Consider the following 140,884-nt stretch of genomic DNA (forward strand, 5'->3'; position numbering starts at 1 on the left):
ATATAAAAATAAAATATTAACTTTCACTATGTTAAATGATACCAATAAAAAAAAAATAGATATCGAGAAAAAGTTGAAAATATAATAACAGTTAATATTTTATTTTTGAACGTTTTTAAGTTTTTTGGTTTCAAAATTATATTTAATTTTTAAGTATTTTAGTTTTAATTGTATTTTTAATTTTTAAAATTTCTTATTTTATTGGTTGATGTCAACTAATAAAAATTGTATTCAATTTTATTAAAAAAAAAAGAGAAGATAAGTATATTTATATAATACAATATTTAAAATCAATATTAATTAGAGAATTATAAAGATTTTATTTATCACTAGGATAATTTTTTCAAAATGATTTGTATCTAATATTATATAATAAAATAATTATAATATATTTATTTATAAGATATTTTTATTAAATTAAAATGATAAATTATTTTTTTGATAATTTTATTTAATATTATTGAATAAAATAGTATTTCAATAAATAAATATCTTACTTATGAAAAAGTATATATATTTTAAGATATTTTTAAATAAACGAATGTAAAACTAATTTACAAAAATTGAAGTTATTTTTTTTATCAAATTAATGAGTAAAAGTAAAACTCACTTTTCCCTATGATTAAAAAGTGTTTCAATTTTTATTTTTTATTTTTTAAGTTATTGATAATTTTTTGGTTTAAATGATATATATTTTACAAAAAAAATTCTTTCATATAAGCTTTTTCTAATGTAATTATGATAAGGATTAACTTGTTTTCCGTGATAAGGATCTCTTAGTTTATTGAGTAACTAAGAATGAAAATATTAGTTTAAACCACAATCGAGATTGTTATTGCCCTAACAATGACAACTCTAGACCATTGAGTTAACACTTATATTTGGGTTAACACCTATATTTATTTTAAATGTTGTTGACTTGAATTAAACTTTTGACTCCACCACTAGTTTAGATGGTTATATCAATAATTTGACTATACAGATATATCAAGATATATGGAAAATTTAGATGAAACTAAAATTAATCAAAAATCATTAAAATATTTTAAAAAAAATTATAAAAGCATTAATATATTGATTAAAATTGATATATGAATGATATAATTTATAATATTAGATAATATTTGAAACTACATTTAATGTTAAAATGACAATTTATCTATTTTATAATATATGTATAATTATTATATTTATGTTAAATTCATGATTTTTGTACCTTCAATAATAAATTAAATGGAATTTGTAAATAAATAAAAATAGTATATTTATTAAAACTTTATTTTAATATTTCATTTTTAAAATACATATAAAATTGAAGCATAAATATAAAATATATTAAATGTGGGCTAATATAATAAGTAAAGGCCTGGGCTGGTTTTTTAACCTTACGACCACGTTCGAGTCCCCACACCGCAAAATTCTCCATTTGTTACTTTGACCCAACGACTTTTGCTGGTTTGACCGTGCTTTGATGAGTTGTCATTTCCTAAATGGACACTTAAGCCTTGGTTGCTCAGTGTACTCCACTACTGAACCAAATTCTCATATTCAAGTCTTGCACATTTCTAAATGGACAGCAGCAATGCAAGAAGAGTATAAGGCCCTTATTCATAACAAAACATGGTCACTTATGCCTTTACCCTTAACTAGAATGTCATTGGTTGTAAGTGGGCTTTCAGGTTAAAGAAAAATTTAGATGGATCAATTCAAAGGCATAAAGCTCACTTGGTTGCAAAGGGTTCACTCAAAGACCTAGCTTGGATTCTAGTGATGCATTTAGCCCTATTGTAAAGGCAATAGCCATTAGTATTATACTTGCTCTTGCAGTTCACTACAACTAGCCACTTCGACAAGTCGACATCAATAATGTCTTCTTATATGGTGATCTCACTAGGTCGGTGTTTATGCAACAACCTCTTGACTTTGATAATGCAACTACTCTCACATATGTTTATAAGTTGAATAGCATCCTTTATGGCCTCAAATAGGCATTAAGAGTCTAGTTCATCAAGTTCACATCAATATTGACTATATTGGGTTTCAAAGCATTTAAGTCAGACTCTTCACTAATAATTATGCCTTTCAAGGCAACTTAATTTTCTTATTTATGTTGATGTCATAGTTGTGATAAGTAACAACATTCAACTTATTTCAAAGTTCATTTCTAATCTTTATCATTAGTTTGCACTCAAAGATATAGGCTAGTTTCATCACTTTCTTAGGATTGAGGTAACTCAACATAGTACAAGACTTCATCTCACTCAAACTAAGTATATTGAGAGTCTTCTAACCAAGACTCAAATGATTGAAGCAACACCAATAGTAACACTATGTCTCACTTCTTTTCAATTATCTCAATATGATGACGCTTGAAAATGCAACATCCTACAAAAGTGTAGTAGATGCACTTCAATATCTAACACTCACTCATGTAGAAATTGCTTTTGTTGTTAACAAAGTAAGCCAATTCATGCATAAGGTGATTGATTTTCATTAAGAAGTTGTCAAAAGATTGCTATGGTACCTCAAAGGAACCATGCATCATGCCCTTTCTATTACACTACTATCACAACTTGATCTAGTTGCATATTCAAATGTTGATTAGGCTAACAATCAAGATGATTGCAAATCCATGGGTGGTTATTGCATCTACCTAGGCTCATTTTCAGTTTCATGAAGTGTTAAGAAGCAATTTGTTCTCTCTCTCTCTAATACTAAATCCAATTATTAAAGCCATGCAAATACTACCACTAAGTTTTCCTAGATCTAATCTTTTCTTGATCCAATCTTTTCTTACAGAGCTTCGGGTTTATCTTCCTCATGGTCCGATTATATGTTGTGACAACATGAGTGCCTTTGCCTTAGTTGCACATCGAGTTGGATATTTATTTTCTACAAGATAAAGTAATTGGTAAACAAGTGATTATTCGTTGTGTTCCTAATGCAAATTAAATAGTTGATGTTATGACCAAGGGCTTGTGTCTAACATCGATTTTTGGTGATACACACCAAGCTCAATGTTGCAATCTCCCCATTGTACTTAAGGAAGGGGAATGATAAGAATTAACTTGTTTTGGTGATACTGATATGTTAATTGGCAGAAGAGGAACTTATTCAACATGTTTCTAGTGATAAAGATCAAGTAGTTTAAACTTTTACTTATCATTTATTCAAATTTTATAGTTTTTCCGTTTTTCACTTTCACAATATATATTAAGTAGATCTCCATTGTAATTCGATTTTTTTCAAGTTAATCAAAACTTGTAATTCCTTTCAAATTATATTTGAAAGCTTTAAGATTCTAATTTACTATGAATTGATTTTATATTGTCAAACCATGTTTCATAGGATTGTTTTTTATTTATTTTTGTTTTCTTGTAATTTCTTTTTTTTTAGACGAATATCATGTTTAAATTAGTATAATTTACATTTCTCATGGTAAACATCTATTGTAACGACTTTGGATCGTTTGTAGGAATGATATAGGCTCCAATATTGCCTCGTCTATCTTACCCTACCTTAATTATAAATAATGAAATAAAAAAATGTTTTCATAATAAAACGGCCCGAAAGTATGAGGGCAAGAATTCCTCCAATATATCCCTCCCATCCCATTTAAATAATCAACGGGCTATGAGTGGTGAATGCACGCCGTTGCTATTGCCATGCTTGAGCTGAAAGATCCTTAGCTTGATTTTGTTGACCTAGTGATGTGCTAAAGTGTTTGATTTGGTCTATGTTGATCCTTGCCTCGGTGACAAGCGAGAAGTATTGAAATTTTGGACACTAGTAACACTAAGAATCATAATTGTAAATCAAAAAACCTCATCATTCCCCATGATTACACCGCATCCCAATTCACCTCTCAGAATTCGATATTTCACCAAGTCTAGTATCCTGTATCACCAGGCCAGTCAATTAGAGAGCTTCCGCTAAACATCATTCATCATTGCACCTTGACTCTTGACTCTTGACTCTTGACTCTTGACCCAAACATGCTGAATGATTCAGTGTGCAACTAACTGAATAGTACTCAATCTCCCATATGGATTTTCTTAATAATACTTTAGGTTAAACAATGATGATATTTGAATCACGGGCGTGATTAAAGTTTAATATGGTTGATTTAATTAATTGGGTGGGCAAGCAGCATGAGGAAGAAAACAGGGTGGTTCTTACCCTTTGTATTTTGCCTTGGAAAATTTTATTTTCTTCTTTTGGCCAAACAAGGTATTAATTTCTAGAGGACCTCATTAAAAGCAGGAGCCTAACTTACACTAAAGTCTCACCGCCATCACTGTGTTGGCAATGTTTTTGGTTCGCTCGACTGCCATTTCCATGACCCAAACATACAACCGATAAGGCATATCCAACCGACGCACATGCCCAAAGGCCAAAGCTCAAAACAGGCACCCCATCATTGATTGATCATCTCTCTTCGACCTGTCATCTGATCATCTTACGTAACTGTTGATTGATCAAAGGATCGAAACCCCTCCTTCACCCACCACCACCACCGCCGTCACCGTCACCGTCACCACCGCCATAATCCCCACACTGTTCCCACGTACGGTCACATCTACAGAACCATGGTCTCCCGCTTTTATTTGCAGCAGTAATTAATGGGGTTTCTTTTCTCCAAAGAAAGTGTGAAATTACTTGAATAATGATGACGTAGACTTGATTTGGTTTATTTTTTGAGGCGAAGGAAGCGGCGCAAGTCAACAATGGTGGAAAAGGGGCAATAAAGGAAGAGAAAATGAAGTTGGGGTGGAACCATGAATGGACGTACTCTGATTAATTAGGGCATTCATAATATAGGAGAATTTTAATATATGAATTGAATGGGATTCGGATAGACACCTTAAAGGGGAATCTTTTTCTTGAGTTCCTTTCGCAGGGCCTCGGCCTCGGGGGAAAAGAAAGCCATTTGGCATAGCATTAACGCGGTGGATTGCGGTTACTAACAAAATATTGAGGTTGGAGAAGAGTAATAATATTGAGTGTCAGAAGGATCAGTCTTTGAGAGCACCAAATCGAAGATTAAAGGTGAATGAAGATTCCAATTAAAGAGAATGAATCGAGTGAGGACTGTGGAGGAGTGGGCTGTGGGCGGTGGCCTCAAACGTAAGTAAGTACAGAGTTGGTAATAGAACTGGAGTGGGGGAAATGAGGATACCTTTGCCAACCACTGAACCACGACTAAACTTCAAAGCGCGTGACATTACGGAGCTGGGTTGTGCTGCAATTACTGGAAATGGCAGTGGGCCTCTACACTCTTTCTTTAATTAATCAGCTTTTCCTTTTATTTCCATCAAGCCTCCTTTTAAGACCTACCAGCTTAAAGTCTAAAATTTTACTTTTATTTTTTTTGACAGTTATAAACTTACAGCCCCACTAGCTTCAGTGAGATTTCCCGCATTTATTTATTTTTTCTCACTCTCTCTTCTTCGCTATCTTTCACTGAAATAAGAAAGTGGCCCATGACGTGTGTATTGAGAACTCACCTTATTATATTATTATTGGACATGTATTTTTGGTAGATATTATATATGTGCTAATAAAAACGAGAGGTGGGGCTCTCGAGGCAAAGAAGGCCCAGGTGATACCCACTGCCACACCCATCTGCAAGGACCCTTTTCCTTCTCCTAACCCCTCTTATAAATAGCAACCCTAACCCACCTTCATCTCTCCTCATTCACTGACTCGCTCACTCAATCTCATCTTATCAATAATCGTAGCCACTCTGTCTGGTTTCTTCTTCTTCTTGATACACTGTGCTTTATTTTCTCCGTTTTGCGAAAGTGGAAAAGAGAGGAAGGGGGGAAGCTGAGATTTTTGTTTAAATTTTTATCTTTTCTGTTCTTAATGGCTTCTACTGCTACTGCTGCTGCTGCTGCTGCACCGCAGTTCTACTTGGATGAGAAGTGGAAGTTGTCGAAGAAGGAAGGGTCGAGAAGCCGGTCTTCGACTTCGCCTCTGATGAGGAATTCGTCGCAGAGGAGGTGTTCGTTTACCAGGAAGTGCGCTAGCTTGGTGAAGGAACAGAGGGCTAGGTTTTACATCGTGAGGCGTTGCGTCACCATGCTCATCTGCTGGCGTGAGTACAGTGATTCGTGAAACTCAAACAATCAAACCAACAGACAAACAAACACTTCCTGAGAAAGAGAAAGAGGATGCTTCAGAGAGACTTCTCTCTTTTTTCGCCCACTTTTCCTCCTCTTTCCTTCCGCGAGGTCGCTCGTGGGTTTGCTTCAAAACCCAGTTCCACCCTTTTTCTGCCGTCCCGGGAAAAAGAGAACAGAGAGGAAGAGCAAGAGCAAGAGATACATACTTGTACAGATTTATTTCTTATCTTATTTTCTTTTTGCCTAGATAATTTTCCCTTTTCTTCTTTCCTTTTTCTCTTTTCTGGATCTGAATGTCCACTGAAGATGGATTCTTGATGTTACTGTTTCTTCCCTGTAATCTATCCGAGAATAGAGAGAGACCAACATGAAAGAGAATCATATCACAGATATTTTGGCTATTCCATCCCCATCTGCATTAATGACCCTCTCGCTCTCTCTCTCTCTCTCTCTCTCTCTTCGTTTCGGTTCTGGGTTTTTCTGGGGTTGAGATCATTGAATTGAAGTGATAGGTCCTCCCTCTGTTTGATCTCTCACATGCAAGTATGCAACTCTCTCTCTCTCTCTAGTGTGTAGAGAGAGATTCCATTCAACCATTGCAGCTGCACCACCTCTGTATGGATCTGGTGTGCTTCCCTGACAGTGACCATTATTTTATTATTACTATTCTAATCCAAATTATAATACATAAATTTATAAATATGAGCCCCTGGAGACGGATCAACGTGGGAGAGAGAGTCTCTTCGGATGCCTAAAGAGGCAGCAGTGATTCCCTCTCTCCCATTAATTTTTATTTAATTATTGAAATTTATTTTGTTTATAAATAAATAATTAGAAGAAAAAAAGGCTCCCACTTGTACGCTGTCACTTCTACTAGTAGGGCTGATAGCTGGAGAAGTAATTGGGCGAGGCTCCCAATGTTGTGTACCCGAAATGACCATTGTGTCCTGCTTTGACCAGCTCTGGACCACTCTGACCCTTCCCCACTTGTGGACCGTAATTACCAGAGCCTTCCAGGGGTACTTCCGCCCCTGGAATTTTACAGCTGGTTCCTCTGTAGTTTATACTGTGGGGTTGTAGCATGGGATCTGACCCCATTCGTTAAAATATGGAAATCTTTGGAAATCATAAAGCTTTATACTATATTAGGAAACTATATAATATCAAAACGTACATTTTATTTAAGGGCAAAGACCATAAAATAATGGGTGTTGTAACCTTGGGAATGGCAAGTTGGCACGATGTGGCTGACAATGCACCACAAGCACTACACATGGGGTCGCATTCTCAATGCTCCATCCTTTTTTTTTTTTTTTTTAAATAACCTTATTATTATTATTATTACTATTACTACTACTATTGTAACAATTATTATGAAGTTACAAATTCTATTACTTGTCGCCGCGTCTTGAGTTTTAGGTCGGTGGATTTTGGATGATGGGGTTGATTTAATTCGGAGATTGTGCCAACTCACCTCAATTTGAAATAACTTTTTTGTTAGAATCTTTTATCAAAATTTGATAAAAATAAAATTTCTTAAAATACATTACATGATTTTAGATTGAGATTTATCAATTAATGATAAATTCAATTTAATTATATTGATTAATATCAATATTTTATTTTTAGTTGAATATAAAAAATTAAATATTAATTTTTTCAGGTAAAATATAAATATTATCTTAATTAAATTATGTAAGTTTTTCTTTGAAAAACAATGTAATGAAAGGAGTTATTTGACATTTAAATATAGCTAATAATTGACCTTTTAAAAAAAATTAAAAGATAAATTAAAAAATAGATGAAAATATAAAAATTATTTTCATCATATACCCTTTCTTTAAGGAATATTTCAATAAATAATTTTAGGAATAATTTTACTTACATCATTAAGGTTTAAATTTCAGTGGTAACATCTCTTTAAATGTATTTTATCTATAAAATTTATTTTTAGAAAAGTTATTAAATGGATGTACCTAAAATCTCTCCAAAAAAGTTATAAAGGATTCTTGTAAGTAAAATAAAAAATAAAGAATTATATTTGATTTTATTATGAAAAATATGAATATATATATATATATATATATATATATATATATATATATATATATATATATATATATATGTATGTATAATTAAAATTAATTAAAAAATTATATATTTTAAAATTATTTAATCTAAGAAAAACAAATTTAAATAAGCATATAAATCTAATTTATTAACTTTGAATTTATATATTATTTTTTTTAAATATTTTTATAATCAAACAAAACCAAAGGGAGAGAATACATATGTAGGTCTGATAAAACTTAAGAATATTGATAACTAAGAATACTAACGATTAAATAAGCATATAAATCTAATTTATTAACTTTGAATTTGTATATTATTTTTCTTTAAAACTTTTTATAGTCAAACATGACCATTATAATCAAACATGACCAAAGGGAGAGAATACATATATATAGGTCCGATAAAACTTAAGAACATTAAGACTATGTTTGGTTCCCGGAAAGTACAAAGGAAAGAAAAAAAATGTTAAGGAAAATGATTTTCTTATGTTTGGTTGTCCTATAAAAAATATCAAAGAAAATCAAATATAATTAAAACTAATTAAAAACTTATATATTTATAAATTATTTAATCTTTATATTGATGAGTTAAAATAAATAAAACGAGTTTGAAGTAACAAAAATAATAATTTATCAGCTTTTAATCTATTTTTTTATTTTCCTTCCCTTTTTCTTTCCTTTTACTTTTCCTTTGTATTTTCTTTCCCTCGTATTTTCCCTCAAATTTTCCGGGAACCAAACATAGCCTAACAACTAAGAATACTAACGATAAACTTCAAGGAGGGGTGAAATTAACTCATAATTTTAAATAATTATATTGAAATGAGGTCAAATTTCATAGCTAATGGAAAGCAGATTTCAAAGATAAAGAAATTTGAATTGATTTCAATTTCGGCGCCCCATGATGATTGATTAGCATGGAATTTCTTCCTCCACATGATAATTGCAGTTAAAAAAGAGATAAGGTTCACTTTCTTTAGGAGGTTGATGTGGTTGGAGGTCAAAGAAAGAATATTTGCTTTCCTTCTTCATATGTGATATTTTCTTCTTTTTAAGCACTTTCCATGCAATCAAACAAACAAGACTCCCAATGAGATCGAGGTTTGAATATTAATGATTAGAATTTTGTGTTGGCTGCCAAAGAAAGCCAAAAGAGACACAGGGAAAAGAAAAGCTTTCTCCAAATTTTAGTAAAGAGGCCACCTACTCTCAAATTCTCAATAGGGTTCTTGAAGAAAAGTGGAGACATCCCCCACCACACCCCCACCCCACAAGTCCTTATCCACTTTTCTCTTTTTCCCTTATGACCAAAAATCTTAGTGAAATGATTTCCAAATCTTTCTCTCTTGGACTTTAGAGTTTACATGCCATCACAAAAGCTGCTCATCTTCTTTGAACCTATGACCAAATGTCACTCATCAAATCTTTACCAGGTAGCACCAACCCCCTTGTCTTTACAAAATATACCCATGAAGCCCAATTTTGTAAATAAAATTTTAGTCCATTTTGTTTAGGCTTTATTTTATTTAAAATATGCAATCTTTTTACCACCCAATGGGAGCTTATTACATGTGGTAAAAGGGGAGAAAAATAAGCACATCTAGAAAGTGCTTTTTTTTTTTTTTTTTTTTGTCTTTTTTGGATTCAATTTTGGCAAAGGTAGCTGTCATTAAAGTATGAACACAAACTTGTTGGATTTTCCTACACTCACAATAAATGTGTTCACATAATTTAAAAAGTTTCTATTATGTAACATGTGGATGTGATTCATTGTGGACATCATAATAATAATCCCCGGGACTCAGTACTTGGACGGTGATGTTTGTGTGGTCTTATATTTATCAATATCCTTGTTATAAATGATGGTATCATAATTAAATTCCGTCTTTTTTTCTCTTTAGGGTTTGATTGTAATACCGACAATAATATCTACATGGTTAAGGGTGAATCCTTATATCGAAGTCGGTCCATGACCTAATGTAACTCTTTTGGACCCTATAAAGCAAATTTTTTTGTCTAAATGGTCTTACAATCTTATATTTATACATATAACCTTATTTTAATTATGTAGATGAGTTTTAGGTTAAAAATAAGCAATATCTACATTTGAGTCAATAAATTATTACAAATGATATTAGGGTTGATCACCAATCTTGGTGTAAAATTTTATCTGTCTAAACTTCTAATTACTCTTTTTTAACATAAAGACTCATTGAACCTATTGTAAGTAATATCTACATGATTGAAAATATGTTATTACGAATTTATTTTCAATTTGTTATCTTTAAAACTCAAGTATATAAACATGAAAGTTTATTTCTAAAATTTTATTTTCCTCGATAAAATGATATTTATATAGATGGTAAGAAATTCTAAAACATTAATGTGAAATGGTTTTCACAACCTAATTACAATTAAAAATGTTTATTTGAAAGTCCATACTCTTACTTCAAATTAATGTTTTAGTTCTCATTGAACCTCAAACAATTCACAACCCGACCCATATCACCCTCTAATGCAAGCATAGGAGTTGGATCCATAAGTCAACAACGGTTGTTCAAGGCCTAATATTGGGAAGTCCCAACATATAAATTTGTATTGTAACTACTTTGAATCTATCAACTCCTTTCAAATCATGACTTGCTTTATTTCAAATAAAGCGATGGGAATACAATAATGTTACTTTTAAATTTCAAAGATGAATCATTCAATGATGACATTTTGAATAAGGTTACATACTATGTTGTTAAATATCATAAAAGATTTTATTTATCCTTATTAGATATCAATTGATCTTTAGATAAGATGATCAAAGCCTGATATATGATAAAAGTTAAATAATTATAAGTCTTAATTTCAATGAATTGCATTATCTTTTAAATAACAATAAATTCATATTGGATGCTTCTGAATTAGAGGTGCAACTTGAACGGATTGGTCCAATCTAACACGAACCCGATGTTTGGGTGAATTTAGGCAAACATTTTAAATATTCGGTTGAGTTTGATTTAAGTTTTCTCGAATCGAACTCAATTTGAGTTGGGTTGGAGTCAAAGTTCAGATAATCGAACCCTAACCCAAACCTGATTTAATGTTTTTATATTATTTATAATATTTATTATCTTCTAATTATTAAATTATAATTATATCATATACTTTAACATTATTTTTAAAAAAGATACATAAATTTATTTTACTTTTTCATTATTATCTTAAAATTTAAAAAACAATCCTCTCTAAAATATATTATGTACTATTATATGAATTTTTATACTTAATTTTTATTTATTGAGTAAATATTATTTTTCTTAATTTTATTATTTAATAAAAAATTATTTTAAATTATGTATAATTAACATAAAAATAAATAATTATTTCAATCTTACATTTCTAGACGGCGAAATGGAGAATGAGACTTCTGTTTCATGTGTCTCCAATGATTGGTACCCCTAGGCCCATATTTGGGGTAACCAACAGGCCACAGATCGTAGCAACGGTCCAAATACAAATCATAAACCTAATCACAACAAAACAATGGGACCAGGGCTGGTCCTAATTTCCTACAAAACTTGGTAAAAGTGGACCCAATGGGTTCGAATTTGGTCAACGGTCACGTCACGGACCATGGTCCACATTGCACGCCAACATCAAGGTGCTGGCTCCGTTCCCTTTAGCGTGAGCGCCTCCACCATCCGATGCGACGACGTTTCTATGGGGAGTCGCATTCTCAATTTTAAATCAAGACTGCCCCCAGTCGTTTTCCGGTGGGTGGTCTCACATGCCCTGCTTCATGGGTCCTACCATCACATGTGAGGTTCCATTGTGGGTCCCTTTTGCTTTCCCTTACCCGCTACCGGCTACCGGCTACCCTTTTATTAACCTAGCAAATAAAGCTAATTTAGGGACATACTTTATTCATTTAATGACATAATAAAAATTATTTTCTTTTTGTTTAAATTTTTGAGGAATCTAACTATGATTTAATTTAATTGAAGTGATGGGGCATAGGAATGGAGTGCTTATGAACTGGTGGGGTTGGGTGTAGGGGGTTATGTTCCCTAAATTGCATGTTTTAGGGCCATGCCTTCAACCGCATGCTGTAGATCTTGTCCCTCGTTTATTTTTCTTCTAATTGTGAACCAATATTCTCCATGATCGCATGTCTTGGGCTTTGTTCTGGGCTTTTGGCTAAATGGGCTACAATTATGCGAACTTGGATCGCATCTGACCTGAACTATTAATTGGGCTATGTTTGGGCTGAAGGTAACGGATCTGGGCTACCTATTCTTTTTATTAATAGGTTAGTTGATCGGCCCGGCCCAATCATTAACCGAAAGGGCTTAAGATATTGCACAATATTCAGCATTCCATTTTCCACGCGCTTTTCACGTGCGTGTCTGGATTCCAAATAAAAATGCTTCGCCGCTCTCCAGTGAAAAATCATCAGACGGCTATGGGCGACGAAATCAACGGCAATTTCCCCCGATATATCGCTTTTAATCCGACAGCCCGAATTTTCCGATTCTTTCACAATAACCCTATATCTCTTCATCTCTTTCACTTTCCAGTTTTGCTCTCCTGTTGAATTTGGTGAGTAGAATCATTTTCTTTCTGAAACCCTAGACGTTAGACTTCTGTATTGTTGTAACAATTTTAGTTCCTAATTTGTCTCTGCAATTTTGCTTTTGATCTTCTCTAATTTTTTTTTTCAGTTGTTTTTTTGTTTATTATTATTGTTATTATTTTATGTATATCGCCGGACCTGAGATTAGTGAGTTGTTATTCGTTTGAGAAGAAAAACATTAGCCTCGGAAGCAAGATTGAATTCTCTAGAGTTTGAATCATGCAAAAATTTGGTGATTTTTTTGTTTGTTTGTGAGAACCAATAATCAATTTGAATGAATTTCTTTTATTTTTCCCAAAAAGGTTTTAATAGAACTTGTTTGATTCCTATGTATGAGAAAAGTCTGAGTGTTAGAGTATAGTTACTTATTTGTTGATGCACAGCCTGATTAGTAAGGAGAAAGGACTTCGCATTATTTGTTCAATAATGCCTTAGTTTAAGCATAATTTCCATAACCTATGTTTGGTTCATGGAAAAATTGGGGGAAAATAGGGAGGAAAATGAAAGGAAAGTGAAAAATAAATTTAAAGTTAATAAATTATTTTTATATGTTTCTTTAAATTTATTTAACTTATTTTTCTTCTTGTATACAAAGATTAAATAATTCTAAAATGCATAAATTTGTAACTGTCAAAGGTTGAAAGAAGCTTCTGAAGAATGGTTTGTTATTGCAACTATGAAAGAATGATTACATATGGTCTCTTAAAGACAGCTTTAGTAGTCAAGATCTAGCACTAACAATTCAGTGGTTTCTTGTTCTGTTTTCAGTAACTTAATAACAACCTGATAACAGCAAGCTAACTACTCTAACAGTAAGCTAACTACTTTTAACACTAACTAATTCTAATTATTTTTTGTTTTCTATATATATAAGGAAATCATTTTCCTTCTTTGATCTGTTGGGCTGAAGTGATTCAATTCGTATCATTTTACTTGTAGCAGTTTCTCTTATTTCATGTTTCTTTTGTCTAAGCTGGTGATTGAAACTTTAGAGAAGCCATGGGTGATGCAATTGATTTGACCGGGGACGGAGGAGTACTGAAGACAATTATAAAGCAAGCCAAACCTGATGCACTCACTCCAACAGAGAATCTCCCTCTTGTTGATGGTATGCTCTTATCACTAACAACGGTACATTCTCAGTGTACTTATGAAGGATTTTACAAGATTATGGGAAGGAATCAACATTCCATAATGTTGCATGGTTGGTTTGGCAGATAAGCTCTCTTTGTTGAGCGACGAGTGAGAGATGTTTTCACAATTGGACTGCTTGAAGTATATTCCTTTTTTTTTTTATTCGAATTTATTTTCTTGTTTTCTTGATGAAAAGAAGAAAAGAAAACTCTTATTCTTGTTTAGCTTTGTGGGTATTCTCTCCTTAAGACCAGATTACATTAAAATTATATGTAATGCATTTGTTTGTGCAATGTATTTATTTCATTCTTTCCTACTTCTTTAACCCTATCTTTTTTGGGCAAGCAATCAAAGAGATATTTGCCTAACTGGATGGCTAGAGGTTTATTCTTTTTCCAACACTTTTTTTCTTGTTTCTTTTTAGTGCAGTTCTTGTTTAGCCTTTTATTTTATGAAATTTGAACAACATGGAAATTTGCATTTAAATTGTGTACAGGTTAACAACACATGTTTGTACTGTTTTAACTTTTCTTTTATGATTGTCATGGATGGGGATTGGGACACCCTCTTTTTCTATTACTTTTTAAAAAATGGGAGTCTGTTCTATTGTTGAAACAATATTGTCTTCTTTCTTTCTATTTCCCCCCCTAATTTTCTCTTAAAAAAGAAAATCTACTATGAAGCAGTCATTTAACTATCCAATGCCTTGTTTTGGATGGGGAACCTTATATAAAATGGTGAGTGGTGCTCTCTGTGATCTTTATGTATTCAAGATCATTACGGTATACTTGTTTGTGTTGTGCAGTGCATTATGAAGGCACTCTTGCAGAAACCGGTGGAGTTTTTGACACTACACATGAGGATAATACAGTGTTCTCATTTGAGCTTGGGAAAGGCACTGTAATTAAGGCATGGGACATTGCTTTGAAAACAATGAAGGTTAATCTATTCTTACAGCTTTATCTTGCCATATCTTTTCTGGTTAAAGTTGAAAGTTCCTGTTACATGTTCTTTTATGTTGTTTCTTCCAGGTTGGGGAGGTTGCAAAAATCACTTGCAAGCCAGAGTACGCATACGGAGCTGCTGGTTCTCCACCAGATATCCCTGCAGAGTAATATTTTTACTATCCTGTCTCCTGTCATTGTTAGAACACAAGCCAAATTTAATTATTCTGTTTAAGTAGAAGTAAAACATAAGATGCCCAAGCATTGAGATAGTTATATATTTGGCAAACAATACTAACATGAGCATACAGTACCTTGCCTTGGGAATGTGGAAGCACTTGACCTTATTAGAACCCATTTCCTTTTAAAGTTGTTCTCTACATGTTTAGCAATTGTTTTTCTTTTCAACTAAGCTTGTAGATATAGTACAAATTTCACTTGATAGTTTATCTTGAACAAATATTGTGTTTCCAAATCCTGCGAGGGCTGGGCTGGACAACCGAGGACCATCTCCTTTAGTTATGGTTAGGGCCCAGGTGGAGGAGGCCCGTCTTGCTTTGGTAAGTGGCCAAAGCCCAATGAGGGGCCCAACCGCTGGTATTTCCCCTTTCTGGGTGAAGGATGGTCTGCAGAGGCTTTCTGAGGAGGAGACTCAATCGGAGGGGATTTCTAAGACCGACTGTGCTTTGTTGGAGAAAGTTGCAAGGTATAAAAACGCCCCTTTCTCTTTTGGAATGGTGGTTTCTGCTCCTCCTTCTTCCCCCTCTTCTATTTATGGTCGGACTCCTTTGGGGGAGTATTACGACCTTTCTGGGGCTACCTTGGACATAACCCAGGGGGTTACTCATAGATTGTGCAATAGTTCTGGGTCTACAGAGCAGGAAGAAGGGAAGTGTTGGGAAATGATAGAGGTCAACACTGACAGCATTGAAGAGAGCAGAGAGGCTTTGTGCCTTGCCCGGTCTATGCCACAAGAAGAAAGAGGAGGGGAGGAAGTAAGCTGGGAGGAAAGTGATTTGGCTAGGTTCAGTAAGTTTTTGGGATTCTCGACAAAGGGATTAGAGAAAGATATGTTGGAGTTCCTGGTCAAAATTAGAAATAGGAGAGAAAGAGTTCATAGCAAAGTTCTGCTGGAGAAATCGAGATTCGAAAGGGAGTTGAAAAGGCTTGAATGTTCCATCAATTATGAGGGGGGGAAGAAGAAGAAGTGTGCTGTGCAAGGAAGAGGGTGTCAAATTATGGAAGTCCAATGAAGATAAGGCTATTGAGTTGGAATGTGCGTGGAGCCAATGACAGCTCTGAAAGGAAAGTGATTAAGGCCATGATTAGAAGCCAGAAGGTTGACTTGTTTTGTGTCCAGGAAACGAAAATTCAGTCAATGACAGAGAGTTTGGTGAGGAGTTTGGGTTCTGGGAGGTTTCTTGATTGGGGTGCCATGGGTGCTCAGGGAGTTGCGGGAGGGATTCTGATATGTTGGGATAAAAGAACCCTAAAGGTTCTTGAGATGGAGATGGGGCAGTTCTCAATCTCTTGCAGGCTTAGGAATGTAGAAGATGGGAATGTGTGGATCTTCACAGGAGTGTATGAGCCGTTATCTAAAGAAGATAGGGAGATTCTTTGGGAAGAGCTAGGGGCTATAAGGGGCATCTGGGATGACCCATGGTGCTTAGGGGGCGATTTCAATGTTACCCTATCCCAAAGGGAAAGGAGTAATCAGGGGAGGCTGACTGGCGCCATGAGAAGATTTGCTCAGGTGGTTGACGAGCTAGAGCTCCTGGATCTTCCTATGCAAGGGGGGTGTCTTCTTGGAGTGGGGGCAGGAATAATCAATCTTCGGCGAGACTGGACTGCTTTCTAGTGACCCAAGAATGGCTTGATTGTTTTAGTGGGGTTGTCCAGAGTAGGTTACCCAGACCCACCTCTGACCACTTTCCCATCTTGCTGAAAGGTGGCGGGATTAGACGGGGCCCTTCCCCGTTTAGGTTTGAAAATATGTGGCTCAAATTTGATGGGTTTAAAGAGCTTCTTCGGGGTTGGTGGCAGGAGGTGGGGGGGAGAGGGAGGGCTAGCTTTAGATTGGCTACAAAGATAAAGGTCTTGAAGGAAAAAATCAAAGGTTGGAACAAGGACGTGTTTGGAAGGTTGGAAGTTAATAAAAACTTAGCACTTCAACAAGTAGAATTTTGGGATGGGGTGGAGAGTGAAAGGAGCCTGACTAAAGGAGAGACGGAGTTGAAAAGAGAAGCTAAGGAAGTCTTTAAAAAGTGGGTGCTTTTGGAAGAAACGCACTGGAGACAGGTGTCAAGGGAGCTGTGGCTTAAGGAAGGGGATAAGAACACGGGGTTCTTTCACCGGATGGCTAATGCCCATAGAAGAAATAACTCCATGGAAAAGATTAAGATCAATGGGAGGTGGCTGGAGGAGGAGGAGGAGGTGAGAGAGGGGGTTGTGAATGCTTTTCAGCAGTTGTTGTCAGAGGAGCCAGCTTGGAAAGCTGATATTGAGGGGTTGAATCTTCAAAGGTTAAACCATATTGAAGCTGAAGGCTTGGAGCAGCCCTTCATTGAGGAAGAGATCCATGCTGCTCTAATGGGAATGAATGGAGATAAGGCTTCAGGCCCGGATGGGTTCACAGTGGCCTTTTGGCGATCTTGTTGGGACTTCATGAAGGAGGAGATTGTGGATCTATTCAAGGAGTTTTTTTATGAGAAGTCCTTTGCTAAGAGTCTCAATTCTACCTTCCTAGTCCTCATTCCCAAGAAAGGGGGGGCTGATGACCTTGGGGACTTCAGGCCCATTAGTCTGCTAGGGGGATTGTATAAGCTCTTGGCCAAAGTGTTGGCCAATAGGCTGAAGAAGGTTTTAGACAAGGTGGTCTCTACGGACCAAAATGCTTTTGTGAAGGGAAGACAGATTTTGGATGCCTCACTCATAGCCAATGAGGTGATTGACTTCTGGTATAAACGTAAAGAGAAAGAGTTGATTTGTAAACTGGATATTGGAAAAGCCAATGATAGCATTAATTGGAAGTTCCTCATGAAGGTCTTGCACAAGATGGGTTTTGGGGCTCGTTGGATGGAGTGGATCTGGTGGTGTATTTCAACTGCAAATTTTTCTATTCTGGTTAATGGGGTGCCAACAGGTTATTTCTCCAATTCCAGGGGGTTGCGCCAAGGAGATCCACTCTCTCCCTACCTTTTTGTGTTGGGTATGGAAGTGCTAAGTGTGCTTTTAAGAAGAGCTGTTGATGAGGGATTCATTTTCGGCTGTAGTCTTCGAGGAAGGGGGGGAATGGGGATGAATGTGTCCCATTTACTATTTGCTGATGACACTATTATTTTCTACGAAGCAAGGCAAGATCACCTTACCTCTCTAAACTGGATTTTGGCGTGGTTTAAGGCAACCTCTGGTCTTAAAATAAACCTAGCTAAAAGTGAAGTAATTCCGGTTGGGGAGGTTGAAGACATCAATGAATTGGCTGTGGAGTTAGGGTGTAGAGTGGGGGCCCTTCCTACTGTTTATTTGGGGCTGCCCCTTGGAGCCAATCACAAGGCCACAATTATGTGGGATGGGGTGGAAGAAAGAATGAGAAGAAGACTAGCCCTTTGGAAAAGACAATATTTGTCAAAGGGTGGGAGAATTACCCTCATTAAAAGCACTTTGGCCAGTATACCTATTTACCAATTGTCTCTCTTTCAAATGCCCAAGCTAGTTGCAAAAAGGCTCAAAAAATTACAAAGGGATTTTCTTTGGGGAGGGGGAAGCTTGGAAAGAAAAATCTACTTAATCAATTGGGAGGTGGTCTGCACCTAAAAGGAGAAAGAGGGTCTAGGCATTCGGAAGATTGATCTCCTGAATAAGGCCTTGTTGGGCAAATGGATTTGGAGATTTGCCTTTGAAAAATAAATCCTTTGGAATAAGGTGATCGGGGTGAAGTATGGTTATGAGGGTTTTGGTTGGAGAACTAATGAGGCTCGCGGAACGTTTGGAGTGGGGGTTTGGAAGGAAATCTTGAAGGAGTCGAATTGGTGTTGGGATAATATAGAGTTCAAGGTGGGAAAGGGGACTAAGGTTAATTTCTGGACTAATCAATGGTGCAGTAATGAGGCGTTGTCCCAAACTTTTCCCAGTTGTTTGCCTTGGCGGCCCAAAAGAACGCCTCGGTAAATGAGATGTGGGATTCTAGCCTTGGCCAAGGAGGTTGGAATATAAGATTCTCTAGAAACTCTAACGATTGGGAGTTGGACGCTATAGGAGAGTTGTTTCATATGCTGAGGGACTTGAGGATTTTTCTTGAAGAGGACTCGGTGATATGGAAAGGAGGGGGTCACAGTTTTCGGATTAGAGATGCTTACAAGCTGCTGACAGTCCCTAGTGTCATCACCTTCCCGAAAAAGAGTATTTGGGTGGACAAGGTCCCAATCAAAGTTGCTTTTTTTGCTTGGGAGGCTACTTGGGAGAAGGTCCTAACTTTGAATAGGCTTCAAAGACAGGACTTACATCTTCCAAATCGTTGCTTTTTGTGTGGTTGTGAAGAGGAAAATGTAAATCATATTCTTTTACACTTTATAGTAGTCAGGATTCTCTGGGAGATTGTCCTTACTTTGTTTGGGGCTAATTGGGTGTTCCCAGAGACAGTCAAAGAGATGTTCCTTAGTTGGAGGGGCCCTTTTGTGGGGAAAAAGAGGAAAAAGATTTGGAATTCCATTCCGTTGTGTATTTTTTGGACAGTTTGGAAGGAAATAAATATATTAGCCTTCAGGGGAGGCTCTCTAGCTATACAAAAGTTGAAAAATTCTTTTGTTTGTAACTTGTGGAGTTGGGCTAGGGTGTACATGGGAGAGGAGTTCTCTTCGATTTTAGGTTTTTTGGAATGGCTTGCCGTTCCTTAAGGGGTGGTGAGTGTGTTTTTGCTTAGGCTGCTATGTATACTTCCTGTATGCTTTGTGGTTTTCCGCCCCTTAATATATTTGCGCTCATGTATCAAAAAAAAAAATATTGTGTTCCCAAATGTTGTAGTAGTTCAGATTGGTTGGATGATAAGACATAGAACTTACCATACATATAGAACTTCCCAAGAAAAAGGAATATCAAATGTTGGACGTACATCACATAGATAAGGATTCCATGATTCTGAACCATGCTTACTGGCGATGTCAAATCCTAAGTTTGAGATGGGAATTCTTAGTTTCCTCATCAACTCATTTTTCGCAATAATAATTTTCTCTTCTCTCGAAGCGAAAATATAAGATCTTAATCAAAATGAATCAATGGGTTGTTGCCAGTGAAACTGATTTATTAAGTTTCAATTAATTTGTAAATTTTTGTTATCAGGATGTAGAAATGAAGTCATATTGTACACTTCTTTCAAGTTGTTATTGAATATAATTTTGTTTTGTGTCAGTTTCACCTTGAACCTGATGTTTTACATTATTTGACAAAATGTCAAAACTTCTCCATAGTTTTGTTGTTCTATCTTATTTATTTTAGTAGTTACAGATCGATGACTTGTGGCTCCCTTATTTCTAAAAACTGAAAGCCAAGTCTGCTGTATTCATTTAATGCAGTGCAACCCTTGTTTTTGAGGTGGAGTTGGTAGCCTGCAGGCCAAGGAAGGGTTCAAGCATCAGTAGTGTTTCTGATGAGAGGGCTAGGCTTGAGTAAGTCATTATTTCTATCAATCGTTTCTTCTAATGCTTTTGTGATTTACCCATTCTAAAAAGAGCAGCATGATGATCCATGTCAAAACCATTTTTTAATCAGAGAGCTCAAGAAGCAGAGAGAGATGGCTGCTGCAACCAAAGAAGAAGAAAAAAAGAGGAGAGAAGAAGCCAAAGCTGCTGCAGCTGCCCGTGTTCAAGCCAAGTTAGATGCCAAGAAAGGTCAGGGAAAGGGAAAGGGCAAAGGAAAATAGGATCATCTCACAGTTTCCTGGAAATAATTTGCAATGACTTATGAAGAACATCAACACTTTTTCATTTTAATGTAGGCGCAAGTTGCATGAAAGAGGAATCTCTCAACTACATTTACAGTTGAAAACTTTTATCCATGGTCTCTGTTCTACATTTGCTCTGAGAAGTTCTAAAATTTCCGACTCTGATTTTGCTACCTTGCACTTAGTTAACAACTTCGATTTAGTTGCTTTTTTTTGGGCATTTTCTCTATTTGATCTCAATTTCATCGTTGGCATACTGTTAAAAATTTGGTGTGAACAAATATTAATCTAGTTGTCTATGGTGGTTGGAGTTTCTTGAATGGTTGTTCCCTTGCCTACTGGGGCTGTGAACATAGCCATGACGGGAAATATTGGGATGGGCTTGATCCAGGCCAAGCCCTAATGGATTTGTCATAGGCTATTTACCTGTACATATAGATGGATTTTTTGGGCCAGAAAAAAAAAAAATCATATTCGGAATTTTATTACCAAAAAACATCTCCATTTTATTATTTGGAGAAAAGAACATTAATGGGGAGAAAACAATCTGAAAGAGTAATTAATAAATTACAAAAGGGAAAAATTGAGGTATCGTTTGAGGCCAAGATGAGGTCAAAAGCGTTTTGGAGGAAAGAGAGTTCAACACTGGGGAAGATCAGAGGGTGGAGGAGGCAACTTCTGGTTAGGCAGTTTTCCGTCCGTTACGATCCAAGCCATCTTCAAGCCCCAGCTTGTGTGAACTTCCAAGTGGCAGTGCATGAACCATACACCTATTCACGCATTCACCAACAATTAAATTGGTATGTTACTATGAATTCTGTTCTGTGAAGAGTGTGTAGGAGGAAAGTTGTACTCACCTGGGTTGTCAGCAAAGAAGCGAATAGCTACCCATCCTCCAGAAGGCACACCCACAGTGTTCCTCTCAACTGGGTCTACGAGATTGAATTTGGGAGGGTCCTTCTTTGAATCAAAGTTCCCAAAACCTTGACCAACCAGAAAGAAGTTGAATCCATGAAGGTGCAGGGGGTGGCTTTCAATTCCAAGAATACTAGTATCTTGCAGCACTAACTCCACACTGGTGTTAAATGGAAGCACCACCACCTTAGTTCCATTGCTCACCATGGTGTTGTTGGGTGGTGTCCCTGTATAATTGAAAGGAAAGGTTGGAGTGGTTGGAAAATCTGTGGTGTAGACGCCTTTGGATTGCTGAAAAAAGTGTGCTTGGAGGATGGCTGTGGTGGGTAGAACAAAGGAGACATTGTTAACCGAAGCTGAAAACTTGGTATTATTACTGGGTCCTTGACAGGTCTGGTTCTGTGGGCAAGGGTTTGTCCCTAGACCAACTGTGAAGAAAAATCTCTTGTCAACCTTTTTCGGTACATTGGCAGGGAACTCACTGTTTGCTAAGCTTCGGAGCTTTCTGGTGAAGTTGGCGGCAAAAGAAGTGTCATTTAGAGGAGGGAGTGTTGGTTTGAAGACAGGAAGGTTTTTAAATGAGGAGGCAGAGGGAGAGGATTTGGATGGTGGTTCATAGTGGAGGAGACCGGCAACAGTGGAATTGTCAAAGGTTCCACGGCCGGTGGCATAAGGGCGAGCAGCCATGAGGAAGGTGGCATTAGGGAAGTGGGGTTTGGCCTTGAGGAGGAGGTTGGTGGTTTGGCCTGGAGTGATCAGAATTGTATCAGTTTTAAAGGGTTTGACGTAAATGGCATCCACATCAACCACTGTAAGGGTGTGGTTGGCAATGCTGAAGAAGAGCTCATCATTGAGTGCGGCATTGATCAATCTCAGGAGGTAGGTCTTCCCGGGTTTTACCTTTAGCTTGAAAGTATCTGGACAATTTCCATACAGAAAGAATGTGAAATACGTACATGTATATATTTGAGTAAGCTATATTAGTAAGAAACAGTGATCAGGGTGGTGGAGTAAAGTACCTTGAGCTGAGCAGTTGTACAAGGGGCCAGGGAGGCCGTTGATGGTATAGGCATCAGAGACATTGGGGCCACCTCCATTCTGCAGGGCCTGGGTAATGACTGCCTCTGGATCGGCATTCCACCATTCTCCTATAGAATATCATACAATGGATAATGAATTTACAAAGATTATGAAAAGAAAATGATTAAAAGACGTGCTAGTAGACCATATATATGATATATATGGGTGCGTACCAAATATAATGGGAACTTCCTTGTAGGGTTTGGCAAATGGGTAAGGAACATTTTTCTTTGGAAGGATGATGATGGGTCCATAGACAGTGGATCTTAGCCATGAAATGTGAGCATGCCAAAACAGGGTTCCTCTTTGTCCAGTGATGGTGAAATTATAAACGTAGGACTGGCCTGTTTGAATAGGGCACTGGGTCACATATGCAGGTCCATCTGCCCATCCACTCTGAAGCTGCCGAATGCCATGCCTGTAAATTTACACGGTCAGCCATCACAATTAGCATCTAAACATGTTTTCTTGTTCCTGATGCATCCATCAAAAACATTTTCTTAGGGAAGAGAAGATCATGAGAGGAAATCTAGTAGGTTTTCTTACCAGTGGATGGTAACATTATTCTGGACATTGTTAACCACCGTAACCACCACTCGGTCGCCTTCCCGAGCAATGATGCGAGGTCCTGGAAACTGCCCATTCACACTCACGATGCTCTTCGTGTGGCACAACCTTGTCACGCTATGCAACTTGATCTACAAAATATCCGAAAGAAGCTTAAACAAAATTAAAACCAATTTAATAATATCAATCACTCAACTGTAACCCAAATAAGAAAAGTACATACATTGAACTTGTAGTGCCTAGTGATGCCGGCGCTGGCAAGCTCCGGGACGACCAACAGGGTGTTCAAAACTAGGAACAAAAATCTAAGCATTGCAGTTGATTGAAGAAGTGAAGCACCCATTGCTCTTGGAACTCTCCCTTTTTGGTTGGGTGAGAAACAATGTACACAGTAGAGCTCGATCAATGCTGGTGACTCCTTTGTGAGGCTCTTGGATGCTTGTGGCATCCAATTATATAGAGATGGTATGGCGTTTCTACTTGATTAGGCCATGAAACTATCCAGAGTTAAAGAAAAAAAAAAGGAAAAGGAAAAACCAAACAACTACAAGGACTATCTTGATCCGACCAGATGTTGGTCAAGTTTAGTTTTAGAGTGTTGTGTTGAATTTTGACTTAGTATTTGCTAGAATTTGAATTTTGAATATTGCAGCTGGAGTCTTGCACAAAATCTGCAACATCTAGATATTTTCTTATTTTTATTTGGTCAAGATTTGGTTTCTATTTTATAGGAAGTAGTTGTTCATCATCTAGTAGCTTGATTTTCTGCTATTCTAATGTCATTTAAGTTACAAGTTCATGTATAAATTCAGCATTCTTCATCAATAAAATCATAAGTTCCAGCAGCCCAAAAATATATTCTGTATAAGTATTTAATCTTATACCAACAAAGTGGTATCAGAGCCATAGTTATCTTGAGGGGCCAGTGAGGTGAGTGAACCCAAACACTTTCAAAAATCATTTAGCAATGGAAGAGTCAAGTCTCACAGTTGCACCATCAATTCTTGATGGAGACAATTATGAAACTTGGGCTGTTAGAATGACAGTTCATCTACAAGCACTTGATGTTTGGGAAGCAGTGGAAGAAAATTATGAAGTTCCTCCCCTAGGAGCCAATCCAACTGTGGCTCAAATGAAGTTGCATAAAGAAAGAAGGACAAGAAAGGCTAAAGCGAAAGCTTGCTTGTTTGCTGCAGTTTCACCATCAATTTTCATCAAAATCATGAAAATTGATTCAGCTGCAGAAATTTGGGAGTATCTCAAGGAGGAATACAAAGGAGATGAAAGAATCAAGAACATGCAGGTGATGAACTTGATTCGAGAATTTGAAATGAAGAAAATGAGGGAGTCTGATGCTGTTAAAGACTATGCTGCACAACTTCTTTCAATAGCAGACAAAGTTAGGCTGCTTGGAAAAGAATTTTCCAATGAGAAGATTGTTCAAAAGATATTGGTTACACTTCCTGAGAAATATGAAGCTACAATTTCCTCTTTGGAGAATTCAAAAGATCTGTCAACTATTAGCTTGACAGAATTATTACATTCCTTGGAGGCTGTGGAACAAAGAAGACTCATGAGACAAGGAGATACTGCAGAAGGAGCATTTCAAGCAAGAATGCAGAAAAATGCAGGCCATAAAAATGGAAAGATGAACAACAACAAGCCATGCAGCAACAACCAAAAAAATGGGGTTTTTCCACCTTGTCCTCATTGCAAGAAGACAAATCATTCTCCACAAAAATGTTGGTGGAGACCAGATGTGAAATGCAACAAGTGTGGTAAACAAGGACATGTGGAGAGGATTTGCAAAAATCAACAACAGGAAGAAACTAGTGCAGCAGTTGACTATTGCCAGGAGGAGCAATTGTTTGCAGCAACGTGTTTTGCTAATAAAAGCACCTCTGAAAGCTAGCTTGTGGATAGTGGTTGTACAAATCACATGACAAATAATCAAGATCTCTTTAGAGAACTTGATAGAACAACTATTTCCAAAGTCAGAATTGGAAATGGTGAGTATATTCCAGTGAAGGGCAAAGGAACGGTTGCTATTGAAAGCCAAACAGGTTTGAAACTCATTTATGATGTTTTGTTTGTGCCTGACATTGACCAAAACTTACTCAGTGTTGGACAGCTCGTTGAGAAAGAATTTAAAGTTTATTTTGAAGATAGGAATTGCATTATCAAGGATGCTGAAGGCAAAGAGGTGTTCAACATAAAAATGAAGGGCAAGAGTTTTGCCTTGAATTTACTGGAAGATGAGCATACTGCTATTTTACAACAAGATAGCACAACAATGTTTTGGGACAGAAGGGTCGAGCACTTTCATCATGATGATGTGCTCTACATGAAGAAAAATCAAATAGTTGAAGGACTTCCTGACTTAGAAAAAGATCTTCCTATATGTGCTATTTGTCAATATGGGAAGCAAACTAAACTTCCCTTTCCAAAGAAAATATCCTGGAGAGCAACCCAAAAACTGCAACTGGTGCATACTGATGTTGGTGGATCTCAAAAAATGCCATCCTTGAAATGGAATGCAAACAATGGTTGGTGGATCTCAAAAAATGCCATCCTTGAAATGGAATGCAAACAATTTTGGGCTAAAACTGCAAGTAGAGCAGTATATTTTCTGAACATATTGACAACAAAAGTGTTAAAGAAGCAGACCCCTTTCGAAGTTTGGTTCGAGTGTCTACGTGCAAGACTTGGAGTTTGCATCTACGAAGTCAAGGAGGAGTGTTGAATTTTGACTTAGTATTTGCTAGAATTTGAATTTTGAATATTGCAGCTGGAGTCTTGCACAAAATCTGCAACATCTAGATATTTTCTTATTTTTATTTGGTCAAGATTTGGTTTCTATTTTATAGGAAGTAGTTGTTCATCATCTAGTAGCTTGATTTTCTGCTATTCTAATGTCATTTAAGTTACAAGTTCATGTATAAATTCAGCATTCTTCATCAATAAAATCATAAGTTCCAGCAGCCCAAAAATATATTCTGTATAAGTATTTAATCTTATACCAACATGTTGCCAAAGAAATTTTATTTATGAAGTTTACTTGACCTTCGTCCAATTCCCATCAACCCTTCATTCAGTAGCATATATATATTTTTTTTCCAAACATGTCCTTCTGAAATTATCCACTCTTACGTACAAACTTGTAATTGGAAATGTGAATATTGCATGTACATGAAGCACCAACCAATAATCGCAAAAGTCAAAGAGGTTTGTAGATTTGAAGCTTTCGTAAAATTGAATGAGGATAGATATGTAAATCGATCTTTCCATGTTTGGCCATCAAGGGAAAATCCTTCTCTCTAGTAGCTTTCCCAACCGTTATTCTTGGTGACCAAGCAAATCATACGCTTACCATCTTATCACTCAGTCCTTATTAAATTCGTTCCAAACTGATTAACTTTCTCGGAAAATTGATCAGAAAGACTACCCAACCCACTTTGGGAGATTCAGTTAGTACAGAAGGAGAAAAAGGACGTTTGACCCAACTTTCCTCCAATGAGATTAAAAACAAATTTGAAGTTCTATTGTTTGTTTTGCCATTGACAAACACACTTAAAGTGGTTAACCACTCAAACTTGTAGACGAAGCTAGGGAATCCTCCATTGGGTTTTCGGAGAAGCTATAGACTCTTTTAACCACCACTCAGCTAACTCGGCAACCAAACAACTTAACAACAATGTATTCATATGGGTGCATGAGGATGGATTTAGAATTAAATCTATGGGTGTCTGTACTGGCTAATTATTAGTGTGCAGTATACTGAAGATATATGTAGTTGTACCAACTGCATCCCTTTTTGGGATCTCATGACTTTTCCATTCTTTGTTCACTCATGATCATGCTCAAAACACCCAGCTAACAAATATTGTGGAGGCTTTCTCCACATAAAGTTGCACTTAGATCTGTACAAGAGAATATTTAATGCACTAAAACTATATCATCTCCGTTCATATATTGTCTCTTAAAAATGCTAAGTTTGTGAAACTGCTTGAGGTTAGTATATATGTCATGTGTCATCAAAGAAACTGCTAGTTTACACACAAGTCCACTATTAAATGAACCATGTCCAAACAAGACTTTAATATAATGTTAAACAACTAACTTTTCTAAAAGCTAGTTTAAACTTACAGGTTTTAGATCACAATGCCTATCATGGACACCATCAATTGGGAAAGTGATCTCTCTTTCAATTCATAGCCTAACTTTGCAATATATTTCTCTAATCTTCATTGATGTAAACTTTAGTTTTGTTATCCAATGAGGTGACCTCAAAACAGCAGCAAATGGCCATTCAAGGTTCCTATCAAGTGTGTCTCCAAGATTGGTACATCAGTTGGCTCAGATTGTAAAGGAGTTGTTTTCTTCTTATCAAAAAGAAAAAGAATATACAGTATTGGAAAATGAAGGGGAAAGAATAGTTCAAAAAAGTCATGCAATGGTACTGTAAATGAGATTTTAGAGAAGCACTTGCAAGCCTAGAAGTTTTTTCATACTGTTTGGAACCCAATATAAGAGAAAGCAATCAAAGAAAATAATCATCTCTCTACTTTATATGAAGGTGGTACAACTTATATCAATGGACACCAACTGCAGATGAACCAAACTACTGTACATCAATGGAAGGGCATGTTTTAAGCCGAGGCAAATGGTGTATACCTTATAAGGAAGGGTAAGCGGGAATAGGAAGCAGGTAAAATAAAATTCAGAAATATCATATCTTTGAAATCACTCTAAAACAAAACTTGACCAACGTCTGGTCGGATCAACACTGTCATTGTAGATGTTTGGTTCTATCTGTTTCTTTTTTTGTTATTTCCTGTAGATAATTTCATTACCTAACCAACCAAACACGCCAAACCATCACTATATAAGCAAAGCCACTTCTTGCCATAAGTGCCATCAAGGAGCCACTTGAGTGTTCTCCCGTACATTGTTGTTCAATTTACCAAAATTAATAGACAAGAGCTTTTAGAGAAATGGGTTCTTCTCTTCTTTCATCAGCAGCAATGTTCAGAGTTCTGTTCCTAGTTTTGAACTCTCTGTGGTTGTTTCCCGAGCTTGCCAGTGCTGGCATCACTAGGCATTACAAGTTCAATGTATTTTATTTTATTTTATTTTTTGGATTATATATAATTGAGATGATGGGTTGATATTGGTTTAAATATGTGTTGTCCTCACTTTCTATTGGAATATTTTATAGATCAAGTTGCAGAATGTGACAAGGTTGTGCCACACGAAGAACATTGTGAGTGTGAATGGGCAGTTTCCAGGACCTCGCATCATTGCTAGGGAAGGAGATCGAGTGGTGGTTAATGTGGTTAACCATGTCCCGAACAATGTCACTATCCATTGGTATGAAGGCCTATTAGTTTTCTCATAATCTTCTCTACCTCAACAAGTATTTTGTTAATATGGTAATGTATGGTTATTAAATCCATATATGCTAATTGTGATGGGCGATTTTACAAACAGGCATGGAGTTCGACAGCTTCGGAGTGGGTGGGCAGATGGGCCTGCATATGTAACTCAGTGCCCTATTCAAACAGGCCAGACCTATGTATACAATTTCACCATCACTGGCCAAAGGGGAACCCTGTTTTGGCATGCTCACATTTCATGGCTAAGATCCACTGTCTATGGACCCATCATCATCCTTCCAAAGAAAAATGTGCCTTACCCGTTTGTCAAACCCTACAAGGAAGTTCCCATCATATTTGGTACTCATCCATTTATCACACTGTCTACTAGCAAGACTTCCAATCATTTTTATTTTATGATCTAAGAAAATTCATTATCCATTGTATGATATTCTATAGGAGAATGGTGGAATGCGGATCCAGAGGCAGTCATTACCCAGGCCCTGCAGAATGGAGGTGGCCCCAATGTCTCTGATGCCTATACCATCAACGGCCTCCCTGGCCCCTTGTACAACTGCTCAGCTCAAGGTACTTTACTCTACCACCCTGATCACTGTTTCTTACTAATATAGCTTACTCAAATATATACATGTACGTATTTCACTTTCTTTCTGTATGGAAATTGTCCAGATACTTTCAAGCTAAAGGTAAAACCCGGGAAGACCTACCTCCTGAGATTGATCAACGCTGCACTCAATGATGAGCTCTTCTTCAGCATTGCCAACCACACCCTTACAGTGGTTGATGTGGATGCCATCTACGTCAAACCCTTTAAAACCGATACAATTTTGATCACTCCTGGCCAAACCACCAACCTCCTCCTCAAGGCCAAACCCCACTTCCCTAATGCCACCTTCCTCATGGCTGCTCGCCCTTATGCCACCGGCCGTGGAACCTTTGACAATTCCACTGTCGCCGGTCTCCTCCACTATGAACCACCACAAAAATCCTCTCCCTCTGCCTCCTCCTTTAAAAACCTTCCTGTCTTCAAACCAACACTCCCTCCTCTAAATGACACTTCTTTCGCGGCCAACTTCACCAGAAAACTCCGAAGCTTGGCAAACAGTCAGTTCCCTGCCAATGTACCGAAAAAGGTTGACAAAAGATTTTTCTTCACAGTTGGGCTAGGGACAAGCCCTTGCCCTCAGAACCAGACCTGTCAAGGTCCCAACAACAGTACCAAATTTTCAGCCTCGGTTAATAATGTCTCCTTTGTTCTACCCACCACAGCCATCCTCCAAGCACACTTTTTTCAGCAATCCAATGGCGTCTACACCACAGATTTTCCAGCCACTCCAATCTTTCCTTTCAATTACACAGGGACACCACCCAACAACACCATGGCGAGCAACGGAACTAAGGTGGTAGTGCTTCCATTTAACACGACTGTGGAGTTGGTGCTACAAGATACTAGTATTCTTGGAATTGAAAGCCACCCTTTACACCTTCATGGCTTCAATTTCTTTGTGGTTGGTCAGGGTTTTGGGAACTTTGACTCTAAGAAGGACCCTCCCAAATTCAATCTTGTAGACCCTGTTGAAAGGAACACAGTCGGTGTGCCGTCCGGCGGTTGGGTAGCTATTCGCTTCGTCGCTGACAACCCAGGTGTATGGTTCATGCATTGCCACCTGGAAGTCCACACAAGCTGGGGTTTGAAGATGGCTTGGATAGTAAAGGATGGCAAACTGCCTAATCAGAAGCTGCCTCCGCCACCCTCTGACCTTCCCCAGTGTTGAGCTCCTCTTCCAAAATTCTTTTGATCCCAACCTGGCCTCAACTGATGCCTCCATTTTTCCCTTTTGTAATTTATTAATTCTGTTTTTATTGTTTTATCCCCTGAATGTTCTTTTCTCCAACTTATAAAATTGAGAAGTTTTTGGTAATAAAATGTTGGTTACTATTAATAATTCAGATGACCAAGGAGATCACTCACCGCCTGCCTTCCCAAATCTACCACTTACCAAAGTAATTGCAACCAGTTAAGCTAATGTACTGCACACTGCCAACAAAAATTTCACAAGGTGCTTGCGCTGATTTAGTCAAAGCCCACACCAGAATTAGCATAATATATAATACTTTCGTCAAATTCAATTGATAGTGGACAGAGCGGAGAATTTTTGTTTGGACCCTTTTAAAGGAAAATATCTGCAAAAGCCGGTCATAGCCCTTTGTTTGATTGTAAAAGAAAATGACTTTGATTAATGTTAGGGCACTTCGATTTATAACACAAAAGGCTGGTATTTTGCGGGTAATGGTCATACCTCTAAAGGTGAGAGGACAAAGACTTAATATTTAGGCTATTTTTCCCGAATTCTATGAGAAGATATTTATCACATGCTCTCCTTTGGTAAAATATTTTATAACAATAGAGTCTATAATTATTTAAGAAGATATTATCTTGATAAGCTTATCATTGCAACATTATGCAAGGATGGGTATTCTCAACCCTACTATTAGCTAGTATCATTATCATTATGGTTTTGGGCACAAGATCTAATATTTCGAGCCCTCTTTGTTATCAAAATGTATAAGGCACTTTGATATTTTTGAATTCTTTAATCCTTAGGCACCTTGATCTTATGGAATTTTTTATTCTTTGAACTCATCTAAGAAGACTATAAGATGTAATTGTTCATAAAGAATGGTTCATTCCTAGAGAAAAACTATCCAAGTATTTCCAAGCAGGTTCAAGTTTAAATTTCTCTAATCCTACACCTATCATCTCATTTGCCTTCAAAGGCAAACAACCTTTCAGGGCAATCATCGCCCCAAGGATCTAGGTAGACTTAGGTCAAGAAATCCTTGACCCTTCCTCTTTTATTGCATTCACCTCTTAAGGCAAAGGATATTAAAGGGCAATCATAACCTAAAAGTCTAATCAAGACAAGAAATCTTTAACCGTACCCTTCTCACTTCTTTTACCTCCTTAAGCATTACCCTTGAGGGCCATCCTCATGTAAGGGTTCGAGCTTGTTCAAGTCAAAGAAACCTCTAACCTTAAGAGGAAAAGGGATTGTCAAGGGTATATGCAAGCTCAGATGCTCAAGTCGATAAATCTCTAACTCTATCCTTATTACTTTATGCACCTTCTAAGGCAACAAATCCTTACAGACAACCATCCCACAACGGTTCATGCAAGCTCAAGTTCAAATTTTCCTAAAATCCTTATCATCCCATTCACCTCTTAAAACAAGGGACCCTCAAGGGCATTCATTACCTAAAGGTTCAAGCGGGCTCAAATCGAGAATATCTTGACCTAATCCTTTATGCCTCTTATGTCTCAAAGTAAATCAATGCATGCGGTGCTATAAACTTCTTAACCCATATATACATAAGAACGTTGGAGGTAAATGTTACAGCTAAGGATATTAATTAGTGGAAAAATTATCAAATTACCTACAACATCATTCCTCCATGATGGGCGTAAAGTGGAAGACTTAGATGTCAAGAATTGAATGCTCAGAATCCACCTCACTAATATTTTTAAGAATGATAACTGATGCAATAAGATGGTGAATTTGATACTTTTAAAAATAGTCACAATAATTTTTTTTTAGCATAAATTGATATTTTTATATAAGGTAACACCTTTACACTATGTTTGATTCTAAAAAAAAAAAAAAATAAGGAAAACACTAAGGAAAGAAAATAAAGAAGGAAAAAGAAAAAAGAAAAATAATAAATTTAAAGTTAATAAATTATTTTTATATGTTTTTTTAAATTCATTTCATTTTTTTTTCTATATAAACATCAAACAATTTAAATATATAGAATTTTTATTAATTTTAATTTTATATATATTTTCATGTTTTCTATGTAAATCAAACATAATAATATTTATTAATTTTTTATTAATTATTTTTCTTAACATTTTATTTTCTTTTTTTTCTTAATATTTTCTCAAAACCAAACATAATAGCTGTTTTACTAATACCTATGAGGACTAATATGAGTGATAATGAAAATTAATTTTTAAGATAGAGATCATTAATTAAGGTGAAAATTAACATTATTTAAGATGATAATCAATATATTTTATGATGGTCAAAATTATGACCAACATTTCCAAGTGTAGTGAATAATACTTCCTAAGATTTTTTTTTGAATTGAGATGACCCATACATGAAAGAAATATTTATGATCTACTACATTAACTAAATATTGACATAAAGTTAAAAGACTATTTATGAGAAAAGTGGAAATATTTGCTTTGCTGATGAACACTACCTCTCTTCTGAGTAATTTGAACAGGAGAAAAAGGATGTTTGACCTCACTTCAATTTGCTTCAACAACACTGAGAAGACAAATCCCAAGCTTCTATGTTTGTTTAATTAACCATTAACAAACACACTTGAAGCTACTTAACCACTAAAACTTGCATGTCAAGGAAACATTCGAATTTGATTTTTGGAGAAGCCACGGATTAATTCTATCTTAACCCCACCACCATTCCAAACCAAACTCTTTTTTTTTTATCTTCCCCCTCTATTCCTTCCGGAACCAAACAACTGAGAAATTAAGTTTATACATATGGTTTTCCACGAAGATGGATTTAAAAATAAATCCATGCATGCAAGTATGTAGATACATAGACAGATTTTGTAGTTGTACCAACTGCATATCCCTTTTGAGGCACTCATGATCATCACCTTGTGCATTCTTTCTTCCTACTGTATGTATTGTTCAAACACAAATCTTACGCATATTTAATTACAAAGGCTTCCCCACATTACGATTGACAGGAGAATACTTGCAAGACCCTTCAAATAAAACTATATGTATCACTTGTGTGACATTTTAATTTCTTGGAAAATGATGTGCTTTCCAAACTGCTTGTTGTCCAGTTTCTTAAATGGGACATCAGTGTGTTAGAGGTGTGAATGAGTTACTTCCGTACTTGGAATCAGACCCATAAAACTGGAATTAATATCAACATCTCTGTCAATTCATATACCTAATCTTTCAATCCACTTCTCTAATCTTCTTTGATACAAATTTTGTTTTAGTTATTCAATGAGAGTGATCATCCCCCAAGACAGCAACAAAGAGTAGGTTCCTATGATCCTATCAGATGTGTTACACTCAAGACCAAGAGATTGAGAATGTCTACAAGATCGTCACATCAATATTGCGTCCTGATAAGCTAAGCTGAAACGGACATGTCTTATGGTGAAAACAATTGAAGGTCCAGTGGAATGAAATTCTTTCACCATAATTTCGGCATTTGATACCATGACATGAAAGCCTGGCTTCATCAGCCCCGCACAATGCTAGAAGTCTTTACGCAGTGAACTATTGTTGGTGAACCAACTATTTCTATGAACCGAAGTTTTATTCATTGCCACTATTTATCAATAGAAGGACACGTTTGAAATTCAGAAAAAATGGAGGATACCATTACCATATAAGAAAGGGTAAACGGGAATCGGAAGCTGGTCAATAAAATTCAGAAATATACTCTCTTTGAAAATACTCTAAAACAAAACTTGACCAACATCTGGTCGGATCGAGAATGTCATTGTAGGTGTTTGGTTCTCTCCCTTTTCCTTTAATTTTGTTGTTTTCTCTACATAATTTCATCACCTAATCAACCAAACAGGCCCTACCATTTCTATATAGGCCGTGCCACAACCTTCCACGAGTCTCATCAAGGAGCCACTTGAGGGTTGTCTGGTACATTGTTGCTCAACCCAACCAAATAGAGAAGATTTTCAAGAGAAATGGGTGCCTCTCTTCTTTCATCAACAGCAATTTTCAGAGTCATGTTCATAGTTTTGAACACTCTGTGGCTCTCTCCTGAGCTTGCCAGTAGTGCTGGCGTTACTAGACATTACAAGTTCCATGTATATTTTTTCATATGGCTATCTATATATATTTGAGTTGATGGATTAATATTGCTTATAGTTTTGTTTAACTTTTTGTTGGAATATTTCATAGATCAAGCTGCAGAATGTGACAAGATTGTGCCACACGAAGAGCATTGTGAGTGTGAATGGGCAGTTTCCAGGACCTCCCATCATTGCTAGAGAAGGAGATCAAGTGGTGGTTAAGGTGATTAACCATGTGCAGAACAATGTCACCATCCATTGGTAAGATGGCCTAATAGCAATTTCTTCATTTTCTCTACTTCAATTAAGTGTCTTAATAATTAAGATTCGCTTTCAATGTATATATATGTAGCTAATTGTGATGGCTGATTGTGAAAACAGGCATGGAGTTCGACAGCTTCGAAGCGGGTGGGCTGATGGGCCTGCATATGTGACTCAGTGCCCTATTCAAACAGGCCAGACCTATGTATACAATTTCACCATCACTGGCCAAAGGGGAACCCTGTTTTGGCATGCTCACATTTCATGGCTAAGAGCCACTCTCTATGGACCCATCATCATCCTACCAAAGAAAAATGTGCCTTACCCATTTGTCAAACCCTACAAGGAAGTTCCCATCATATTTGGTACTCATCCATTTATCACTGTCTACTAGCAAGACTTCCAATTATTTTTATTTTCTGATCCAAGTAAATTCACTATCCACTGCACGACATTTTATAGGAGAATGGTGGAATGCTGATCCTGAGGCAGTCATCACCCAGGCCCTGCAGAATGGAGGAGGCCCCAATGTCTCCGATGCCTACACCATCAACGGCCTCCCTGGCCCCTTGTACAACTGCTCAGCTCAAGGTACTTCACTCTTAACCACCATCATCCATGTATATATCTTACTAAAAAGCATTCTATGCATACGCATGTATTTAACATTGATTTTGTATTGCACATTCCAAGATACTTTCAAGCTAAAGGTGAAACCTGGAAGGACATACCTCCTGAGATTGATCAATGCTGCACTCAATGATGAGCTCTTCTTCAGCATTGCCAATCACACCCTTACAGTGGTTGATGTGGATGCTATTTATGTCAAACCCTTTAAAACTGATACAATTCTGATCACACCAGGCCAAACCACCAACCTCCTCCTCAAAGCCAAACCCCACTTCCCTAATGCCACCTTCCTTATGGCTGCTCGCCCTTATGCCACTGGCCGTGGAACTTTTGACAATTCCACTGTCACCGGTCTCCTCCACTATGAAACACCACCCAAATCCTCTCCCTCTGCCTCCTCATTTAAAAATCTTCCCCTCTTCAAACCAACACTCCCTCCTCTAAACGACACTTCCTTTGCAGCCAACTTCACTCACAAACTCCGCAGTTTAGCAAATAGTCAGTTCCCTGCTAATGTACCTCAAAAGGTTGATAAACGATTTTTCTTCACGGTTGGGCTGGGGACAAACCCTTGCCCCCAGAACCAGACTTGTCAAGGACCCAATAATAGCACCAAGTTTTCAGCTTCGGTTAACAACGTCTCCTTTGTTCTACCCACCACAGCCATCCTCCAAGCACACTTTTTTCAGCAATCCAATGGCGTCTACACCACTGATTTTCCAGCCACTCCAATCTTTCCTTTCAATTATACGGGGACACCACCCAACAACACCATGGTGAACAATGGAACTAAGGTGGTGGTGCTTCCATTTAACACCAGTGTGGAGTTAGTGCTGCAAGATACTAGTATTCTTGGGATTGAAAGCCACCCCTTGCACCTTCATGGGTTCAACTTCTTTGTGGTTGGTCAAGGCTTTGGGAACTTCGATTCAAAGAAGGATCCTCCCAAATTCAATCTCGTAGACCCAGTTGAGAGGAACACGGTGGGCGTGCCTTCTGGAGGATGGGTGGCTATTCGCTTCCTTGCTGACAACCCAGGTTAGTACAACTTTACTCCTACACACTCTTCTACTATTCACAGAACAGAATTCATATTGACTAAACCAATTTAATTGTTGGTGAATGTGTGAATAGGTGTATGGTTCATGCACTGCCACTTCGAAGTTCACATGAGCTGGGGCTTGAAAATGGTTTGGATGGTAATGGATGGGAAACTGCCTAACCAGAAGCTGCCTCCTCCACCCTCTGATCTTCCCCAATGTTGACCTCTCTTTCTTCCTAAACCCTTTTGACCTCATCTTGGCCTCAAATGATGCCACCATTTTTCCCCCATTTCTTTTTTCTTTTAACTTATTAACGATGTTTCAGATTGATTGTTTGTTTCCTAAATGTGTTTTTTCTACATGTAATAAAATTGGAGAAATTTTTGGTAATAAAGAAATTGTTATTCATTTGTTTCATTTGCTTTTCTTTTAGCCCAAAAATGCATTCAGCATCACAAAAATTAACCAACCACTAATATATAACCCACAAAAAAAAAAAAAAGAAGTTAAAAGTTAAAAACATTAAAAAATATAAAATAAAAAATGTAAATGAAAATAGCCTATTAGAAATCAAAGAAGTCAAGCCCAAATCATGAGTACATGTATAAGCCATATGTTAGCCCACTGGCGGAGCCAAGTAAGGTTCGGGGGCGGCGGTGGGTGGGTGAGGGCGGGTGGGAGGAGAGGGGTGTGTGTGGGCATGTCCCCACCCTCAATTTTCCAAAAAAAAAAAAAAAATCCCTTTTATGTTAAAATTTTTTAGGAAAATAAAAAACCAAAGTGGAAAATTTGCCCCCGAATATAGATTTAATTTTAAAATTTTTAAAAATAAAAAATAATGGCTAAATATTATTACCAAAAAATAATTTTTATTAATTACTAATAAAATATTAAGATTGAACTAAAATTAAAAAATAAATCAAATCTCATTTAATATTGGTACTTTTTTTTTATTCAATCTTTTTTTATACTTATTTTTTACGATTTTGTTTTATTGAGCTTTACCAAATCATAAAAAATAATACCTATAAGCTATTATTGTCTTAGTGATAATTTAATATATGAAACTATCTTATATTTAAGTAAAAGACTTCACTTTCAGCTATCTTATATTTAGTTATTTGAAAAAGAAAAAAAATTAAGGTATTTATTTAATATTTATGAAAATCTTAATGTCCACTTTTAAAAGTACACAGAAAAAGATTAGGCATTTGAATATAAATACAAAAATTGAGACTATGATATAAATAAATTATATCAACTTGTAAGACTGTGAGACCTTAAAATGCACACCTTTACCATTCAAAAACTATCAAAATTTATAATGAAAATGATTGAATTCTTTAAAATAATTTCAAGGGTTTTTGCTACAAAATGATTAAAATTATTAAAAATTTCTAATAGTTTTTCTTTCTATTTTTTATATCTTTTGAAATTTTCCTTGAAATGTTCTTGATCATTTTTGTATATAAAATCTAAAACTTTTTTTAAATACCCTTAGTACTATGGTTGTTTAATTTGATACATGTTTATAATTAGTATTTAAAATTATTTTATTTTTTAACAATAATAATAATTAACATTAATCGCCTTAAATATAATACAACATTTTTCTCCTTGTCCCCCCCTAGAAAGAGTTGTAGCAACAACAAGAGGAATGCAAAAGTGGGGTTGCGTAGAAAGCATGCAACAGGTTGCCTAGAGACGTTACAGTAGATTGGTGAGCGATAAGCGCAATGTAATGGCATATTGCCAAGAGAACTTGGATGAGGCATGGTGCCACAACCTGAGTAAGAGTCCGAGTAGAACGAGGATTGTGTAATCGGAGTGGGTGACACTACTATTAAAAGTAATTTTTTGAGAAGTGTTTTCTTCCCAAACAGGCCTTCAAAGGCCAAGGGCAGAGACAGTTTTTCTAGGTGGTACATGACCAGAGGAAGAAAGTGTCCAAACGGGACTGTTTCAAAAACAAAATCAACTAGATTAGCAAAAGTGTAAGTAATTCACAATATCTATGTTATAACAAACAGGTGATGAGAATATCCTGAAAATCATTCCTTCTGTTTTTCCATGTCTGTATTCACAAAGTGATTCGTGGGGAAATCATCATGATATGATTCTGCATATCAAAGGGGAAAACACATTTTGATTCTGCATATCAACACATCTAGGAGAATATATTTCCTTACAGGAATGCATACCCAAAAGAAAAAGGTTTTCACATCCATAATAAAATACATCAGTAGATGCAATTTCAAGGATACAATTTTGTTGGGTGATTGATGAATCCAGTATTCTGTCATTTCTCTGAAATACAAGTTAAAAGAGGAGTGCACCAGTCCAGACAGCTTGTATTTGTCATATAGACCATTCATTTTGATCCATGGATGTATTTTGTATATATAGGTATATTAATTAGGTACATTGATGTATGGGATTGTTAAAGCAATCAAACCATGTAAGAAGCATCCATTCCACCTTGTCCATTTTCTTGCCAACCTGGTGCTGCTCTAAATTTACACACAGGACATGTTCCCTGTTGCCTTAGCCATGGGTCAATGCAGTTTGCATGGAACTGCAAAATAAAGATCATAAAATTGCATTACACCAAAGTATTATGCTGACACAAATGAAAGGCTGAACAAGATAACCAACTTGTCAAATTAAATTTGATTCCCTCATTTTAAATACCATCTTCGGGATATATTTTGTTTAGGTGGTTTTGTTCCAAATGCCAATGATTTAATTATAAAAAAAAAAAGTAAAAATAAAAATAAAAAATAAAAAATAAAAAATAGAGAGAGAGAGAGAGAGAGAGAGAGAGAGAATAGGGTACCAATACTAATAGGTTTGATGGAAAAAGTAGGTACCAATGCTGTATGGTTTGGTCCAAATTGGAGACAAATATACACACTTGTATGCATGATTAGAGGTTCATGTTTTACTTGAGCTATTCCTCAAGTAATTGAAACTCTCAGATCAGATTTGGGATATTATAGGCTCATAGGACAGGCCTTAATCGGTTGGATGAGGTTATTTGTGATTATAAATGTGGGATGATGCAATCAATTTTGAAGAACTATATAAAATGTGAGGAATGATAATTGTACACAGTTCACAGTCCAGAAAAATACTTTCGCAATGGCTTAACATACCATCTTTTAAATTGCAGTTTTATTAGGAGGAAAGAAAAATAAATAAGTAAACAATTTTATCAGGCTCTATATGGAAAAGCAGTCAAATTTTGTGGAACTAAAAGAGAAAACTTAAGTTGAGAGTGGTTAAGAACTAAGAGTCAAAGCAAGAAGAAAATAACCTGATGCAAACATGGTAAGCTACGGATTAATTCTCCCACATTAACTTGCTCCAAGCAAACACTGCAAGTCAATTCGTCATCTGGGGCCTTTGTGCTCGCAACCGCGTTGTTAATGTCTTGTTTCTTCTGCTTTAAGAGAGTGGTGAAATTGATGACACTTTTTAACAGTGAATGTAAATTCAAAAGCAAAAGAAAATAATAGATTCAAAGGTGAAAAAATTGCAGATCATATCTGTAATATTAAGAATACAAGGTCAGTGAACTGAGAGAAAAATGATCCGCATGCCCTTATGTTGCATGAACAATTTTGAGTGACATACCAATACTGAACACCTGTTAGACTCAAAATATTGCATGACTTTGCCAATGTTACTCCTAACTTTACTTTCCTTTTATCCAAGCCGATACCATTAACCATGACCTGGCCATCAAGGCTGAGTTATATCTATACTATTATTTTCTTGGCAAATAATGGCATCATTAATCCCATGAGACTTTTACCCACTCATGAAGCAATTTCATAAGATGAATTACTAGTTAAACACTTCGAAGCTGCTGAATTCAATCCTCTGCTGTTTCTGGATTCCAAGAATCATAACCATACCAATACAACAAAGCACAATTTTAAGGAACCCTGGCTTTAGAAAGCAATTACAGATAAATATAAAGCCTATAGAAAAGCTGGCTAAACCTTTAACATCGAGGACTACCCTGTTATTCTCCTTAGATATTTAGTGAACACCAATCCACCTTGCTAAGTGATGTTCCTTAACTACCATCTGACTCGAGGTTTAGCAAGGACAGGAAGGCCCATTTTTGTCCTAGGCTGACATCATCATCTTTGTTTTTGTCTTAGTAAGTCATTTTTGTTGAACATGATTCCATCCTGCAAGAAAGTTTCCTTTGAACCATCCTGGGTCTGACCATCTTGCCGACTGGTTTGTGGTTTGTGTAGAAGAAAGTCACACCCTCAAATTCTGAATCTCCCATGGTATAAGAATAAAATCACTCTTAAAGACGTGAACCACAAAGGAAGGAACTAAATAGAGATTAATTCAAGTTAGTCAAGGCTATTTGTCTAATCATTTTCCTTCCAAGCTTCTGCTGTGTCCATGCTCCATTCTTACGAGTTGCAAAGCTCCTAATGGCAGAAGCTTTGCCTCAATATAAGTTATATAACAACACAAATTAGTTAACACAACTCTACAACTCTGCACAGTGCAGGAAAACCTGTCCTGGTTCTAATATTGAGAATCAGAAAATCACCCTCTGTCTAATTATTGATTAGACAGCGTAAGCAGGAGTATGATATGCATAATTCTTCCCATGTAGTTGTCAAATTCTCTTAAAATTACAAGAGTCCACCAAGTTTACTCTTTTTCTATACTCAATACTCCAATAATAGTCTAACAATCATCTCAATAACCAACTGAATTTCAAATTGGGGGTTCCTGAGAGGCATGTGCTGCATATGGCTCCTTAGCATTTTTGCATGAAGTGACTGCTCTTAAGATTCAAATCTTCGCGTTTACGCTTGGCACCCAGAGATGTTTACCAATGCCTCCTAGAGGCCAGAACAATTCACTGCCTTGACAATAAGAAAAGGCAATTATTTTCATATACACATAGGATGGCATATCTGCATACCAAAAACCCAAACCTCAGATGACATATCCAACAAAGGTTTTATAGGAGAATCTAATATAAAACTGGCAGACTATGCATAGAATGATTTGAATTCTGGCTATGTAATGTTTGTACAGAGGTGTAACAGTTTTGCACAGTGCTGCAATCGAAACTGCTCCAGCTACTGAATCCTACTTCAAACAGCAATTTTAGCCCTGGATCTCTCCACTACAAAGTCTTCATATTGCAGTTTTTCTTTTTTTCTTTTTTGAACTCTTTAAAGAAATTAAATGGTTTCCAATTGCCATTGGCATGGTGAAGCCATCTGATGCTCAGTGTCGGGATGAAGGCAACACATAGAACAAATATGGAGGGGCCTCTACCAAAATGGGTGACCACACCAGACCCTCAACTTCTCATAGAACTGCATGTCATGCTAAGAAATTAATCACATTCAGAGCAGATCAAATACCATGGCCAATTGAACAAGAATAAGCAAATAAAAATAATTATACCTCTAAGCAATACCTATCAAAAAATAAAATAGAATAATATAATTGAATAAACCAATCAAATCATGAATACAAGAAACCAAGAAAAGCTTGGGCATCTGCGTGTGTGAAAGAATGATAGAGAGAGAGAGAGAGAGAGAGAGAGAGAGAGAGAGATGGGAAGGGAAGAGAGACAATAAGTAGCTTTACTAGAACATAATTTGGATATTCACTTTTGTTTAAAGGGCTGAAAGGGTGATTCATACCTCAGCTGAGGCCGAAGATGAGCCCTGTTGCATTGATGAGCCACCACTGTTAACAGAACATATTTTAGTCAAACCATAAAGATCCATAGATTATCAAGGATTTCAACAGTATATACATGGCCAATCAAGAATTTCAGCATTCAGCAGAAGCTTATAACATTCATTCCCAGACCTAATCATAGGACAAATATAATCAAATTAAACTTTAAATTACTGTGGAAAAAAAAAATTGTATCCCAATAAGAAATCTAAAACTATGGAAAACCTGCCTAGGGTTTCCATAGTTGTAGTGCCTTTCTTCTTTGTCACAAAGGCTTTACTCTGACCCCAATGTAAAACAATCTGTGTTTGACCAATATAAAAACAGATCCAGGAAAAAAATTGACAGATGTTATACTTGAACCAAGCATTGGATGGCTAAGCTCTCTCTCCCTCCCCTTCGCTCCCTTCCTCTCTCCCTCTATCTCTCTCTGGCCATGACTATGATCTGACTGAAAAGAAGTGGCATGTGTGATTTATGTTAGTGAAGAATCTCTCTCTGGGTCATAAACATTATCTAACTGAAGGGGAGTTAGGACCTTCCGAATTATAGCACGCTTTAACCACTATGACCATTTCATCAAGGTGGAATTAATTAATGGATAAGAATGGAATAAAGAAATTTTCTTTTATGGGTAAATAGAAAATATATGAAAGTGCCAAAAAAGAGGTGAACCTTAGTATATGGGGTTCAGGAAGTATAGGATGAATGCCCAAGCATGGCTAAAGAAGAAAAGGAGAAGACGGGACAAAGCCAGCCAGAAGACTTCAACAAATGCCACCTGACCAATAAACTAAAAAAACGACAAACCCCTTTCTCAGGAGAACACCTCAACCTAAAGTATCATGATTTAAGTAATGTATCCTTCAACTTCAAATGTAGAAGCTCTGTCCCTTTAAAGATCTCCCAATTTCTTTCCTTTCAGATGCACCAACAAAACAGGCAGTGGAGCAGTACTCTAGGCCTGCAAAAGTACCATGCCAAGCCAAAAGGGAGCCCCTGAAGAAATATGACAAAACCCAACACCACAAGACAAGCAAACAAAAAATAAAAAAAATATAGAGAATGAGGAGAGAGAATAGGACCCAAAGGTTTTATGCCACTGCAAAATTGTTTAAAATGTGACTCCCAAACTCTTCTTCCTTTCTGTATAAGCAACACCAGCTTGCCATGGTAAAACCCATGACTATCAGTTGGTCAGTGGAGATTATTTTTTTCCCAATACCTATACGAAGAAACTAACTACGAACAGTAGGAGAACAGTAGTCAGAGTTGGAAGAGAGCACCATGTAAAGGGAAGTAACCAAGAAATAACCTTATTTGAGAACCTCCAAACTAAAACATTCTCCCTTTCTACTCTGATAAGGGATGTGCCTTAGCTCAGTCTTGAGGACGGGATAATAGGGGTTCAGTGTAGCACCGGATGTGTCAGAGTAGTCCCTATAGATGGACAAGCCATTAGTCCAATCAAGGAAGCCTGTCACTATAGAGCTTTGTTTCCCAATTGGGACTGTTAATAATAGCATCTAGCCAAACAGCTGCAGAAGAAAGAACGACAAGCAAAGAGCGGCAGGGAATAGGCCTAAATTACTTTGTTATTCGCCGAGAGCAGCTTCCAAACCTCAAATCACTCTCCGAACTCCATTACCCACATTCCAGTTGGATGAATGGTAGCAATACAGAAAACACTCTTCATCCAAGCCATTAAGCAGGAAGCAATTTAATTAGGCAGCCATTTCTGAGGTTAAGCAAACCAAGCCCACTCACTCAGGCAAGTAAGCGAACCAAGGTTTAAGACAGTTCAGGAGTCAATCAAGGGAGGAAAATTTCTGACATGTGATAAATACAGTTAAAAAATTCCACATCTCTGTCAATTCCCAATCATGGAACTTCTAAGGAATCTTAGCTTCCAATACTGATGGAAACAAGTGGCAGCCACCTTAAAAAGTTTATCAGAGGCGCAAAGGAGTGGGCTCCAAGGCCCAAACTTTAATTTAGCACTCTCTGGATGATAATGGGCTTAGTTGGGATCTTATATGAGTCAACATGGGTTCAGCCTAGAAAGTACTTTCCAGAAATTAAGTTACAGGCCTAGTCAATGGTTTTAAGTTACCATTTTCAGTCATTATTATTGTCATTTTCCAATAGTATTTACTGTGGTCAGTAATCAGTCCAAGTTTTTTATTTTCAAGTTACATTATTATTATGTGTCTAGTTCCAAGGAGTCAAAAATCCCTAGAAAAGTCTTATATAGTAGTTGATTAGTCTTTTGAGAGGAACCAATGAATGAATGAATTTCCAACAGCCACAATTTTCTTTGTGTGATACAAAGAGCACTTGGGTCTCAAGCCTAAAGGTTCTTTTAATATATCATCGGAATTTATCTATCAAAAAAAGGAAACCAAAAGGTTTCTAGGAGTGATTCCTAGGGTCTTTTCAATTATACTCTCCTTGCATTTTACTTTCTGTACTGCATCAAATACCCAACCTCACTCTCCAAAAAAAACAAATAAATCACAGAAAATGGCATGTATGTCAGCTGCCATAGTAACAACAAATCAAGCAAAGTCCACCACACCATACATCAAGCCAAAAGCTGGTCTTTTGGCCATTCTCCATAAAATTGCTTCTCAAAACTTGAACACATCCCAACCTTTTCTAATTGCTTTCAAACGAGCCCTCCCCAATGAACCACCAAAATGATTGTTTGCATTAACACAAATACTTTGCCATGAATGCTATTATTATCATGACAGAAAGTTGGATCAAAATGAAACAGATCTTAGAAAGGAGATTTGACAAAATCAAGCAAAATACTGGTCTTTGATCAGAAGCAAATGGGGAAAAGGCCCTAATATCAAAATGAATTTAAATAATGGTGAATAATGACACTAAAGAAATTAATAGGGAAATTTTAGAAAGAGTAAAGACTACAGGTATTATCCAAATGATTGTAGAAAATAATATTTAATGACATTCAAAGTTGAAGACCACTAAAACACAAACCCAAAAGAGTGATCATTTTGACAAATGGCATTAAGGAATGATGCTGTAATTTGTCAAGAATTCTTCCTACATAGGTGTAAACTATATACTTCATGTGTGATTGGATTGATACCCTTTCACAGCATCTTTCAAAAAATGTTACCTGCCTATCACTTATCAAATACATAATAATAACTTTGTGAACATTAAAAAATGTGCAAATTACCCAAGGGGATCTGTTCAAAGAAAAGGTAACACAAACCAAGTTAGGTCATTCTGTCTAAAAACAACATAAACAGAAGCAGCCCTAAAGCAGATAGACATCATATGCTAACAGATAAAACTCGGTAACTCACCCTTGAGTGCCAGCAACCTTGTACTTGTGCACAGGAAGAGCATTTATCTCTTCCTCGCTCATTGAAGGAGTTGTAGGTACATTCTCAGAATCCAGTGCTCTCAAAGTTTCATAATCTGCAAATAATTTTTTTTTTTGATAAGTAAAGTTTCATAATCTGCAAATAGTATATCTCTATGAATAACTTCATTTTTCAAATAATACAACTCCCCCCTTCCTTTCTTCCCCTAAAAGGGGAAAAAAGTACTAAATAAAAGCTCAGGTTTCCAAATTTATTACCACAATTTTTTGAATCCCAAGCATTGGAACTGGCAAGACATATATGCAATTTAAGTACTATCTATTATAACTTTTAATATATATATATATATATATATATACATATACATATATATATGCATGTGTGTGAGAGAGAAAGAGAGAGAAAGAGGTACTGTACTATAACTTAACATACCTAGGTCATCAAATTCCCTGTCAAGAAGTGCAAGTTGGAGCCTAAGGCCTTGTAAACGCCCTCTTGTTGCAAGTGCTATGGATGGTGGCATATGCAACCGCAATTCTGTGTGACCAAGAAGACCACTGGCTGCTGCAGCATGAGCTTGTGCCTGAGCTTGAAGTTGCTGACAAGTTGCATACATCCTGAGGGTTGTGGCCATCAGAAAGATGCCAAGAACCAGCCAGATCTACAAACATTGGTTAAGAAGGCCCTTTAAATGGCATGTGCAACAATTTAAGCTGAAGCATTGCTAAGCACAAGGGTAGATACTCCCCAAGCACAAACTCAATGAAAGAAAATACCAGAAAGTTAGGTGACATCTGGTGTGAGTTTAGTATCATGAACAGCAAAAGAACTGTTGAATCAGACAAGTAAAATGTGGATTAGAATGCATTTTGTTAGAAACTCAAACCACTTGTAAAAATTAAAAATTAAAATAAAAATAAAAAAAGGAGAGAGAACATAAAAAAGATATAACTTTAAAAATTAAATATTAAAAAGACCTGTGACCAGAAAAGCAAGCGAGTTGGTATTAACAGGGCGAGCTGCATGAACACGCTGATGGACAACAGAATCAATTTAGAACAGAGTACTGTTAGATTATCTTACAAACCATACATCTGTGATGTAATTTCCAAAGCCTAGGATACATAGTACACCAAGTCAAATTTGTGAAGTACAAGTAACATACCACTGCACGCCTCTCAGGAATAAATCCTGGAAATCCACTTTCTATGTCTGCTCGACTCCCTCGAAAAACAAAACTCATGGTTGCAGAAGTTTATGGGTAGTTGACTAGAATTTAAAGAAAAAATTCAATGATTTGCTGGATGTCCCAATGAAATAGAACAGGCCTAAAATTAACCTTCAATAATCTGCAAAATTTAAAAATAAAAGGAAGGAACAATTATTCAACAAGCAAGCAAAGCTTAATGAAATTCAAGGCCTGCTACAACTGCTTAATGTTGAAATCAAATATAAAAATAACAATGACACTCAATTTGATAAGCTAAAATTAACTGCTTTTCACAACTTTGTTCTAGTGATGTAGAAGGGGCAGTGGCAATTGCAAATCTTTCCTTTCTCGACTTCGAAGATTGTTTGGGTTGTGCTTCTCAGAAGCGTGTGGTCTCTTATTTTATTTTTTTCCTTCTCCTTTTTGGCCTTTGCATCCCTTATACACCTCCTATGTACTAGGGTTATGCCCCAGTGTTTCCAATTAATAAATATCTATTTTTTCAATTAAACTAGTAAGAAAAATTAACCCAGAAGAGACCCTAGCTTGCATGACCAGCACAAAAGGAGCACAAAATATTCTGAAATGATGATTAAAAAAAAACCCAAAAAAAAAAAAATAATCTTTCAAAGCAACTACTTAACCTAATAAGAGGCTTCATAAATGCAAATGAGAAACTCAAACAAATATTGCAGACCAAGATACCCACAAAAAGAACCCAACCATCAGCCCCTATTATCAACCTTCACTTCTTTTTCCTCTCATTTTTCCAAATAAAAATTGCTTACAACTATGGCAACTGAATAATCAATTAAAATCACTTACCATTTGTCAAGGAAAATTTGTTTCAGCAAAAAATGCCCAATTTAATTTAGATTGCTTTTAGTTTGAAAAACATTTTCTAGTTTTCATTTTCTAACCTGTTTTTTATTTTCTAGAAAATATAATTAATTAAGAAAAGTGAAAACTGTTTTTAGAAAATGAAATATGTAAAATCTTGTTTGGTTTCAGTTTTCACTAGAGTAAAAAATGATGAAAAAAAATGTAATTAAAACTTTATCTAATAAAATTGCCATGATATGAGTTATATTATTAAAAGGTAATATATATATACACACACATAAACATTATATGTAACCTTACTATTATATTGTATTTTTTTGTTATTCTTTTTTATTTTTTACTATATTTTTTATTTTAAAATAGTTTAGTAAAATATTCTAATATACTTATAATCAATCAAATAAATTATTTTAGTATAAAAATATATCCACTTATAATAATTCTTAATCTAATAAATAAAACATAATATTTATACCATAAATTTCAAAGAATTTTTTTTTTTTTTTTTTTTTTGATAGGCAAAAGCAGAAATATATTAGAAAAGGGCACCAAGAGGAAAACCCAATAGCATACAGGGAGTATACAAAAGGACCCTTAAGGCACACCCAAGAGAAGAGAAAAAACAAACCCAACCCTCATCTAGCGCCTAGCCAATCAAGAAAACTAGGTAAAGTGAGAGGACCTTCATTTACAATTGATTTTGTCCACCCCCAAAGATTACAAACAAAAGAATTTTTCAACCTATGAACCGAAAAGTCCTCATTATCGAAAGCAATCCTGTTTCTTTCCATCCAAACCTCCCAAAAGAGGCACAACGGGGCTGCCTTCCACACCTTTCTATGCTTCTTACCCAACATAAAGCCCCTCCATTCAATAAGGGTCTCTCTAGCCGAAGAAGGGAGGACCCAACACACTCCAAAAAGGGCGAACAATAATTCCCATAAAGCTCTTACCTTGGAGCAATGTATAAGAATATGATCAATTGACTCCTCTTCCTCACAGCACAGAAAGCATCTATTAGCAACAGCCCACCCCCTCTTTTTAAGCTGATCCATAGTAAGCACCTTACCCCAAGAAGCCTCCCAAGCAAAGAAACTCACTTTGGAAGGCACACTAGGGTTCCATATCAAACCATGAGGGAAAAGACCAGCTCTTCTTGAAGATAGATCATTATAGAGTGATTTAACTGAAAAACTCCCATTCGAAGTCACTTTCCACATCATTCTATCTTCCATAAGAGGACTAAGCCTTGCACCTCGGATTGTCAAAAGAAGCCTCTCCACCTCCTCCACCTCCCAATCATTGAAGGGCCTAGACAATCTAGGACTCCAAGCCCCTTCCACTCCCGAAGTGTCCCAAAACTCCTCTACCCAAGCCTCCTTAGAGGAAGCAAAAGCATACAATGAGGGAAAAGAAATGCATAAGGGGGAGTTCCCCCACCATATATCTTTCCAAAATTTTACCCTTCTACCATTCCCCACTAAAAAAACGACTTTATTTTGCATAAGGGCACCTTCCTTCCTTATTTCCTTCCAAAATCCTACTCCATAACTCTCCCTAACTTCTCTAGAACTCCAACCCCCTTCTTCCTCCCCGAACTTCCTACTAATGACATGCCTCCAAAAGTTCTCCCTTTCAATCGCAAAACGCCAATTCCACTTGCAAAGAAAGGCCCTACTAAGGATGGAAAGGCGTCTAACTCCCAAACCCCCCTTCCTTTTATCCATGCAAACGGTATCCCAATTAACTAAGTGAGGCTTCCTCTCCAAAGCACCCCCTCCCCACAAGAAATCCCTTTGAATTTTCTCCAACCTTAGACTAACCACTCTTGGCATTCGAAGTAAAGACATCAAGTATATAGGCATACTTGACAATGTACTCCGAATTAGAGTAATTCTCCCTCCTTTGGAAATAAATTGCCTCTTCCACAAGGCCAGCCGTTTCCGAAATCTCTCTTCCACCCCATCCCAAACAGCCACAGACTTGTGGTTCGCCCCCAAAGGGATCCCCAAATAAGAAGAAGGCAGCCTACCCACTTTACAGCCAGCCTTAAGAGCCAAATTCTCCAAATTCTCCACTCTACCAACCGGTAAAATTTCGTTTTTGTCCAAGTTGATTCTCAAACCTGATATGGCTTCAAACCACATCAACAACCAGCTTAAGTGGACCATCTGATCTTCAGAAGCTTCACAAAACACTAACATGTCGTCGGCAAACAGCAAATGAGAGACTAAAGCCCCATTCCCACCCCTTCCATCAACCCTACAGCCTGATAGGAACCCTCCCCCCACTGCTCTATGGATCAGCCTGCTAAGGGCCTCCATTCCTATCACAAAAAGGTAAGGGGATAGGGGGTCCCCCTGACGCAGCCCCCTTGAACTGTTGAAGTAGCCTTCCGGGGTGCCATTGATCAATACTAAAAACGTTGCTGTAGAGATGCACCATGATATCCACCCAATCCACTTCTCCCCAAATCCTATGCTTTGCAATACAAACAACAAAAAATTCCAGTTTATGTGATCGTATGCCTTCTCTAAATCCAATTTACATAACACCCCACTCTCGTTTCGTTTCAACAGAGAATCTATTGCCTCATTGGCAATAAGGGCAGCATCAAGAATCTGTCTTCCTTCAACAAAAGCGTTTTGAGCTGAAGACACCACTTTGCCCACTACCTTCTTAAGTCTGTTGGCTAACACTTTTGCCAACAGTTTATACAATCCGCCCACCAAACTGATCGGTTTGAAGTCTCTAAGCTCCTCAGCGCCAGGTTTTTTTGGGATTAGGACCAGGAAGGTCGAATTTAGGCTCCTAACGAATCTGCCACGCTCATGAAAATCTAACAAAAAACCCATAATCTCTTCTTTGACAACATCCCAGCAAAATTGCCAAAACCTAATGGGGAAGCCGTCTGGACCCGGAGCCTTGTCCTCGTTCAGGTCTGAAAGAGCCTTGAGGACCTCTTCCTCTAAAAAAACCTCCTCCAATCTAGCAGCATCCTCATCTCCAATTCTATTAAAGTCCAGACCTTCCATAGAAGGGTGACAGCCCCCCGGGTCAGTCAACTAGTCCTTGAAAGCTCTAACCACACCCCTCTTTATCTTCTGCTCCTCTGTTAACCATACTCCGTCAACTTTAATCTTGGACAGGCAGTTTCTCCTTCTATGGGAGTTAGCCATTTTATGAAAAAAACCTGTGTTTCTATCCCCCTCCCTTAGCCAAACTTCTCTTGATTTTTGTCTCCAAGAAACCTCCTCCATTAGAGCCCATTTTTCGAAGTCCCCCTTTGCTACCTTTCTAGCTTCCAATTCCTCCAAAGATAAGGGGCGAAGCTTCTCCTAACCATCCCAGAAATTCACCTTGTCCAGGGCCACTTTCTTATTGACACCCACCTGCCCAAAAACATCCTTATTCCACGACTTTAGAATAGCCTTCAAAGCCTTCAACTTCTCAGCAAGGATGAAGCTAAACGAGCCATTAAAGCTTAGACTCTGCCACCACCCCTTCAACAGATCCTTAAATCCCTCCTCCTTAAGCCACATATTTTCAAACCGAAAAGGAACAGGACCTCTTCTAACTCCTCCCCCATCCAATAGAATAGGGAAGTGGTCGGATACAGGCCTAGGAAGAGTACACTGCGCCGCCCCCTTAAAGTGACCCTCCCAATCCTCCAACACCAAGAAACGGTCTAACCTGGTCATAGCTTGATTGTTCAGACCTCCACTCCAGGTGAATGGACCCCCCTGAAGGGGAAGATCCCTCAAATCCAAGTCATCAATCACTTCCGAAAATCTTCTCATTGAAGAAGACAATCTTCCCCCTCTTCTGCTCTCATTTGGAAACCTGATTAAATTGAAAGTCACCTCCGATACACCAAGGATCGCTCCAGAGACCGCGAATGGCCCCTAGCTCTTCCCAAAACAGCTCTCTATATCTCTTTACCGTAGGGCCATACACTCCTGAAAAAATCCAATTAAATCCATCTTCACAATTCTTGAACCGACAGGAGACGGAGAAAAGTCCCACCTCCATCCCTTCCAGCTCCAGCACTCTTTTGTCCCAAAAAACCAACACCCCTCCAGTTGCCCCTCTCGCATTGAGAACTCCCCAATCTAAGAATCTCCCCACTCCAAGACTTCTCACCACCCCTAGAGACATCTGAGACATTTTAGTCTCCTGCAAGCATACCAAATCCACTTTTTGGGATCTGATTAAGGCCTTAATTGAACTCCTCTTATTTTTGTCATTCACCCCCCAGACATTCCAAGATAGGATTTTAATCTTCATTTAAGACATAGAGCTCTGTCCTCGTTTCTTCTATCCGAGCCTTTCTTCCTGCTTTCTCCTTCATAATTAATCGACCATTCCAGTTTTTTCACTTCCCTATCAAACCTAGTCATCCCTGAAATTCCTTTCTTCTTGCCTTGATCCCTCCTTGATTTCAGCCTTAACAGTAATTTAAGAACTTCCCCTTCAACACCAACTGTCGAGAATCCCAAAGTCTTACTGAACTTAGCCAAGCTACTGTCATCCCAACCGCTACCCTGGTCCTCTTCTTTCTCCAGATCCTCACTCTCCTTTGACCTGAATCCCCTGTTCTTTCCCCCCTCTGTACCCGTCTCCCACAGACTGCCATCAGTCAACAACGCACGCAACGGAGCTTGATACCCAACACCTTCGTCAATAACTACCAGACCCCTAACACCCCCCACCACCATAGCCCGATCGCACCCAGAAAGAGTAGAAGAAGAGAAGTGGACCCGATCCCCCCAAGAACATCGATAACGGGCTCATACCTGGATGCTTCAACTGACAGCGCTTCTTCAGTCATTCGCGCTCTCGCCTTCGCCATTAGAGACTCGAAATCCCTCCAATCTCCTCCTAGGATGCAAGCGATCCCCCCGTCCTCTTTAACTTGGCCACCCGAAGCTTCCATCGAAGCCCTAATCTCCATCCCCCCGACCTCAGCACGAGGAGAAGCCCTATTTTCTTTTATCCCCCCCAACACCAGTTCGAAACCCATGTCGGCCCTCCCTTCGCAGCCCGCGATCGACCCCTTTATGAGGAAAGGCCTTTCCTCGCAGCCCATTACCCACCATTTTAACGTGATGGGCCTGGGCTCACAATCTGGCCCAAACATCTGGGCTCCCACATATTTTGACTTAAGACCACCCTCTCCAATCCCGCTCCTGGCTTGGGCCTCCCAATCGGGCCCAAAAACACAAGCAGCTGGCCCAGATTTAAAACCTCCCAGGTTTGCTAACTTCCCTCCACCTCGACTGCTGATCCCGCAGCTGTCTTCTCCATCAGTCACCTCCTTTCTAGGCCCCCTTTCAGCCAACTCATATGGACAGCCTGAAACCCCTTTTGAAGAACTACCACAGGGCGACTCAACTACTCCCCTCTGCTCCTTCGGCTGTCCAACCTTCACGAGCACGCCTCCTCTACACTCATCACGAGACCCACTCCCTGCAACTTCTACAGCCACTGCATCCCCTTTCCCGAGAGCACTTCCCACCAGCACCACCTGAGAGAACCAAGGTGGGGATTCCCACCACAGCTGGACTGAGAAGCACCCCATCTCATCCACAATCTGGACGGAGGAAGGTGTGTCCCTGCCCGCCGATTTCACCAACATTCTAGCCCATTGCAGCTCTGCCATTGATTCCGTCTTGTTGTCCACAGCAATGAACCCACCACAACCATCTCCTATCAACTTAAACACCTCTCGATTCCATAAATGAAGGGGAAGACCTACCACTCTCACCCATACCTCGCTAGCAAAGGCACCATTGCAGAAACACCCCACCTCCGGGTGCCATCTTTCCATCATTAAAACACTGCCTAGAACCTTTCTCTTCCCTCTAGCAAGAACACGCTCGGCCTCACTCATCTATTCGAACTCAAATAGTATTAGCCCACCTCCCATTACAGCTATGTCCAGCTTGCCTTTGAGGAGCCAAGCGTGGACAGCCCAGTTTTTCAGATAATCCAACGCAGGAGGATGGTTCTCCACCTTATCCCATCTACCCACTAAGCAACAACCCAGTTGCTCTAATCTACCAAGCTTCACCCTCCTTCCTGCTTCCAGCCAAACCTTGTCCCCAAGTCTCCCCAATCTCAGATTTACTACATCTGCATATGTCCTTTGATCAGGCTCCTTTTCCTTCTTCAGCACCTCAAGAGAAAGAGAGTCCTTTACTCCTCTAAAAAGAGCTACCCCAACCTCTCTCAGCTTCTCAGCCAAGGTGTTCCATCCTCCAGATAGCCTCTTTCCTTCTGGAAAAATTAAGCAAAACCTTTTTACCTCCAAATCATGAACAGAACAGAGAATGAATCTACCCGCCTCATTTGTACGACGCTCCAATCTATACTTCCTTCCCTCCTCCTCCCATGCGAGGGACCAATTACTATCATCTCTATCTCTACAGCAGGACTCCACTCCTACCAACAAACTACTGAGACTTGCATCTCCAAATCTGATCCAAGATGATAGCCCTTTACATCTCTCCCAAATACATCCTCTCAGCTTTCCTCCTACTTCATCAATCACAAGATCATAAGCTTTAGATTCCACAGTAAACCGTCTTCTACCTCCTCTAGACATAACCTATCTAATTCCTTACAGGAAATAAGCTTATTGGTGGTGGTTGTAAATAATGAGCTTCAAATGTGGATATCTTGGCATTATCCCATGATATTTTCTGATATAACAGTTCCAGGACAACTCATTGTTTTCAATTGCAATGACTTTCAAAGAATATTTTATTTCAAATATCTATGAGATAATGTTTTATTCATACTAATATTTATATTCCTTTTATATCGTTGGTCTGATAAGGTCTTTTACGTGTTTCAATTCCCTTTTTCTTTTTCAACTTTTTTGAAAACAATTTTCACTTTTCTTAAGAAAATTTTGAAAACACCATTTTCACTTTTTCCATTTTCTAAGCTCCATTTGCTAGAAAATGAAAATAGAAAAATATCATCCAACCATGTTTTCAAACTTGATTTCTGTTTTTTTTTTAATAAAAAAATAAAACAATCCAAATAAATAAGGCTCAGTTTTTCCTCAAAGATTAAGAAAAAGGAATAAGAACCTAGGAATTTATTATTAATCACTCTCGGTTTTGTAGGAGTCCCAATATGTCTTACTACAAACTTTGAAAATTAAATAGCCTCAGCCCAAGCCTCTGCTATCACATATTTACAGAGAAACAAATTTGGAGTGTCAAACACATCTAAACTCATATCCATGTCATGTAATGTCAACAAATGTACACATCCCCATACCCCTGCTACAGTTATGCCAAACACATCCCAGACCCATGTCACATTATGTCTCTCACATTCCATACCAGTACCACCACCATAGCTCATCGGCAAATCTGAGGCACCTACCCACCCTCCCAGTCCCACTTGTAAGCTCCCTTCTTAATGAATGTCCTTATTTTCTCTCCAACCCCACTCCCCCCAAACCAGTGTAACAAAGACAAATAGAAGAGGAACTGTATCTGTGTCCATGCACAAATAGGAAGAACCGGATTAAAAGGTGAAAGCGAGCTCGACAATGTTCTTTGTCTTTTATTCTGGTGGGGATGATGAGAGTGGCAGTCGGGTGGGCATCAGGAGAATTATATGATTTACTTAGAAAAAGACTGCTTTTGTGGAGAATTCAATGTTTTAAAAGGATTCATATGCGACATTTCACAATGTGGAGCTTTCTTAAAATAAAATAAATCAAAATGAAGGGGGTTTGATAAAAAATGCAATCAAGTGAAGACGAAGAAAAGATGCATTTGAGTGAAGGAGTTCAAACCCTCTCTCTCACATGGACTGATGCAAGTAAAACACATGCATGTAGTTGCACTAATTTCTGACACCCACTCTCATTCCATCACAATTGCATCAGAGAAAGACATAGCACAAATCTAGTCTATTCCAGTAGGCAGATCGACAATGCAAAAGATCAGCCAAATTATTTCTTTCAGCGTGTCACTACTATGACATGTGCTAGTGTTTCTCCTTTTGGATGATTGAAATTGACTCATTGTACTTCTGCATCAGTGCACCGTATTTGTGGAGTCATCTTCCTTTCATAATGATCACAAATTAGCATAGAGTAGAAGTTCTTATTTTAGATAATCTCATCAATGTCTAATTTTTTTAAACATAGATGCGTTCAATTTTTCTCTGATAAGGGGAAAAAATGCAAACAAACAAACAACTTTGGTTTACCTCCAAGAACCACACAAAGATTTCGCCAAAAAAACCCTAAATCCCAAAATCATATTCCTGCCTTAATTGCATAAAATGAACATACATTTCTTTATTTTCCGGAATAAAAAACTAAGAACAAATGTCACAATTTCTCGACCTTGAATAAGCAAACCCTAATGCTCGTTTGGCTGCTAAAGAAATCCTTGGAATAGAAAGGAAAACAAAACTAGAGATCTTACAAAAAGGCATACCAACAACAATATGTTATGAATGTCAAGATTTTCGCTCTGTTTTCCCACGGTTTCTCCGAAACCAAACGGAATCGTAAAGCAACCAAAGGGCAGAGAAATTCAGAAGCGAGAGGGAGGAATGGAGACTTACAGAATCAGATCGAACCAATAGATCAAACACTTGAATGTTGAATTGATCACTGTGGACGTTCCGAGTTGACACGGACGAGTTAGCGTCGAGTTTCTTCTTTCTCCTCCCCCGGATTGAAGCCGAACGCGATCTCCGTAAGGTTGTCGGAGTTGTGTTGGTGGTAGTTTCACTCGTATCTCTCACGACGACGTCGTTTTAAGAATGCCTAGTTGCCTTGCCACTAAATTTTATTATTTTAAATGAAATCTATCTATTAATTAAATGGGCAATATGTTGAGATGATGTCTATCCTGTTTTGATTCATTAAATTCATCATATGAAATCTAAAGTCTAAACTAAAATAATGATAGGTAACACTACATTCCTGTCTTTCTCAACAAGGGTTGTATATTTTATAGTTGACAATTGCTTTTGAAAAAGAAAACCAAAATTAAAAATTATATTAAAATATTAGTGGGATTATGATATAAAACTTCAATATGAGTTTGATAAAATAATTTTTCTTAAAATAAAAAAAGATTTAATATTTAGTATAAAAAATCATTAATATTTTTTTATTTTGTAATTTTGTTCAAATATATATATTTTACTTAATAGATTGTAAAGTTTGAATTAATTTTATTGCACTTTGTTCAAAATGGTGGAAATTAAGTTGTCTGATTAATTTGACTCCCACGAGCTAAGTAAGCACCTTAAGGGGGCTAAAGGGACAGTGTCTTTTGAATAAATATTTATTTATTTAATAATTAATGAGTGTGACCACGATTGAATCTTGTTATATATATATATATTTTCGTGTATATGCTTGGTTTGATTAACATTACCCGAGTCGTTAGCATAACTCATGCTTGAAATAAGGCATTGCATATTTCAAATTTTAATTAAAAAAAATGGTTTGACTATAATATCAAAGTATACTTTTTCAGTATTTATTGAAAATACATTACTAGATTGAATATATTTTCAAGTCTTATTATTTATATCAGAATCTCATTTGTTTGTAAGATTGTACATATTTTCATTTGTTGATAACATCCTAAATCCCACCATATATGCTAAATAGTTCAGATTCTTTATTATGTAGGCACCGTTAAGACACCATAGCATTTTCTTTAAAAACATCAATATATTTTATTATAACTTTTTAAAAAATAAAAAGAAAAACGAAAAGAATTTTCCCCTAACTATAATGAAATAAGGTTCACAAAAATCCTGATATATATATATATATATATATGGATTTAACTAAACGTAATTTTATAGAATTTAAATAAATAAAATTAACAAGCAAATAAATAAATATTTATAAAATATATTTAATAAAAATAATTATCAATTTCTTATTAGTTTTGGTTCATTCACTGAATTAAATTTAACATTTTCAAAATTTCATTTGTTTATATGATTTTTTTTATAACTTTGTTTTAATAAATAAAAAATTTTGCACATTTATATTTGATATTTTATTAAATATTTTTTTTAATCATGGTTTATATTGATTTTGGGATAGTTAAATATTTTGGATTTTGATATTTAATTAAATAACATAATTCATAATGACACCTAATTATTAAAATTATTGATAATTCTCAATTAAAAAACTTCATCCCCATCAACCAATTTATACTAGTTATTTAAAATTTTTAGTTGAATGTTATGTTTGGTTTCGGAAAAATAAAAAAAAAATGTAAATATATATATATATATATTTATATATTTAAAGTTAATAAACTATTTTTATTCATTATTTTAAATTTATGCATATAAACATTTTTTTTATAAAATAATTAAATATAAGAAAATTATTTTTTTTAATTTTATTTTGATTCCTTAGTATTTTAATGGGAGTCAAACATGACATAAGTGGTTGTGTTGAATAATTTGATACATAATATATTGATATTTATTTTAAATTTTCGGTACTATAAACTATTTATTTATTGAATATTTTTTATAATATTCCCACTTGGCCCCCACGGCAATTTCTGACTTCCCCCCCTCGAGCTGAGCTATGCCAGTCTAAGGAATTGAATGGATAGCCCATATAGTGCCAAATTTCAATTATTCGCACCTCAAACAGGGGACTCGTTTTCTAGGGCACCACCTAAATTCATTATTCAGTGCTTTGATTTCACGTTCACCTGTCTCTTCTACGGTTCTACCTCCCTCGCTCTCAAGTGTTGTCCCCAGCAATGTACAAGTCAACAAAATCAGAAAAAATAAAAAATAAAATAATAATAATAAATAAAAGAAAATATCAGAATTGGGCAAAAGCAAAATCATCCTGTGTCTTCCACCTAGTCAAAACCCGAAAAACCAAATCGTCGGGTTATGGCCAGCTGTTTCCTGATCTTTGGACAGGAAACCTTTATAGAGAAACGTAAATGATGACACGATGGCCAGTTTCAGAAACTTTGCGAAGTTTAGTTTTTCCATGAACTGGGTTTTTTACTTTGTTCTGCCAACCACCAGCTCAGCATCTGCGCTCCCCAAATTACCAAATTTTAAGAGCTCGGACAAAAACGGATGCAACTTGCCTTGATAATATTGACCTTCCGCCATTGGTAAACTGACAGAGATGTGGGTTTTGGCATTTGGTTGGATAAAATACAAGAAAATTTGCATTACAGTTGGCTATGGCTGAAACTAGGAGATGATCCCAAAAATGCTAATAAATGTGGGCGAGGGGGGGCCCGTGAGGGTGTGGCTGCGAAATGTGAGAACAAAGATTTGGTTCACCTGCTCTCTCAAATTGCATGATTCTCCAATTGAAAATTCCAATCAAGACAGACGAAATAGTATCCTTTTCTCATTAATGCATCCTATACACGTGCTTTGCCAGGGGCGACCCACTCCATGGGTCCCACCTTCGATTCAATTATTCATCATATGTTGTACACAGTGTGGGAATGGGCGATCCCACGGTCTGTATTGAATCAAAATTCAAACGTAAGTCCGGTGGGACACTGTACGGCGGCACTGGAAAGTGCCAGCCTGGTGGTCAGCACTATGAGCAGAGGTCAAACTTTTTTTTTATTCCATGAGATGAAGCTCGATGGCCCACTAGTGGACCACCGTCGAACCACCATGGAACACGCCCCACCAGATCGAGCCGCCAGAAGCCAAATACGGTGGATCCCACCACTCAACTGCCTTGCAAAATAAATCAAGATTTTCCCATCTGGCATCAACTATTATAACATGCGTTAAGACGATACGATACCCCAGTAGTTGACCAAACGCATGTCAAAACAAGTGGAAATAAAAACAAAAAATTTAAATGAAAAACCAAAAACTTCCTTTGGCAAAAAATAAAAAATAAAAAAATTTGATCCATAAAAATTACAATGAAAAAGGATATAAAACGGAAAAAATCAATGTATCTTTTAAAACTATTTTCTATCGTAATATTTTTATCTTAAAAATTTTTTTTTAATAATTATTTTGAAAATTTATTATTTTTAAATTATTTTTTATATAAATATTTAATTTTTAAATAATAATAATTTATTTTTATTTTTTAAAAAAATTATATATATTTTTTCAAATCACTAAATTTTATTGAAATTTGTTAAAGAAATAAAATTTAAATTAATATTTTTCTATTTTTTTTTCATCAGGTCATTTTTAAAAAAATAAAAATTTCACATCTTTTTCATTCTTTCTCTGGACCTTCGGTCTTAAATAATTAACTTATATAAATAAAAACTTAATTTTTATATCCAATTAATCCAAAACACGATTTTCCCAAACTTCATTATGATCTTGGTATGTACACCTTTGGCAGCTCATCGGGCAATACTGTCGAATCATGGGCCATATTCTTCTTGGCACTGGCCCATGATCCGTGACCTAAAACATCATATTAGGATGGCCATGTACACATAGCAACAACTTCAAACACCTAGACACCTACTCCTAGTCGTTGACCAGCTAGATCGCACCTAACCTCTGCAAATCCAACCCTTGATTTTGCCAGATCGAACTCCATCCACACGTTCTGCTGATGATGATGCCCAATGATGTACGACTCCACACCCAATAGTTCAGAGTTACCAAACGTAAAGCAGTACACTGAATCACTTCCCCTTATCACGCCCGGTACCCGATACATTAACCTTTCGGCCGATACGCTCATTTCGGCCCCCCGAAACATCAGTGTCACGGTTGGCAAAGGAGGCAAAGTCCGACGCGTCAGGGGAACTCGGTAGCACAAGTCCATTGCTCCTTGGAATACGAAGTTGGGGTCTTCCAGAACTTTCAACGACGCTTTTGTCTGCCTCACGAACTCGTTCTTCAAAGCGGTGTAAACCGGGCCCAGAAGGAACGTGAACTGAGTTCCGGAGTCAACCATAGTTTGACCCGCTCCGGTATGGTCCGGTGCATAAACCGATTTTGGCAACTGTAGCATCGAATTAGCTACTTTAATACCCTCAAGCTGAACCGTGTACGCAACTCGGTCGAAGTACGGCAACGGAGTCGATATTTGAACTAGTGGAGTGTACTTTAAGGCCTTGAGCCACGAAAAACTCGATTCTCCGAAGAGTAAGATACCGGAGGAGTCCTGGCCCGATATGCAGTAGGAAAATTTCTGCAAGCCCATCTGGGTAACGAAAGAGAGAGACCCCCTATTCATACCAATCAAACCGGTAGTCTTGGAATCTTCATCCGAGTTACTACTAAACCCAGAATCCATGCACCCGAATATCGTGGCGGGTATGGCCGAATTTCCGATATGAAAAGTATCGGAGGCAAGGTTGCCTTCAATGGAGGAGGCGTCGGCGTAGGAGATTATGGCGTGACAGAGCTTTTTCTTGTCGCAAGAAACGGGTATGGAGAAGTCACGGGTCCGGGTTCGGCAAGTGGGTGAAGTACAAGGAATAGGTGAATATGAGGAAGAGCGAAGTGGGTCAAAAACAGAGTGCAAGTTTGGGGCTTTTTTGCAGTGAAGCCATGAGAGCTCGCTTCCAGTGTCAAGAACCATGGTGACGGTTTGTGGAGGAGAGCCAACTGTGAGTGAGACCGTTAAGGACACGTTGTGGTGGAAAGAGAGCTTGCTAGAAGGTCTAGGAACTGACCCAGAAGGAAGGACCTGCGTTTTAAGGGGTAATATAACAGCTGGCGTTGAAGCTAAGCAGAGGGTGAAGGAAAGGAAGAGCTGAGAGAGAAGAAGAAGAAGAAGAAAAGAGAGCATGGTGGAGATGAAGAGTCCCATGCGAATGAATGCGGAACTGGGTGTGATGTAGAACAGAGTCTGGCAAGGCTTTTGGGTTTCAAATATCAGAGGGACGGGAACTCAAAGACTCCGCTGTTCGATCATCGATGTGTGTGGGTCTCTGTCCTTGTCGTGGAGACTGGTGCTCCACTTTTATAGATAGGTTTGATTCTATACGCTTACGTGTCTACATCTTCTTCATAGGCCATACACACCGTCTATTTATTACTTCAATGACTCAAAATCTCAAAAAAAAAATAAAAAAAATAAAAAATAATTTCAATTATCTCCACCATAGCAAACAACATAAATTCCATTTTCTAATTTTAACAAATTTTAATGATTCAATATTATTTCAAAATGCTTACACTATCTTATAGACGTGATAAAGACATTCTAAGACGTAAAAGTTTATTAAACGTAAGACAGAAAAAATCGATTGGAAAGCATTTGAAAGACATGATTAAAACTTTACTTAGAATACTTCTCTTTTCTACGCTTATTCTATTAGTGTTGAATAAATCATCTTTCCACTCTCTGGGGCAAGAAAAACAAGGGCAGTGGTGTGGCGGTGCGACCACACTAGTGAGCACTTAATCAAGTAATCACTAGACCATAAACCCCCAAAGTGTGTTTTGGGGTTTAGCCAATGTCGGTGAAGAATAGTTGCGCACGCAGACATGTCCCTTTTGAAAGTGGTATGTGGAAGGTAGAACTGGGGGACAGAGGAATGGAAAGTATTATGAAAAGCGAGGTGTATCTGCCATCTACCCATTAACCTACCACTAAAATCCATTCCATGGCGATAAGCATCACATTTGTAGAGGTGATTGTGACTCCATAATTAAATAAGGATTTGAACTTTCCGCAAACAAGGAAAATTGTGACTCCTCTGCCCCCCCTGGCAGCTGCCATCTCTTTTGTTCCTATCAGTCTAGTTATCCAAGTTGTAATCACTTGTTTTCTTTTTGTTATTTGTCTTATTTTATCTTTTCATATAGTCATAATGATTCTCTTTTCTTTTCTTTTTTTTCCTTTTCTTTTTCTTCACTTTTAAAAAAAAAAATTAAATTCAAATTTTTATTTTCATTTCCCTTGCTTTACTCCAATTCTTAGGTATCAATCAATGAATATATACCAAACAGATGTCAAGGAATTATACCCACCTTTCATATTTGTGACCACACCAAGAAACACAAATTCTTTCCTAGGGTGTGGTGTACCCCATTCTTCTAATTTCTTCTTTCAAAATCACCTCCGACGATCTATAATAAAATTTCACCCCCTTCCTATCTCATCTAATTGAATTCAAAAAATTCCAATATCAATTATCTTTCATCTTCTCACTAATTCGATTCATATCGGTTTGTAATTAAAAATATTCTCAAGAGTCTGAATGATATCATGTTAGTACTAATACAATTGTTTTGAGTCACATTTAACAAGAGTAATCCATACAAATCTTCAATACGAGTGTTCATGTCGCTAAGTGAATACCAACTTATTAAGCTCAATTTAAAAGGGGTTAAATTGTAAAATAAATACATAGTGTAATGAAATATTTCCATATTTTGATTCACACCTATAAACTTTTATTAGATTTTGAAATAATAATAATAATTTTTTATATTAAACTCAACTTTTTTACTTTTTATACTCAATTTATTTTTTTTAAAATTAAATAACATCAATTATAAACTAAATATGTAGCACAATGAAATCTTTCATGTTACCAAAAAATAATGATTAATAATATTTTTTTATCATTTATTTTGGCCTTACATTAAAATGACGTGTTGACTTTTTATATTGAACTGATTTTTTTTTTTTTAAATTTAGATTGAAATAAATCAATAATTTTAAATTGTAATAGTTTTAAAATTATAATACTTTTTAAACAATAATATTTTTATTTATTTTTAAAATTATTTTACCCAAATAATAATATGATTAACGAGTATAAAAAAGGTCATTTCACCCCACCATTAATCTCAATTATTCATGCATGAAAACGAAAGATCACGATAGGATACAAAATTTGGCTAAACTTTTCAACAAATTGGCAACACGTTTTGCAACCTTCATCGAGGGGTCGCTGTTACTCGTTGGGGTCAAGTCATTTGGTCCAACCAAATGTCCTCTACCGAGCCACCACCATACATGATTCACCCACATTTAGAAAGGGAACAGCAGATTCTATAAATATATATGGTTTTTCAGTAATCAAATAAATTTCAAACTCATCAATGGTGGTTGGCTGTTGGCTCGTGGCCAAACATTTGGTACTCAGATAACCTTTTTTTTTTTGTTTCAAGTTCTTCATAAATTTAACATGAAGTTTAGTTTTGATTCCCAATTCCTTTGTTTTTGTTTTTTAAAAGTGTTTTTTTTATTTGATTCTGGTGCAACGGGAGAGAGGGTTGAATAAAGAAATGAGAGATGGAGAAATCATAGATTAGAAAAACAAAGGGATTGGGTGTGGACTCACCATCAAGAAGACTGATGGAGAGGGTGACTCGTAGTGATTCACTACACGGCTTTCTTTCTTTCTTTCTTTCTCAATCATTTGTACCAATCAGTTTGATACCATGTTAGTTCAATGGTCAGTGTCAATTTTCCTTTTTCTATAGAATTTAATACTCACTAAGACTTTGACATTTTTTACATCATGGGTCTATTCAGTGAACGCTAACATTGTTGGAAAGGGCACTTGGATTTTAAGATACTGTTTGGTTGCACATGTCATATGTCTATTAGGCTAATACATTATCAGGTTGTTTGGTAAAATTTAATATTTAATATTTAACATCGAGTGCAACAATAAGTATAATTGTGATTCGGGCCGATGACAGTAAAGTAGCTTTGTTGTCTATTTTATTGTGAATTGTAAATTTTTTAATACATCACATTCATGCATTACGATTCATGTGACGATATTGATACTTCTAAAATGTGTTCTATTTGTTCATAGCTTTCATTTGATACCAAATAAAGCAAACCTTGGTTTTCGTCTCCCATGTAATAGTTTGAAATATGATATATGTCACTAAACACGAGTAAATAATATATACATTTTTAAATTTAAGTAGTGATATAAACTTATTTTATTGAATAAATTTAGTCAGTTAACCGATGAAATTAAGTTATCAAATCAACTCTAGGGATGATGCACAACTTGTTTATATCATGATTTGATGTTTGAAATTATTCGGTTTTTCCTATAACCCTTTGATTTTTTTTATTTTATTTTTTGAGTAATTAGGATTAAAGAAAGGTTATAGTTGTCACGGATTTGTTTTAGGAAGTCTTCTCTGATAGGGGAAGGACTGATTGTGATACTCTATTTATTTTAAGCAAATAACCATTAAGTGACCAAGAGCTTATTAATTAGTTGAAATATGACATTATGTTCAAAAAAATGAAAGTGGGTAGGGGTAAATCAGTCTATTAATAAGGTCTTTAGAATTGTAGGTGATGCTTTTAATATTCTGATATCATTTAATACGATATCCAATAAAAATCTTATCTTATAATATTATATTTAATGAAATATATTATATGATATGATATTTAGCTCATATAAAGAATAAAAAACTAAAATAAAAAATATTACATTTAAATGTTTCATTTTTTTGAAAATAAAAAATATATGGCATCATATGTTTGTTATTAAAAATATATAAAAGTTTTTTTTTCATATTTAATATTATTTAAAAATCATTCTATAATTTATAATTTAATGAGTAATTTTGATTTATTTGTTAATTATATTCATGATTAAAATATTTAAAAACTTATAAATAAAAAATATTATATTTTTCTATTATATATATATAAAAGCATTTTGTATTTATTAAATATTATATCAAATAAGATAATTAACTTTCTTTTTCCTTGAAATCTTCCCATTTTTCTTAACTCTTCTTTCTTTGGTACTAAGAATGATAATAACATAGTTTTTTTTTTATACTCGTCCCGTTCCTAATAGGAAAGGTTTGAAATTTAAATAAATGGATTAAAAGTGAGTTTGATTTTTTTTTTAAAACTCAAGACAGGTTTAAGACGAGTTCAAGTATTGTTTTGTCTTACCCTTGCCCCTCTTTGATTATGTATAAAATTAATTTAAGTTAAATTTTATTTTCCTATATATATATATATATATATATATATATATATATATATATATATATATATATATATATATAATAAAAAATTATTTTTTAATAAAATAAGTTATAAAACATTATAATATTTTAATTATTTATAAAATATATTTATTTAATTGTAATTTAAAATTTTTATTTTAAAAAAAATTCAAAAAAATTTAAATATGACACAATAAGATAGGTATGGGGAATTTACATAGCCACTTTGTCCTTTTTAATTTTTTAATGAGATAAAAATAAGAATTATTTTAAATAAATAGGATAAGGTTGTGAAAATGGACAATCCATGTCAAACTCCCATTAATTTGGTACTTTCATTTTAGCGTAAATGTGAAATGAAAGGAAATGTCACATACATATCATACATGGAAACGTTTAGTCAACTTTTTCAATGCCTTTAATAAAAAGCAAAAGAATTAAAGGTTGATATGAATATCAAGAGTGATGACATTATGGATTGAACACGTTTAGACATTTCAAACTTCCTTAAACTTCTATGAATCATAAAACTTCGTACCAAGTCCTGTCTACCCGATTCAAGGTTTCAAAAAAGTAACTGTTATGCTAACTAGTAAAATTAAATTCTGTATCAATGACATTTTATATTTTGTTACTTAATTTCAAAGATATCGACAAAACAAATATCAATGATTGAGTAAATATTAACGATTGAGTCAATGAGCTGAGTCATAGGTGATTATATATTAAAACAATTAATAATGATAATAATAAATATTTTCTTATTACTTTGTTTTGCACTTGCCATATATCATCGTTCAACTACCAAATATCCTTGTCTGTCAATCCATCAGGATATAGATAGATAAAAACCAATGTTTTCAAAATTGGACCGATTATCGAATCAGAAAAATTATCGATTCACGATTCACTGGTCGGACCAGCGGTCGAACCAATGACGTCATTAATATATATTTGATATATTATTAAAATAAAATAAAAAAAATCTATCTAAAATTTGATATTATCTATTATATTTGTTGAATTTTTTCACAATTTTTTACTTGTCAATCAACCCAATATTTTCAATAATTTCAATGTGCAATAAATAAAACAAAAATAAAAAATAAAATATTAAACATATCACTACAATTATAATCAATAATTTTTTTAAAAAAAAATTAAATAAATTAAATATAAAACATCAAAATTAAATTTTAAAAAACTAAAATTGAAAGCTCTTTGGGAAGTTCAAGACTTCTAGTTGTGGGGGGAGAGGGGGAGTTTCTCTAGTGCGCCGGTGGGGGGTGGGGCTTTGTAGGCGGGGAAGTGATGTTGGGTGCTGTCGACAAGACGATGGGATTTGCAATGTTTTGGGGTGGGGTTCCCAACGTCGGGGGTTCTGTCAGCTAGATGATGCTCCAGGCAGCAATGGAGGTATTGTTGCCGATCGGACGACGCTCCAGGCAATAGTGGGGGTACTAGCCACACAGGGAAGGGGAAAGAAAAATGAACTGTTGGGTCCGAAGGGAACCGCTTGGTTCGTCCAGTTTGTCGGTTGAATTATTGGTTCAAACGGTTTGATTTTGGTTCGATCTCTTTCCGATCCAATTGGTTGGATCGGACCGAAACTGTGATCGGTCGACGATCCCATCCGATTTTTAAAACCATGATAAAAACTGTCTGATTACTATTCAACACCGCATGTCAAACATTAAATACAGAAAACATTAAACGTATTAAATGTCACAACTATTACTAAGTATAAACACTAGACTTCAAAGCTTATAAACCATTACGACCCAACAATCATTGGTGTTAAATACGCAATCAATGACATAATAAAAGAATAGAGAAGACATTACTTTTGGGTAGAAGGATAAATACCCATTAATCACTAGAAAGAAAGTACGTTGTCATTTTTTTAGTGATCTCTTATTCAAGTTTTCCTTACCTAATTTAAGCTTTCAAGGGTTGTGTCCGAAAAACCTATCTGGACACTTTTTTACATATGCATCCACCGTATAACTCAATCGGAAGCTAGTCGGATACTCACATTGTTTGTCGTGTACCAACAATGCTTGTGGTGTGTATGAATGATTTGAATCTTATAGAAATTTATAAAGACTCACAAAAATAATCAACTGAGGATAGAAGGAATTTAAAGTAAAACAACTTAGTACTTAGTAGGCAAATATAGAGAAAGGTTTGACTTGGTCCCTTGTTCCATCTACTAAATGATAACTGTCACATATCAACCCAAAAACTTAGATCTAAGTATTGAAAAATAACCAATTGATTAATCATTAAAAATTTAAGTGGGATGATGACATTCAGAGTCGAGCTGTATCCAGAGTTGAGACAGCTAAAAATATTCAACTTGGAGCATATGTTTCTCAAGACATGCCTTTTCCCTGTAATAGAATCCAGTCAAAACCTGGAAAATGGGTTATTAAGTGACTTTTTCCTCCAAACATTAAGTTGAAGGACTAGGAATCAAATAAATTAAAAAAGAAAAAGAAAAAGAAAAAGAGAAGGAAAAAGAAAATCTGGGCATTGATTGGTTGATTACCCATTAGTGGAAATGAAAGACAAAAGATAATAAATTGAAAACACAAACAACACATACTTTGAATTCAAAAATCATTAGTGCACAAAATTGACTACCCTAAAACACCAAGTTCGTTTTGAATGTGTGAGTGCTGGCTCTGTCAGCACTTAAAATGGGTTTTGAATTCTAAGAAAACAGTAAAGCCCACGGGAAACATGGATTCTGATTCTCAGCACAACTCCCAACTTTTTTCAATGTTTGGACATGGGGTTTTGGCTCTTTTTGTTTGTCAGTTGCATCTCAATATGCCAAACAACAAATTATTAAGTAGGGAGATGATCCAAAATCCAAGCATACTGCCCCAAATTCACATCAAAGCCAGCATGAGGGTCCCCTTGTCTCCTCTTCTCCACGTAGGGTCCCAACCCAAATGTTTAAGTTTTAATTCTTTTCTAAACTAGCTCAATAGAGAAAAATCTCCTGATGAGTATTTGATTGATTACTTACTAATGGAGGAGTGCTGTTAAGACATTAATCCATGGTTTTGTAGCAGTACCCAGTCATAAAAGGAAGCACCCATTTCTCATTGTGGTAAAGAAAGCCGTCTAAGGTTTGGGTGGAATTTGAAGGATGTCAAAGGCCCATCCCATCATTGTACAAAGGAAGAGGTCCAAAGGTTCGGCAGTATCGAATTTGTTTTTTATTTTATTTAACTTGACTGCTCAGGAGAAAAGAAAACGAAATTTCCCACCATCCAAACAACCCCCATTTCAAGATATTTTCAAATCAAAACTCTGCAGTGTGAACATTAAAGAAGCAAGCCGCTGTTTGATGAGTTTGTTTGTTTATTAGAAAAAACATCAACTTAAAAATCAGATTGATTATACCATTTAACCATTTTTACTTTATGATACTTGGCATAGGGATATGAACAGAACCAAATGGAAAAGGGTTCCTTTCCCTGTCCCATTCCTGATTTTAGAGTAGACGGGACGCAGAAGGGGAATCTTATCACTATTCCTCTTGTAAATTTATTCCCTTTCCTTGTCTCGTTTCTCATTGTAGTAGACCTTTTTCCTACGTCATTCCTCATTTTAGAGGAGACTAGACGGGGAGTCTCATAACCCAAGTACCCAGGGACAGACCCCTTTCAAATTTAAATTAATAATTGGAGTTACACGAAATGCCAGGCAGTGAAGGCGACAGGTTTAATTTGAAAGGTATTCTATTTGGGCAACAATGCTGAACCATACGCTGAGTCTTTCCCTGGCAAACAAACAGCAGCAGGGCTAGAAGTATCCTAAAGTCTGTAGTCTTGGTCTCACCTCTTAAAAAGAATTGCCATAGTTGAACGTAAACGACCCGATTGTTTGTGTCCTTTCCCCAAGGAAGACTAGCTAAATAAAAATCCTTCCCTCCTAGCCACAAGGAAGAATTGGGTTAAATTCTTTTTGGGTATTTTTGCCATCCCCAACTCGGCTGCTGCTAGTTAATCCAGGATAGCATCTAAATTGAGCTGAAAACCAAATTCACACACCATCATAAAGACATTGTTCCATGAATTCATAACCAGCACAATGGTGTTGATCTGATCATCCCTTGATTTTGATTATTGATGGAGAATTTCAAAATTCTTGCAGTCCATATGATGCACTTCCACCAAGCCAGTTTCTACTCCAATTCTTTCAACCATTTGTAGCTGACAATGAAAACAAAGAATATGAGTTTTTCTTACCCTTTTGAAAAGGCAAGAGACGCCTCATCCTCCTAGGTTGCTGCTCAACCATATCCAACAGAAGCAATTCCCCTTTGGACTAGATGCCATACCTGTTAATCACCCTACAATTAATCTTTTTCATGGTATAAGATATAAATATTGATGGAGACACAGAAGACCCAAACTCTCATTCGAAACAAAAACATATCTACCTAAGACAATTTGCACTTCATTTTGTGATTATGGCTGTTGCAGTTGAAGCCTATGACAAAGTAATGCTTTGGAAACTAACACACACCCACCAACAAGATAAGCTTAAATATGTCAGAATTGAGAAGCAAACTTCTGTAGAATCATTATTATATATAGATATTTTATAAATTTCTGAAAAAAAAATGACTGAACTTGAAGACAACAGACTGGAGCTAAAACTGCTAATTGGAAATGATGAAAGAAAGGAGTGCAGGTAGTTTAATTCAATCCATGAAACTAGAGAAGGTATTCTGGTACATGAGGGTTGTGTATACTATCCAGAATCCAACTCCAAATTCATAGTTGGGTTTTTTTTCTTCTTTTTCTTCAGACCCTACCCTTCATTTCATGGCTTTCTATATGTACAGCACAATGACCCAATAACCATGTCTTCAATCTCTGAATACTGAAGGAAAAAGATTTGCGTTCCTTCCAACATCACCATCTCCTAATTCCACTGTTAACTTCAAGGGCCCACGCTCTACGATTCCGTGAAGATGAACCCAAAGTTAACAAGGAACTACTGCTCCTACGTCTACTTCCAGATTCTGAGCTCGAACTAGAAGAGGACGATCCATGCCCCCCAAAGCAAGCCAACAGATTCCGAAACATCCGTCCCAATCCGCCCCTCTCTTGATTCCTATTCGTTCGCGACGTCCACGAAATTCTTCTCGGAGCACCGCCATTGTTAAACCCACCGTCCATTTCTGTATAAACTACCGGAAGCTCTCGCTCGCCGCCTCTTCTGCCTCCCGAAAACCTCCCTACAGCAAACCCACCACCCGGAAGCCTCCATATCGTCAAACCCACGGTTTCCTCGGGGGTTTGCTCGTTGGATTCCGGCGAGTTTCGCTCTTCGGAGGGCAATTCGTGTCGGCAAACGGGACAAGAGTTGCGGAGGGAGAGCCATGGTAGGATGCAATCGGAGTGATATATGTGCTTACAAGGCATTTCGCGAGCTTCGGCGCCCAATTCGAAGGGTTCTTTGCATACAGCACAGTGATGTTCTGTGTTTACATGAGCATCCGCGATCTCAATTGTGGGCATCGCCTCAATCGCCGCCTTCGACGCCGGAGGTTGCTCGTACCGCCCAATTCCGTTGATTTCCATCTGCGAAAGCTGTTCGAGAAGCCGGTCAAAACCCGATCCCAGCAAAAACTCCGACACACTGGCCGGCAACGGCCTAAGCCCCGAACCGCCACCGTCGTCGTAGTAAAGATCAAACGCACCTCTATCTCCACCCTCGCCGCCACCCTCATCAGCTGTTCCCCTCATAACGATGACCGGATTGAACGGCGACCGGTCACCACGGCCCCTCCGGATGCGCCGGACCGCCGAATGGGAATTCTGAGCCGAATTGGGCCGATTCTCAATCATGTACATCGCAGCCGCAGGAAACCTGTGGGGGCGCCGAGGCTGTTCCTCGATCTCCTCCAGAAAACCCCCATCGCAATCGGGACAGACGATTGCATCGTGACTCCAAACCCTAACGAACCGATTGCAACTATAGCACCAATACGACATCGTATAGAGATGTCAGCCGGTTAGAAACACCGTAGAATTGAATTGAACGAAGAAATTTGACGCAAATCAGAGAGACAAAAAAGAGAACGCTTCGGGCAGATATAAAAGAAATAATGTTTGGATGGGAAGAAAATGCGAGAAAAGCATTATAAAGGTAGCGTGAGAGGTCGCAACGCAAAGCGCGTCGTTTGTTAGCGTGTCAACTACGCTTAGCTCGTTTTACACGTGTCATACTCCCATTGGCCCCCTCCCTACGCATTCAGTACAGATTATGTATATACGTAGAAATTACTGAAAATCTTTTCTCTTTTTATTAAAATCCCTCTAGAAAATATTATTCTACATTTCTACCCATATTCTATATCTAAAATTTTTCATATCATCCATGTGTTCACATTGGATGCCAAAAAGCGAATAAGGATTCCTCCATTCCAAAGTTGACCGCACGTGAAAAAGCTCAGAACAATCAGACATGCACACGCTTGGAAACTTTCCCATCCTATTTAATTTAACTTCACCCCCAAACACGCCCTTTTGGTTGTTTCCCATCATCTTCTTCCTCTTCCTCTCCCCTCTTCTTTTCTAGGCAATTTCCTTGCTCTTTTCTCTCTCTTTCCCTCCTCCCTGTACCTTGTACTCATAAAAAGCTCATCTCTTTATCCTACTCAGTCTGTCCTCAACAGATGATGAGTGTAAGCTTACTTTGCATGCAAGCTTCTTGAGGAATGGGGCATGGCGACTTCCTCTCAAAGTCATTTTCTTAATATATATTTTATCTGTGACCCACAGATTTTTTAAATTTATGATTTAGTAATGAATGTTTTACTAGGAAGAAGAGAAAAAGGAGGATGTGGTACCGCCCTAACCACCAAGGCTTTGTTTGGCTGAAAATTGCAATGAGGGGACAAAGCAATCTCTATAATATCAAATCTGTTTGTTTGGAGGGAAAGAAATTGGAGATGGGTTTCCCCTAAAAGCAAATAAAAAACAAAAACAAGGATAAAAACAATTTCCAACCATTGATCCAAAAACCAAGGAAAGTTGATGGCGTGGGACAGGCCAATCTAAAATGTTTGTTTGGGGAAACAATATAATAATTTTGGAGGAAGCACAAAATAATTGATGACAACTCAACATTCCACATGATGACATGTCTTCAAACACATGGCAGGCGTTAAGTGTGTATGGGCTATGGAGGAGGGTTATCTGTCACAAATCTCCTCCATTAAAGTGAGTTGACTATGCATGATCTCCTGGAATTGTATATGATTAGGATGATCTCAGTCTGACTGGGCAGCTTCATCTAGATGCTATTTTATCAAGATTTTGATTCTTCACCTTGGAGGTAATATTCTGGGATCATCGGATATTTAATGTATCATGAGAACTAATGGGTGTCTTTTGGGCATTATTATTATTATTATTATTTGCACTCTAATTGGCGATTTTGCTTTAGGGGAATCCACACAAAATGGTTATTTATTTGAGCATTAAAATAAAAGAGATTGTTTTTTGAATTTTGAATGAAAATAATTTATTTTTAAAAAATCCACAAATTAAATTTATTAACAAAATAATTTTCAAATTAGCGATTTTCATTGACTTGGAAAGTTACAAAACTATAATTGGTAACTATGATTTTATGTTTTTTTAAATAATCAAAATCATAATCACTAATTAAGATTTTAAATTTAAGCTTAAATCATAGTTAATAACTATGATTTTAAAGATAAGTTGAAAACTATAATCACTAATTACAATTTTATGTTTAAAAAAATTCAAAAATAAAATTACTAACTATGTTTTTGTGACAAAAAAAAAAAATCTCATGTCATGTGGATGTTACATAACTGAGAAATGTGGATGTTAGCATAAACGAGTAACATTAATTTGAAAATTATTTTGGTAAGGAATCTACTTTATTGAATTTTTTTAAATGAATTATTTCTAGTCTAAACTCTTCCTTTTTTTTAAGTGTCTTTTTAATAATATTTGATAACATTTTTTTTGCTTTGTTTTGTTTTATTTTTCCTATTTATATTACCCATCCTTTTGGTTATTTGAATAATCTACCCTTGTTGCTCATTATTTGAAATTTAGGGCATATTAAAAATCAATTCTTTGAAACCCTTTTTTTTAATAGAAAATAGTTTTCTAACCTAGTGAAAAATGATTAATTTGATTGAGTAAAACACCCAAAGAGAGAGAGGGTGAATTGGGTATTAAAAAGCTTTTAAAAAAACAATAGAAAAATAAAAAGTAAGAAAATAAATTAAAGAAATTGAAAGAAAAAGGTACAAATTCATTCATAATGTTTGGATCGTGTATGTCCACTTTTCTCAAACTGTTAGTCAAATGAGAGTTCTATTATCACTAAAACTTTTAAAATTAAAGTCTTCAGATTTCTTATGCTTTGAATTTATAAGTTTCAATAGACCTTTATAATCTCTTCAAGTTTAAAATCAACTCGAAATTTATTCTCTCACGATGAGTTAATAACAAATGGATTTAATGCTACCAATCCTAGAACTAGTTTAGCTCATAATACAATAAAAGTTAGATTGAATTTGAAGGCGAACTAAAAGAATTTGCAAATGAAAAATCAATACACTTGGAAGAAGAGTTTTGAACGAGTAAAAAGAATATTTTTCCAATTAAATGTAGTTGTTCTTATTCAATTTATAGGTTTTTAGCTTGGTAACCCAAAAAGCCACAAATAACTTTGGACTAGTCAAGGACCAATTTGACCAATTCACTAACCATTAAGCATTAATTGGTCTACAAGTAACCATTGGGGTTTTTGAATTCAACTAAAGGTACAATAGATCCTTGATTGGTCAAGGCTATGCCTTAACCAATTGCACCATAACTATTGGAAGAGAAAAAAAAGTTTAGGACACCCTCAATCGATTGAATTGATTCCTAATTAGTTTGACCACTTTGGTTATACTAAAAAGTGCTTAAAATAGTTTGATTTGAGATTTGGAACTTCTAATAACTTGTGTACACCTTACAACATTTTACAAACTTTTAGAAAGAATTTAGTTCTAGGTTTTGAATATAAAACAAAATTCATCTATTTCCTTGATTAATAAATGGTTTGAAACTCAAGAAAAAATGAAAATAGACTTTTAAATGCATGAATATACAATTTGGACCTAAGCACAACAAGTATTATCTTACAAGTTGTCGTAGGTCATTTCAAGTCTTTAGTGACTCCAAGACTTCCATGGCGTAACTTTCTTTCGTGGTTGTTTCAATTTTTTTTAGATTTAATTAAACTTGAAAAATTAATTTGATTTAAGTTATTGGTAAACTTAACTTTGCTTTGTAATTATCAAAACTTGATTAAAATAACATTTGAGCTAACATAAAAATGAGAGAAACAATTTTTTGAAAAATTGTTCAAATTAATCTAAGAATATATTATTTTTTTAGAATAGATTTAAGATAATTTTAGTTTTTTTTTTTTTTGGAGTATTCTAAGTAATAACTAAAAATATAAAAAATATTTTGAGAACTTTTATATTGTATATAAACATACAATACTTTTCATAGAGATTAAGTTTTTTCTTTTAAAAAAATTGTTTTTCATATTTGAATTCTTGAACAAAAAAAAAAATTCTTTAAAAACAATTGAAAATTCTCAAAAACTATTTTTGAAGGATCATGTTGGAAAACATTACCAAAAAGAGCGTTAGAATTTTTGTGCAGGGGCACGAGTCCATATTGGATAAGGCTTCAGGATATACGATCATGTGGTTGGGCCTGATGGGTTGTAGGTAACCAGAACCAAGCCCTCTAATTGGACGTGGGCTGATTTGAAGGCCTAATCCCACATCCCAATGACCATGAGATTAGACTACAACTCATCATATTGGAAGCAGGCTTGTTGCCAATCCAAGCTCAACCCGAGATAACAAAGTCTCCACACCCATTTGTGTTTGTTAGTAATTCTATGCAACATTTCTTTTTTTTCTAATTTTTGAAAAATTTTAACTTTCAAATATTAAAAATATTAAAAACGTTTCCTAAAATCATTATTAAACGTAAACTCAATTTAATCCAATTTCTAACCAAGATGTTAAAATTAACAGAGTCTCAACCTCAATTCAATTCCATCAAAATTCAAAGTCAACTTAACGTATCTCTTCAACGGATCATTTGATGTTAATATTTTCAAAAGTATTATATTTTAATAAATATTTAAAAAATAATAATATTTTTGTCAAAAATTCCCTTTGGGCCTGGTCCCCTAGGATTGGAAATTGACTGGGCCTAACTGAGCCTTTTTTTTTTTTTCAGAAATTCCATGAAAAAAAGGCATATGAAAAAAGAACAATGAATTAATATATGGGTCAAATTAACATATATATTATCATTAATATATATCTTATAATAAAATTATTCTCACTCAAATTATTCAACAATTTCAAAAAAAAAAAAAAAAGTCGAAAGAAAAATAAATGAATACAAGTCCCACCCATATACAAAAACCTGAGTGAAATACATGATCCGTCATGGCAAATAACAACATAAATCTTACCTTTTTTTTTCAGTGAATAAAAGGCTTAAAGTTGGTGACCACCTTCTTCATCTGATCAAGAAATGAAATGTATGATACTATTCCATCGTTCCCTGCAAGAACCCTATACTTGTCCTTCCTAGTAAAGTTGGTGCATTCAAACCCTAGCGTAGCTGCTAAGATCCTCTGCACATAATTCGCCACATCATGTGGACTTTTCCCTGCTGAGCATGTAGCTTCCACTGGTAACTGGTTCAAGAAGGTCACTTCGTAGATGGGTCGAGGGTTCATGAAGAAGAAGATAGGGTCCAAACCCTTCCAGCCCCTTGCTGTGGTTGCATGAAAAAACCCCACCCTGTAATTCATGGCAACCGGCACGATCCTGTCGGTTAATTCAGCGAAAAGTGCGCTGAATCTCAAAAGAAAGGGTTCTCGGCAGGTTGTTCCCTCAGGACATACTGCTAAATCCCCTTTTGCCAACTCTCTTTTGATCTTCTCGGCGTCCACATGTCTAATTCTAGTTAACCGGACGGTGGGAATAGGCGATAGGATCTCCGATAACCTGGAAATGGAGTATGTTACCGCCGGAATGCTACGCTGGAGGACAGTGGACAAGACAACAGGGTCCATTAGGGTTCGGTGAGTGCAGACGAAGAGCACACCAGAGTCGGAGCCAGAGGCTGGCGGCGGTGGTTTTCCTTTCACAATGATCTTGCCGCCGAGTAGTCGAGACATGTAGGGAATGAGCCACATCGGTAACAACATGCCCATGGCAATGCGAGTTATTGCAATCAAGATGCCAAAAGGAATCCAGAAGATGATCAGGAGTGCTGTAGAGGGTAACGGGCGCTTTACGAGGCGGCCGTCATGGAAGATCACAGGAAGGGGGCGGAGGAGCTGGCGGTCACGGTCTTGATTAGTCATGAATGGGGGATGAGATTGTTCCTGCACACAAGCCATGGTTTTCGTAATGGTTGGCATTAACGTATGCATGTGGTGCAACTACTGCAATGAATAGTGTAAAAAGTGGACTCAAAGAATTTGGCTGATTAGGGCAACAACTCCACGTCACCTTGCTCATAATTTCTAAGCATACCAACCTAAGAAATGATTTAAACACATTGAAGAGAATTAATTTGATACCAAAATCTTGCTTCTTTGCTAAGAATACCCAAATCAATTCTGAACTCAAATCAGAAAGCTCTTTTTTCTGTTAAGTTTTAGAACAATTGTAGTATCAATTCAATCCTTTTCATGATTTCTTATAGGGAAAGAGTATTAAAATGTTTACCCTGCATAAAGATAAAAATGATGAACCAGATGGGATCCTTCCTAGCCCCATGTCTGGTTGGTTATCCTCAAACAGCATGCTAACACGATCAGCAATGGAGCCAGCTTCATTCCTAGTGAAACCAGTGGCGAACCCGAACCGGTTCACGACAAGTTCGCTCCCGATAACCTCATCAGCTCGCAGATGCTCCTTCAGGAACCTCTCCACCATAACCCTAGGAGTCTTGGTCACCACAACTCTTCTATCATAAGAGCTAAAGACCTTCCAAGCCTCCATATCAAGATCATCCATGTAAAACTTAGGCAAAACCGCTCTCGCCACCGATTCGATCTCTGATTCATGAACCCCAGCAAAGGCTACAAAGATGGCCAGCCTGAGTCCAGCATCCCCCATCCCAAACATGTCCAACAACCGAATAATCGGCCATAGGATGAGCAACAAAGCAAACCGAACTAACCCTGAAGCCTCAAATGCCACTAACATGAAGTAGGAGAAGGGGTCAGGGTCCTTGACAAGGGTCCCTTCGAGCTCAGAAACAACAGACTCCATTAGGGTATTATTGCAGTTGCTGATTTCAAAATGTTTGGGTGTAGCTTGAGGATGACAAGGGTTATAAGGTTACTGGGATTAGGGTTTTGATTGACTGGGCTCTAATGTGGGAATGAGGCCGTTTATCAGTTTACAACTACCCCTTTTATAAAATTTTTACACTCTTTTTCTTAGGGTGGATATATCTACATGAATAGAAGGATTATACGCCACGTTACCATACAAAGATTGATTACGTAACTCCAACAACTTTGTCTAATTGTTAGATCCATGTGTCCAGCTAAAAGTTCGTCTAATACCATGAGCCATGTATGTATGTCATTTTATAAGATGAGATAACCTTCTATCTATGGCAGTAAATTGGTGGCATATCCAAATTTCGTTTATGAAATTGATTGGAATGTATAGATTTTGATACTTTATAAAAAAGTAATCATTTATTTAGAAGTTGAAACTAGTTTATATATGCCCGAGATTGAGGGGTGGTATGAACAATGATCAAAAGGTCATGTTTGAAATATTAGCTTTCATAGAGTCAAAAGTTTTTTCATTTGTTTAAGACTACGTTTAGTTTTTGGAAAATTTAAGGAAAAAAACGAGGAAAAGAAAAGTATATGAAAAATAAATAAATAATAAATTTAACGTTAATAAATTATTTTTATATATTACTTCAAACTCATTTTTACTTATTTAACTTGTCTATGTAAAAATTAAATAATTTAAAAAATATAAGTTTCTTAATATTTTTAATTATATTTGACTTTTTTAATTATTTTTCATAATAGAATTAAATATAAGAAAATTATTTTTTTTAACATTTTTTTTTTCTTAATACTTTATAAAAATCAAACATAGCATAAGTATTTAAATATTTGAAAAAATAAAAATAAAAACCCTCTAAAAAGTATTCAAATTTTTATACTCCACAAGCTCAAAGTTAATACATAAGTAGTCAAAAGTAATAGTATTTTTTTTTTTTATAAAAAATAAATAAAATCCTAATTATTTTTAGGTAATTATATTAAATTGTACTCTAATTTAGAGATAGTACCTAAATAGTCAAAAGTAAAACTATTGTTAACTAAAAATTGTGCAAAATCCTAATTACTTTTAGATAAATATATTAAATTTAAATTTCATAAAATTTGATTCACATTTTCTATTTTTTAATTTGTATCAAAACACATTTTTTCGTATATTCAAAAGAAAATTTTATACTTATTTGATTAATTTTATTATAAAAGCTTATGATATAAATAAAAAAATTTATATAAAAGATGGAAAAATATTATGTCTTACAAAAAATCTAGTTTAATTGATATTTGTAAAACTTTTATAATATTAATATCATGCCTTTAAAATTTCTAACTGAAGTCATGAATAAAAAACTTTGCCTTAACCTAATACGTTTCTATAAAATTGCATGTTCATGAATCTATAGTCTTTTTTAATTACCCAACTTGTTAAATTCATGTTCATGAATCTATAGTCTTTTATTTTTATCTATTATATTAAAATTAAATAATTTTAATATATATAAGTTTTGAATTAATTTTAATTATATTTAATTTTCTTTCATTTTTTTTTATAGTAAAAGAAAATCATTTTTCTTAACAACTTTTTTATTTTTCTTTTCTTAGCACTTTTCGAGAACTTGGCTTAATTATTCAATGATCGGAATGAGTGAGACCATGACCCTATTTCCATATTATAATTACCTAACGTTTTTGTTGTTATCACTTAGGTTTAGCCCACTCATTTTAGGTGGATATATATTGTCACTTATTAAGTCACTGACATGGAAATCTCGAAACAAAGATAGAGACTAATCACAATCAATGATGCCATCCATCATGAATACCTTGGCAAATTAATTAATTTAGGTGCTATAAAATCTCCTAGGGTTACAAATATAAATTTATATATTAATGTCATTAAAGTTTTTTGCATGCTCATGAATATATTAAAAAGTAATTTGGAAAACCTCATCATTTTCCAAAATCATTAATACAAATTCAAATCCTTGAATTCCAAATCTACAAGCAAAAGCATTTCCCATTGATAAGGATGACAATGTTATTTAGATCAACCTTTGTCCTGAAAAGAAACAAAAACTTAAATGGGGCAACATAGGAAAATTTTCATATCTGTCATGCCCCGCATCGTTTTCCTTCTAATTTTCTAATTATATTAAAAATAAATATAATTTATAAATAAATAAATATTATAAATTTTATGTATAACTTTATCTATTTTGTATATGTTAAAAAATGAAAAAAAAATGAAAAAATAAATTAATTTTTTATTTAATTATATATATAATTGTAAGCGGTGAGCTTGGATTGAAGTAATGCCCAAACCCGGATTTTTAAAAGAATTAATTGATTCATCCTAAATTTATAAATCCAACTCCTTCAAATTTTTTACTTCAAAAATAGTTCATTTTAAATAAGAGCATTTTAATTAAAAAAAATACGAAAAAAATTGAAGGATTAAATTTCCAAATTTGAGTTTTCAATAATTTTTTTATCAAATAACAATTAAGAAAAAAAAAATGAAAATCATCCTAATGGGAGCAGACAAATACTCGAAAATACCTGCCCTATCATCATCCCTACCCATCAATACCCCATGCATGGGATTCATCACGTTGCAAATAGGACCATGGGTTAGATTAAAAAAGTTGCAATTAAGCTATGATTTGCCAGAAGGGGGAAACTTGCCCATAAAATTCAAGGTAGGTTAGAAATTTACTTAGCTGCCAAAATGGCTTACACATTATATATTCAATCTCCAAGCTGTGAAGGGAAGCTTGCAGCAGGAATTCAAAGTAGGTTTGAAATCTTTCTGCCTTGTGCATAGTTGCTCAACCCCTTTGGTGAGAGCATTTTATGGCTTGAAGTTTTGTTCTGTCAGTTAGGTAAAGTTTGGTTTGAAGTGGAAAAATAGAACCCATCTTCAAGTATATTCTTCATATATACTTCTCAATTTCAAATACGTCACTAAAGAATAAGAAGATTCTTATGCCCTGTTTGGGGTACATGTGCCGGCTTCCCAAGGCCCATTGGGCTTTAGTGCATGTACATTTAAAGCCCAATATGAAGCAGGTTGAGGCCTTCAATTTTCTTCTGGCCCAAGCCAATTATAGATTTCTAAACTAGAAAGATTTGAAATGATTGCTTTTGAAATAAGGTTGAATGATTTTCAAAGAAGAAAATATTGGACAGTTATTAAGTCCTAAAAAATTATAGATATTGATACAAATTTCCAGGTATCTCTTGGTTTAAAATGTATGCAACATAAGATTATCCATTCTTGGTTCTTATATATGGTTAAGTAAAAATTTTATAATATGTCAAATGTAATAAGAATAATAACTTCAATCTCTTAAAAGAAATGATTTAGCCATGTTGTTTTTTTTTTTTTTTAAATTTTATTAAGAGAATTTATAAGTTATAACTTAAAAAGTATCTTAAAATCAAGAATATATATATATATATATTGTATAAGTTCTATTTTGACTTATATAAGAAATTATTTCATATTTCAACAAAACATTTATAGTATTAATATTGATCTTTTAAATATTTTGGATTTGTTTGGTAATGATTTATCGAAAATAATTTTGAAAAATAGTTTTTGAGAACAATTTTTGAAAATTATTTTATAATTTTTATAGATCAAAAGTTTACTTGAAAATCTTATATGTTTTAAACCATTTTTTAATATTTTTAAAAATAATTTTTATATATAGTGTTTTATTTTTAGTTATTCTACATATTTGTATAATTATTTCTTAAAACAATTATCAGAAAATAAATGAAAACAACAAAAATAAAATAAAATATATTTTCTAAAAATACATAGTTTTTTATTTTTAAGAATAAAAATTAAAAAATAATTTTTGATTAAAAAACAAAAAAAAAACCCTTCTTAAAAATAGTTCAAAACAAACATATAAGACAAAAGGTTATTTAAAATCAACTCTTATTATTGTAAGTCTAAAACTCACATGGTAAAACCAAAGCAAAAAAAAAAGTCTCATGTTTACGATAAGACTGATTTATAAAATTAATATTAAATACATTCTTAAAGTGCATTTATTAGTATTTTTATTTAAGTGTTTTTAATGGAAGTGTTTTTTTTAAAGTAATTTTAAAATAATTATTTATAAAATATTTTTTCAAAAAATACAAGTGAGTTTTCAAATTTTAAAAAGTATTTCCTAAATTTTATCAAATTTTTTTTTTTAAATTAAAAACAATTCGTCAAACTGATGTCTTATGTATTCCTCCTTTTTTTCTTTTTTTTTTTTTTCTTTTTTTTTTTTGTATTTTAATGTTGCTCACTTCATTATGTACCACAACATTAAAAGCAATGAAAACAGAAAAGGGAAAAACAAAAACAAAAGGAAAACAATCAAAATAAGTACGTTGCAAGCAGTGAGGAACCTATGTTGTGTTAAATTTGAAAGATATCCGGGGAAAAGAAAATATTAAATAGACAGAAAAGCTAAGAGGAGAAAAATAAAATAAAATAAAAATAGATTTAAAGCTAATATTATTTTTATTCATTTATTTAAAAAATAAATACTTTTTAAAATATATAAATTTTTAATCATATTTAAACTTTTATTTTTCTTAATTTTATTTTATTTTTTCTATTCTTAGATATTATCTTTACATTTGAAAAGAAGGAATTTATGCCAGCCACTGAGTCAAACACTTTACTCAACAATTCGATATGATATAGAAAGAAAATAATGATATCCATGAAGGGATTGCTTGAATTTCCAGCCAGCCAAACAGGCTGCAGCAGAAGCCATTAAATCTCATTCATTTTTCGACTGTCCACTCGGCAACTAATCAATATGTTGACAGTAGGGTTGCCTAAGATAAAGTTTGGAACTGACCAGAAATTTATAAAGAATGATGGTGCAAGGTGCACACATGGGCTGATGAATTAATAACAGTATCAAGTTTCGAGGGTTCCACACATGACCCTCTCCTTTCTTTACATTTATCCAACTTCAAGTTCATTTCTTTATTCAGTTGTGACAGACACCAATCTGAGCACTGAAATCCTTGAATTAAAAGATAATATTGTCATTAGGCAGAGAATATGCTACATGTTTTGTGAATGATAGATGATATGTGTTAGGTTGAAAATTAGGTGGGTTAGTTGGGGTTAATGAAACATTCAAGACCAACTCAAATCAAGAAACAATAAACTCTAGTTCAATTCAACTTGATTTTTAATTATATTGGATTATGAAACCTGAATCTGTCTTATTACGTTATAATGAAAATGTCAGGAGTCAAACTCTTCATTAAGTTCACGGGGGTTTAAGGGAGCAACACCCCAAGATAGTTTTCATTTATTTATTAATTGAATAATGAGTATACCCCTTTTGTATTTGAGCCCTCTATAATTTAGGGTTTTGTGAGAAAGAGAAAAATTATGTGTGGTCATAATTGAAAGGAGTGGGGGAGTCTTCACAATTGTAATTTTTCTATCTTCTTTAATTAATGGATTTCTTAAGTGTCAGTGCTCTCCATAAACATAAAAGTCACACGTAGAATCATGTTAAAATTTTATATCATTTTCTTTGTTTCTACTTATGTAAGTGATTGAGTTTACAAATTTGAGATAGTCATCCTGAACGTTCAATCCTTAGCTTGAAGTTTAATCGAAATTGAGTTAAAGTTGAAAAAATTTAACGAAAACCCAATCTAAGTATAAATTGTTCAAATCCGTTTAAAGGTTGAGTCGTCGCCGAATCAAATCAAATTAATACACCCAAATTGTAACCCTAGATATAACATGTGCACGTAAAAAATGATTGACTCAAATGACATAGGTCTTGTAGAGATGACAACGGGGCGGGTTTGGGACGGGCTCCCCCTATCCCATTCCCGTCCCAAAGTATACGGGGTGGGGCAGGGCGGGGTTCGTGGTCTCATTCCCGTTTTCAAATAACCATTAAAATCCCATCCTCGACCCGTATGCCTTTTCCCACACTTTCTCGGAAATCAAACATAACATAGAGAAAAAAATGAAAAAAAAAATGATTACGGATTATGGAGTTGTTAAATTCTAAATAGCACATAAACGAAATCTATGTGAAATGAAAATTTTGAAAATAAATACGAAAATAAAAATTATTAGAAAAATGATTACGGATTTCAAACTAGGGTTAAAGCAAAGAATTATTTTTTACAATTAATGAGTTGATAAAAGGAAGATAAAAATCATAAAATCATTCATTATTTTCATGCATGTGAAGCCACTAAATCAAATTGGTTTGACTTTGACAATAACAAATTACATGGAGATTTTAAGCAAGAACAAGAAAGAGGAATTCGAGCAAATAAAACCTAGAAATTTAGGGTTTTTTTTTACCTGAAAATAAGAAATCTAAACAAAATCAAAGCCTTTAGACCTCAAATTTTGGTACTCTAGGTAAGTTTCGACTTCGTTTTTTTTGTATTTCAAGAAGGCATAAAATGAAGCTAGAAGGGTTGTCTTCTCCACAAGCTGTGAGCCCTATCTCCTCTCTCTCCTAACGGCTCAAAATCTGAGATATAAATTTTTTTAATTGGGAAAATCAATCCGAGAGTTAGGCATTTGAAAACAGTGAGAATGTGAGATTTTTGTATTGATGGGGAGTAATTGTAAGGAAGAGACAAGAAACAAATATTTACAAGTGGAGTTTTTTGGTATTTTATAAGATATAAAGGGTAAACTTATAATTTATATTTGGGGCGGAACGGATTATTACAAAACCCAAACCCAACTCGAACCCGATTCGAGTTTTAAATTAAGCTCAAACTCGTCCCATCCCCAATTATCATGCTCTCATACCTGTCCTAACGGGAGCGGATCGAGGCGGATGACCCGACAAATCCGTGAAATTGTCATCCCTAGGTAAGAGTGCGCCTTGTGCATATAATGCCAAATTCAACACGAGCAATTGGAACTATTGTTTTTGTCTTCAAACATGGCTTTTGTTCAGCTGATAGAGTAGAAATTGGCTTAACTTGTGGTAAGACAGACCGCAGTTAGACACTTGTTCACTTAATCACTTAATGAATGCATCTTAACATTTGTAGCGGTATCAAGATGGCTTCTGGTTTTGTGGAAGAGAGTTTGATATAGTCATCCTTCCTATTGCTGCCTGCTCAAAATTATGCTTACTTCATACAATATTCTAATTACCACCACATATAGTTTTAGAAAACATATATATAAGACTGCACCACGTATTTGGAGGTTACACAATGGAACGGAGTTAATGTGGCGAAGGACGGCAGAGTGTTGAGTTAGGTTCATGTCGCGTGTTCTATTCATAGGCTGCATTCATATGATCCATTAATGTTCAGCAACCACTGTCATTCCCATAATTAGGGCAAACGTTTAAGTTCTTCTCTAAACAAACCAATGGTGCTACTACTCCAACTCCATTTTCTGCTATCAGGCACCATAATCTGATGGCGAAAGGTCATGACTGAGCTTTTAGGAGGCGAAGGAGAGGAGGCCATAGTCAGGGTTTAATAGCCCGACTAAACGATTTTAAAAAGACGACTTCAATATAAAAGTAAATTTCTCTTTTGGAAAAAACAAAGCCAACATGAAAATGGTGAATTAATCTTCTAAAAAGACGAGTTCGATATAAATTTCTACTGTAACATGTATCATCACATGGCCATTGTGATGGTACATAGAATGAAATTTGAACTTTTAATGCTGAGATGGTTAGGTATGCATGGTAGTAGACTTAATGCAGCTCTAGGCAAGTTGCTTTGATTTATTTTGTTGGATTTTCTTGTCAAATCACTAGGCATATTCTCAGGCATTTGAAGGGGAGTAAACACAGAATCATATAATTTTAATGTGGGTTGGAGTTTTTTTCAGAGGATCACATGCCTAACTTTATTACTTTGTACAAATCTCTCTCCTTTTAATCAAGACATATTGAACCCATTAACTAATTTCCCACCTAACATAATGAATTCACAGAAACCTGCTACATTATTGCATTCAACTGCTACCCTATCTCAATCACAAGGAAAGAGAAATTCAATACAAATAAGAAAAATTATATTGTATAGAAGGGAAAAATCAAGGGCAGTTGCATCCATATTTGATATTCCTAGTTGTTAATTGGTTATTGGTTATGAATCTAGCTAATGGGGTGAATCCAAGTAATTTATACCATTTTTTTTTAATTCAATTTTTTTAGTTTAGCAATTTAATACTCAATTGGAAAAAAACAATATCACGCAAAGAATACCAAATATATAAGGAATAATCATCTATAGGGTCTCTCATATAGTTTGTGAATGTAAAATGTCACATGTCACACACTTGTAAATTAATCCATTAAACATGAAAGGAATGTTGAATTATGAAGCTTAAATCAAATTTATTGTGCTACACAAAGAATGTCAGGGTCGAGTTCTATGACTATAATTGATTTCAAACCACTTTATAATCAATTTAAATTCAAGATGCATTTACCATGAATATATTAGAATATAAGAAACGATTGTTGAATATCAAGAAGTTGGAATTTTTTAGAAAGTGTTGAAAAAGAAAGTTACATTTACAAAAATATTGGTGGACTTTTAGATGTCAAGAATATTCAAATGTCTATAACATGTTCAAACATTTGAACATCCCTTGTAGCACATTCCCATAGGAGTAGATGCATTTGGATCAGAGAACACTATTTACATGTTCCTTATTAACATAGTAACACACACATAGAGGCACAAATAAGAAAAAAAAAAATAATAATGTAGTTTGATTATCAATGCAATCCCTACATTCACGAGGCATACCAACACTTGATAATTGATAATTCACTAATCAAATGAATATAAAAAGTTTATAATAGTGAAAACTGTTTTTTCTTCTCTCAATTGTGCTTGTACCCTATTTTTTTCACCTTTTTTTTTTTTTTTTTTAACTTTGAATTATAAGAGGGTTAAATACAATAGCTATAGGAGCAAAAATATTATTTAAAAAATAAATGAATAAATAAATCTCCAAGGGACACTTCCCTATTCAATCCATGTGAGCTAATTGAGTAGTTCAACCATTGTGATGTTAGTAGGGAGCTCAACCCTCGACATCCTCCATGTAGTACAATGAGACTAATTTTGACTTCACAATCCAATATTTCTTTCATATTTAATAAAATAATTTACAATTGTATGATACATGGTTTTTTACCTTTGCAAACTTTTTAGGAGACTTTATAGGTGATTTTTCCTTATATATTTGGTGTGCTTAGTGTGAAATTCTTTTCTTATCATGGTTGTTTATTAAATTGCTAAACTAAAAATGTTTTTTTGTCCTTTATTAACTAATTTAAAATTAGTTGTTCGAGTCAGTTTACGCGCACCTCAACTAATCCCGGGAGACCCTGAAGTTATTGACCGGGTAAACCCTCCAATGGCTCTACTGGGACTCAAAGTGATGACTATTGGAGAGTAAACCCAAGACGGGACCAACTGAGCCACCTCTTAAGGTTAGTTGTATTTTTATTATTACAATGTTATATACTGTAAACCAATGTTTCACTTGGCTTATATGTTTCACTAGAAAAAACATTTTCATTAGTAATTCACTAAATATACAATACAAATAGGTTGATATGATGCATTAATATATAAGCCAAGATAGAATGAAAATGCCTTTATATTATGATACAAATACACTAAAAGTACAATGCAGTATAACATGACATAATTTTAATCTTTTTATTTTTTACACAAACAAAGACTTGTAGATGAGTGTATTACACTCCTTAGCATGTCATTTGCTGCAAACCAAGAAGATGCATTCTTTTAAATTTACAAGGTTTATAGAATTCATTATAAAAATCATTGACAATAAAAATGTGCTTCACATGCGATGTTAAGTCATTGCTATTATATATTAATATAGAAATCAATGTGGCAAGATAAAACACCTACAGATTTATTAGGTTTATCCTATAATATAAAATTATAAATGTATACGACACATATGCATTAGACATATAACACAAGTACGTTAAGGTCTTGTTTAAATTGATTTTTTAAAAGCCAAAAGCTATTTTTTAAGCTACATACGAATCTTTTAAAAGTGTTATGGAAGTTTTTATTATAATGCTTATGACTTTTTAAAATAGCTTCACATGAAAGTAATAATACAATAGTTTTTTTCAGACTTTTTTTTTTAATTATGTCGAAAACTTTATAGATATAATGAACTTTTATTTATCCTTTATTTTAAAAGAAAAGAAAAGAAAATTTCAAATATATCATTTTTTAATATTAAATTATTTGATTTTTCTATCATTAATTTACTGTAGTTTACAAAACATGATAAAATCATTTTTTATAACATTTTTTTTTCTTTTCCATAACCAAAGCCTAAAAATAAATTAATAATAAAAGGAATAATGATTTCTGCTTGAAATAGCACTGCCCTAATGATGAAACTTTTAGGACTAATGACAACCCAAATAAAAAAAATAATATGCAATAAAAGGAAATATGAAGAGTCTCAACAAATTTAATTTTAAATAATTAATTTGTTTTAATCAAACTAGAAGATGCAAATTTTATACATCTTTTAAAACATATTTTACAAATAAAACACATTTTGTATAAGATCTTGATCATGTTCCAAATATTCTTACTAAAAGCCTATTCATGCAACATATTCCAAAAATTAGGACATATTTTTATTAAGTTTTTATTATATGATCTTTTAAAACATATTTAAAAAATAAAAATATTGTGGCTAAGATATTTGAATTTTTCTCCATTGTGCAAATATTCTTAACAGAAAGGAGATGCATAAATTTTGCCTTATTTATTTATTTATTTTAAATTAATATATTTTTTATTTTTAGTTTTCTTATTTTTATAGAGACAAAAGGGGTGTGCCTTGTGCCTATTTTGGACATTTCCTTATTGGTGGAGTTTACACCGAAAAGGTGATTTGTCCCACGCGCATTTCAATAGATTGGAAATGGGACCCACTCTCAGAAAGAGAAAAAGGACTCACCGTCCGTACATGGCCTTCACCTGACTGCCACGTGTGGATCTCTGGGTAGTGGATTCTCCGTGCTCTGAAGAAGCGCGTGGGCCTTCGACATCTCTAGATTTCGGAAGATGACGTGGCAACCATACCATGACTAAATATCCCTGTATGGTAGTGATTTTAAAAATAATAAAATAAATAAACTTTACATATTCTTTAAAGAAATCCTTTTTTTTTTTTTTTAATGTAAAGCTAAAATAAAATCTTATCAATATTAAGGAAAAATTTTATTTAGCTTAAACTTAGAGCCTGTGATTTAAAAAAAATATATATATTTTTAAAAAATTTTACATTATTTGATCGTTGTTTTTTAAAAACAGTTTTTAAAAATAAAAAAAAAATGGTTTTTAGAAAACAAACAGAAATTGTTTATCAATTTTTAAAAATAAAAAATATAAAAAATTAAAAAACATAAATAAAATTGAATAAGATGTCATTTTCTTTCTTTTTTCATTATTTAATGTAGATATAAAAAATTTTCAAATATAATATTTCTTTAAATTATATATGTTTTTCTAAATCTCTTTTTAAAAACAACTTGTTAAATATCCTTATTTTTATAAAATACTAAAAAATAACTGTTTGGCCGTATAATTTAAAATCGATTTATTATTTTTCTGTTTTTAAAATTTTCTAATATTATTTTATTATTATTCTTTGAAAACAAGTAAAGTAAAATAGAAAACAATTTTTAAATAATAAATATGAGTTGTTTTTATAACTTTTAAAACAAAAAGAAAACATGACCTAGACTATGTTTTCTTAAATTTGTTTTTAAAAATTATTTTTAAATTAAAAAATAAAAAATAATTTTTGAAAACAAGTTTCAGAAAATATAGGTAAAATGGGATTATATTTTGTTTTTCAACTTAAAAATAATTTTTAAAAACAAGTTTTAAAAACTATGAACAAATAAGAATTTAATTTTTTCATTACTTCTTTGTTTTCTATTTATTTATTTAAACATATTAAATATACTTGATAATTTAATATTGTACTTTTAAAATTAAGACAAACTAATATATAAAAATAAATATTTTTTTTTCTAAATCCCAAATGTCTATTTCTTAAAGCTATATAAATAAGTTTTAAATGATAAATTAAATATAATTTAAGGTTTTTTTTAATTAAATAACTTTAATATATAAAGTCACTTTAAGTTATTAAATGAGTCCTTTCAAAATAAATTTATCCCAAAAGTGTAGTAGAAAAGAATGGGGCAAAATTTATATTTGATATAAAAAAAGTCAACTTATCCATTTTTAGTTATAATCTAGGCCATTGACGTCAACAGATTGACAATAAGATTATTATTTTGTTATTTTTAATTAATATTAAATGTGTGTTGGATTTTGGATGTTGATCCCAATTGGCTGGGAACTTTGTTTTATACCTAGAGAAATACAAAAAAATAATAAATAAATAAAAATAAATAAATAAATTCCTTAATTTTTTGGGAATTGCTAGTTCATGTAATTAATTTTGTTAATTGGAAGGTATTTTGGACTTAGCCCTTTTTAGCTCTATAGTGGAGTAACAAGTTTATTTGAAGAGTGCAATGCAGGAAAGACAATCTCCCAAATCTGAGAATAATGGGTAATTTACAAAATATAAAATACAAATTAAATGGCTCATGAAAATGATATGGATGAAAAAAAAAAAAAAAACAAATTCCTTTTATATGAGAAGATGTTGTTTTAATATTCAATTTCATATAAATTATTGTTTTTTTTGTTTGTTTCATTGATTCTATTCTTATACCGATAAATTTTATGATATTTTATTTTAATTTTGTACACAATATGACTATAATTTTTAGATACAACTTTATGTTATGTTTAATTTCAAGAAACGTTGAGAAAAATAAAAATATATTTAGGTTATGGTCAGCGTTATTGTCGGCCCGTGGAATGTACCGAGACAATGAGAAAAAAAAGGTAATTTTTTCATAATTAATTATATAATAAGTTGTGTCCAAATGAGTCATTGTAACTTTAATACGTGTTTACAAGTTAAGAGAGTTCACATTTATAACTTCAAATAATTTTTTTCCTTTAACCTTATATATATATATATATATATATATTTTAAAGCAGTGATAACTTATTTGGGTTAACCGCCCAATAGTAGACATGGTTGGATATAAGTATTTGAAAATTGTATTATAAAAATTAAATATAATTAAAAATTTATGTTCCTTTAAATTATTCCATCTTAACAAAAAGTTAAAATAATTGAAATATGTTTAAAGTAGTATATAAAAATAATTTATTAAATTTAAATTTAAATTTATTTTTATTATTTTCTTTAAATTTTTTGGAAAAACAAATATTACTAAGGAAAATATTTTTTCTTATGTTTATTATAGAAAATGGGGAAAAAAATTATGTATCAATAAAATTAATTTAAAATTTATATATTTTAAAATTATTTGATTTTTATATGGAAGAAGAAAATGAAATTATTTTTGCTAATTCTATTTTATCCTTCAAAATTGGCAACCAAAAAAATCTCATTTGGAATGCAAAATGCCAAAATCTAATCTCTAAATTAAGAAGCTTTATTTACCAAAGAAAAAGAAAGTATCCTCCCAGAATTGGAAAAAGAAAAAAAGGGGGTGTCCAGATAACAGTATCTAAATAAAATAAAATAGACAAAAAAGGGAAAAGAAAATCCAAAGCAACATTGCAGCATTTAATCCTTGCAATAAAACCCTAAAGACCCTCCTGTAAGAACAAATCCCCCAAAAATCAATCTCCACCCTTCACAACCGAAATCCAACGGCTCTCCTCTCACCAGCACTCGTGCTTATCACTCCCCCATTCATCACTGTAATGCTTTCTCTTTCCCTCTCTCTCAGTCCCCCCCCTCTCTCTCTCCCTCTCTCGAAAAATGGCCAAACCCATCAAAGATCATCCACTCTCTTCACCAGAGACCCACAAAGATTGTTCATTTTCAATCCGATCTCTATATGTATGAGTGAATTTGGACTAAAAAACACAGCCTTTAACATACCCTTTTTGTGGCTTTTCATCCAAAGCTAATGGTTTCTCTGTTTTGTAGAGCTTTAGATTCACAGTTATGATCAAGAAAATCAGCTTCTTCATACCCATTTAACGCTCTTTTGAGCTCTAATATTGATCTATTGTTATTTTTTGGTTTAAAGTTCGAAGCTTTACACAGCTGTGGTGCTATTTTTATTATGTGATGATAACTGATACTTATTCCAAGATGATGTCCGATATCGGAATGCGATCGATGCCGGGAAACGCTGAATACAGAGAGGATTTGGGGCTGTTGATTCGGGAGCAGCGGCGGCAGGAGGTGGCGGCGAGTGATCGAGAGAAGGAGCTCAGTATATACCGAAGTGGTTCGGCGCCGCCCACCGTTGAAGGTTCGTTGAGCGCCGTAGGAGGGTTATTCGGTGGCGGCGGCGATGGCAGCGATACAGGGTTTGCGTCGGAGGAGGAGCTCCGCGCCGATCCAGCGTATGTTAATTATTACTATTCGAATGTGAATTTGAATCCTCGACTCCCACCACCACGGCTATCGAAGGAGGATTGGCGCTTTGCGCAGCGGTTGCACGGAGGAGGAGCCGGCGGTGGCGGCAGTGGGAGTTCATCATCAGTGGGAGGGATTGGGGATCGGAGAAAGGTGGGTAGAGGCGGTGATGGTAATGGGTCATCGCTATTTTTAATGCAGCCGGGTTTTAATGGGCAAAAAGACGAGAATGGGGCAGAGTCAAGGAAAGCCCAGGGGGTGGAATGGGGTGGCGATGGACTGATTGGGTTGCCGGGGTTGGGGCTAGGTAGCAGACAGAAGAGTCTCGCTGAAATCATCCAGGTGAATCTCATTGATCAATCTAGTTTTTGTCAGGTTCATTTGTGTATGATGTTACTGAGATCATTTGTTGTTGCGAAGTCCTTAATTTCATTTATTTGTGATATCGGTACATGTTAGTATGATGCTTTCTTCTGTAAAGTGCTTGTTCCCATCACCTTTCATACTCTGAAACTTCCATTTTCTCCAAAAGTTTAATCTTGTGTACTTCATTAGTGTTCCAAATATTGTTATTCCAAAATATAGCTTCTTTATCTGTTTTGATCTTTTTAAGGCACTTTCTTTCATCTAATATTTCTTTGCTTCTATTGTTAACTTTTGTGTTCATGTTAGTGAATTGACTTTATATATAGGCTTCTGGCTGATTCAATGATATTTTTGGAAATTCCAAACCAATTAGGCTTCCCACTAGGATTTGATCTTGTAATAGAACTTGGTTCTCTCTAAAGTGCCTTGATGTTTACCATGGATGTTCATAGTTTTCTTGATATTTTGCTTTGGTTCCTCCCCTCTGATTTATAGTGCCGATTATATTGGAGTCTTTCTGAAGTTGTTTATTGTTTATTAACCCTGAATGTTTGTTGTTTACTTGATATTAATGTTTTGTTCCTCTCCAATTGTCAACTGCTAATTATGTCTTATCAGTGGGCCACATCATTGTAGTTCTTTCTCACGTCCTTTAATGTTTTCCCCCTATGGGTGTTCATTTTTTCCTTATATGAATGGTTTGACCCCCTTTCAGTTGTCTGTGATTGATTATGTCATGTAATCATGCCACATCATTGTAGTTCCTTAATGCTTTCTGACTTTGAATTTCAATGTTCAGTTAATATTGATGGTTTGGATCATTTTTGTGCTTTAAGGCGCTTTTTGTATACGTACAGTGTACTTGTGGTGCTTTTATTTTTTAATGCATTTGATTTTATTTATCAAAAAAAAAAAAAATATTGATGGTTTGGATCCTCTCTATTCACCCCCACCAATTATTTTGTGTTATTATGCTATACTATTTTGGTTTTTTCTGAAGTGCATCAGTGTTTACATTTTTGATCATTCATCATTTGCTTAATATTAATAGTTTTGCTCCTCTGTGATTGTCCATTGCCAATTATGTGGTATGATCATGCCATGTCAATGCTGTGTACAGCGACATGCCTGTTATTTCCTCAGAAAGTGCAGCAATTAATTAACTCAATTTGTGGCCTTTTTAGTGAGGTGACAACCAATTATTTGAACCATGAATTCTTGAAATGTGATTGGTTCAGGGAGCAGAAGGCACCGGATTTGGAGAGGAATTGCTGCCTACACTTTACTATCATTTTTTGAAATATGAGTGTAGTTGCAGTTAATATTGATATCTCATATGCAAATGAATATCAGTTTTGTCAAGGTGCTTGTATGCTTCCTCTCCCTATTTTAAATCTTTGTTAGTCACTTCATGTCGTTGTGGCATGGTAGAATATCAAATTAATTTCAATTGAAATAGGTATTGCTTTGTATTTTTTGGACAATTTGACAAGAGAGAAATTGGAGGGCATTTGAAAATGTGGAAAATTGGGAACAATTTCTCAAATCCTTTTTTATGTACAATTTTTTAGAATGTGTTAGGCTTGTATAGAAGAGGCATCTATGTCTATGATGGATTTTGTTGATTGGTTAGGTTTGAAGTAGGTGCCAGATGGTTCTAGGCCTTTCTTTTTTTGATCTTTTTGCAGGGTGCCCTTTTTATACCCCCTATAAACTTTGGTGTGCCCTTGTTGTAGCTTTTTTTGTAGCTTTTCTTATATATATATACATACATACATACTGTGTTCTTATCAACAAAAAAGAAAATGGAAAAAGGAAATAGGTATTGCTTGTGTATTTTTTGGACAAATTGATGGGAGAGAAATTGGAAAGCATTTGAAAATGTGGAAAATTGGGAACAATTTCTCAAATCCTTTTTTATGTACAATTTTTTGGAATGTGTCAGGCTTGTATAGAAGAGACATCTATGTCTATGATGGATTTTGTTGATTGGGTAGGTTTGAAGTAGGGGCTAGATGGTTCTAGGCCTTTCTTTTTGGATCTTTTTGTGTGGCACCCTTTGTATATGCCCTATAAACTTTTGTGTGCCCTTCTCGTAGCTTTTCTTATATATACACATACTTTGTGGGCCCACCAGGGTAGCCCTGTTGGTCAAGGTGAATGCTGGGAGCTGTGGTCCTAATAAGAAGCACATGGTCTCAGGTTCCTATCCTGCCACTGATCATATCCTGATTTATCCGGTTCTGGTTGTTGCAGGTGTAGTCAACACCCCGAGGTTTGGGTCTGCATGGAGAGACCTAAGGGTTTGGCCATGAAAGGTTCCTTGGTTATAAAAAATATATACACATACTGTGTGCTTATCAAAACAAGGGAAAAAAAAAAGGAAAAAGGAAATACATGTTGCTTAGCAAGTTCTTGAATTCTTACAAGTTTCTGACATATTTGTAGAAATGTCAAAGCAATTGGAATTGATTTTGTTATTCAATCTTGCAAATGTGGATTAACTTGTTTTCAAGTGCTTGTTAGTTGTAGGAAATGGATAAACTCAACTGGCTTTACTTTCTATATATTCGTTTTTTAATTTTCCTTTCTGCGTCCCTATATGCAAGCATTTCATTTTTCAGGACTTGATAACATACGTGCTTCCCACTTCTCCACCATGAGAAAAAGTAAAACCTCTCCTCAGTTTTGAGTCTGACCACCATTGTTTCCTAGTCAACTTCTTTCTAATTCTCCAAGATTATTTGTTCATTATTGGAGCTTGCTTTGGACCTTCCTCAGTTAACTCAGTTGCCTTTTTCACATTCCAGTTTCTTGCAAGGGATGATAGAATGAGATGGCTAATATATCATGGAAACTTTCATTGAGGGAGCTGACTTAATGCTCACCCAAAGCAATTAATCTTACTCAGAAATGAGCGTAAGTGAATGATTCAAAAGAAGGGGCTGGTATATGCCGAATAGGTGTTACTTGTGTAAAGTGGAAGAGGAAACCAGTGACCACTTGATCCTATTTTGTAAGAAGGCTACAATGCTATGGAGCTTGCTTTTCTCTCTATTTGATGTGCAGTGGATCTTGCACTCCTCAATCAAAAGGAATTTGATTGGTTGGCATGGTGCTTTTGTGAGTGAGAGAAACAAAAAGGCTTGGAGGGCTGCCCCTCTTTGTTTAATGTGGACCTTATGGAAGGAAAGAAATGAAAGAGTGTTCAATGATAGAACGGTTTGACCAAGTTTTAAAACTTTCCTTTTTGTACACTTTTGTGAATTGGGGTAGGGTGTATTTAGAGGATCATTCTTTGTCTATGATTGATTTTATAGAGTGACTTTTGTCTAGTTAGGAGAAAGGTTTTTGTCTTTCTTTTTGTCTAGCTTCTTGGGCGTTGTTTGTATACTTCGTGTGTACTTTTTTCACCGCTTCTAGGCATTAGTAATACAGTCTCTTATTTACCTATCAAAAAAAAAAAAATAAAATTGATTCAACATGTTTTCATGTTCCAATTGTTGGAAATAGAACTTCTATAAGCTCAGAATATGCTATGATTATTACATTGTTTATAACTGTGAATTCAATTGATATGCATTTAGTGGATTTGGTGGTAACAGAATAGGAACTGTCTACTCTGATAAAATGTTCTTGTATTTTTTGTTTGCTAATTTGAATGCATATTGTGTTTTTCTTTTCTTTTCAAATTTGCAGATTTATTTTTGTGACACTGTTAGGACTTAGGAATGAGTTTGTTACTTTATTTGCTTCTACTACTATTTTGTTTTATTTTATTTGCGTGTATGACTTTGTTACTTCAGTCTCTTTTGGTGTACTCATTGTCATTATTGTTAAGTTTGGTTGATATGATTGGCAAAAGCCTTGTATGCATACCCCTGTAATAGCCCTGTAGGCAGGTCAAGAAACTGAGTCAGATTCCAAAACCAAGTCTTTTTATTTTTATAGAAGTGGCATTTTCTTTTAGCTTGAAGTAAGAACCTAGTTTTTCAATGCAGGATGATATAGGTCATGCTACATCTGTCTCTCGGCACCCTTCTCGGCCTGCTAGCCGCAATGCATTTGATGATAATGTTGAAACTTCTGAAGCTCAGTTTTCTCATTTGCATCATGAATTGGCATCTATGGATGCTTTACGGTCAGGCACAAAAATTCAAGCCATATCTGCAGTGCAAAATGTTGCTTCTTCAGCGTCCCATACTTATGCTTCTGCTTTAGGTGCCTCTTTGTCAAGAAGCACCACACCTGATCCTCAACTTGTAGCTAGGGCTCCTAGTCCTCGAATTCCAACTGTGGGAGGAGGAAGGACTAGCTCTATGGACAAAAGGAGTGGTAATGGTTCAAACTCATTCAATAGTGTCCCACCTGGTATTGGCGAGTCTGCAGATCTGGTAGCTGCTTTGTCTGGCTTGAATCTGAGTACCAATGGTATGGTGGATGGAGAGAATCATTCCCGGTCACAAATACAGCATGAGATTGATGACCACAAGAACCTCTTCAACTTGCAAGGCGATCAGAACCATATAAAACACCATTCGTACTTAAATAAGTCTGAATCTGGGAATTTTCATCTACATTCTGTTCCCCAATCAGCCAAAGGATCATATTCAAATATGGGTAAAGGCAGTGGGGTGGGGATGGATCTGAACAAGTCTGCCCTTCTAGCTGAGGGACAAGTTGAACTTCAGAAATCGTCTGCTTCATCTGCTAACTCATTCTTAAAAGGGCCATCCACACCAACTCTCACTAGTGGAGGAAGTTTACCTTCTCACTATCAGAATGTGGATAATGTGAATTCCTCATTCTCAAACTATGGTTTAAGTGGATACACTTTTAATCCTGCATCACCATCCATGATGGGAAGCCAGCATGGCAGTGGCAACATGCCACCTTTGTTTGAAAATGTTGCTGCTGCATCAGCAATGGGAGTCACTGGCATGGACTCTAGAGCACTGGGTGGAGGTTTGAATTTAGGACCAAATTTAATGGCTGCAGCATCAGAACTGCAGAATCTTAGAGTGGGAAACCACACTACAGGAAATGCTCTTCAGGTGCCCGTTGTGGATCCATTGTATCTTCAGTACTTAAGATCAGCTGAGTATGCTGCCACACAGGGTGTGGCTCTTAATGACCCAACAATGGACAGGGAATACATGGGCAGTTCATACATGGATTTGCTTGGACTTCAGAAAGCTTACCTAGGGGCATTGCTTACATCTCAGAAATCACAGTATGGTGTTCCTTACCTTGGTAAATCTAGTAGTATGAATCATGGTTATTATGGAAACCCACAATTTGGTCTTGGCATGTCTTATCCTGGGAGCCCATTAGCGGGTCCCCTTCTTCCAAACTCTCCTGTTGGATCTGGTAGTCCTGTCAGACACAATGAGCGGAATATGCGATTTCCCTCTGGGATGAGGAACTTGGCTGGGGGTGTCATGGGAGCTTGGCACTCAGAAGCTGGTGGTAACTTGGATGATAATTTTGTGTCCTCATTGCTGGATGAATTTAAGAGCAATAAAACTAAGTGTTTTGAACTTTCAGAAATTTCCGGTCATGTTGTTGAGTTCAGGTACGTAATACAGGCTAAATTTTTGTCCTGTTACTTAATCCAAGCGTACACAACTTTAATCCTTTGATTTACCACCTTGTCTGAGCAGTGCTGATCAGTATGGAAGTCGGTTTATTCAACAAAAACTCGAGACTGCAACAACAGAAGAAAAGGACATGGTTTTCCATGAAATTATGCCCCAAGCCCTTTCTCTAATGACTGATGTCTTTGGTAACTATGTGATCCAGAAGGTAGCTTGGTTTTGCCTTCCATGAGCTTGTTTTAGCATGTTATGTGATTGTGCTAAAGCTAAAGTAAATTGCAGAATAACTTTTATGTATGGCTAACATTTGATGTTTGTCTTTTCAGTTTTTTGAGCATGGGACTGCATCCCAAATAAGGGAACTGGCTGACCAACTCACTGGGCATGTATTAACCCTTAGCCTTCAAATGTATGGCTGTCGAGTAATCCAGAAGGTATCTTCAATTTTCTGATGAATGACTTTTTAACTCTTATCTCTCGTATATTTTTTTTATATCTGGGTTTTCTTCTGAGATTTGCAATTGCTCTTCATTTTCCTTGCTGTCTTCGTGTCTGTCTGTGTGGAGGATAAAAGCTAAATAGCATTATTCCATATCTCTAGGGGTAGATTGGAAGATGTAGAAAGTGGGCCAACCAGCATTATGCTAAGATATGGTTGGCTGAAATGGTGGGAACCAGCTGAAAGCTGGTTTTGAGAATGGTGGATAACAAAGTACTTTTGTAAAGGTTTTTCATTCTTGGTATCTATCACATGATTTTGAGAAAATGGGGTGGGTTCATCTCTTGCCAGCCAAGTTTCTTGATGTCCTAAATAGCCCCATAGTTTTGGATTTTCTGATCTTCAAATTGGACCTTACCTTGTGTTATGTCCAACTTTGTTACACTTGAACTTTGCTTATTTCCTTTTTCCCTGAAAACCAGTCAATGAATATGGCATCTAGCAACCTAAGCACATTGAAAATTGGTGTTGCTGACCAAATGTATTTACTTCCCTCTTTGTTTTGCATAGGTGTATAAAGATTTAATTTTTCTTTCTTTTGTTGTTATGTGTGTGTTGGTGGGGAGAATGGGGGATGTGGTTGAGGAAAGAAGTCATCTGTCTCCTTGTAGAGAAAACTAGTTAAACAAGTTTACAAGTCAAAGTTAGTAAATCAAACATTTATATCTATGCTGTTTGTTATGTTTGTAAGTATCCAGCTGCTGATTTTCTTTTAACCATTCAGGCTATAGAAGTTGTAGATCTGGATCAGCAGACTAAAATGGTCATGGAGCTAGATGGTAATGTCATGCGTTGTGTACGTGATCAAAATGGGAACCATGTTATCCAGAAGTGTATTGAATGCATACCTCAAGATTCTATTCAATTTATTATCTCAACATTTTATGATCAAGTTGTGACACTGTCCACACATCCATATGGTTGCCGTGTGATACAGGTTAAGAAACTATTTTTAGTACATTTTGAATGTTGTAACTATGAACAAAAGACAGTAATGAATATGAGCCTAAAGTGACACGGATTTCATGTGACAGAGAGTCCTGGAGCACTGTCATGATCCAAAAACCCAACGTATAATGATGGATGAGATTTTGCAGTCTGTCCGCATGTTAGCTCAGGATCAATATGGGAATTATGTTGTACAGGTTTGTTGTATTTCTTGCAAGCTTTTTCTTCAATTCCTCATGTTTCTTTACATATGGGGTTCTGCTGTTGGTTGGAGAAATGACTTGGTTTCATTGGCATTGTTTACCAAGACAAGAGCTTTCTTGAGATGAGTGAGATTCCATTGTCAATTTTGTTTACAATCATCTAGTCATAACCATTGATAATCCCCTGAAAACAGGTCTTGCTTGTTTGTTTTTAGTGTTTTTTTTGGTTTGTTTTTTATTTAATATAAATTTTCTGGAGTCTCTTGACTCTCTCTGAATAATACACCTCAGCAACTAGGCAGAACACTGTCAACAGAATCTTTTACAACCATATTCATTACGTTCCTAGGACAATCAATCTCCTAAACATTATCCTCAGTAAATCTGTGGCTAAAGTGTGCTATCTTCTCTGCGGGCCTGTTCCTCTCCCTTGAGATATGACTAAATTTAGCATTCATTCTTGATTCTGTGTTCAATTTTTTATGGTCCATGTTCAGATTATTTGCTTTCAAGAAATACTACTTTTATTTCCTGTGCAATCCAAAGCAACCTTAGGTCCCCTCTGCCTCAATATCCTTTAAAACATACCATCTTAGCTTCTGCCATTCCATTCCTAAGGCCTAAGACTTGAGCTTGTACAACTGAATTAGTTTCCCAACAGGCTTCAATGGGCTGTGCAGTATAATCATGGATAACTATCCCCATGTTTGTTTTTTGGTTGCTTGACTGATCCATCAAAGTTGATTGCCACACTAGTGTCCAATTAATATATCTCCTTGGCATGGATCTTCCTCCCTCACTATTATACTTGGCATTCAACAATCGCTTATTTGACTCTGAATATCCTGGTTGCTTTCTATTCCACTTCAAAAAGAAGAGGTTTAGATTTGTTAGTGGCACATTCTACACCATCTGAAGTTGTATCTGTTGGAATAGCAGAATTGCATGAGAAATCAGGAGGAAATCATATCAAACCTTATATTTCTTTTCCCTTTCTTCCATGGGTAAGTTGGTATCAAACCCATAATTTCATATTACCTCTTTCCATTCCTTTCCATCCTATCAAACCAAGTAAATATCTGTTAGAAGTGCACTCTTTGATACTGATTGGGCATTAGACTACGAACTTTTTATGAGGAGAAAATACCTTTATGTTTTTCCTGCCTTCAAATCAGTAGCTGTATGGTTGGGTTTGGAGAAAATTGATAGCCATGCTTGTCTAACTGCTGCGTTACCATATCATTGAATCCCTCTATATAGAGTTCAAAGTTTGATCTTCTTGATAGGCTACTCATAAACGGTAAACTTCCTGTTTTCTGTTGTGATTAAACCATATTCCAGATCTTTAGTTCATTTGCTGCCATGTGAATGCAAACTCCAGTATCCTCCCAGCTACACTGGCATATATGTTTTCAGGAGACTTATTAATATAAAATCATCTACTCTAAAGTCTACTCAGAACTCTAGTAGCAGCTGCTCTTGCATGCCAATAATCTTTTGGGCTGTATTGAGTTATCCTTTTGCTTCCTTCCCAATTTCTGAGACTGTTTTAGGGATGAATCCACTGTGCCTTAAGCGGAAAATATCAAGAAATTTCTGTTATTTTTCATTTTGTCTTTTATTTTATGTTTTATGAAGTTCTTGCATCTACTTTTCTAATTGCTTGCATTTATTTTAATAGCATGTTCTGGAGCATGGGAAGCCTCATGAACGGTCCTCTATAATTAATGAATTAGCTGGGCAGATAGTTCAAATGAGCCAGCAGAAGTTTGCCTCCAATGTGGTAGAAAAGTGTTTAACTTTTGGAGCTCCTTCAGAACGTCAGATCCTGGTGAATGAGATGCTTGGCTCCACTGATGAAAACGAGCCTCTTCAGGTTTGTCAGTTGTTCATGTGCTCTTTATTGCTAGATACATTGAAAAACATCTTCAAGCTTCTCTCAACATTTTTCTTGCCTATAGTAATTTTCTAATACATGTATCATCCTTTTGGGTGCCACCATCATGGGGCTTTCCTTAAATTATTTCACTTTATTGTTTGGTACATATCTTACAGATGGTTTTATTCTTGGAAGGGCCTTTCTTTTATAAGATAGTGCACACAATGCTTGCAGTTTCAAAATCCATTACTGACAGCTGCAATAAATCTGTGTGAAGAAGTCTGATTTGAAGCAATAAATCTATCTAATCTTCTTAACCCATTACAGATTTTGCCTCCTGACATATCTCAGGCTTCCTTCTCTGATCAATAATCCATCCTGTTGTCTACTCAATGATGCTTAAGAAACTGATTTTAACTGGCAATGTAAAAAGGACTAGTGAACCTATTGGATCCCTTACCTTGTAACAGACAATGCTTTCAAATGTATCTTGGGCTTTGTTCTCAATACTTGACCACACCACTGTCAGAGACTCAGAAAGGATCCTAATTCTCAACTTTGGATTCTTTGTTGGAAATTTGGAGTAGAACAGTTTTGGTTGATGTAGAGTCTCTCTTTCCCTTCTTGTATGTATGTCTCTGTGTGTGTGGGTATCTATCTACTCTCTAAACTTGAATTGAGGCTCTATTCTTTTGTTCCTTTCTCTAGCAAAGTGAGTGTTTTCAGGGGAAGATTTAAGTTCCTTGTTTCATGTGACCTTCAGCTGTTTTTAGGTTTACATACTGTGAAACTATACTTCAGTGATTGGAAATCATTGTCGTTGTTTTGGTGACCTCTGTTCAGCTCATACTACATTGCTCCTTAGGAATTCATTCGCTAATGCCTTTGATGGAGATAAAGATGTTAAATTACACAATTATGTTAGACAGAAATATAAGAATTGAATAACATAGGAAGTGTTAATATTTTGTTTTGTTATTTATTGTTTATTTTAGGGTGGTTATTATTTATAGGATTATTAAAATTAGTTTCCTCCTAGAGTTAGGTTTGTCTATATATCTATAGGTAAGGTGATGCTAAACACTTTAGACTTTGATTAATAATGTTTAGACTTTGATTAATAATATTTGTAATTCTTTGGAATTTTTCTCTTCTACTTCTATTTCTCGCCCGTATTTTCTTTTTCTCTCTACTGTCTTACATCAGCTTTGTAATTGTTTAATGTCTAGGTCATGGTCATATATATTTTCCTGATTTTCTTGTCTCTTGTTGGATTCAGGCGATGATGAAAGATCAGTTTGCAAACTATGTTGTACAGAAAGTGCTGGAGACATGTGATGACCAGCAACTTGAACTGATCCTTAATCGAATAAAAGTTCATTTGAATGCTCTGAAGAAATATACTTATGGGAAGCATATAGTTGCGCGTGTAGAGAAACTTGTGGCAGCTGGAGGTACTAATTCTCTTGCTTTATTATTCCTTGTAGTTCTTTTGCCATCACTGTTTGTTTGGAAGATCCTTCATTTTGCAAATTTTTGGTGAAATGATTTTTCTTATATTATATCATGAAATTTTGCTGTCAAACTGTCAATTGAGCATTACTGAGCCCCAAAGCCATAGCTTGGTAAGATGCTGTCTGGATGATTGCTAAAAAGCATTCAACAAGTCAAATGCATAGTAGGGATAATTTCCATGAAAAGTATGTTAAAACATTTACATTTCCAAGAACACTTGGCAACCTATTTTTAAGAAGCTTGATAGTTAAGATCAAAATTCCTTTATCAGAAGTGCAGGGATTGAACAGATTCAATCCTTTTTTTTCCTTGTATTTTATTAACAATCATTTCAGGATTGAAACACATTTAATATCAATTCATTTTCTTACAATAAGGTGCAACAAAAAATTGTGTATCTAAACTTTAGCGAAAGATCTTCGCTTCTCCCAGAATTCTCTGTAAGGGATCACATTGCACTTTGTACCGTATTGTGATATTGTAAACAATAAATCATATTAACCCAAACGTGCATATACACTTATCCCCACCATATGGTCGGACACTTGGACTTGAGATCTTTTTGGACCTGAAGTAGGGAAGAACTGTTAGAAGTATAATTATATTTTACGTTGAATGATTCTTCACTGCAGAAATAAGTTTCTAACTATGTGTTCATCTCTTGCAGAAAGGAGGATTGGTGTTCAGTCTTCACTTCCCGCTTAGATTTCATAGGAAAGTTTGTTGTACAGCTAACTGAGACTAGTATGAGCGCCCTCTCTCTTTACTCTTTCTTTTCATATCTAGCTATGGCTCTGTATTTATTTGGATGAGTAGGAGCCTGTTGAAAATAAAAATTGTTGGTTGTACTTAAAACTGTACATTGTTTAGTTTGAGGATATACCTAGAATCAGGCTAGCTGAGGCTCAGATGGTGAACACACCTGATGCCCCTGCAGAGGAGATAAGATTACTGTACAAGTTTTAAGGGTGTAAAGAGGAAGAAAAAGAGGTAGAATTTGTGATCGTGACTGTACAAATGTCACCAGGTGGAAAGAGCCTTTGGTGTTTAGGAGAGGCCAGAATTTTTTAATGTATGGGATTTGACTATTTTCCTTTTTCTAAAGCACTTTTTCTTAGAACAGCTGAGTTTCATGTCTGAGAAGTTTTTGATATCTTGCTTGGTTAATTATGCTTTTATAATATTTATGCTTTTGCATACATAAATTCGCTTGTCATGACTTCCTCAAAGTCAAATTCATATTGCCTTGTTGGTTGATTAATCAATATTTAGGATGAATAACAAATGGGTAGGTTGCTAATTTTGAGTTGTCCGCATCCATGAAAAAATCGTCCTTTCGAATCTTAACCTGCATATTGCTCTGTTGACTTGGCTGCACTGTTTGCAGTTCCAAACCTTGTCCTGTTTAAGTTGGATGTGAGTCTTTTTCTTTGTCCAAAATCATTCATGACACCTTCATGTTTGGCTTCTTTGTGTTCATATGCGCGTTTGCTGAGCATTTGGCATTGAGATGACCAAGTAGCTTCAGTCATCGTTCATTTCAAAACAAGAACATACTATATATGTTTGTAAAACATTCCCTAGTTGATTAGGACAGTCCAATGAGACGGGAAATTCCTCTCCATTCCTCTTTTCTCTAGTGTTTCAATCTTGACCTCTCAAAAACTAAGGCACATGGCCTGGTAGCATGCATGAGAGGAATTTATTGGAGGGCCAATAGGAACACAGTTTAAGGTATATACTGGCATTACTTAGAAAACCACAGATGATGGTTTGCTGTTTTCCTTTTCCTACTTTCCTCAACAAAAATGTCTAGACTAAGGCCCTATTTGTTAATTGTTTTAAAAAACAGTTTTTGAAAATTGTTTTATAATGTTTTGTAAAACAAAAGTTTATTTGGGAATTGAAACGTTTTTAATCTGTTTTTAATATTTTTAAATATGTTTTAAAAATAATTTTTATATTTTATATTTTATTTTTAATCATTCTATGTGTTTGCATTGTTATTTTTTGAAACAATCTTAAGAAAACAATTGAAAATAATTAAAATATGTTATTAGAAAATATTATGTTTTTTTGTTCTGTATAGTAAAAAATAGAAAATGGTTTTTTTGGTTGTCAAACGGGTTTTCTTGTTTTTGGTTATAGAGAACATGAAATAATTCTTGAAAATAATTTCCAAACAGGCATTAAGTGTCTAGCTTTTGTAGTGAAGCTTATCCTGTTCCTTGGGTCTACCACTTGATTGACTTGAGGGCTTTGTGTAGAAGATGAAATTCCTATTACGGTTTGTTTGGCATTTGGAATTCCTATTAGGGTATGTTTAGCATATGAGAATGAGGAAATGAATTTGGTGACCAGGAATGTAATGATTAATTGTTTCCATATAAGTGTTTGCCAATAATTTTAGGGATGTAAGGTTGAAATGATTAATTATTTTCATATCAACGTTTGACAATAATAGGAATATGAATGAAAAAATAAATTAATAATAATATCTTTATACAATGTAAAATAATTTATTTTTTATTTTAAAAGAACATTATATTCAAAAAATTAACATTTACTTAATAAATGAAAATTAATCATAAAATGTCATAAAAATCTAAGGAAAATGTAATGATAAAATTAATTTTAATAAATTATATATCATTTCCTACACAAAAGGAATTGAAATACCTTCCTTTCAAGAGCAATTGAAATCACACATACGAGTGAGATTTCATTCCTATTGGAATTATTTTTTGTTGATTTCATTCCTATTGGAATTATTTTTTGTTGAATTCATTCCTCGTGTCATTTAAGTCATCCAAAGATAGGAATGGATGAGATGTCCATCCTTACCCTCCATTTTCTCATACCAAACATGGCCTTAGTGTCATGTTAATCTTGAAATGGGTGCTTTTATCTCGACCCTTAGGATTGAAGTCCTCAAAAACTGGCTTGAAGAATGTGATTCAATGATAACTTAAATCATATCAAAACTTGAATCCCATAGATAATATAAATGCATGCAGCATGTTCTCATCTAGTTGCATTTTCTTAGATAGCACGGGTGCATGGTTCGTCTTATTGTACAAGATGTGAAATACAGGGGTGATTATTACTCATTTTCTAACTTGAGAAATTCTGTGTGAGCCTTTCCATCCATTTCCCTTGACAAAGTGTATCGAAGGTAGTCAACATACTTGATCTTTTTGTACATTACTGGTTGATGATAGGTGCCCACAACTGAATCAACCGGACCAATTTCCACATCATCTTCCGGAATCAAAAAAGTTGCAATAGACATTCTCGCTCTCTTCTCATTAGTGACAGCTCTGTGTTCAATGCTTTTGTACATCCCGTTATTCCAAGCCTGCAAATTTGAGAAATGAAAAGAGCTTGTGAGTGTAACTTTGATACTTTCCTCTGCAATCAAACTAGGTTCACTTGGACATGGGCTTGATTTTCATCATCAAATACCTCAATAGCATCGCCGATGTTTACGACTAGTGCGTTAGGAATTGGTTTTACTGGAACCCATCCTCCCTTGTGTCTGATTTGGAGGCCGGTGATCTCGTCATCTTGCAGAAGTACGGTGATTGAACTCGCATCGGAATGTGGGCTGACCCCAAGGACCAGATCAGGCCTGGAACAAGTTGGGTAGTAGTTCAGTCTCATTGCTTGCTTCATCTCTGCATGCAACAGTCTCAGACCGTCTTTGTCCATGCCCATTAACAATGACAAATTACCCAAGATCTCCTCTGTCACCTTGTGCATCTCAGTTGCATACTCTTCAATGCCTTCCCTGTCGAAAAAAAGGTAAGAAAATAAACAAATTTTGATAAAACAAACTTTCCAAGTATTATATCTATACCCTTGGAAGGTCTGCTAGTTTCTCTTTATGGAAGGGATCCTCCTAACTTGTCATAGGGCATGTTTTCCTGTATACCATACAAATGGGAATACATACTTGAAACCTGTTACTGTGACTGGCCAATACTTCATCTTCTTATACTTGTTTGGTAGCGTCAATAGGAAAATCAGGTCACCCCAATCAAGTTTTTGCTGATCTGAAACTACATATCCTTGGCCATATCCTTGAAGATCATTTTCTGCCATAGAATATTTCTTTTTCTCCTCCAAAGGGAGCTCAAAAAAGGCTGCTACAGCAGTCTTCATTTTCTGCAAAACCTCCTCAGCCACCCCATGGTTTATTACCTGCAAAAGGTGCTCTTGAGATTAGACCCTAGTGTTGCAGAAACCATCTATATTTGAATTGGCTGGACATACCTGAAAGAAACCCCATTCCTTGCAAGCAAAATTCAACTTTGTTCGTTCATCTTCATCTCCGCATGCCAGCAAGTGCAAATCTATGATTGGGATTTGAGAAGAAACGGGACAGGAATCAGAACCCAGTGGTCTGTTCTTGTGCTCTTGTATGTATCTTTCAGGAACAGACTGAGAGTCATTCTTCACTATCTCCTGGACACTAGGTACAGGTAAGGATTTTCCCCAGCCCAACTCTTGGTGTTCCTGCATGACTCCATTTTCAGCCTTTGTGTCCATTTGTACCTACAAAATACTCTTCACCTTGTTCAGCAAACTATATACAAGTTATGAGTAGATTCCTTCCATTAAAGTTGAAGTTTAATGGGATTTGTTTCTTCCTCTTCTCTGAAGATGCCCTTTATAGCCAATTGTTTCTTCTTTCTTGTTTGACTTACAAACTTGACATGATAAATATAAATAGACTTCTCCTTAAGTAGTGCTAGGGTCATGTAAATGCCCATCAAGACATGGACAATAGCTAGGATTTGCCTTGAATTTTTTGCAAGATACAAATTAAGTGGTCCCCAAATAGAATTGAGACAAGATTGTTTATTGGTTCTAATGATTCAATCTTGGATGGTTGTCTTATTGATAGGATTGATCATCTTCAACAGATCTGCAAAGCCATCATCTTTAATATCAACCAACTTAGAACTTTGCTCTTCACAGGTTTGCAACACTAGAGGGTGTCAGCTTGTTGTAAAGTTCACAAGCGATTGTATCAGAGAACTAGAATTAGATCCTTGCTTACCAAACAGGAAAGCCTCATTAAAATTCAATAAGTAGAATAGGTATTTATTGTACTTATATCTTGAGACCTCATTCTCAGTTACTGCTTTAATCTTATATATGCAGCTTGTATTTTCCCTTCCCTTCCCTTCCCTGTAAATGGTCAGGGAACTAGAACTTATGTTTAGAGTGGAAAGGGTGGAGAAAAATTTCCTTTCTGATGTAATGAGAATTTTCAGATGCTTGATTGCTTCTTGTTACCTAAATAAGCAGATTCTCTAGGGTATACATGATGGAAAATACATTTTATCCGACAGTGCCATCACTTAGTAACCTGTGAAATTTGTTTAAGTAAAAATATTGAAATCATAACCTCCGCATTAGTTCACAGCATGATTACTGGCCAAAATCAGAGAATATGCTGTGGGGTTGATTGCTTCAGTACACTTTCTGTTATGGTTTGGTGTTTGCAAAGTAATTAAATTAACACATGGTGTTGCCTATTGGTGTTGCAGAAAAACATTGGGGTTAGTTCCTGGGTTGCCATTAGTATCAGCTTAATCTCACAGTTAACAGTTAATGCTACTATAAAAATGCAATCAAATTCTGAATTATCAAATACTTCAATAGTATTGTCAATGTTACTGGCTATTACACCTGGAATTGGCTTTACTGGAACCCATTCTCCCCAGTGACTAACCTGGAGGCTAGTGATCCCATCTTCCCGATCTGGCCTCGGGTATTAGTTCAGTGCCATAATTTGCTTCATCTCTGCATGTAACCCTCTTAGACCATCTTTGTGCAATGGCATCAACAATGATAAATTGGCCTACATTCCCTTTCTATTTGAGTTGAAATGGGACAGGAATCAAAATTATAGGTCTGTTCCCGTGTTCTTGTATATATCTTTCAGGGACAGGGAGTAATTCCTCACCAACTCCTGGACACTCTGTATTGATAAGGATCTTTCCTAACCGCACAGCTCCATTTTCAACCTTTGTATCCAGTCGTACCCGCCAAATACTCTTCTTAGGGTATGTACATATATAAATATGAATTAGTGATTAGGCAGATTCCTTCCATTTGAGTTAAAAGTTCTCCTAAGATGCCCTTTAGAAGCAGTTGTTTGTTGTTTGTTGTTGGCTTACCTAGTTGCTTTGGAAAATATGAAGAATTTATTTTAGTTATTTTAGGGGATAAGTACATGTCCAATGAAGCTTCAAAGACAGGATGCACAACTAGGATTTGTCTTTGATTTTAATCCATATACGGAAAGGGTTAAAATATAAGTGGTCACTGGTCAACCCACGGAATTCATCCAAAAGGTTTGGTTAGTCCTTTGTAGATTGCAAGCTACTGTCTTGTTGATTAGATGTCATCTTCAATGAATCTCCAGGACCATAACCCTGCTTTAATACTAACCATACTGACAACCTTTCCTCTTCACGGTTTTGCAACACTAGTTCTCATATATTTGCTTAAAGTACGCACAAATCAGACTAATAATACATGGAAAGACTCAAACTTTTCATCAGCACTGACAAACTTCATTAAATTCAGAATGGACATCTAACTTTCCACATCAAAGAACCCCAGACTTAACCAAACAAAAGACAAGGACAAGAAACTACTAATGAAGCCAGAAATTTAACTGGTAATGTCATTGATCATTTGGGAGGGCAGAAGGTAATAGCATACCGAGGGGCCCTGCATGTCTTAAGTGCACTAGAATCATCGTAGGCATAGCTATAAGCCCGGGGGCAAATGGCCTTGAAGAGATGAGCAAAAACTGTTGGCTTGCAACTCTTCGGGTTAGCAAACTCTCCAGTGCAACAATACCTATCTGATTTCGCAGCCAAACAGGCACTCTTGCAACCCACCACCTTTCCTTCACGTTTAACCTCCAAAGCAGATGGGCAGCAAATATTCAAGTTGGTCTCACACTCAGCCACGCCACATCCTACACCACCGCCCACTGGGGTCATTGAAATAGGCAGGTTGAACCCATCAACCAGACTCACATCATAGAAATGTAAGGCTGATTTGGAGGTTCCAAATGTCATTTCAACAAGGGTTGCTGGTGGTTGTCCGCCTGTGCCCTGGCAGTGTAAAAGCCCTGCACAGTCTCCGGTTTGGCAGGAGCCTTTACCAGCTTGGTCGAAGCAGCAGCCCTGTCTTCCCCATATTCTGCCTGACCACCCCTCAGGGACTTCAATGGTCACTTGCTCGCCGCTGCAGAGATGGAAACCGCCATCTTTAGGGGATGGGTGGCCTGCACTGCCTAAGATTCCAGGCCATATGCTCTCCTTGCAGTTGTTCACTACTATGAGTTGAGTCCCATCTACAATCAAACATTAAGAGGCAGTAATTCAAGTTAGTTATGCCTGAAAGGACACGAAGATGAAGTAGATCAAGAGAACAATCATTTAGCTTTCAAATTTGATGAGGGAAATTGGAATGGACACATCCATGTGACGGTGACAAATGTTGAGAGAGAGAGAGAGAGAGAGAAGACCTGTACAGGAGAGAGAAATGAGAAAGTAGAGGAAGGAGAAGAGATGCAAGGAAGTCCGCATTTGTGTTGAATTTCAGTGAAGAAAATGTTGAATTATGGTAATGTATAGGAGAGAGAGAGAGAGAGAGAGAGAGAGAGAGAGAGAGGGCCTTCCCGCTTTCATGCCACTACCGTGGTTTCAATTTTGAAGTTTGAATAACTGCTGGTGTAAAAACGGTTTGCCAGCAAAGTAGCAAAGCGCTCATTCTTCACTGACCATTCTCTTTTTCCACTTACATTTTACGAAGTCTCGGACCCATATTTTGTCCTGGGCTTTTAATTTTTTTGGCATATGACCCAATTTACTGAGTACTAAATCTCATCACAGATTAGTTCATATTACCCTCAGACTTAATTTGAACCGATCAGTTTCATTCACCTTTCCCCCCTTCTTTCATCATACATAATATGGAATTGAACTTGCATTATTCACTTTGAAAAGGTCACAAATAAACATCTAGTCGAGTACCTAAACCCAAACCAGACCAAAATCCCAAAACAATTTAAAAGCTTCCACATCATTGAATTAGTCAATCTAACAATGGCTAAAACAAACTGAAATTTGTGCAATTTGGCAGTTTAAAGACTAGCCTACTAGCATTATTCCCAGGGAGAAGTTCAAAAAAGGGGGAAATGGGAAGAAGACGAAATATTTCTACCGTCATTATTGAAGAAAATGGAGGAGAGATAAATGGGAGCCAATCATGCATGCCTCCCACTTTCTCATCTCCTTTAGCATAAGATTCTTTTGTTGAGTCCAAGAAGCCTACTCCAAAGTAAATTATTGGTCTTGAATGATAAAGATAGTTTGAAAAAGATTACAAGTGAGACCAATTTCCTGCATGTCCAGTCTGGCTTTGGGGCCGCACTTATCAGCATGTCCCATTTTCTACTATTTCCTGCTAAATATGATGAAACTAGGATGTAGAGTCCTACGAGAAGGGCAAGGTGGGGAAGATGATAATGAGGAAAGAAGAAGTGGATATGGGTGACAGCAATTGGAATTGATATGAGTGAGATTAAAATCTGGGTTTATGCTATGTTTGATTGGTGAGAAACCAAAAGAAAACTAGAGAATTTTCCAACAAACCTGTTTGAAGATGAATGCGTTCGCACCCCAATTATTCATCTTCTTATAGGGTGAATCATTGCAGTGAAGAAATTATTAATAACTGTAACTTCTTATTAATTTAATAAGAAACAAAATCTGACAGCCCCCCAAATTATTCTCTTCAACTGCACCAAACAAAAAGCTATCTCAAGCACTAATCTATGATTCTCAGGGCATGTGAGCGATGGTAATAGGATCTGTTGCTCACTGCTCAGCTCAATCTCCTAATCACCATAGCATCCTCATCTTCTGCAAATGCTGGAAAATTCTGTGCCATGGACTTGGGTATATATCTTAGAGATTAGGGTTCAATTATAAAAATTCTGACCTCGAAAACCCAGAAACTTAGATGTAAATTTATAATGTTTTTGTAGCAATACGTAGAAATGGTACGAGTCAGATACGAGTTTGAAGATTGTGGTGCAGCTCCAATCTAAAATTAAAAATCAACTTCATCTAGGAACATCGGGATGTCGATTTGAATAATGAAGTTTCTCTCTGACTCCTGTCCTGTAATCTCGGACACGGATTTGGTGTTAATGTCTGGTAATCACATTAAGATAGGATACCTATGTGGAAAAGAATATATTTTTCGACAATCGAAAAGTTTCCGTCCCATTTTCCCATTAACCAAACAACAAGTTCCATGCATTTCTTGGACGGTTGCTTTTTGTGGGAACAACTTTGCTTCTGCTGTCCTATACCCTAATACAAAGAACTCCGTTGGTCAGTCAAGTTAACCAACCCTAACCTCAAACTCAATCCAATTTAACAACGATCGGTCAAAGAAGCTTACATAAATCGCAGTTCCCGTATCAATGTCGCCCAGAAACTGATAAAAGTCCCTAGGATTTCATCGATCCGTCTCTAAAATACAGAAAAGTTACAAGAGAGAAAAACCAGAGCTTTGAAGAAAAGATGATTCACCGGTTCAACAGAGATGTCGGCGGTGGCCGCCCGGTTTGACGGGCCGACTCTCCGTGGAAAACCGAACGTTTCGGTTTGCCTTTCGCAAAACCGGTCCAGCAGGGAATTTTGACTACGCATGTTCCGGATCATCCAGTAAAAACCGTACAAGATCAACGGCTTCTCTTTTCTCAAACCGGTCCGGATGGTATTTTTACCTCCTACGACCGGGTCTTCCGGTAAAACCCGAACTGACTAATTGAACCACAACCGGCTAGCCCCTGCCCTAACCGGTCCATCCGGTTGTCAACCCACGGTTTTTATAAACCAGTAGCTTCCCTCGGCTCACCCCTTTTCTCTCTTCAGCATCCAAGGCCGGAGGAAATCAAAGAGAGAAAAAACAAATGCAAGTAAGTTGTATGCCTCTTCTCTTTGTTTCAACATGCAGTATGATGATTGATGATTAGGCTATAAAGCAAAATTCTACCCTAATGTGCATCATTTTAATACTGAAGAGGCTGTGTAGAATTGTTAGTTTCATGAATGAATGAATGAAATGCTTGCTGGGAAACGTTTTTGGGTATAGATAGCCATTGCCCACTTGGTAATTCCTTAAGGTTATTAAGATGGCGTTGGCGCCCCAACCTATAGCTTCCAGTTTGGAACCACTACCTATTACCTCCCAAAAACATGACCCGGCATGGAAGCATTGTCAAATGTTCAAGAATGGGGACAGGGTGCAGCTCAAGTGTTTGTATTGTGGAAAAGTGTTTAAAGGTGGTGGGATTCATAGGATTAAGGAACACCTTGCGGGCCAAAAGGGTAATGCATCTACGTGCCTTAGAGTGTCACCTGATGTTCGGCTTCTGATGCAACAGAGTTTAGATGGGGTTGTAGTGAAGAAGAAGAAGAAGCAAAAGATTGCGGAAGAGATAACGAGCATAAGTCCACTGCCTACTAGTGAGATGGACACCTTTGGCAATCAATGTGATGTGAATTCTGGACTACAATTATTAGCTGTTCCTGAGACACTTGAACCTGATTCAAGTCTATTAGTAACTAGAGAAGAAGGAAAGACCAATAGAGGAACAGATAGAAGGAAGCGAGGGAGAGTAAAAAGAGCAGATAAAAGTGCAATTCCTGATGCTGTTGCTATTAATAGTATTGCATTAGATTCAAAAAGGGGAAACAATCAGGTCCATATGGCAATAGCACGGTTTTTATATGATGCTGGGGTACCTCTTGAGGCGGTAAACTCGGTTTATTTCCAACAAATGATCAATGCAATTGCTTCAGGAGGACCAGGGGTTGCTGCACCCTCATATCAAGATCTTAGGGGTTGGATTCTGAAGAACTCAGTTGAAGAAGTGAAGAATGATATTGACCAATACATGGGGACATGGGCAAGGACTGGTTGTTCTGTTTTAGTAGACCAATGGAATACACACAATGGCAGGATCTTGATAAACATTTTGGCACATTGTCCTGAAGGAATTATGTTCTTGAGATCTGTGGATGTGTCAGACATAATGAATTCTGCTGATGCTCTGTATGAATTGCTTAAGGAAGTGGTGGAAGAAGTGGGGGTAAGGAATGTGTTGCAAGTGATTACTAATGGTGAAGAACAGTACCTTGTTGCAGGGAAAAGGTTATCTGATACTTTCCCTACTCTATATTGGGCTCCATGTGCATCTCGTTGCTTAGATTTGATGCTTGAGGATTTTGGGAAACTTGAGTGGATAAATGCAACACTTGAACAGGCTAAATCTATTGCAAGGTTTGTCTATAATCATAATGTTGTTCTGAATATGATGAGAAGGTATACTTTTGGCAATGATATTGTAGCACCAGGAATGACTCGTTTTGCTACAAACTTTATGACACTGAAACGAATGGTGGATCTTAAACAAAATTTGCAGGACATGATTACTTCACAGGAGTGGATGGACTGCCCATGTTCAAAGAAACCAGGGGGGTTGGAAATGTTGGATCTCATAAGTAACCATTCATTCTGGTCCTCATGCATCCTAATTGTCCATTTGACAGATCCACTCTTGCGAGTTTTCAGAATTGTTGGCAATGAAAAAAGACCTGCAATGGGATATGTTTATGCAGGAATATATCGAGCCAAAGAAACAATTAAGAAACAACTTGTTAAGAAGGAGGATTATATCGTCTATTGGAATATTATAGACAACAGGTGGGAACAACAATGGCATGTTCCGCTCCATGCTGCAGGTTTCTACCTTAATCCCAAGTTCTTTTATAGTATTGAAGGAGATATACATAATGAGATAGTGTCAGGAATGCTTGATTGTATAGAAAGATTAGTTCCTGATACCATAATTCAGGATAAAATCATGAAAGAGCTAAATACGTACAAGAATTCTATTGGAGATTTTGGGAGGAAGATGGCAATTAGAGCTAGAGATACTCTGCTTCCTGGTAAGGTCCTTTTACTAGGTATATGTGTTACTTTCATTTTTTGTATGAGCACTGGATTCTTTACATTCTTTTGTTGACCTTGCATTTTAGGAAAGTAAGACCTCCATGTAGAGGATGCTTAAAGGAGTTATCTTCATGCTTTAGCCACTGTATATGATAAACATGCTGAGAGTGAAACAGAGTGACCATATTTTGCCAATACTATTTAGTGGGTCCCATCTAAGATACCCTTGTGGGTGAGAACTTTTTTTTGTTGATATTAATCCATGAATGCATCATTATTGTTCAGTTATAAACTGATGATCTAAAACTTAGAGAAGTCCTTAAACCTATCCCTATGTTCATCTGGTAGGTTTGGGAATTTTTTGTTCTGTGAAACCTACTTGGCGTGGCCCAGGATGAGTACCATCTTTGTATGTGTGTAACATGCATACTAGAGGCAGGAGGAGCATCTTTTTCTTCATCCCATTCTGTTACAAGTATTCTTTACCCATTTATTGAGTCAACTTTACTCATTAATATGTTTACTATCTTTAGCTGAATGGTGGTCAACATATGGAGGCAGTTGCCCAAATTTGGCACGTTTGGCCATCCGTGTTCTGAGTCAACCTTGCAGTTCAATTGTAAATAAGCGAAATCAGATCCCTTTTGAGCAGATGCATGACTCAAGAAACTGCCTAGAGCATCAACGTCTCATTGACCTTGTGTTTGTTCAGTACAACTTGCGATTGATGCAAATGTAAGTAAAAAAATTGGAGTCTATTTTACATGTGGCATTTCAACCATTGTAACAGAAAAAAAAAAAAAACCAAAAGGATTCTCTCTCACAACTGATTAGTTTTACAGTGTCCAGATGAACAGAGAACATGATCCAAGGGACCCTATCTCTTTTGACAGCAGTAATGTTGTTGATGACTGGGTCTCGGGGAAGGAAGCATGCTTGCAGGATTATGGGACTTCAGACTGGATGGCACTTGATCCACCTTCAGGCAACACTATGCTTTTAGGACCTTCAAATGATGAAGCTGAAGATTTAGGCGCAGGTAACAGCTGTTGCTTGGCTCAGAAACCCTTTTGAATTAGCTTGTTTTTTTCATTAAACTAAGTGTCTTGGTTAATGTGCAGGATTTGATGATGATGAGATTTTCAATAGGGTAAAAGATGTCGAGGAGGATAATATTGAGGACAATGTAGTAAGCCAGTAGAACAGCATTCACAAAACACTGTTTTTATGCGGATTCCATATTGAAGACTGGTTACATGTTGCACTGTAATCAAGCAGAAAATGACTGTAAGATAATTGTGTAAATTTAAAGTTCAGTTGAAACATTAGAAAATGACATATCATCCATGCTCTGTTTAATAGCTGAGAAAACATAGGGAAGTAATTTAAGAATTTATAAAAACGACAGAAATTTGTATTCTTTGGATGGTTTGGAATTTGATGACTTTGCTCCCTCTTGGGATGGAATTATAGTTGCAAATTGTAGATTTGTTTAATTTCCTCCCTCCAACCAAGCAAATGGAGCAAAGCTTAAGGAAAGATAGAAATTTTGGAATGTGGAAAGTTAAAGATAGCTAATGTTCCTTTATGCCATGATCCGACTTTTTAATTTTAAAATTATAGTTGTAGAATGTGTGTGAATTTTATGGTGATGAAACTCCTGCATAACAGATTGAATGGATTGGCAGGTAACCAGAAAGTAATCAATCAAAGCAACCTTCATCAAGGAAGAAAAGATATTGAAGGTTTGGATCAAGGCTCAGCCTATCTCAAAAATGTCAATCCTCCTGCAAGTCATGGCTGACGATAAGCAGCTTTATTGAAATTGTACTTAAAAATGCCTTGTATATCTCTGTTCTGTTATGCAGTTTTGTAGAAAAATATAGGTGATTTCTCTTTGTATTTCTCACCCAGAGGTTGTAAATGATATCATACACAATAAACCTTTTAGCTAAAAATATGAGTTACAATTAAACCTTTGTGAATTTTAAGTTACATCATCAAATAATCAGTAGAAAAATGACTACTCAAAAGTGTTGTAGTCCAACTTTATCACATCAACAGAGTGTTTGAATCTATACTTCTGGCCTTGTATTTGTTGAATCAAAGGCCATCACCACATTCTGTGTGACATGTCTTCTTTTTCTTGTATTGCCTTCAATCTCAATCAGATTATTGATCCTCAATTGCAGAGCACCAAAAACCCTCAGGGGATCTATTTTCTCATCTTTCCCTAGTTTTGTATTTTCCTCTAGTTTCTCATGAATGAAATATAACTGCAAAGACATGTGGAATAAACAGGAAATTTGATTATTAAGTGGTGGAAACCTATGTTGCTACCTACTAACGGAACCCTTACTAGGAAAGCAGCTCCTTCAACTGGAAGAGCTCTGGATTTGGGAGGAAAACAACTACTCAGAGAAGTGCAAGGCTTTGCGCATCTTTGCCAAAAAGCTCGAGCTTTTTAATCTTAAGTTCAGATACCAGGGTTTGGTGAGGTAAGTTAATGTAATCATTCATCAGCAATGGCTCACGCTATTTTCTCGCCTTGAACAAGAGATCATGGGATGATTAGTTATAAAGAGGAATTCAGGCACCAATTCTGTATGCATCTATAAGACAAATCTCTAGCTAAGTTTGAACCAAGCATGGAAACTGCTCCATTGGACCCTGGGATGTCTCACAGAGAAGAAGAAATGCCCTAACACGTTCTATGGGTGTGACCATTTTCCATTATGAATATCCGCACTGACCCTTATGTTGCATTTTTCAGAGACCCAACCACAGAATGTAAACGAGGTATGAGGCCAGTGATGGCTTGTGTGAAGTTAGGATGACTCAACAGTATTGGATGTCTAATAAAATTTAAATTGAAATGAAAACTATCATTTCCCGAAATGAAATCTGAAACCCTAATTACAGAAGCAAAAGATTTAAACCTCACAGGCAAAGAAAAAAAAAAAAAAAAACTGAGCAGTGACCTCTACGTGACAAGAGGGGAAACTGAACTAGATTCAACATCAACATCATCCACAGCCGATGACCACGTGCTCACCTTCTCAAAACACGATGATGCGGGATAAGAATGCACATAATCCTCAAACTCAAAACCATCACCTGCACCACCACCCTTTTTATCATATGCATCTGGTGCACTCAACTCCTCCGGCAAGGCCACCTCCCCTTCCAAGTACCTTAGAACCTGCCTCATAGAGGGGCGCACAGCAGGGGAATTGTTGGAACACATCAAACCCAGTTTCAGCACCACCACTACCTCTACTTCATCATACTCACCCTTCAATCTTGGATCCACCACATCAAGAATTGCACCCTCCCTCCACCTCTCCCACACCCAATCCACCAATATCAGCTCTTCAGGCAGAGCTTTGGCCTCCACAGGTCTTCTACCACAAACCACCTCTAGTAACAATGCACCAAATGCAAACACGTCCGAACTTCTTGTTGGCTTCCCTGTGCGTGTAAGCTCTGGTGCCAGATACCCCAGTGTGCCCACAACCCTTGTGGTGCTCGGGTTTGAGCCGTGCTCATATAACTTAGCAAGGCCAAAATCGCCGAGTCTACCATTTAACTCAGAATCCAACAAAATATTTCCTGCCTTGATGTCTCTGTGAATTACAGTTTGCTCCCATTCTTCATGCAAGTAAAGAAGGCCTGAAGCTACACCTTTGATGATCTTGAACCTCTGTTCCCAACTGAGAGTTGATTTGGATGTGTCGAAAAGGTACTTATCCAAGCTTCCATTAGGCATATAATCATAGACAAGTAGCAAATCACCTCTTCTACGACACCATCCTAGGAGCTGAACCAAGTTCCTGTGGCGAAGACGGCCAATACTAGCAATTTCAGAAACAAATTCCCTCATACCCTGTTTTGATTCGTGCGAAATTCGTTTAACTGCAACTTGAGTGTTGGAATTCCGTAGAGTTCCCTTATAAACCTTGCCAAATCCACCAAACCCAATTAGCTCTTTGTCCCTAAAACCCCTGGTCGCCTTCTTCAGCTCTTGGTAGGAGAATCTGTGTGGGCCAATATCGAGCTCCCACGCCTCAATCACATCCGCATTTTTTATCTTTCTGATCAGATAGAAAGCCAAGGCAACTGCGAAAACTATCATAGAAGTAGCAGCAACAGAAACACCTATAATTAAAGGTGTATTGTTCCTTTTAGGGCCAGGGAGCTTAGGGAGGGATGAGAGATCCAGTGATTCTGCCACACCGTTCATCTTGAACCTCCATCCCAAGACATAGTGAGAGCTGGCAAGAAGACCAGTGGAAGCAGAGAAGCCCACATACATAAATTCCTTGAGGATTGATGAAAGATTCACACCGCAAGACAAGATTGGGGAGGTGGGTTTCGTTGAATGAGGCGAAAGGAATACATTCAACTGATCCCTTTGTCCATCATAATCTATCCATGCCTGAATTGTCTTCCCGCCCTTGAGATTAAGATACTCCTTTGTCGAATTATCGCTGAAATATGAAGCGTTAGCAGAAGCGTAGGATGTCATACTATTGAGATCGATGCCGACATGATTATCACTGATATCATTGAATTCAAAGTCCTGAACAGTGTCGAACTCCACAGCAAACACATGGTTGGTTGAATTCCCATTGTCGGTGGCATTGAGCAGACCTAGATACTGTCTGGGAAGAGCCCCTGGGAGCTCTTTCGTGGATGTAATCGCAAAAGCAAGCCCATGGCCTCCCAGTGTCGGATACTGGGGCACAATTGCGAAAGCAAAGGCTGTTGAGAAGGAGAAAGCTTTCCCACCACTGGAGTTCTTGAACCGGATCGGAGACGGATAAAAGCCACGACCAAACCATCTAGCGACATCGTTCGTCAAGCGAAGCATGCCATTCTTCTCAATCTTTGCAACACCGTTTAGACTCAAGTTATTCCCTGCACCATGGAAGCTGTCATAGAAGAACTCATCCAGCTGGGAGAGAACCGGGTTTGAGAGGAAAAAGACGAAGACCCAGAAGAGCTTGAGAGCTTCTGCCATCAAAGGGACTGGAGCTGAGCTTCTGGGATATCAAAATCAATTTACAATAAATATGCGAGAAATTGTTTTTGGCTGCATCTTACATTTCCTGATTTGGTTAGACAAGGGAAAACGCAGCAGCCAAGGAATGATGGAATGACAGGCGCTAGAAAGGAAATGAGATTGGAGGCTCACCCACCATTTTTGAAACCATGGGGGAAAGAAAGGGCAAGTTAAATTGATTGATCTTCAAAAAGCATCAAGCCGTGGCTAAGCATACATATGTTTATTTATTGGAATTCTTCACCACAAAACAACCTGATTGGAGTCTTGGTCTCCTGTTGTCAGTATACATTTTTGTCGTTTGTTTTTTTTACTCTTCAGATGTGAACTCCTCTACCAACCACTCTTCAAAACAAAAGTTTCTGCAATTTTTCCTGGTTCTTTGTTTTTGTTTTTATTTTAATTTTTGATGGGTGAAGAAAATTTTTGTAATGGGTAATTGGAGATGGAAACATTAAGATTTTTTATGGGTTAGGTTACAACTTACAAAATGGAACACGTTTAAAAGTGGTGTTGGCAGCAGGTGGCTTCAAAAAAGTGGTGGCTAGCGGCTGCAGTGATAGCCATGTTGTGGGAACTGGGAAGCCACAAGCACCGCTGTTTTAATCTTGGATCATCTCGGGAAGCTTCTATGACAATTAAGATTAATAAATCAAGGCAGGCCACGTGGGCAGAAAATGGTGGTGCAGCCAGGCCTCACGTGGAGCCTCCGCTCACACCTGCGTCTTGCTCTGCGAGCCCTGTTGTCGGTGTTTCTTAAAACAAAAATCAGACAAAATAAAAGGAAATACAACTAATTTTCTTTTTTCGATGTTTTCCGTGTGGCACCGGCCATTGAATCAAAAGCGTCACGTGCATAGATATATAATTTTCATATTAATAAAATTAAAATAATTTTATAAAGACTTAAAATTCTACATAAATAATTTTAAAACTTAATTTTTACAATCTTTATGTTTTATCAATTTTTATTTGTACTTTATTAATTTTATAATTTTATTATTTGGTTTTGGTATTTGCATTTTATCATTATCGTAATTTTATGGCTTTTTAATTTTATTTTTACTAATAGGGAATATATATCATGAGGAAGTGATCAAACATGTGTGAATAAAAGAGAAAAGAGCCAAGGAGGACAATAAAATGGTTCAGGATGAGTAACCATCATCCTAATCTCGTTTATATGTATTTCCATCACCCCGAAATAAATAAATAAATAAACGAGAATGAGTGGGTATAAGAAATTCTCATATCTGTCTTGTTTAAATTTTTTTAAATATTTTTTATTTTTAAATCTTAAATTTTATTAGAAATAAAGATAATTTATAAATAAAAAATATTTTAAATATTTATAATTTATTTTTATGAAAAGTAATGGTTTATTTGTGTTTAAAAAGTTGAAAAATGAAAAAAAAAATCAATTAAAATAATTTTTTATTTAAAATTATATACAATCGAGGTGGGACGGGACGGAACAAAATCATACTTGAATCCACCTTAAACACATCCTAGGTTTTTAAAAACTTCATAAATTTGTCTTGAACTTATTTATTTTTATTTCAAATCCTTTTCATTAGAGGTTAAATGGGTATCCAAAAATACCTTATCATATTGTCATCCTTACAAAGGGTCTTTGTAGAAGGGTAGAAGGGTGCCCCCCACACTAGAAAGGAGTTGGACAAAAGGAACCAATACAAATAAGTAGGAAGGATGATGTGTAAAAAAATGGGTTGGGTGGATGAACTTTCCTTTCCCACCTTATAACTAACTAAAATTTTGGAAGAAAAACCTAGGATTGAGACCTTGTAACTTTTTTTTTTATTTAATTTTTGAAAAAAGGTATTGAGTTCAATCAATTGATTTTTTGTTATCAAATGAAAAGAATAACGAATCAATAATTTAATCTGAAAATGACAGAAACCATGTTATCCCAAAGCATTACATTTAAGCCACCCAATCTCAAGGTCATTTCGTGTAAAAGGATAGTATCAATAATCCAATTATACTAAAATACTTAATCCTTCCCAAACATTGCAAATTTAATCGTCTTACATGTGAGTAAGGTCTTTCACAAAAGTTTACCACTAGAACCAATTACCTTTCCCACCTAACCTTGAAGAAAAGACATCAACTATCTTTATTATAGTGTAAGATAAGGTTGAAAAATGGGAAAAAAAAAAAAAAAAAAGGTACAAACAAGCTATAAAAGCCCTTTGTCATGTCTTGAAAGATCATCAATTTTTTAATCCAAAAAATTGTAAATTATAGGGAAATTCAATAAAAAAAACAACTTCAATTATTCACGAAGAATTTTAGCTTCTTGATGAGCTATTCTACCAATCTGATCCAACTTTACGAGCATTAATTTTTTCAACACATTTTCTCAATCCCAATATCACTTATAAATAAATTAAAAACAAATACATAGCCTTCATCTTGAAATCCGGCTTCAAAATATCTGTGATATAAGGGTCAACTCGTGGTAGTCTACATACTATTACTTCTAAGATTTATTGACTCAGAAAAGATACTATAAATTCATAGTGGCTATTTTATATAGTTTATCCGTTTTCTTCAATAATCATTCAACAAATTGTGCAAAAAAATCCGTGGGCTAAGGTCTCAAAATCCGTCCCTAATGGGATGAGGATGAAAAGTGATAATTAGGGTAGGGAAAAATTCCAGAAAACCCCACCGTCAACCTCTCCCCATTGTCACAGGGTCAAGATTTATGGTGCCATAAACCATGAGGTAGCCAAGATGGTCCCACTGACTTTGACAAATGGTCATTTTCAGCTGAAGCACCATCATCCATTAAGAATTTTTTTTGGGACACAAGCTAGGAATACAGCAGCCAATTCAAACTCAAATTGGACTTGTAAGTGGTAATGGAGTTAGGCAAAACTGATGGGTCCTTTTTTCTGGGCAACTTGCAGTTCATCTTCCCTTTTCTTGAAGAGTCATGATGTGATGGAAGAAGTTAAATAATTTACTCCACTGGCTACTTTCACAGCTCATGGTGTTGTCAAACTGTTTTCTATATATAGTTTGAAGTCATACGATGTTGTAAGGTTTCTTTGCTATTCTTTCCTCCTTTTTTCATGGGTAGAGTATTTGGTTTTTTTGGTTTATTTTTATAATGTTGTTACCGTGTCTCCTATTCCTATGTTTGTTATTGTGTTTCAAAGGTTAGGATGAGGGTGACAGTCAATGGTCTACACTAGAGATGAGCTATGGTACCTTGCCTAATAAGCCAAGTTGGATACAATTTTTCTTGGCATATGATCTTATCTTTACAAGATTTGGGAGGGATATTTTCAAATGCAATGAACGGGTTGGACGAGTTACTCCATCCCGACCCTTACTTAATATATGAGGTAAGACAATATTCAAACTCTCGGGTTTTAAAAAAGAATCTTAAATCCCTCTAAATTCAACCTATTAGAAATGAGAGTTTTTCAAAAGAAAGAAAAAAAACACGTCTAATTATCTACCCTATTTAGAATTAATCCATTCAAAGTGAGTGATTTACTATTACCACCAACAATCTTGTCAAGCCAATCCTATACCATTATTGTTTCAAGGGCTGAGGTCGAATCTTATTGAAAAAATGAAAAGTAAAGCAGCCCTTACTGACTTCCAAGTCATTGAAAGCAATGCCTTGAGTTCCTTCCGGTCCTAACTTCATGGTGCAATGGGAATATAACTCTTTTCAAAGAATAGGGTTCATAGTATTTGTTTTTCATTATTTTAATGTCACAAGGAGTCGTAGATTCTTATATCACCATCGAAAGTAAATTGACATGCCTTTCCTCTAAACTTAGTCCTCAAATTAATTATGTAAATACAACATTTCTCATGTTCCAATTCAAAATCAGTTTCATTTTTTGTCACAACCCGACATTGAAGTGATGATGAGAGAATACTCCACCATTTTAAATTGATATATAATTGTAACATTAGATTTTTTTGTTGAATAAGGAAAGTTATTAGGTTTTATAAGATGAAGATTGACTCATAAAGAACTATATGAGATGGATATATATATGACGAAGAACGATATTTGGTGTAACGAGAAAACTCAGGGTTTAGGATATGAATATAAAAAACGAGGAAATATGGGGATATTTTGGATACCCAATAATTATTGTATCTGGTTTTATTATCTGTAATATTCTTTATGGTATAGTAAAAAGATTTTTTATCATTTATGAATATATGTATGATTAATCAAACATATTAAAATCTTTTCTATCATTGTGTTGAAAGTTTTATTTTTGTGCTTTTAAATTAATATTATTTATATTAAAGCTTCCACTGAGAGAACATATCTCATTCTTTTGTTGAAGTGATTGTATCCTTGTAGGCGACAACCTTTCTACCCTCTCCACAAAGATAAAAAGAAACACTAAGATGTAGCATCAAAAACAAAAAAGAAGTGTAATTTAATGGGCACGAGAAGGAATATTTAAGAGAAGGTCCCCAGGTTAGGTGCCCCTTTTGAGTACTTTTATGCTTGAAAATGTGAACTCGGTGAAAATGGGGCTTTGGTCTTCGTTATAAAGAAAGAGGATGGCTTGGACCAAGGTTATTAAAGAACAATGTGTACATAACATTTGTGAAGAATCAAGTTCTTTTCAGCACCTACTGCTGATATTTTTCTCTTGAGTTGGGGTAATTGTCTTTTGGACCCAATTAGGTCCAAAAATTAAGATTTGACCCATAAAAATTGCATAACTGATAGGAAGGATATAAGATATGAAAAGACCAATATAATCTTCAAAACTATTTTCTACCATAATGTTTGAGAAACTTCTTTATTTTAATTTTTTTAAAATAATTATTCTAAAAATTTATTGTTTTTAATTTTTAAAAAATATATTATAAAAAGATATCATTTAAAAAAAAATTTGACATATTTTCAGTTATTTTTTATATACACAATTTTAAAAATACATATTTTTCAAGATGTTTGATTTTTAAATAATAATAATTTATTTTTATTTTTTTTGGAAAAAGGTGTATTTTTTTTTAAATCACTAAATTATATTTTATTGAGGTTTGCAAAAGAAATAAACTTTAAATTAATGTTTTTCTACTTTTTTTTTCATAGTCATGGTCATTTTTAGAAAAATGAAAACTTCATATTCTATTTCTCAATTTTCATACTTCCTCTAGGTCTTGGGCTTACATAGTGAACTTATATGGATCAAAACTTAATTTTTGGGTCCAATTAGATCCAAAACACAATTATCCCAAAGTTTTAACGTGGTTATATAGAATCATGCTACCTAGACAATGATTTTCAACCATGTGGACCAGATTTGGTTATTTGTTTCAAATTGGGTATGATTTGAGAGATAAGAGATTGATAATTATTAAATTATAAGAACCTTCTAACTAAAGGTGTGCACAATATGCATAAATTTCAAGACTAAAACTATGGTAATTTAGGGCATTAAATTCATCACTCATCTAGACCAAATTAACTTAATGATATTCAAACATCAACAAAAAAAATTGCTGGCGACCCACAGGTGATAGCTTGTTGAGCTAATCAAAGAGATCCACCAAGTAGTTCTTATGGGCTGGAACCTCATGCTCAAAACACATTTCTATCAATGGTAGTCTCAGCCCACTTCAATTCTTCTGGGCCATTTGCTCTTGGTGGTTGCAACAATTTACAAACCGAGCATGCCCAACTGAGAGTCATGTTGTTTCCTTGGATTCCACTGAGAAATTCTGAAGTTAACATTGAGATTTTAGTCTCCAATTTTAATAGAGGTCCAGCCCCTTATGCCAAATCTTATATTTTAAGAGCAATGATTTTTTGGATCCTATTATCATAGAACAGAGGAGGTTTCCTGCCTCATGGGGAATCACAGATGGAACACAGACCTCTTGTGGAATCGAACTCACTGTATATATATTATCACACAAAATTACAGGAGGATACTAATCCATGGAAACACAGTTAATGTGGAAGGGTTACTGATTTTCTCACATCCTTTCACTCAATATCTAGAAGAGACCTAGACTATATATAGGCTGCTCCAAGTCGTCGGTTCTAGTAATCAGATCAAAGTTCTTGGCAGATGAAACGGGTCAACCTTCAGACTAGGAACATCTATATGTTGGGCTGCTAGGCCTGCATCCATCAATGCTGGAGAAGCTTAGGATAATTTTTGCATAATCGTAATTCAGTCACAAGTTCTTTGGAATACGGGCAAAGTGCAAACCTCCCATGAAAGCCTCTAGGATCAAGGGATCTAAGTAAAGAAAGATCCACTCTTAATAGCATCCTCATTAGCATCTCCAAGAGCAGCCTCATTCAAGTACTTGTCTGCCAATTGGACTCTCTTCACATTCTCCTGTTCTTGGACAAGCATGCTGCCATACTCAAGGAGCTTCTCAAGGGTCATCTTGGGCTGCTCAAAACTTGGGGGTCCTTCCTTTGAATTCACAAGCCTCTTCCCCACTGTGTCAACCCCAATTCCTGCTATCCAGTCCCGCACCATATCATCATAAACTCTTGCCCTTAGTGCACCAAAGAAATCTGTAAATGCACCAGAGAGTGAGAATGAAATCAGAAGTATTGCATCTTAGATGTGGAAACTTCCAAAAACTTGGAAAATACTGAGCAATGAATGTTGCTAGTGATAAACTTACCAATAGATTGACCAGGGAAGGTATCAACAAGCTTGACAATGTCCTCTACAGGGACGTTGTCAGTCCGGAAAATTCCTGTGCAAACGCCAATCCTATCTTCCCGAGTAGGTGCCCAGTAGAATTTCTCCATACGACCATCACGGATGAGAGGAGCATATAATGTTGAGAAGTCGTTACCGGTGACTATGACTGGGACACGAGGATTCTCCTCCTTGTTGTACATACCAGGTAGCTGGACGTTTGTTGGGTTATCAGCAATGTTCATGAGGGTGGCATTAACCATTTGGTTGTTGACAGTGTATTGGGTAGTTCCACCTAGCCGACCTGCTCCTGCATCGAGATCGTTGATGAAGAGGCAGCACATTTTTCCCTTCCTAATTATATCAGCTGCTTCACGGTACCTTTGCCTGATCAGCTTGGCAGGCTCGCCTGCATTCCCACTCTCCAATTCTCCAGCGCTCATCATGATGGGGCTGAAATTTCATTATCAAGTCAAAACATATACATATCCTCCTATAAGAGACCTTTGAATTCTGAAATCATGAACTCACTTGATTCCCATCTTGGAAAAGACAAGCTCACACTGGAAAGACTTCCCCTGACCTTTGCCTCCCCAAATACCAAGGATGAGGGGAACCTTCAACAAAATCACAGGAATTATTCAAGTTTGTTTTGATTCATAAAAAAAAATATATGAATCTGACTGAGGAAAAACAGTATGAGATACCTTGATGTTAGGCAAGGTCATGAAGTTCTTGGTGATGTGAACAACAAGCTTGTCCATGAATGCAGGAGCAATATAGAAACCATCCATGTTGTTGTCCAAGTTGTACCTAAAAGCATCATCACCAGCTCATGATCAGAGCAAACTCCTTCATAACGTGAAAGGATTACAAGCATAAACACTACCCAATCCAGAATTTCAGTTTCTCTTTTGGTTCTTACTGGCGAAGTCCAGTACTGATATACTCGTAAGAGCTCATGACAGCATAGTGGGTTCCTGCGTCCATGGGAGCTTGGAAGAGCGAATCAACCATACCCTTACCTCTGACGATGTCTTGCTGGTCATCAGAAGTATCGAAAGCAAGGCCTTTCCACTTGTCTTTTTCGGTCTGCATGTCGTCGTCCACTTCTGCAACAACCTTGAAACTTCCTGATGAAACCTTGGAGTGGGTGAATCTAGAGTTCACTTTCTTCAAGCTGCTGCCCAGGAAGGCTGAGCTTGGAACTGAAGCTCCAGCACCAGAGGCGCCATTCAAGCTCAGCTGCATCAAATAAATCTCATAATGCTTCAAAGTAGACGACATAAGTCAAGCTCTTCTTAATCAGAAATGGAAAACCCCATGAATCATCATCTGAAAAACTTCAAACCCAAATGATGATCCCCATGGAGTCACAAAGATCCATGTGTGTGTTCGTGTGCACACATCATTTTTCTGCCAATTTGATCAGACACAAAAGTGAAAAATGAGACTTAACAACAAACAAGCAATCAAACCACAAAAAACACTCGATAACAATAACAAATGCAGTAATCATTTTCAAAAATCAACAGAGATGACCAAGGCCTAAAAAGGGCGGGAAAGGCACAGTACCAGTGCTCTATTGACAGCCCCAACGGTTGAGACGGCAGTAGCCATAAGTGCTGCGATGGGAAGCAACTGAAAGGCAATGCAGAGATGTTTTGAGGGGAGAAGAGAGGAGTGAGGACTCTTATAGCAGTTGGAGCAGATCAATTCTGAGGACTGGCTTTTGAATTCCCAACGGCCACACAATCAGGATTGGGCTTATAGGCACGTGGCAGGCAGAGACTCCTTGGGACTGAATTCTCATTGGCCCTTGCGGTTAGTATTTAAAGCCACCTCCTCACCACCAAAAACTATATCATTTTCTTACCACACAAGGTTAGGAAAATGATATGATTCCATTCATTTGTGTTTGAGAAAAAGGGCTACATGCTAAATTAGAAAAACTCTGGATAAGGATAACGAACTGCCAGTGATATTTGAGGAATTCTTCATCTTGATTTTATTGTCTGAATCCATAACAGGGGCCCAGCGTAATCCGATCTTGAGCGACCCCCTTGTCGAATCTCTTGTTTTTCATAGAGAATTATTCAGATGAAAGCTAGGACTTGTCTCCTCATAAAAAAATATATGGATGACATTAAGATTCACGTGGTACCATTAATCCTGAAAGGGATGTTTTAAGACATATTTTCAAGGGTCTTTGTCAGTTCTAGTGGTAGAGGCAAATGGGAAAACACAAAGCCCTGGGGAAATGTTTTTTTTGACCATTTTGATGTATGAAAACTTTTGAACTCATCATGAAAATGGAGGTGATGGTTTAGTGTAAGAACATACCATTTGTACTTTGATTCTTCATTTTGAAACATTGTTACTTGTGTGAGAAGAATGCTGCCAAAATAGTTTTAGTCTCACACCTGACCGGTCTAGTATCGTTGAAATGCAACCCTAAACTAGGATGGTAATAAGGAAAATAAAAAAATAGATTTAAATTTAATAAATTATTTTTAATGCTACTTCTCGTTTAATTTATTTTGATTTTTCTATATAAAGATTAAGTTTATAATTAATTTTAATTATATTTGATTTTCTTTCATATGTTTTATAGTGCAATCAAATATGAGAAAATAATTTCTTTTATATTTATTTTCTTTCTTTGATACTTTCTTGAAACCAAACATTATGTTAGGAAAATTTGCAGCATATTTGGTAACTATTTTAAAAAATAATTATGAAAAATAGTTTTTAAGAACAGTTTTTGAAAATTGTTATTTGATTTTTGTATAACAAAAATTTGCTTGAAAACTTAAAATATTTTTAATATTTTTAAATATATTTTAAAAATAATTTTTATATCTAGTGTTTTATTTTTAATCATTTTACATATTTGTATAATTATTTCTTAAAACACTCCTCAAAAAACAAATAAAAATAATTTAAAATAACTAAAAGATGTTATATGAAAACACCATATTTTCTATTCTTAAGAATACAAAACAAAAAATAGTTTTTAGTGGCTAAATATATTTTTTTTTGTTTTTTGTTTTGAAGAATAAAAAGTTGTTCTAAACAATTCCCAACTAGACCTTTAGTTTTTAGACTTAAAAACAAGTTCAATAAAATTTTCATTAATTTTTTTTTGAGAACTCATTCTTAAAACAAAATGTTTTTTGAATTATATTATAATTGTTTTTAATTATGTTTTTGAGGCTATTTAGAAAAAAAAAAGGTACAAATATGAAGAAAATAAAATATTACATATTAAAGTTATTTTTAAAAAATATTTTAAAATATAAAAAATATATTGAAAACATTTCAAGTTCTCAAACATACTTTTATTCTAAAAAATATCAAACAAGTGTTTATTTGAAAACTATTGTAAAAAATCCTCCCAAACATGCTCTTGACTTTTTTTAATTTTTGAATGTTTTCTATAAACATAAAAAGCAATCCTTTTGTTCCTTTGGATTTTCAAAAGCAAATTTGGATGTAAAATTATCTTATTCCAAATATTAGCAAAAATATACAAGATTAGTTCATAATCTTTGTAAAAACTTTCTTACAAAATAGCCTTGAATGTCTTTCTCAATATTTATACACTTTGGAAATTATACTATCATTCAAAAATGTATTTTAGAAGAATTTTAAAAATATTTACATAGTAAAATATTTGAATATTTAATTTATTTATAAGTGAGAATAATTTATTAAATATTCATAAATTATAAGTTGTAAAACCTCATAAATCATTAATTGGCTTAAGCTTTGCCTAACTTTAAAATAATTCTCTCATGCCTACAAAATTCAACATCCTCCACAAATGACAAGGAAAAAAAAATAATCCAAATAAATTCTACATTCATGCATGGAAATATTGGCATGCATGAAATACCAAAAATGCCCCTATAGCAAAACCCTCATCCTTGATTCTACATTTCCAAATGACTTTGGTCTAAGCTCATTTTTCATTGCAAAACATTTTCCATGAATAAAGTTTAAAGGATTTAGTAGTATTATACTATTTAACTCCTTATCAAAACATCGAAATTCTAATTAATCTTTATGGTTTAATTGACATGAATAAACCATAAACTTGTTCAATAACTTATAAGCAGGTCCTCCATGACAATGTATATAGTTTAATAAAAAATATTTCATAAATAATTTTCTTTGGATGAAAACATCGAACAAACACAATATATTATACATCCAATTATATTTCAATTGTAGATCTTAGGATCACATACACGAACAAATCGAAGTGTACAATACTAGGAACCCCTGAATCCATGAATTAAGAATAATCATTTACTAGGGTTATGTAATCAACAATCTTTGTGCAACACAACAAATGTCAATGCATTAAGTTATAAGCTCAACTACTTGTATGACCAAGTGAAATGACACTACATAATATAACAATCAATGCATTGCAAGCAACCAAAAAAAATTGTCTACTTTCTTTTACCTTAGTTTGAAAGAAATCGATAATCGCGAACTCCCGTACATGCCTAATGCTATGCACCATGTCATCTACCATCAAACCTTGGACACCTTAATACACTGCTTATGTATTAAAATGAGTACATTCATAATCAATATTTCAATAATAAAATAAAATGATTAGAAAAAGTGAGTCTCTGTGCATACAGTCTCAACAATGACAATTATGGGATTAAAATGAAGAAGCCCATGAAGGTGTGCTGATTGTCCTTGCAAAGTGCTGTCAACATTGGATCCCCTCCCAATGCCCACGAATAATCAATCCTGCACTGGGAATAAATGACCCACTTGCTAATCAGTATGGAGATAGACATGGACAACACAGTGGCTTTGATGAGAAGCAGGGTAACTGCATAAAATTGTAGATAAACCTAGTCATGGGCCTATGAGCCATGGATAAGCGTCTCTGTAGGGAATTCGGCAGTAGGCTCATGCACAGAGGGGGATAAGTGCATGAACTACAGGAAACCTAGCAATGCATGTGGAGGAAGAGATGATTGATCCATGATAGAGAAAGACACTTTCATCGTTAAACTCGAAAGTTGAAAGGCTCCCCTCCACCGCCCCATAACATTTCTCCCAACCCTTGAAGGCTTGTTATTGCAATCAAACCAAAAAACCTTTCAGTTCTGAAAAGACACAAAGCAGGAATTGATGTTAGTGAGAATGGCATTGTCCCCCAATCTCTCTCACTCATTTGTCAAGCTCCCCTTTATTTCTAGAGCCGTGAGGCACATAAATGCAATAGTTTATGCACTTGCGACTGTTGCTGATAGCTCAGGTGAGCCGCTCTCTTGGTCTAGAGATGGATGGATGGAGCTGTTGGAGGCCCTTTTGTTGTATTGGGAGGACAAGAGGGGGTCCATGCCCATGGCCACCAACCCATTTATGAAGTGGCCAACAGCCAAACCTGGTTCAATTTTTGAATTATAATATGCATAATCATGGAGGATGAACACAACCAGACAAATCGCCGTTGTGACTCGTGCTCTCTATATGCAATCCCTAAGCTACCATTTACACCTGCACATAAAACAATACATGCTTGTATTTCTTGTTTGCTCTTTCATTTTGATGAGAAGTATATAATGGTTGCCACTGGTTCTTCATGGGTTCTTCATTTGAAAAACCAGTTAACTAAAAGATATGGCCAGGGATAAAGAAGAGAGGACCATCCCCAGAATGGGATGGGTCATGTTCTCTCTCTCTATAGATATATCGATATATATACCTCAATTGGCAAGCCCATTAAAAATCCAAATCCAGTTTATCTCAATGAGTTCATGCAATATGGATAACCCTTAGTTACTCTTTTTCTAATCATCATTCCAACCAAGGCAAGATGAACTTTTCATAATTGCCAAATAAAAGACACAGGGAGCTGGTGTACTTGCCTACTAGACAAAAATGCTTTACTTAGAATACTACTTCAATCAATTATTTCTCATTTCTAGGTTCGCAACTTATGATAACGATGATTAGGCCTTCCATCAACTAGTCTCATTTGTCAAGAATCTCAATGAATAAAGCCCTTTTAAGGCATGAATTAGGAAAGGTTACCCAATTTGAGAAGGAAAATGTAGGCCACGAAGGAGACCCAAAAGAAGTCACTTTTAACTAAAGAGAGAATGTCCAGAGCCACAACAAAAAGAACATTACACCCTTTTCAGTGATGGTTTATAAAGAGTAACTCTCGACCTCTCGTTCATAAACAAAGCCAGACCAGATCAGACCAGACCGTCCGGGCAGATCAGTAAAAGCTTAAAGATAATGACAGGGATTGGTGCTTCATGTGGTGCGTGCAAGTTCTTGAGGAGAAGGTGCACGAGTGACTGTGTTTTTGCCCCTCACTTCTGTTATGACCAGGCTGCATCCCATTTTGCGGCAGTGCACAAGGTGTTTGGTGCCAGCAATGTCTCTAAGCTATTGCTACACCTTCCCTTGCATAACCGAGGCGAAGCTGCTATCACAATCTCTTATGAAGCACTCGCTCGGATGCGGGATCCTGTCTATGGTTGTGTCGCTCATATCTTTGCACTCCAACAACAGGTCACTTCCCTCTTATGTCCACCTCTTAAATAGATTGCACTAAAATTTACATTTGCATATGAGTTCCAAAAGATGAAACTCATACTCCTTTTACCTTACCTTGCAGGTTGCCAACCTACAAGAGGAGATAGAAATTCTAGGGAACCACATGGCTACTTTTGCTCCTGATACTGTTACTGGTGAACATTATGGAGCAACTAATAACCTTAACACTGGCCTGCAATTTTCTTCACAAACCGACACTCTGAATATGCAAGATTATCTCAACCAACAGGCTCTGCTACTATCCCATGCAGGGAATGCAACTGCAAATCAGGCCTTTGACAGCCTAATGAATGAACAGCCACCTCCTTTGTATGGATGGGAAAACCAGAACTTTTTCTGCGACTCCGACGCAACCCCATTAGAGAGACTCTTTGAAGGAATTGACCAAGAGTTCTCTGCCTATTACCCATGGTCGGACAACACTACCTATCCCAAAAACTGATGTTTTCCAAGCTGGGATTGAGAATAGCTTCCTTAGAAGGCAAGCACTTGTGTAATATGACATCTCCTTTCGGCTCCATGATGGAGAAGTTTTGTACTAGCCTTATTCTAGTTTCTGCTTCTAAATAAACATCCTCGTCTTCTGAAAACCTGACCTTAAAGCATATATCAGTCGTGTGGGGAAAATTATACCATTTTAGCAAAGTCGGCATCTAGTTTGGTGTGGAGGTCATGTTGGTCTCATCTTGTTTAGAGGTATGCATGATTTGCAAAACAGGGTTCGTGAATATCAGTATCCAAGTGTCCTGCATGAGTAACCATATCTACAGTAAATGCAGTTTTTCTTCTTTTTCTTTTCCCTGCTGTTCTATCAGGGGAAACATGTGACTAAGTAAAATATACCATAGAGGTTCTAACAAAGAGCTACAATAATCAGATATACTATAGAAGACCAAGTATTCAAGAGAAACTAACAAAAGAGCAGTAGAAATAAACAGAGTGGTGTGTTTCTCTGATTTCTTTTCAAACAGCAAGAGCCAGACCATAACGGAGACTGCCTTAGATATCAAACCTAAAGCATATTCTCCTATTTTGATGATAACCCACTCAATTATGGTGTGACTAGTTCTACTGTTTCTGTGAGGTAAGATTCTGACATTCCCCGAAGATCAAGCTGTCAATGACTCAACAGTCCAAACCAATGCCAAAATATAACTTCTTACAAATGAGCCTATTCCACGTGATGTAATGTGGGATACAATCATGAGAATTCATATAAGAAATTGATAAACAGCCCATAATCATGAAGCTTCAAATTAAATTACAAGATTCTGAGAGGCATGGATAAATTTTAATTCTCCACAATACAGTTGCAAAATCACACTGTCAGCATTAGCCCAGTTAAATCAACACTTATTGACCACTTGACTACTCGTGTATCACACTCATTTCAATCATTATTTTCGCCAATCAACCCTCTTTTTCTGGGGCGTGGGGTCGTTTAACTAAGAACAGAAACAAAATTCAATAGGTCTGTACTAGATGCAGGAAGTGACCCAGCAAAATAATCAGTGCGCTTACACAGGAAGCTAGTATCCATGACTGACCCCCAAATGTGATTGATACTCTGCTCTCTTCAAGCACCTAGGAAATCTCACATCACATCGCCAAAAGTATTTCTTGCCCTTTACACCCAAATGAAAGTTCTGATTCCCTGACCTTTTCAAGAGAATGGATATAAAAGCTGTACATATCAGACTAAAAAGCAGTAACTGAGAATGAGGTATCAGGAAAGGAGAATAATTTAGCAAGTTGAACCATCATCATCATCATCATTATCATCATCATCATTATTATTATCACACTAGGAAATTGAACCATTATTATACTTGAAACTTATATGATACAGTTTTACTTTCCTGCATTTTTCTTTCTGGGTCCGCATGGTGATAATGAACTACATAACAGGGAGAGCTCATAGCAACGCCCTTGAGGGCTGCAAAACAGGGGTAGCTCTAACCAACACCCTTAACCATTTAATCCCAATTTTTTATACAATCCCTAGCAGTCTCATCAACAAGCCAGTGATCCCCTCTAGTGTCACAAAGCCATTGGGAGACAAGGCTACAAGTTGGTTAAATAATGCCTATGGTGTTGGAAGTTCATTGAAGATGATGTTTTCAGTAAGATAGCAACTTGTACTCCATGAAGGATTGATTAACCAAAAATTTTGCCTCAATTCTATTGGATGAATGCTTAAATGCTAACCTTCCGGTTCATGATAAAATCAAGACAAATCCTGGTTGTACCCCTCTTGTCAAGTTTCCATACGCATTTGGTCCTCCCCCCACAAAAAAATAAAATAAAATAAAATAAAATTACTACACAAACAAGTTTTGTTTTGTATTTTTTTTTTAATGATAATTCTCATAGCAACGTGGTAATCAAGCAAGAAGCAAAAACCAGTTGCTTTTAAAGGCTCTCTTTGGAGAAGAGGAAGAAACAAATTCTATTGAACTACAATTCAAATGGAAGGAATCTGCTCATCAACATTTATATCTATTCCTGAGTGTCAGAAAGGGTATCCAGTAGGTTGAAATGGATAAAAAGGTTGAAAATGGAGATATGCAGGAAGACAGTTTTGAGAAAGATTCTTGCTGATTTAGAGTCCAGGGGCTGTAGAAGAATGACTCTTGGTCTGTCCCTGAAAGATACATACAAGAACATAAGGACAGGCCACTTATTTCTGTCCCATTTCATCTGAAATCTCAAATCATTGCTTTTCACTTGCCGGTGAAAGAGATGAAGATGAAAGAAAGAAAGGTGCACTTTGCATAGGAGTGGGATTTCTTTCAGGTATATCCAGGAAGTGGGGGCATACATCCTGAGGCAGCTTGGGGCACGCACCCCAAGGCAGTTTGGGATGCCATGGTTGCAGTGTTGTATAAAATCTTATTACCTTGTTACAGGTGATGTTTTCTTTCAGGTATATCCAAGAAGTGAGGTATGACAAACTGATTAATCTGTATATGGTTTTCTGCTAGAGTTAGGTCTACTTTGGAACACATCTTTGCAAATAACAAATAATGGGGTGGCTGAATTCTTGCATAAAATAAAAGATTCCTACATCAGCCTGATATCCATTGGAGACGAGCATTCAGTGATAGTGAATGATTGACAAGGATATGAACCTATGATCAAAGTATTTTTCAATCAGCAGAAACTTCAATGGGTAACCTGATTTTCTTAATCACACTTAACCAAGTATAGAGAAATTAAGTCTTGACTAGTCCTATTAATGGGTCCTGTGCATGTGTTCCTATCTTTCTACAAAATAGGAACATATGCATGACGGCAAGTTAAGAGGACCCCTGGACAAATTTTGCCAGAGGGAAAAAAGGTCAACAGACCTTTCCAAGGCTCATATCACATTGGGCAAGTTTTTATTCAAAAGGTAAGACTAACTTTAATGTGATAGAAGTATCATTCAATCACATTCTTCAAGCCAATCTCAAGATCCTTCAATCCTATGGGCAGCCTAGTTAGATGTTAGCATGACATCAATGGCAGCCCAGGAACTCAATCAGTGTCCCCATGCAACACCAATATACAACACTTACGTGTTTCTTTTACTGTAGTCATCCATGGGTATAAGAACTTCCCAAATTTGAGTGGATTTCACATCCAAAAAAATTAGAACTTCACTAGTTATACATGCGCCTTAAAGGAGTAAGTTTACACATGGATATCAAAGACTCATTCTCTAGTTAAAATACACAACCAAACTTATTTGACAAAGACCAAGAGCACACCATAAGAGGGTGTGTGAAACAATCAAAACAAAGCATATTCTCTGAATTTGGTGAAAACCAACTATGTTATGATGTGAGCAGTGCACTCTGCTGTGTCTGAGATTAAGATTCCGAAACTACCTAAACATCATGCTGTTAAGAGGCAACACTAATGCAAAAACTAGACTTCAAACAAATAGATCTCTTTTGACAAGATGTTATGCAATCCCGGGATTCAATATGATTTTCCATACAGGAGTTTGCATAGGAATTCATAAAAGAAATACAGTAGGTTCAGCCAATGATCACGAGTTGTAGCTTTAAGTTATAAGATTCCTAAGAGACATGCATAGAATAAACTATGACAACTTCAGAACACAGTTGCAAATCACATTATGACATCAACCATTTGCAAATAGGCTACAGAAGCTCAAAACAGGGCAGCTACTAGCCATGGTCAACCTATCACCATTCTAGAGGTGCAAGAATAGCATCAAAACACCCTTGACAACAGGTGTGTCACATCCACTTCACTAGCCTTTTGGCCAACAAATTCCCTTCCACCAGAGCATGGGAATATATTTTTTGAGGATCAAAATCCAAGTGTCCTGTATTAGGGAAATTTTTTTTTTTTTTTTGGATAGGTAAAGAAGAGTATATATATTAAAAAGAGGCGCCAAAATAGCGACCCAACGTATACAAGATAAATACACCCACCCCCACACAATTCAAACAAAAAAGGCTGCCAAAATGGAGATACAAAAAACATCACCGCCCTCAACAAGAGACCAACCAATCAATGAAACCAATTAGTGTTGATGGACCATCCTTTATAAACATCTTAGTCTCTCACCAAAGAAAGCAAACAAAAGAACTTTTTAACCTTTGGATGGAAAGCACATTGTGTTCAAAGGCAATTCTATTTCTTGTCTTCCAAACCGTCTAGGAAATACATAAGAGGCTTGCTCTCCAAACTTCCTTTCGCTTTTTACCCACAAAGGACTCAATCCAACCCAAAAATGTTGATTTAACTGAAGAAGGAAGCATGCAAGACACCCTAAAAAGAGTAAAGAACATCTCCCATAGAGCCCTTGTCTTTAGACAATGGAGAATGATGTGATCTATAGATTCTTCATGCATTTGGCAAAGATAACATCTATTCACTAAAGACAATCCTCTTTTCTGAATTTGGTCCAAGGTTAAAGCTTTTCCCCACATTGCCTCCCTAACAAAGAAGCCCACTTTGGGTTGCACACATAAATTCCAAATGATTTTCATTAGGAAAGGATCTAGAAAACCTGACTCTAAGGCTTTGTAAAGAGACTTAACAGAGAACTTGCCACTCTTTGTCTCCATCCAAAGCACTTCGTCCTCCTCATCCCTCTGCACTCTCTTTCTATGCCAACACAACAAGGAACTCTCCACGTTATCCACCTCCCAATCATTAAAAGGTCTAAAAAACAAAGGGCTCTAACTCCCCCTTCCATCTGAGAAATTCCAAACATCCTTCACCCAAGCCTCCTTGAATACAACTAAAACAAATAAAATGGGGAAGGAATTACACAAAGGTATGGCCCCACACCACTTATCATTCCAAAATTTCACCTTCTGCTTGTTACACACCATAAAGGAAATCTATTGTTGCTAAGGTGTCAATCCTTCCTAATCACTTTCCACAACCCTACACCATATCTCTCCCTTACTTCCCAAGAACACCATCCCCCTAATCACTTGATTCCAAAATGCCTCTCTCTCATTCACAAAGCGCCAACTTTATTTGCATAGAAGAGTCTTGTTAAGAATAGAAAGACACTTGACCCCTAATCTCCCTTCTCTTTTGTCTAAGCAAATGGTTCTCCACCTTACAAGATGAGGTTTCCGCTCAAGAGCCCCACCTCCCCACAAAAAATCTCTTTGAATCTACTCAAACCTCTGTCTGACCATCCTTGGCATAGAAAGCAAAAACATGAAATAAATGGGCAAACTAGACAAAGTGTTTCGAATCAAGGTGATTCTCCCTCCTTTAGAAATGTATTGTCTCTTCCACAAAGCTAATCTCTTGCGAAACCTCCATCCCAAGCTGCCACGGACTTAAAAGTAGCACCCAATGGCATCCCTAAGTAAGAGGAAGAGAGGCTTCCGACCTTGCAACCAAGCTCTGCAGCCAAATCCTCTACATTATCTACACATCCCATTGGAATTAACTCGTTTTTATTCAAATTAATTCTCAACCCTGAAATGGCCTTACGCCAGATAAGCAATCAACACAAATAAGTCATTTGATCTTGAGAAGCCTCACAAAATACAAGTGTATCATCTACAAACAATAACTGGGAAACCTGAATCCCTTCACCACCTCTACCCCCCACCTGACAAGCCAACAAAAAACCCCCATTCATTGCTCTCTTTAGGAGGCAATTACGTGCCTCCATTGCAATCACAAATAAATAAGGCAAAAGAGAATCTTAGACCCTTAAAGCTTTGGAAAAAACCTGAAGGGGTTCCATTGACTAAAACAGAGAAGCTAGTTGTGAATATACACCACTTGATCCACCCTATCCACTTCTCCTCAAAACCCATCTCATCCATGATCGAAAACAAGAAAGACAAGTCTCCATGATCATACACCTTCTCTATATCAAGTTTGGAAAGAATCACACAATTATTGCTTTTCAAGATCGAATCAATGACCTCATTGGCAACAAGTACTGCATCCAAAATTTGTTTACCCTCCACAAAAGCATTTTGGGCCTTGGAAATTACCTTGGCTACCACCATTTTTAACCTATTGGCCAACCACTTGCATAACCCTCCCACCAAGCTGATTGGCTTACAATCCCTCAAGTCTTCGGCTCCCCCTCTCTTCAGGATCAAAACTAAGAAGGTTGCATTCAAGCTTTTGACAAAATGACCGTGTTCATGAAACTCTCTAATAAAGCCCATTTACCTCATCCTTCACGAACTCCCACGAAAACTGCCAAAAGGTTATAGAAAACCCATTAGGCCTGACCTTTGTCCCCATTAA

The 140,884-nt window shown here is 35.9% G+C and overlaps 16 protein-coding genes across 21 annotated transcripts; 7 read left to right on the forward strand and 9 right to left on the reverse strand.

Moving 5' to 3' along the window:
• Positions 1–5,698: 5,698 nt before the first annotated feature.
• On the forward strand, positions 5,699–6,534 carry LOC100263265 (small polypeptide DEVIL 11). Its single transcript, XM_002283191.4, has one exon. The coding sequence runs from the start codon at positions 5,869–5,871 to the stop codon at positions 6,118–6,120; it is 252 nt and encodes an 83-aa protein (XP_002283227.1). The 5' UTR covers positions 5,699–5,868; the 3' UTR covers positions 6,121–6,534.
• Positions 6,535–12,569: 6,035 nt separating this feature from the next.
• LOC100241006 (peptidyl-prolyl cis-trans isomerase FKBP20-1) lies at positions 12,570–21,010 on the forward strand. 2 transcript variants are annotated; one of them, XM_003633427.4, is made up of 6 exons: positions 12,570–12,790; positions 13,798–13,932; positions 14,764–14,897; positions 14,990–15,069; positions 20,470–20,562; positions 20,666–21,010. In XM_003633427.4, exons 2-6 carry the CDS (start codon positions 13,824–13,826, stop codon positions 20,814–20,816), a joined length of 567 nt encoding a protein of 188 aa, XP_003633475.1. In that variant the 5' UTR covers positions 12,570–12,790; positions 13,798–13,823; the 3' UTR covers positions 20,817–21,010. The 2 variants fall into 2 exon arrangements, with proteins under 2 accessions (XP_003633475.1, XP_010658544.1); XM_010660242.3 differs by having other exon boundaries at positions 12,582–12,790; positions 13,817–13,932.
• Positions 21,011–21,298: 288 nt separating this feature from the next.
• LOC100251378 (laccase-17) lies at positions 21,299–23,909 on the reverse strand. The gene is made up of 6 exons (XM_002278239.4): positions 23,623–23,909; positions 23,379–23,530; positions 23,006–23,250; positions 22,772–22,900; positions 21,695–22,669; positions 21,299–21,607 (listed from the first exon to the last, which is right to left on the reverse strand). Exons 1-6 carry the CDS (start codon positions 23,845–23,847, stop codon positions 21,477–21,479), a joined length of 1,857 nt encoding a protein of 618 aa, XP_002278275.2. The 5' UTR covers positions 23,848–23,909; the 3' UTR covers positions 21,299–21,476.
• Positions 23,910–28,329: 4,420 nt separating this feature from the next.
• LOC100261620 (laccase-17) lies at positions 28,330–30,754 on the forward strand. Its single transcript, XM_002278196.4, has 5 exons — positions 28,330–28,513; positions 28,618–28,769; positions 28,890–29,134; positions 29,234–29,362; positions 29,465–30,754. The coding sequence occupies exons 1-5, from the start codon at positions 28,394–28,396 to the stop codon at positions 30,568–30,570; spliced, it is 1,752 nt and encodes a 583-aa protein (XP_002278232.1). The 5' UTR covers positions 28,330–28,393; the 3' UTR covers positions 30,571–30,754.
• Positions 30,755–34,499: 3,745 nt separating this feature from the next.
• Positions 34,500–37,014, forward strand: LOC100266810 (laccase-17). Its single transcript, XM_002278179.3, has 6 exons — positions 34,500–34,678; positions 34,773–34,924; positions 35,045–35,289; positions 35,387–35,515; positions 35,618–36,592; positions 36,689–37,014. The coding sequence occupies exons 1-6, from the start codon at positions 34,556–34,558 to the stop codon at positions 36,817–36,819; spliced, it is 1,755 nt and encodes a 584-aa protein (XP_002278215.1). The 5' UTR covers positions 34,500–34,555; the 3' UTR covers positions 36,820–37,014.
• Positions 37,015–38,765: 1,751 nt separating this feature from the next.
• On the reverse strand, positions 38,766–56,713 carry LOC100246103 (E3 ubiquitin-protein ligase SDIR1). 2 transcript variants are annotated; one of them, XM_002283112.5, is made up of 9 exons: positions 56,353–56,713; positions 46,864–47,047; positions 46,676–46,730; positions 46,475–46,527; positions 46,131–46,359; positions 45,678–45,792; positions 42,297–42,342; positions 39,914–40,039; positions 38,766–39,172 (listed from the first exon to the last, which is right to left on the reverse strand). In XM_002283112.5, exons 2-9 carry the CDS (start codon positions 46,939–46,941, stop codon positions 39,047–39,049), a joined length of 828 nt encoding a protein of 275 aa, XP_002283148.2. In that variant the 5' UTR covers positions 46,942–47,047; positions 56,353–56,713; the 3' UTR covers positions 38,766–39,046. The 2 variants fall into 2 exon arrangements, with proteins under 2 accessions (XP_002283148.2, XP_010658542.1); XM_010660240.3 differs by having other exon boundaries at positions 39,914–40,042.
• A 3,365-nt stretch (positions 56,714–60,078) lies between these two features.
• Positions 60,079–61,850, reverse strand: LOC100251245 (aspartic proteinase PCS1). Its single transcript, XM_002283090.5, has one exon. It carries the CDS (start codon positions 61,565–61,567, stop codon positions 60,257–60,259), a length of 1,311 nt encoding a protein of 436 aa, XP_002283126.1. The 5' UTR covers positions 61,568–61,850; the 3' UTR covers positions 60,079–60,256.
• An 8,452-nt stretch (positions 61,851–70,302) lies between these two features.
• Positions 70,303–72,465, reverse strand: LOC100256404 (probable E3 ubiquitin-protein ligase RHC2A). The gene has a single exon (XM_002283064.5). It carries the CDS (start codon positions 71,733–71,735, stop codon positions 70,650–70,652), a length of 1,086 nt encoding a protein of 361 aa, XP_002283100.1. The 5' UTR covers positions 71,736–72,465; the 3' UTR covers positions 70,303–70,649.
• A 3,622-nt stretch (positions 72,466–76,087) lies between these two features.
• Positions 76,088–78,220, reverse strand: LOC100261491 (glycerol-3-phosphate acyltransferase 5). The gene is made up of 2 exons (XM_002283051.5): positions 77,552–78,220; positions 76,088–77,205 (listed from the first exon to the last, which is right to left on the reverse strand). Exons 1-2 carry the CDS (start codon positions 78,098–78,100, stop codon positions 76,291–76,293), a joined length of 1,464 nt encoding a protein of 487 aa, XP_002283087.1. The 5' UTR covers positions 78,101–78,220; the 3' UTR covers positions 76,088–76,290.
• A 13,650-nt stretch (positions 78,221–91,870) lies between these two features.
• On the forward strand, positions 91,871–104,830 carry LOC100265064 (pumilio homolog 2). 2 transcript variants are annotated; one of them, XM_010660238.3, is made up of 9 exons: positions 91,871–93,043; positions 97,069–98,642; positions 98,731–98,872; positions 98,991–99,098; positions 99,888–100,100; positions 100,198–100,308; positions 101,996–102,190; positions 103,473–103,647; positions 104,376–104,830. In XM_010660238.3, exons 1-9 carry the CDS (start codon positions 92,408–92,410, stop codon positions 104,411–104,413), a joined length of 3,192 nt encoding a protein of 1,063 aa, XP_010658540.1. In that variant the 5' UTR covers positions 91,871–92,407; the 3' UTR covers positions 104,414–104,830. The 2 variants fall into 2 exon arrangements, with proteins under 2 accessions (XP_010658540.1, XP_059597450.1); XM_059741467.1 differs by having other exon boundaries at positions 103,473–104,830.
• Positions 104,831–106,524: 1,694 nt separating this feature from the next.
• On the reverse strand, positions 106,525–108,645 carry LOC100242772 (oxoglutarate-dependent flavonoid 7-O-demethylase 1). Its single transcript, XM_002278060.5, has 4 exons — positions 107,984–108,645; positions 107,664–107,911; positions 107,174–107,498; positions 106,525–107,066 (listed from the first exon to the last, which is right to left on the reverse strand). The coding sequence occupies exons 1-4, from the start codon at positions 108,257–108,259 to the stop codon at positions 106,812–106,814; spliced, it is 1,104 nt and encodes a 367-aa protein (XP_002278096.3). The 5' UTR covers positions 108,260–108,645; the 3' UTR covers positions 106,525–106,811.
• Positions 108,646–110,186: 1,541 nt separating this feature from the next.
• LOC100247919 (thaumatin-like protein) lies at positions 110,187–111,498 on the reverse strand. Its single transcript, XM_002278043.4, has 2 exons — positions 111,267–111,498; positions 110,187–111,092 (listed from the first exon to the last, which is right to left on the reverse strand). Exons 1-2 carry the CDS (start codon positions 111,325–111,327, stop codon positions 110,419–110,421), a joined length of 735 nt encoding a protein of 244 aa, XP_002278079.1. The 5' UTR covers positions 111,328–111,498; the 3' UTR covers positions 110,187–110,418.
• Positions 111,499–112,534: 1,036 nt separating this feature from the next.
• On the forward strand, positions 112,535–117,826 carry LOC100258175 (uncharacterized). 2 transcript variants are annotated; one of them, XR_787158.3, is made up of 5 exons: positions 112,535–115,767; positions 116,305–116,506; positions 116,614–116,810; positions 116,893–117,058; positions 117,460–117,826. XR_787158.3 is itself a non-coding variant. In XM_010660237.3 (4 exons), the coding sequence occupies exons 1-4, from the start codon at positions 113,949–113,951 to the stop codon at positions 116,970–116,972; spliced, it is 2,298 nt and encodes a 765-aa protein (XP_010658539.1). In that variant the 5' UTR covers positions 112,535–113,948; the 3' UTR covers positions 116,973–117,197. The 2 variants fall into 2 exon arrangements, 1 of the variants encoding a protein (XP_010658539.1); XM_010660237.3 differs by lacking the exon at positions 117,460–117,826 and having other exon boundaries at positions 116,893–117,197.
• A 792-nt stretch (positions 117,827–118,618) lies between these two features.
• On the reverse strand, positions 118,619–121,092 carry LOC100263312 (L-type lectin-domain containing receptor kinase S.4). The gene has a single exon (XM_002277979.4). It carries the CDS (start codon positions 120,792–120,794, stop codon positions 118,755–118,757), a length of 2,040 nt encoding a protein of 679 aa, XP_002278015.1. The 5' UTR covers positions 120,795–121,092; the 3' UTR covers positions 118,619–118,754.
• Positions 121,093–126,737: 5,645 nt separating this feature from the next.
• LOC100266698 (ribulose bisphosphate carboxylase/oxygenase activase, chloroplastic) lies at positions 126,738–129,233 on the reverse strand. 2 transcript variants are annotated; one of them, XM_010660236.3, is made up of 7 exons: positions 129,101–129,233; positions 128,451–128,770; positions 128,233–128,338; positions 128,057–128,142; positions 127,506–127,978; positions 127,076–127,392; positions 126,738–126,984 (listed from the first exon to the last, which is right to left on the reverse strand). In XM_010660236.3, the coding sequence occupies exons 1-6, from the start codon at positions 129,143–129,145 to the stop codon at positions 127,106–127,108; spliced, it is 1,317 nt and encodes a 438-aa protein (XP_010658538.1). In that variant the 5' UTR covers positions 129,146–129,233; the 3' UTR covers positions 126,738–126,984; positions 127,076–127,105. The 2 variants fall into 2 exon arrangements, with proteins under 2 accessions (XP_010658538.1, XP_002282979.1); XM_002282943.5 differs by having other exon boundaries at positions 126,738–127,392.
• Positions 129,234–132,700: 3,467 nt separating this feature from the next.
• Positions 132,701–134,570, forward strand: LOC100241046 (LOB domain-containing protein 33). The gene is made up of 3 exons (XM_059741477.1): positions 132,701–132,815; positions 133,923–134,083; positions 134,190–134,570. Exons 1-3 carry the CDS (start codon positions 132,701–132,703, stop codon positions 134,568–134,570), a joined length of 657 nt encoding a protein of 218 aa, XP_059597460.1.
• The last annotated feature ends 6,314 nt before the right edge of the window (positions 134,571–140,884 follow it).

Source organism: Vitis vinifera, chromosome 13, assembly GCF_030704535.1.
Source record: "Vitis vinifera cultivar Pinot Noir 40024 chromosome 13, ASM3070453v1".
In the NCBI taxonomy this organism is placed as follows: Eukaryota; Viridiplantae; Streptophyta; class Magnoliopsida; order Vitales; family Vitaceae; genus Vitis; species Vitis vinifera.

Excerpts from the sequence above, each read along its gene's own strand:
- LOC100256404 (XM_002283064.5), bottom strand. The coding sequence starts at position 71,735 with ATGTCGTATTGGTGCTATAGTTGCAATCGGTTCGTTAGGGTTTGGAGT.
- LOC100247919 (XM_002278043.4), bottom strand. The coding sequence starts at position 111,327 with ATGCGGACTTCCTTGCATCTCTTCTCCTTCCTCTACTTTCTCATTTCT. Across the intron at positions 111,093-111,266 it reads CATTTCTCTCTCCTGTACAG|ATGGGACTCAACTCATAGTA; the intron begins GTCTTCTCTCTC and ends GTTTGATTGTAG.
- LOC100258175 (XM_010660237.3), top strand. The coding sequence starts at position 113,949 with ATGGCGTTGGCGCCCCAACCTATAGCTTCCAGTTTGGAACCACTACCT. Across the intron at positions 115,768-116,304 it reads TAGAGATACTCTGCTTCCTG|CTGAATGGTGGTCAACATAT; the intron begins GTAAGGTCCTTT and ends TACTATCTTTAG. Across the intron at positions 116,811-116,892 it reads AGCTGAAGATTTAGGCGCAG|GATTTGATGATGATGAGATT; the intron begins GTAACAGCTGTT and ends GTTAATGTGCAG.
- LOC100261491 (XM_002283051.5), bottom strand. The coding sequence starts at position 78,100 with ATGGAGTCTGTTGTTTCTGAGCTCGAAGGGACCCTTGTCAAGGACCCT. Across the intron at positions 77,206-77,551 it reads CATTTTTATCTTTATGCAGG|GAACAATCTCATCCCCCATT; the intron begins GTAAACATTTTA and ends GCTTGTGTGCAG.
- LOC100265064 (XM_059741467.1), top strand. The coding sequence starts at position 92,408 with ATGATAACTGATACTTATTCCAAGATGATGTCCGATATCGGAATGCGA. Across the intron at positions 98,643-98,730 it reads GGTCATGTTGTTGAGTTCAG|TGCTGATCAGTATGGAAGTC; the intron begins GTACGTAATACA and ends TTGTCTGAGCAG. Across the intron at positions 98,873-98,990 it reads GTAACTATGTGATCCAGAAG|TTTTTTGAGCATGGGACTGC; the intron begins GTAGCTTGGTTT and ends TTGTCTTTTCAG.
- LOC100241006 (XM_003633427.4), top strand. The coding sequence starts at position 13,824 with ATGGGTGATGCAATTGATTTGACCGGGGACGGAGGAGTACTGAAGACA. Across the intron at positions 13,933-14,763 it reads GAATCTCCCTCTTGTTGATG|TGCATTATGAAGGCACTCTT; the intron begins GTATGCTCTTAT and ends TGTGTTGTGCAG. Across the intron at positions 14,898-14,989 it reads TTGCTTTGAAAACAATGAAG|GTTGGGGAGGTTGCAAAAAT; the intron begins GTTAATCTATTC and ends TGTTTCTTCCAG.
- LOC100263265 (XM_002283191.4), top strand. The coding sequence starts at position 5,869 with ATGGCTTCTACTGCTACTGCTGCTGCTGCTGCTGCACCGCAGTTCTAC.
- LOC100261620 (XM_002278196.4), top strand. The coding sequence starts at position 28,394 with ATGGGTTCTTCTCTTCTTTCATCAGCAGCAATGTTCAGAGTTCTGTTC. Across the intron at positions 28,514-28,617 it reads CTAGGCATTACAAGTTCAAT|ATCAAGTTGCAGAATGTGAC; the intron begins GTATTTTATTTT and ends AATATTTTATAG. Across the intron at positions 29,135-29,233 it reads GGAAGTTCCCATCATATTTG|GAGAATGGTGGAATGCGGAT; the intron begins GTACTCATCCAT and ends GATATTCTATAG.
- LOC100266810 (XM_002278179.3), top strand. The coding sequence starts at position 34,556 with ATGGGTGCCTCTCTTCTTTCATCAACAGCAATTTTCAGAGTCATGTTC. Across the intron at positions 34,679-34,772 it reads CTAGACATTACAAGTTCCAT|ATCAAGCTGCAGAATGTGAC; the intron begins GTATATTTTTTC and ends AATATTTCATAG. Across the intron at positions 35,516-35,617 it reads GTACAACTGCTCAGCTCAAG|ATACTTTCAAGCTAAAGGTG; the intron begins GTACTTCACTCT and ends GCACATTCCAAG.
- LOC100263312 (XM_002277979.4), bottom strand. The coding sequence starts at position 120,794 with ATGGCAGAAGCTCTCAAGCTCTTCTGGGTCTTCGTCTTTTTCCTCTCA.
- LOC100266698 (XM_010660236.3), bottom strand. The coding sequence starts at position 129,145 with ATGGCTACTGCCGTCTCAACCGTTGGGGCTGTCAATAGAGCACTG. Across the intron at positions 128,143-128,232 it reads TGACCTTGCCTAACATCAAG|GTTCCCCTCATCCTTGGTAT; the intron begins GTATCTCATACT and ends ATTTTGTTGAAG. Across the intron at positions 127,979-128,056 it reads TTTTCCAAGATGGGAATCAA|CCCCATCATGATGAGCGCTG; the intron begins GTGAGTTCATGA and ends ATGAAATTTCAG.
- LOC100246103 (XM_010660240.3), bottom strand. The coding sequence starts at position 46,941 with ATGAGTTTTGTTTTTCGAGGGAGTCGAGCAGACATAGAAAGTGGATTT. Across the intron at positions 46,360-46,474 it reads AGATGTCACCTAACTTTCTG|ATCTGGCTGGTTCTTGGCAT; the intron begins GTATTTTCTTTC and ends CAATGTTTGTAG. Across the intron at positions 45,793-46,130 it reads CAGGGAATTTGATGACCTAG|ATTATGAAACTTTGAGAGCA; the intron begins GTATGTTAAGTT and ends AATTATTTGCAG.
- LOC100251245 (XM_002283090.5), bottom strand. The coding sequence starts at position 61,567 with ATGGGACTCTTCATCTCCACCATGCTCTCTTTTCTTCTTCTTCTTCTT.
- LOC100251378 (XM_002278239.4), bottom strand. The coding sequence starts at position 23,847 with ATGCCACAAGCATCCAAGAGCCTCACAAAGGAGTCACCAGCATTGATC. Across the intron at positions 22,670-22,771 it reads GTACAACTGCTCAGCTCAAG|ATACTTTCAAGCTAAAGGTA; the intron begins GTACTTTACTCC and ends GAAATTGTCCAG. Across the intron at positions 21,608-21,694 it reads CTTCTTTGCTGACAACCCAG|GTGTATGGTTCATGCACTGC; the intron begins GTGAGTACAACT and ends ATGCGTGAATAG.
- LOC100241046 (XM_059741477.1), top strand. The coding sequence starts at position 132,701 with ATGGCATTGTCCCCCAATCTCTCTCACTCATTTGTCAAGCTCCCCTTT. Across the intron at positions 132,816-133,922 it reads GACTGTTGCTGATAGCTCAG|TGCACAAGGTGTTTGGTGCC; the intron begins GTGAGCCGCTCT and ends ATTTTGCGGCAG. Across the intron at positions 134,084-134,189 it reads TCTTTGCACTCCAACAACAG|GTTGCCAACCTACAAGAGGA; the intron begins GTCACTTCCCTC and ends CTTACCTTGCAG.
- LOC100242772 (XM_002278060.5), bottom strand. The coding sequence starts at position 108,259 with ATGGACACAAAGGCTGAAAATGGAGTCATGCAGGAACACCAAGAGTTG. Across the intron at positions 107,912-107,983 it reads AGGAATGGGGTTTCTTTCAG|GTAATAAACCATGGGGTGGC; the intron begins GTATGTCCAGCC and ends CACCTTTTGCAG. Across the intron at positions 107,067-107,173 it reads ACATCGGCGATGCTATTGAG|GCTTGGAATAACGGGATGTA; the intron begins GTATTTGATGAT and ends TCAAATTTGCAG.